This window comes from Schistocerca gregaria, chromosome 2, assembly GCF_023897955.1.
Source record: "Schistocerca gregaria isolate iqSchGreg1 chromosome 2, iqSchGreg1.2, whole genome shotgun sequence".
NCBI lineage: Eukaryota > Metazoa > Arthropoda > Insecta > Orthoptera > Acrididae > Schistocerca > Schistocerca gregaria.
The window spans coordinates 560,431,116-560,575,294 of NC_064921.1; positions in this window are offsets into that span (position 1 = coordinate 560,431,116).

The window sequence follows — 144,179 nt, forward strand, 5'->3', positions numbered from 1 at the left end:
CACCATTCGGAAGGCTACAATTTCCCTTTAAAACTCGCTCAGTTGGCTGTAGGAAGCACATGTGCGTCTCTATGACATATTTGCTGCTTGCCTCTCACGTTTGCACCACACTGAGCTTTCTGGCTGTGAGCACTCCTTGTAATGGACAGACACAGATGGCGCTCTGGTAACTATGCCAGCTACCCCCCGGGTATCATATACCGACATCGAATCAAAATCGACGTAGTCTTTCCAGGTGTACTAATTTTTTTCCGACTGTATATTTACAAAATATCGTTCTTAGGAGTTTAAACATCGATGATTCAATAATATAGATGTTAAAGACAAAATATCGACTTCACATGCTAGCAAAGAACTACCTACTTGTTACCACGGTCAATATATTTTTCGTCATGTAGAAGAGTCTTTTCCGGAAGTTATCCCATAACATCTGTGCAGCTGTTAATGGAGCATTTGGAAGAAAAAGTGGTTCGTCACATGCTCAGTTTAGTTCGAAAGAAACTATTGAAAATACTTATAAAATTCTGGAGTTGATTACTGTCATCAAAAGTCACGTGGTTTATACACAGAAAAATTGCGATTGATGCGTCAAGAAAAGAATCAGACCTCAAGCTATGTCAAGAAGTATCTACTAGCTGGACTTCAACGTTCTATATGACTGAAGGATTTTCGTAGTTGCGTCCAGTGAGTGCTTACATCACTGATTGCAACGCTAACGCGCCACCCGTGCTAACATCCGCAGATATTTACAGGTCTGCAGATGGTTGTCATTTTCTGTGGACAATAGAAGTGACTACTCACGAACTTTATTATTGGAAAATTACGTTGCAAGTAGTAGAATAATCCCAGTAACAAGGCTGTCGAACATCGAAATATTTGGTATGCGGTCAATAAGGACTACTAGACATAATCTGAAGAGCGACATTGCGAATTTGCTACGAACTGAATTTGTTAGCACACTTATATCAACATTCAAGAACACACGCTTTCAAGATGTTTGAAGATATTCGAAGGTTATCAGGACCATCTAAGATTCGCTTGCAGCTCTTGTGTAAGGTGGAAACTTGAACGAATATCAATTTCGTACCTACATGAGATTTTATACGTCGTAACAAGTAGATGAATATGTCACCTGACATTCTTCAGCGATAACGAGCAGATTTGCCTATCAAAAGGTACAGCATGTAACGCAAAGGAATGACGCTCAGTTCGACGGTATTAACACGCTGAACCCAAATCCTGTATCTCAATGAACAAAAGGCGAAAAAAGCTACTTGAACAAACGTTTTTGTTTGGGGGCAGACGCGAGTTGCACCATCACGGCCCGAGTACAATGGAACGCTTCTGAAAGGGGTTGGTGATCCGCAGCGAGAGGGACAATGCGCCGGGCGATACATCGAGGAGAGCAGCTTGCAACGGGGAAATTCTTTAGAAAAACTGCGTTGGGGAATTTCCAGAAGAATACAAACGGACCAGCGACACAGTTGATCTCATGAGATGCCTGTAGTGATGAACGCGTGCAACTTTTAGGCGTCAGGAGCGGGCACAAAATGTCCGATTGGCTGAAATAAATTCGGAATAGTAGAAACGGGCGATTTTTCGACGCAGTTTAAAGGTAGGCCTTTTGCGATTGCCAGAAGTAGTTTCCACAAGATGAAAGGAAGGTTCCCATTGGTCTGAAAAAGCCGTGACATGAAGTGCGAAAGACAACAGGTGGAGAATATTTTGCTACGAAAGAGACAAGACTGAAAGCTTTGTGGACTGTACTCTCATCCACCGTCAAGTGTACAACAGAGTGTGAACACTGCGTTAACTTTGGCTGACATTCAGCTAGAAATTATTTGATGAGTCGTTGAGCTCCGATAGTGGAGAAACGAAACAGCCACGTAGTTGATTGTTCTTGCGAGAACTGAGAGGGCATTGAAGTATACACGGTGCACCATCTATGCACTTGTATATCCCCATATTTTCCAGACTAAGGATCAGCGCATGTTTTCTCACCTAACGAGAAACATAGGACAGTTGCAGCAGATAAAATCAGTAAAGACTTTGATTAGCTTTTTATCGGATTTTCAGAAGTCGAGAGCAGCCGTGCAGCCGACAGCACATCGCAGCTAAAAGGTAAATGCCGCTGGCAGAGGTGTAAGCTTGTTGGTTCACCAGCTTGCGTCCACTGTGAACTCGAGTATCCCTGAGTAATCTTTTGCTCATCTTGTCACAAAAAACTAACCATCCTCCGTAGACTCGATTGTCATCCTAAATATTACCGAACTTAGAACCGGAATCGGATGATTTGCCGTAATATTTGCCAACTTCAAAGTGTACATGTAGGAAAAATCTTGTAGAGAACCTTCTGCTTAAATTTAATATTGTTGTGTTCAGTGTTATTTCTACTAAAAAAGATGTAATGTGTTACCTTGACAACTGTCCTGACATTCTCACGTCACAATCTATGTAAATCCGTGTACTTATTTGACAATAATTCTGAAATTAAACAAATTGTGTACCGCCAAACACCGATGTGCTGTGTCATACATTACTGGCCATTAAAATTGCTACATCACAGAGATGACGTGCTACAGACACAAAGTTTAACCGACAGGAAGAAGATGCTTTTCAGAGCATTCACACAACGTTGGCGCTGGTGGCGACACCTACAACGTGCTGACATGAGGAAAGTTTCCAAGCGATTTCTCATACACAAACAGCAGTTGTCCGGCGTTGTCTGGTGAAGCGTTGTTGTGATGCCTCGTATAAGGAGAAGAAATGCGTACCATCACGTTTCCGACTTTGATAAAGGTCGGATTGTAGCCTATCGCGATTGCACTTTATCGTATCGCGACTTTGCTGCTCGCGTTGGTCGAGATTGTGAGCAGAATATGAAATCGGTGGGTTCAGGAGGGTAATACGGAACGCCGTGCTGGATCCCAACGGCCTCATATCACTAGCAGTCGAGATGACAGGCATCTTATCCGCATGGCTGTAACGGATCGTGCAGCCACGTCTCGACCCCTGAATCAAGAGATGGGGATGTTTGCAAGACAACAACCATCTCCACGAACAGTTCGACGACGTTTGGAGCAGCATGGACTATCAGCTCGGAGACCATGTCTGCGGTTACCCTTGACGCTGCATCACAGACAGGAAGGTCTGCGATGGTGTACTCAGTGACGAACCTGGGTGGACGAATGGCAAACGTCATTTTTTCAGATGAATCTAGATTCTGTTTACAGCATCATAATAGTCGCATCCGTGTTTGGCGACATCGCAGTGAACGCACATTGGAAGCGTGTACTCGCCATCGCCATACTGGCGTATCACCCGGCGTGATGGTATTGGGTGCCACTGGTTATACGTTCTGGTCACCTCTTGTTCGCATTGACGCCACTTTGAACAGTGGACGTTACATTTCAGATGTGTTACGACCCGTGGCTCTACCCTTCATTCGATCCCTGCGCCGGCCGCGGTGGTCTCGCGGTTCTAAGCGCGCAGTCCGGAACCGTGCGACTGCTACGGTCGCAGGTTCGAATCCTGCCTCGGGCATGGATGTGTGTGATGTCCTTAGATTAGTTAGGTTTAAGTAGTTCTAAGTTCTAGGGGACTAATGACCACAGCAGTTGAGTCCCATAGTGCTCAGAGCAATTTGAACCATTTTTTCGATACCTGCGAAACCCTACATTTCAGCAGGATAATACACAACAGCATGTTGCAGGTCCTGTGCGGTCCGTTCTGGATACAGAAAATGTTCGAATACGTGGAAAACACTGATAAGAAGGAACGGAATGATAAATCTTTTAAGACATTCGGGAATAAACCTCGCCTGGCTGCTAAAGCAATCGTCTGCATTGCCGCCTGTGGTGTCTACACTACGTACCAGTCTGGGTGTTTCAGCGTGCGTCGATACCAAGTACCTCAGAACCTCTTGGGCTCTGAGAAGAAACCGAGGGTAACAGAAGAAATACTTCAGTTGATCTATGAAAGAAGAAACCACAGAACTGTTCAGGGAAATTCACTAATACAGAATGCAGAAGTCTGTGAATGTAATTATTTCATGTACTCCATATGCACTATTGCAATAATTAATCTTGAGTAACTGAGAAACCCCTAAAAGCATGTACTATTTTGTTTCCGGAGCTGTATTTACACAGACGAACCCGTTTCGATGTGGCTGTTCGTTTCCACAAAGCCGATCAAATAAAACATAACAGTAAGGCAAGGAAAGACTTTTGTCGAGAAATGTTGAAAATGTCGAAGTCTTGGGTCAGACAGGGGCGTAAGGTACCTGTCGGCCTCCTTTAGTCTCGCTGCAACACGGCCGCGGCAGCTACGAACAACCGTGGCGACACACAATGGTGCGCCGTGTCTCCAAGCGGGCAGCCGGCGCGACTGGCAGCAGAATGTCCGGATGGCCGTGTTCCCGGCCATTCCTCGAATTCCGTCTGCCTTTCGAGGGGCGCTACTTCTGCCGAGACACGTATCGGAAACGCTGTCCACATACACCGTACCACCAGACCGGCTGACGTGTCTGCAATTGTTCGCGCCGATTACTGCATTACTCGCCAAAGCAGTAGTGGGAACTAACTTGGTCACCGCCGTCATTTCTTACAGCCACGTTCCTGTTCAGAGTAGTGCGCGATGTTTCTGTGGTTGGGCGATGTGTATAAAGATACCACCATCTACGTCCAAACGTACATAGCTGATTATAATCGACTCCAAAATGTCGACATTTTTAACATCGATTTTAAATGGTGAATTTATAGAACAGCGGAAAAATCAACATTCACATACACATAATACTATAGTTGTTAATAGACACAGCTATAATTAACACATTTATTAATAAATGAATACAACAGTAATTAAGGTTACGTGTCACGCTGCATCTTGTCTATGGACTGTCAAAACAACATTTTTGTGAGACATTTCTGTTATTTTTGTTTTCGTTGTAGAGCTCAAACAAATGTTCAAATGCGTGTGAAAGTGTGAAATCTTATGGGACGTAACTGCTAAGCTCATCAGTCCCTAGGCTTACACACTACTTAACCTACATTATCCTAAGGACAAACACACACAACCATGCCCGAGGGACGACTCGAACCTCCGCCGGGACCAGCCGCACAGTCCATGACTGTAGCGCCCTAGATCGATGTAGAGCATATCCTGCTTTTACAACCGTCTTTGAGTGGATACACATCTCGAATATTTACGTGCAGTGTTTTTTAGCTTTGAACAGGTAGTACTGATGATATGATTCCATACTTTAACAGATATTATTTAAGATATAGAAGGCGCTTCGTCAGATAACAGCTGAACTTTGATGGTAGGCCTGCTCCTTTTTCCACTTAGAAAATTATTTTTTCCTTGTGCTATTTGATAATTTTCACCCCATAAATCAAATCTGGTTTCTCTGTTTCCCTGTAATGTGCCAACGAGTTGCCTTTCCGCACTGGCAGTCGTTTCAACTCTGACAATCCACTCCTTTTCACGTTTGTCAGACATCAGCAAAAACACCCAGCGAGTGCGTTAGCGTCACTATAATAAATGACTGGAGTTACAAGTAGACCCTTATTCTACACTACTGGCCATTAGAATTGCTACATCAAGAAGAAATGCAGATGATAAACGGGTATTCATTGGTCAAATATATTATACTAGAACTGACATGTGATTACATTTTCACGCAGTTTGGGTGCATAGATCCTGAGAAATCGGTACCCAGAACACCCACGTCTTCATACGCCTGGGCATTGAGTCACACAGAGCGTGGATAGCGTGTACAGGTGCAGCTGCCCATGCATCTTCAGCACGATAACACAGTTGCTCGGCCACCATTGAACAGACGTTTTCAATCGGCGAGACATCTGTAGAACGTGCGTTCGCGCGGTTCCAGACTGTAGTGCCTAGATCCGCACGGCCGCTCCGGCCGGCTCTTGATCCGAAATGTCCTTTTTGTCAGTGCTAGTATATTTTTGATGTTCTCCTTGCTCTGTCGGTCATTTGATATTTTGATGTCCACCTAGTTGAATTCCCTAACTTCATCTACCTCATGTTCTCATTTCTGCTAGTTCTCTTTAATTTCTTCTTTCTTCGATTTATTCTCAATCAATATTCTGTACTCATTAGACTGTTTATTATATTCAGCAGATCATGTAGTTCTTTTTCACTCACACTGAGGATAGCAATGTCATCGGCGAATCGTGTCATTGATATCTGATCGGCTTGAATCTTGAATTTTAATTCCACTCCTGAAACTTTCTTTTATTTCCGTCATTGCTTCTTCGATGTATAGATTGAACAGTAGAGGCGAAAGACTCCGTCCCAGCCTTATAGCCTTTTTAATCTGAGCACTTGGTTCTTCGTCTTCCACTCTTATTATCCCCTTTCTCGTACAAGTTATATATCACCTGTCTGTCTCCCTATATGTTACACCTATTTTCCTCAGAATTTCGAATATCTTGCAGCAGTTTACACCGTCAAACACGTTTTTATAGATAGACAAATTCTTGATTTTTCTTTAGTCTTGCTTCCATTATAAACCGCAACGTCAGAATTGCCTCCCTCGTGACTTTACGTTTCGTAAAGCCAAACTGATCGTCACCTAACGCATCCTCATTTCTTTACCACCCTTCTGTATATTTTTCTTGTCGGAAAATTGGATTCAAGAGCTGTTATGCTGATTGTGGGATAATTCTCGCATTTGTCAGCACTGGCAGTCTTCCGAATTGAGTAGACGATATTTTTCCGAAAGTCAAATGGTATATCGCAACACTCATACATTCTATACACCCAAGTGAGTAATCGTTTTGTTGCCAATTCTACCAATTATTTTAGAAATTGTGATTGAATGTTATTTATCCCTTCTGCCTTATTTGATCTTAAGTCTTCCGAAGCTCTATTAAATTCTGATCCTAACGCTTCCCTGTCGACTGCTGTTTCTTCTTCTGTCTCAGCAGACAGATCTCCCCCCTCATACAAGCCTTCAGTGTACTCTTTCCCTCTATACGGTCTCTCTTCTGCATTTAACAGTGGAATTCACGTTGCACTCTTAAAGTTACCACTCTTGTTTTTAATTTCACCAAAGGTTGTTTTGTCTTTCCTATATGCTGAGTCAGTCCTTCCGACAATCATTTCTTTTTCGATTTCTTCACATTTTTCAAGCAGCCATTTCGTCTTAGCTTCCCTACACTTGTATGTACTTCATTTTTCAGTGATTTGGAATTCTACATTAGTGAATTTCCCTGAACATTTTTGTACTTCCTTCTTTAATCGATCAACTGAAGTATTTCTTGTTACCCACGGTTTCTTCATAGTTACCCTTTCATACCTATGTTTTTCTTACAGGTTCTGTAATTGCCCTTTTTAGATATGTCCATGTCTCTTCAACTGCGCCGCCCACTGACCTATTTCTTATTGCAATATCTGTAGCATTAGAGAATTCCAAGCGTATCTCTTTATCCTTAGTACTTCAGTATCCCACTTCTTTGCGTAGTGATTCCGTCTGGGTAATCTCTTAAACTTTAGCTTACTATTTATCGCTACTACAGTGTGATCTGAGTCTATATATGGTCCTGAGTACGCCTTACAATCCAGTATCTGATTTTGGAATCTCTGTCTGACCATGATGTAATCTAAATGAAACCTCCAGAATGAGATTTTCACTCTGCAGCGGAGTGTGCGCTGATATGAAACTTCCTGGCAGATTAAAACTGTGTGCCCGACCGAGACTCGAAATCGGAACCTTTGCCTTTCGCGGGCAAGTGCTCTACCATCTGAGCTACCGAAGCACGACTCACGCCCGGTACTCACAGCTTTACTTCTGCCAGTATCCGCCTCCTACCTTCCAAACTTTACAGAAGCTCTCCTGCGAACCTTGCAGAAATAGCACTCCTGAAAGAAAGGATATTGCGGAGACTTGGCTTAGCCACAGCCTGGGGGATGTTTCCAGAATGAGATTTTCACTCTGCAGCGGAGTGTGCGCTGATATGAAACTTCCTGGCAGATTAAAACTGTATGCCCGACCGAGACTCGAACTCGGGACCTTTGCCTTTCGCGGGCAAGTGCTCTACCATCTGAGCTACCGAAGCACGACTCACGCCCGGTACTCACAGCTTTACTTCTGCCAGTATCCGCCTCCTACCTTCCAAACTTTACAGAAGCTCTCCTGCAATATCCTTTCTTTCAGGAGTGCTAGTTCTGCAAGGTTCGCAGGAGAGCTTATGTAAAGTTTGGAAGGTAGGAGGCGAATACTGGCAAAAGTAAAGCTGTGAGTACCGGGCGTGAGTCGTGCTTCGGTAGCTCAGATGGTAGAGCACTTGCCCGCGAAAGGCAAAGGTCCCGAGTTCGAGTAAATGAAACCTTCCCGTATGTCCCGGCGTTTTCTAAGTATTCCTCCTCCTCTTGTGATTCTTGAACAGAATATTCGCTATTACTAGCCGAAATTTTGCTACAGATCTCAGTTAGTCATTCTCCTCTCTCATCTCTAGTACAAAGCCCATATTCTCCCTTAACTCTTTTTTCTACCCCTCCCCCTACAACCGCATTCCAGTTCCCCGTGGCTATTAAATTTTTATCTTCCCTTACGTACAATATCCTTACATACTTTATCTATCTCTTCATCTTCAGCTTGCAATGTCGGTATGTGTACCTGACTTATCGGTGTCGGTTTTAGTTTGCTGTCGATTTTGATGAGAATAACCCTATTACTGAACTGTTCACAGTAACACACTCTCTGCCCTACCGTCAAATTCATAACGAATCCGACTCCCATTATACAATTTTCTGCTGCTGTTGATACTACCCTATACTCATCTGACCATAAATCCTTGTCTTCTTTCCATTTCACTTTACTGACACCACTACATCTAGATTGTGCCTTTGCTTTTCGCTTTTCAGATTTTCTAACTTCCCTACCACGTTCAAGCTTCTGACATTCCACGCCCCGATTCGTAGAACGTTATCCTCCCGTTGGTTATGCAGTCTTCTTCTCTTTTGCCAATGGAGATATCATTATGATATTTTTTCAGTTACGGGCCGCATGTCTTGTGGACGCACATTATGTGTTTTAATGCAGTGATCTCCATGGCCTTCTGCGTCCTCCATTGATCATTGCTGATTCTTCAGCCTTTAGCGGCAGTTTCCCATCGCAAGGGCAAGAGGATGCACTGAAACTCTGTCTGCCACTCCGCCTTCTTCGACAAAGTTGTTGGCACAATGAGGCTGAATTCTTATACCGGAAGGTATTGGCCGCCGGTTCTGATTATTATTCGAAGTTTAAAAGGTGGCGGAGTTCTAACTCGATACTGAGGACGTTCTTATTACTAATCAAAGACGCTACCCCTATTGCAGACAAGACCGGGTGTCGTGCTGGTCAGTGAAGTTACCGCAGGACTTGCAGAGCATTTTGAGTTCCATGGGCAGTGTGTGGGTGAGCATTATCCTGTTGGAACAATACACCACCTTCCTGTTGCAAAAACGGCAAAAGAACAGGTCTAACAACTTTATGATGGTTAGCGTCCCCTTCATAAACACCAAAGGTGTACGAGAGTTGTAGCGTATCGCACCCCGGACCAGGGGCCTGGGGTGGGTTCAGAGGTGTGCATGAACGTAATCCTACAGCTAATAACCGGTCCGCATCACTTCGTGTTGACACATCTGGGCTCACAAGCCCTCTTATTTGTAACGTGGTAGCTGTACGATCTGACACTGTCGTCCTTACAGTACAACGATCCTGGCAGGCGTCTGTGCTGCGTGGACGTTCAGAACCTGTTGAAGATGTGAGAATGTCCGCGTGACCACTCATACCAGCAACATCGCACGACTGACGCAACACATTGTACTTGTGTGGCAATTCTCCAAAATGGTCATTCCACCATTCGGAAGGCCACAGACTCGCTCAGCTGGCTGTAGGAAGCACGAGTACCTCTCCTTAGAATGGGTGGTTGCTTGCTCCACACGTTTTCACCACACTGAGCCATCAGGCTGTGTGTTCCCTATTAAAATGCAGGCACAAATGGCGCTCGGGTAGGTACGCTGCTACGCTATCTACTAGCGGAAATCCGTCTCAGTACATCTCCTATCCCCCAGGTGGAATATGCCACCGTTGGATCAAAACTGACGTCGTCTTTCCAGGATACTAAGGTTTTTATTTTTTTATTTTTTTTTTTTTTTTCCTGGCAGTGTACATTTCCAGGTCTGACTGAATTTCCATTGAGTAAATCCCATAATATTTCATTGAAGCAACTGTTAGACACCTGCAAATGATTACGAGTGTTACTGGAGCAAGACTTGACTGGTGACATTTGGGGCCACTAGGGGAATTCACGCATGCGCGTAAAGTAGTTCGTACCGTTAGTCAGATTTCACGTATTACCTCTTTTTACACAGGTCCCTCTCGAAGGTTCTTTGGCACTAATTGGTAATATGTTCCAGGTGGACGTCCTTTATTTCGGCACGCAGGTTACTCAACCTTTTTTATTATCATCCATGAATATTTTGAATAGACTGATGACGTCGCCATGTATAGTTCCCGTCCCCCACGCTGGTCAGTCCACCTATGGTGAGCGCTTGAATCAGTAGTCGTTAAATCAGCTGTGCTTTGGAGGCATGGATACGATACTGTCATTGTTTTTTATTTATTTATTTAATTTAAATGTCAAGTTCCGTAGGACCAAATTGAGGAGCAAATCTCCAAGGTCATGAAACGTGTCAGTACATGAACTTACAATATAAAAAGTAATAACTGATAAAAATAAATGTTCATGAACCTGAAAGAAAATCAGTCCATAAGTTTAAGCAAACGCTATCAGCAATACAATGAAAATCAGCTTAATTTTTCAAGGAATTCCTCGACAGAATAGAAGGAGTGACCCATGAGGAAACTCTTCAATTTTTATTTGAAAGTGCGTGGATTACTGCTAAGATTTTTGAATTCGAGTGGCAGCGTATTGAAAATGGATGCAGCAGTATACTGCCCACCTTCTTTCACAAGAGTTAAGGAAGTCCGATCCAAATGGAGGTTTGATTTCTGCCGAGTACTAACCGAGTGAAAGCTGCTTATTGTTGGAAATAAAGTAGTATTGGTAACAAGAAACGACAATAAGGAATATACATACTGCGAGGCCAACGTCAAAATACCCAGACTCGTGAAAAGAGGTTCGTGAACTCACACCACTTACTGCCCGAACCACCCGTTTCTGAGCCAAAAATATCCTTCTAGAATGGGAAGAGTTACCCCAAAACATAACACCATACGACATAAGTGAATGAAATAAGCCAAAGTAGACTAATTTACGTGTCGAAATATTACTCACTTTCGATACCGTTCGAATAGTGAAAATGGCAGTATTAAGTCTTTGAACAAGATCCTGAACATGGGCTTTCCACGACAGCTTACTATCTATCTGAACACCTAGGAATTTGAACTGTTCAATTTCACTAATCATATGCCCGTTCTGTGAGATTAAAACGTCAGGTTTTGTTGAATTGTGTGTTAGGAACTGTAAAAACTGAGTCTTACTGTGACTTAATGTTAGTTTATGTTCTACAAGCCATGAACTGAGGTCATGTACTGCTCTACTTGAAACCGAGTCTATGTTGCACACAACATCCTTTACTACCAAGCTAGTGTCATCAGCAAACAGAAATATTGTAGAGTTACCCATAATATTAGAGGGCATATTATTTATATAAATAAGGAACAGGAGCGGCCCCAACACTGATCCCTGGGGCACCCCCGCTTGACAGTACCCCACTCAGACCCCACATCACAGCCGTTATCAACATTGTGAATAATGACCTTTTGCTGCCTGTTGCTAAAGTAAGAAGTGAACAAATTGTGAGCTACTCCCCTTATTCCGTAATGGCCCAACTTCTGGAGCAATATTGTGTGATCAACACAGTCAAATGCCTTTATTAAATCAAATAATACTTCAAGCGTTCGAAACTTTTTGTTTATCCCATCCAGTACCTCACAGAGAAAAGAGAATATAGCGTTTTCAGTTGTCAAACGACTTCTAAAGCAGAACTGTACATTTGATACCAAATCGTGTGATATAAAATGATCAGTTAACCTTACATTCACAGCCTTTTCGATAACTTTTGCAAACACAGATGGCATAGAAATAGGTCTAAAATTATCTACATTATCCCTTTCTCCCTTTTTATAAAGCGGCTTTATTACTGAGTACTTTAATCGCTCAGGAAACTGACCATTCCTAAAGGAAAAATGACAAATAAGGCTACATACCGAGCTAACATGTGCAGCACAGTACCTTAATATTCTACTAGACACTCCATCATAACCATGAGAGTCCTTAGTTTTTAGTGATTTGATTGTCTCAATCTCCCTCTTGTCTGTATCACAGAGGAGTATTTTAGACGTCAATCTCAGAAAGGCATTTGCTTAGAAATTTATATGATTTCCTGTAGATACTAAATTTTTGTTTAATTCACCAGCAATGCTCAGAAACTGGTTGTTAAATACTGTACATATATCTGATTTATCAGTAACAGAAATATTATTACTGCAAACTGACTTTATACTGTCAACCTTGTGCTGCTGACCAGACACTTCCTTCACAACTGACCATATGGCTTTAATTTTATCCTGTGAATTAGCTATTCTATTTGCATACCACATTTCCTAATAACATATTTAAGCACCTTACAATACTGTCTGTAATGGGCTACTGTAGCTTGATTGTGACTACTTTTAACATTTTGATATAATTCCCTCTTTGTTCTACATGCTATCCTTATCCCACTAGTCAGCCAACTGGGCTGTCCATTACTGCTAGTACCCCGTTTAGAATGTTCTAATGGAAAGCAACTCTCAAAGAGCATGAGAAATGTGTTATGGAAAGCATTGTATTTATCATCTATATTATCGGCACTATAAACATCTTGCCACTCTTGTTCCTCGACAAGTTTTGAAAAACTCTCTATTGCTGTTGGATTAACTTTCCTACGTAGTTTGTAATTAAATACGACATTGTTGAGAGTACAAAAACTTTTTAGTGTTAGTTAGTGTTAGTTGTGTGGCCTCATTTAGAAGATAAAGTGATGGAGTTTAAATGTCGCCTCAGCACCGTTCACAGGAACATCCAGTTCGCTACTGAATTAGAGAAAGATGGTTGTCTGCCTTTCCTGAACGTTTTTGTAAGACATAAGAATAATGACTCCTTGGAGCACTCGCCGTAAGTCCACAAATGCCGACCTGCATTTATAATCATCGAGTTGTCTTCATCTGTAACAAACTATGAGTGTACTTAAAACACTGTCTCAGATGCAAATAGTTTCTCTTAACAGCTCGCCCATCTAAAGACAGTGCCACAGTCAGTGAAAATCAAGAACAAGGAAGTGGGTAAATAGGAGAGGACACCGGCAAAATCTTCATTTTGTTTGCAATATTTCGTGTAAAATAGCAAGAATTCTCCCCAGTTTTCAGTTAAAATTGGTTTTCCGACCACCACCTAAGCCTACCGACCTGCTGAGATCAGTGAAGGGCAATTTTTTACTTGGCAAGGCTAGAGTTTACAAAATACCTTGTCAGTACGGTATGGCTATATAGGCCAGACCACGAACGCTGTGGAAAAACATTGCACAGCGAATCAACGTTGCTTTCGTCTTTTGCATCCAAGATAGTCTGCTATTGCCGAACATTCATCTCTACCGAACTTCTAATAAAATATATTAAAACAATAACTTTGGCCACAGCAACATTTTCTTGCGACGGCATTATTAGGAATCCGTGGAAGTAAACGTGACGGAAAATCTGATGAACCGTGACGTGAGTGGAAATCTGTATATCCACATTTTTCCCAAATCCAAGACGGGAGAGTGAGCCGACGGCAGCGTTCCGCTAGAGAGGGCGTTCCAGGCTAGTAGTCTGTCAAGATGACTTTGACGTACACCTGAAATACTCACAGCGCCCTTTATATTTCTCGTCTAAGAAGAGACGCCGCTTTCGTCAGTCATCGATGATTCGCGTGAGGATGACTGGCAGGTACCCAGTTGAAACATCGCGAAGTATATATAGTTGATGACGACCTGCTGCAAAGTCGAAATTTCTTCGAAAGCTCTTTCAGTTGCACAGAAGTAGTGTTTACAATACTCACTGCCGGGAGCTGCAGAGAGGCTTTCCTCGCGTGTGCCATGGACAGTGTCTATGCTGCTAGCAGCTGCTCTGCTAATGGAATTAAATGTCTACAAAGCGCTGCGTCGAGTGTGCAATTAAAGTTTTCTTGTTGCTCTTGTTTCAATTTAATGGCAGCAATCTCTGAATTCAAGGCTCTTCTTAGTTGAAATCCTGCATCCATGTTGATGAAATTGTCTGCCGTACGAGTATATATGACTTCCTTAATAATACATACCAAAATCAAAGTTACTGAGGCTAAAACATCTTATAAAGCATGCCCTACGTTTACACTACTGCTTATTTTATGGTTAGCCCAGGTCGTTGGTCGATTATAATTAACACAGCGTTTTATGACAGCTTTGCACTTCTGTCCAAAATGAGACTTCCCACACCGACATGGAATCTCATGTAATCAGCATTTTTACAGGCAAGGTCGTCTTTGAGCGAAAATAAAAGTCCCTTAGTTTTGCTGATGTATCTGTTGAGGAGCTTTTCGATTTATAAAGATATGCCGCCAAAATACGACGAAGAGGCAAGTAGGTGCCTATGCATCTTGATTTATATCCTTGGACTGAACTCCCTTTATTGCTGTGCATTACGTATCTGTTCGAACAGCTGCTTCGATTGAAGGTTTTGAGACTTACACGACAAACTCGAGAAGTGTTTCTGCAACAGATCCACCCGGAAAGCCTGAAAAGTCACGTTTGCGTCCCTCATGTTTGTGTGATCTGCAGAAGGAAAATAAATGTAGAGTGGAACAGATGATTAATCGTTCTTCTTCATAGATATGCGGCGTTTGAGCGAAGCTGATCAGCATAATTACAAGATGTGTACTTTCTTCCGACTTGTAATGACGGTCTTTTCGTTGCGATTGCCTTGCCTACATTCGAGGACATGCAGAAAAAATAATGTCTCCGAATGTGTTACGTGAAAGCTCTTTAAGCTGTTTAAATGTAACACACGTTGTTAAGATTATACATCTTTATTCTGCATCTCTAAATATTTGTTTGTCAAAACAGTCAAGCTGGTGACGAATACTGGCTGTAGTTTCAAGACTTAACTGAGAACTAGAAATTTATTGGACATTTAAGTATAGCGGACTAAAATCCTTCAGAATGTAAATCTTCAGCAGCGCTGCCAGCGTCTCTTCACACTGTTCGTAGCCTTTCTGGAACGCCTCGGGCGTCATGATGTCAAGGGCTCTCTTCGAAGCCTGCTGGATTACGTCGGTGGAGTCGCATCGCTTCCCCTTTTAGGCCTGTCTTGATTCGGGGGAAGAGGAAACAGTCACTTGGAGACAAGTAGGGGCTGTAGGGTGGCTGTGGCAGTGTTGTCACGTTGAACTTGACCGAAACGTCGGCGGCGGCGTTCGACGTGTGAGCGGGCGCGTTTTCGTGATGGAGAATCCAATCGCCCTTGATCGCCGGGCGGACGCGGCAGACTCGATCCCTCAAGCGGCAGAGCACTCACACTAAGATGACAGGCACTGTTTAAAAGTTCCCGCACTCTCTCCACATTTTGATCCATTCAGCTTGATGATGGCCTGCCAGAGCTGTCGTCGTCTTCAACATTCCCGCGGCCATCTTTGAAACGTTTGTGCTACATGAAAACCATTGCATGTGACATGGCTTCTTCCTTAAAGGCCTCTTGCACCATACCGAGAATCTCCGTGGCGGTTTTGTTCAGTCGCACGCAAAACTTAATCGCATAACGCCGCTCAATGTGCTGTTCCATTTCCGCATTTCCGCCGCTCACATTTTTCGACCGAGGTCAATGACACGCACTCACGCTGCAAGTAACGCGCGCTCTCCACGGTTCCGGAGGCAACTGCCGCGGCGTTAGTTCAGTTCGTTCCCTGAGACGCCCCACTACTTTCCCTACCCTGCGGAACCGATGCGAGAGCGCTCCCCTACCCAGAAATGAATCAGTCTTGGAACTTCTGAATCACACCTTGTACATTTCTCCCAAAGAAAGATCAGTTTGTTGATACCGTCATTGTGGAATGTTGACGTTGTTGACGGAGCCTAACTTCCACTTCCACCGCTTCCTCACTATCAAAGTGAAGTCCTCGATGGTGTTGTTTAACTTCCGGAAACAGATGGAAATCAGATGGGCCATGTCGGGACTGAATGGAAGGTATTCGATGGCAGTGAACCCAAGGCGAAGGATTCTTGCAGATGTTGCGGCGCTCGTGTGTGGTCTGGCATTCTCATGCCGAAGGAGGGGGGTGCTCCATGTGTGAACGACGAGCTCTTCGAACACGAAACTTGATTACAGCACACCGTTTGTCAAGCACCACCATGTTACACGATGCAATTTGCAGACCTCTAGCAGCAGAGGGCGCGCTCTCCAGGGTACCGGAGGCAACTGCCGCGGCGTTAGTTCAGTTCGTTCCCTGAGACGCCCCACTACTTCCCCTACCCGGCGGAACCGATGCGAGAGCGCTCCCCTACCCAGAAATGAATCAGTCTTGGAACTTCTGAATCACACCTTGTACATTTCTCCCAAAGAAAGATCAGTTTGTTGATACCGTCATTGTGGAATGTTGACGTTGTTGACGGAGCTTAACTTCCACTTCCACCGCTTCCTCACTATGAAAGTGAAGTCCTCGATGGTGTTGTTTAACTTCCGGAAACAGATGGAAATCAGATGGGCCATGTCGGGACTGAATGGAAGGTATTCGATGGCAGTGAACCCAAGGCGAAGGATTCTTGCAGATGTTGCGGCGCTCGTGTGTGGTCTGGCATTCTCTGCCGAAGGAGGGGGGTGCTCCATGTGTGAACGACGAGCTCTTCGAACACGAAACTTGATTACAGCACACCGTTTGTCAAGCACCACCATGTTACACGATGCAATTTGCAGACCTCTAGCAGCAGAGGGCGCGCTCTCCAGGGTTCCGGAGGCAACTGCCGCGGCGTTAGTTCAGTTCGTTCCCTGAGACGCCCCACTACTTCCCCTACCCGACGGAACCGATGCGAGAGCGCTCCCCTACCCAGAAATGAATCAGTCTTGGAACTTCTGAATCACACCTTGTACATTTCTCCCAAAGAAAGATCAGTTTGTTGATACCGTCATTGTGGAATGTTGACGTTGTTGACGGAGCCTAACTTCCACTTCCACCGCTTCCTAACTATTAAAGTGAAGTCCTCGATGGTGTTGTTTAACTTCTGGAAACAGATGAAAATCAGATGGGCCACGTCGGGACTGAATGGAAGGTATTCGATGGCAGTGAACCCAAGGCGAAGGATTCTTGCAGATGTTGCGGCGCTCGTGTGTGGTCTGGCATTCTCATGCCGAAGGAGGGGGGTGCTCCATGTGTGAACGACGAGCTCTTCGAACACGAAACTTGATTACAGCACACCGTTTGTCAAGCACCACCATGTTACACGATGCAATTTGCAGACCTCTAGCAGCAGAGGGCGCGCTCTCCAGGGTTCCGGAGGCAACTGCCGCGGCGTTAGTTCAGTTCGTTCCCTGAGACGCCCCACTACTTCCCCTACCCGGCGGAACCGATGCGAGAGCGCTCCCCTACCCAGAAATGAATCAGTCTTGGAACTTCTGAATCACACCTTGTACATTTCTCCCAAAGAAAGATCAGTTTGTTGATACCGTCATTGTGGAATGTTGACGTTGTTGACGGAGCCTAACTTCCACTTCCACCGCTTCCTCACTATGAAAGTGAAGTCCTCGATGGTGTTGTTTAACTTCCGGAAACAGATGGAAATCAGATGGGCCATGTCGGGACTGAATGGAAGGTATTCGATGGCAGTGAACCCAAGGCGAAGGATTCTTGCAGATGTTGCGGCGCTCGTGTGTGGTCTGGCATTCTCATGCCGAAGGAGGGGGGTGCTCCATGTGTGAACGACGAGCTCTTCGAACACGAAACTTGATTACAGCACACCGTTTGTCAAGCACCACCATGTTACACGATGCAATTTGCAGACCTCTAGCAGCAGAGGGCGCGCTCTCCAGGGTTCCGGAGGCAACTGCCGCGGCGTTAGTTCAGTTCGTTCCCTGAGACGCCCCACTACTTCCCCTACCCGGCGGAACCGATGCGAGAGCGCTCCCCTACCCAGAAATGAATCAGTCTTGGAACTTCTGAATCACACCTTGTACATTTCTCCCAAAGAAAGATCAGTTTGTTGATACCGTCATTGCGGAATGTTGACGTTGTTGACGGAGCCTAACTTCCACTTCCACCGCTTCCTCACTATGAAAGTGAAGTACTCGATGGTGTTGTTTAACTTCTGGAAACAGATGAAAATCAGATGGGCCACGTCGGGACTGAATGGAAGGTATTCGATGGCAGTGAACCCAAGGCGAAGGATTCTTGCAGATGTTGCGGCGCTCGTGTGTGGTCTGGCATTCTCATGCCGAAGGAGGGGGGTGCTCCATGTGTGAACGACGAGCTCTTCGAACACGAAACTTGATTACAGCACACCGTTTGTCAAGCACCACCATGTTACACGATGCAATTTGCAGACCTCTAGCAGCAGAGGGCGCGCTCTCCAGGGTTCCGGAGGCAACTGCCGCGGCGTTAGTTCAGTTCGTTCCCTGAGACGCCCCACTACTTCCCCTACCCGGCGGAACCGATGCGAGAGCGCTCCCCTACCCAGAAATGAATCAGTCTTGGAACTTCTGAATCACACCTTGTACATTTCTCCCAAAGAAAGATCAGTTTGTTGATACCGTCATTGTGGAATGTTGACGTTGTTGACAGAGCCTAACTTCCACTTCCACCGCTTCCTCACTATGAAAGTGAAGTCCTCGATGGTGTTGTTTAACTTCCGGAAACAGATGGAAATCAGATGGGCCACGTCGGGACTGAATGGAAGGTATTCGATGGCAGTGAACCCAAGGCGAAGGATTCTTGCAGATGTTGCGGCGCTCGTGTGTGGTCTGGCATTCTCATGCCGAAGGAGGGGGGTGCTCCATGTGTGAACGACGAGCTCTTCGAACACGAAACTTGCTTACAGCACACCGTTTGTCAAGCACCACCATGTTACACGATGCAATTTGCAGACCTCTAGCAGCAGAGGGCGCGCTCTCCAGGGTTCCGGAGGCAACTGCTGCGGCGTTAGTTCAGTTCGTTCCCTGAGACGCCCCACTACTTTCCCTACCCGGCGGAACCGATGCGAGAGCGCTCCCCTACCCAGAAATGAATCAGTCTTGGAACTTCTGAATCACACCTTGTACATTTCTCCCAAAGAAAGATCAGTTTGTTGATACCGTCATTGTGGAATGTTGACGTTGTTGACAGAGCCTAACTTCCACTTCCACCGCTTCCTCACTATGAAAGTGAAGTCCTCGATGGTGTTTTTTAACTTCCGGAAACAGATGGAAATCAGATGGGCCACGTCGGGACTGAATGGAAGGTATTCGATGGCAGTGAACCCAAGGCGAAGGATTCTTGCAGATGTTGCGGCGCTCGTGTGTGGTCTGGCATTCTCATGCCGAAGGAGGGGGGTGCTCCATGTGTGAACGACGAGCTCTTCGAACACGAAACTTGATTACAGCACACCGTTTGTCAAGCACCACCATGTTACACGATGCAATTTGCAGACCTCTAGCAGCAGAGGGCGCGCTCTCCAGGGTTCCGGAGGCAACTGCCGCGGCGTTAGTTCAGTTCGTTCCCTGAGACGCCCCACTACTTCCCCTACCCGGCGGAACCGATGCGAGAGCGCTCCCCTACCCAGAAATGAATCAGTCTTGGAACTTCTGAATCACACCTTGTACATTTCTCCCAAAGAAAGATCAGTTTGTTGATACCGTCATTGTGGAATTTTGACGTTGTTGACGGAGCCTAACTTCCACTTCCACCGCTTCCTCACTATCAAAGTGAAGTCCTCGATGGTGTTGTTTAACTTCTGGAAACAGATGAAAATCAGATGGGCCACGTCGGGACTGAATGGAAGGTATTCGATGGCAGTGAACCCAAGGCGAAGGATTCTTGCAGATGTTGCGGCGCTCGTGTGTGGTCTGGCATTCTCATGCCGAAGGAGGGGGGTGCTCCATGTGTGAACGACGAGCTCTTCGAACACGAAACTTGCTTACAGCACACCGTTTGTCAAGCACCACCATGTTACACGATGCAATTTGCAGACCTCTAGCAGCAGAGGGCGCGCTCTCCAGGGTTCCGGAGGCAACTGCCGCGGCGTTAGTTCAGTTCGTTCCCTGAGACGCCCCACTACTTCCCCTACCCGGCGGAACCGATGCGAGAGCGCTCCCCTACCCAGAAATGAATCAGTCTTGGAACTTCTGAATCACACCTTGTACATTTCTCCCAAAGAAAGATCAGTTTGTTGATAACGTCATTGCGGAATGTTGACGTTGTTGACGGAGCCTAACTTCCACTTCCACCGCTTCCTCACTATGAAAGTGAAGTCCTCGATGGTGTTGTTTAACTTCTGGAAACAGATGAAAATCAGATGGGCCACGTCGGGACTGAATGGAAGGTATTCGATGGCAGTGAACCCAAGGCGAAGGATTCTTGCAGATGTTGCGGCGCTCGTGTGTGGTCTGGCATTCTCATGCCGAAGGAGGGGGGTGCTCCATGTGTGAACGACGAGCTCCTCGAACACGAAACTTGATTACAGCACACCGTTTGTCAAGCACCACCATGTTACACGATGCAATTTGCAGACCTCTAGCAGCAGAGGGCGCGCTCTCCAGGGTTCCGTAGGCAACTGCCGCGGCGTTAGTTCAGTTAGTTCCCTGAGACGCCCCACTACTTCCCCTACCCGGCGGAACCGATGCGAGAGCGCTCCCCTACCCAGAAATGAATCAGTCTTGGAACTTCTGAATCACACCTTGTACATTTCTCCCAAAGAAAGATCAGTTTGTTGATACCATCATTGCGGAATGTTGACGTTGTTGACGGAGCCTAACTTCCACTTCCACCGCTTCCTCACTATGAAAGTGAAGACCTCGATGGTGTTGTTTAACTTCTGGAAACAGATGAAAATCAGATGGGCCACGTCGGGACTGAATGGAAGGTATTCGATGGCAGTGAACCCAAGGCGAAGGATTCTTGCAGATGTTGCGGCGCTCGTGTGTGGTCTGGCATTCTCATGCCGAAGGAGGGGGGTGCTCCATGTGTGAACGACGAGCTCTTCGAACACGAAACTTGATTACAGCACACCGTTTGTCAAGCACCACCATGTTACACGATGCAATTTGCAGACCTCTAGCAGCAGAGGGCGCGCTCTCCAGGGTTCCGGAGGCAACTGCCGCGGCGTTAGTTCAGTTCGTTCCCTGAGACGCCCCACTACTTCCCCTACCCGGCGGAACCGATGCGAGAGCGCTCCCCTACCCAGAAATGAATCAGTCTTGGAACTTCTGAATCACACCTTGTACATTTCTCCCAAAGAAAGATCAGTTTGTTGATACCGTCATTGTGCAATGTTGACGTTGTTGACGGAGCCTAACTTCCACTTCCACCGCTTCCTCACTATGAAAGTGAAGTTCTCGATAGTGTTGTTTAACTTCTGGAAACAGATGAAAATCAGATGGGCCACGTCGGGACTGAATGGAAGGTATTCGATGGCAGTGAACCCAAGGCGAAGGATTCTTGCAGATGTTGCGGCGCTCGTGTGTGGTCTGGCATTCTCATGCCGAAGGAGGGGGGTGCTCCATGTGTGAACGACGAGCTCTTCGAACACGAAACTTGATTACAGCACACCGTTTGTCAAGCACCACCATGTTACACGATGCAATTTGCAGACCTCTAGCAGCAGAGGGCGCGCTCTCCAGGGTTCCGGAGGCAACTGCCGCGGCGTTAGTTCAGTTCGTTCCCTGAGACGCCCCACTACTTCCCCTACCCGGCGGAACCGATGCGAGAGCGCTCCCCTACCCAGAAATGAATCAGTCTTGGAACTTCTGAATCACACTTGTACATTTCTCCCAAAGAAAGATCAGTTTGTTGATACCGTCATTGTGGAATGTTGACGTTGTTGATGGAGCCTAACTTCCACTTCCACCGCTTCCTCACTATGAAAGTGAAGTCCTCGATGGTGTTGTTTAACTTCTGGAAACAGATGAAAATCAGATGGGCCACGTCGGGACTGAATGGAAGGTATTCGATGGCAGTGAACCCAAGGCGAAGGATTCTTGCAGATGTTGCGGCGCTCGTGTCTGGTCTGGCATTCTCATGCCGAAGGAGCGGGGTGCTCCATGTGTGAACGACGAGCTCTTCGAACACGAAACTTGATTACAGCACACCGTTTGTCAAGCACCACCATGTTACACGATGCAGTTTGCAGACCTCTAGCAGCAGAGGGCGCGCTCTCCAGGGTTCCGGAGGCAACTGCCGCGGCGTTAGTTCAGTTCGTTCCCTGAGACGCCCCACTACTTCCCCTACCCGGCGGAACCGATGCGAGAGCGCTCCCCTACCCAGAAATGAATCAGTCTTGGAACTTCTGAATCACACCTTGTACATTTCTCCCAAAGAAAGATCAGTTTGTTGATACCGTCATTGTGGAATGTTGACGTTGTTGACGGAGCCTAACTTCCACTTCCACCGCTTCCTCACTATCAAAGTGAAGTCCTCGATGGTGTTGTTTAACTTCTGGAAACAGATGAAAATCAGATGGGCCACGTCGGGACTGAATGGAAGGTATTCGATGGCAGTGAACCCAAGGCGAAGGATTCTTGCAGATGTTGCGGCGCTCGTGTGTGGTCTGGCATTCTCACGCCGAAGGAGGGGGGTGCTCCATGTGTGAACGACGAGCTCTTCGAACACGAAACTTGCTTACAGCACACCGTTTGTCAAGCACCACCATGTTACACGATGCAATTTGCAGACCTCTAGCAGCAGAGGGCGCGCTCTCCAGGGTTCCGGAGGCAACTGCCGCGGCGTTAGTTCAGTTCGTTCCCTGAGACGCCCCACTACTTCCCCTACCCGGCGGAACCGATGCGAGAGCGCTCCCCTACCCAGAAATGAATCAGTCTTGGAACTTCTAAATCACACCTTGTACATTTCTCCCAAAGTAAGATCAGTTTGTTGATACCGTCATTGTGGAATGTTGACGTTGTTGACGGAGCCTAACTTCCACTTCCACCGCTTCCTCACTATCAAAGTGAAGTCCTCGATGGTGTTGTTTAACTTCTGGAAACAGATGAAAATCAGATGGGCCACGTCGGGACTGAATGGAAGGTATTCGATGGCAGTGAACCCAAGGCGAAGGATTCTTGCAGATGTTGCGGCGCTCGTGTGTGGTCTGGCATTCTCATGCCGAAGGAGGGGGGTGCTCCATGTGTGAACGACGAGCTCTTCGAACACGAAACTTGATTACAGCACACCGTTTGTCAAGCACCACCATGTTACACGATGCAATTTGCAGACCTCTAGCAGCAGAGGGCGCGCTCTCCAGGGTTCCGGAGGCAACTGCCGCGGCGTTAGTTCAGTTCGTTCCCTGAGACGCCCCACTACTTCCCCTACCCGGCGGAACCGATGCGAGAGCGCTCCCCTACCCAGAAATGAATCAGTCTTGGAACTTCTGAATCACACCTTGTACATTTCTCCCAAAGAAAGATCAGTTTGTTGATACCGTCATTGTGGAATGTTGACGTTGTTGATGGAGCCTAACTTCCACTTCCACCGCTTCCTCACTATGAAAGTGAAGTCCTCGATGGTGTTGTTTAACTTCTGGAAACAGATGAAAATCAGATGGGCCACGTCGGGACTGAATGGAAGGTATTCGATGGCAGTGAACCCAAGGCGAAGGATTCTTGCAGATGTTGCGGCGCTCGTGTCTGGTCTGGCATTCTCATGCCGAAGGAGCGGGGTGCTCCATGTGTGAACGACGAGCTCTTCGAACACGAAACTTGATTACAGCACACCGTTTGTCAAGCACCACCATGTTACACGATGCAGTTTGCAGACCTCTAGCAGCAGAGGGCGCGCTCTCCAGGGTTCCGGAGGCAACTGCCGCGGCGTTAGTTCAGTTCGTTCCCTGAGACGCCCCACTACTTCCCCTACCCGGCGGAACCGATGCGAGAGCGCTCCCCTACCCAGAAATGAATCAGTCTTGGAACTTCTGAATCACACCTTGTACATTTCTCCCAAAGAAAGATCAGTTTGTTGATACCGTCATTGTGGAATGTTGACGTTGTTGACGGAGCCTAACTTCCACTTCCACCGCTTCCTCACTATCAAAGTGAAGTCCTCGATGGTGTTGTTTAACTTCTGGAAACAGATGAAAATCAGATGGGCCACGTCGGGACTGAATGGAAGGTATTCGATGGCAGTGAACCCAAGGCGAAGGATTCTTGCAGATGTTGCGGCGCTCGTGTGTGGTCTGGCATTCTCATGCCGAAGGAGGGGGGTGCTCCATGTGTGAACGACGAGCTCTTCGAACACGAAACTTGCTTACAGCACACCGTTTGTCAAGCACCACCATGTTACACGATGCAATTTGCAGACCTCTAGCAGCAGAGGGCGCGCTCTCCAGGGTTCCGGAGGCAACTGCCGCGGCGTTAGTTCAGTTCGTTCCCTGAGACGCCCCACTACTTCCCCTACCCGGCGGAACCGATGCGAGAGCGCTCCCCTACCCAGAAATGAATCAGTCTTGGAACTTCTAAATCACACCTTGTACATTTCTCCCAAAGTAAGATCAGTTTGTTGATACCGTCATTGTGGAATGTTGACGTTGTTGACGGAGCCTAACTTCCACTTCCACCGCTTCCTCACTATCAAAGTGAAGTCCTCGATGGTGTTGTTTAACTTCTGGAAACAGATGAAAATCAGATGGGCCACGTCGGGACTGAATGGAAGGTATTCGATGGCAGTGAACCCAAGGCGAAGGATTCTTGCAGATGTTGCGGCGCTCGTGTGTGGTCTGGCATTCTCATGCCGAAGGAGGGGGGTGCTCCATGTGTGAACGACGAGCTCTTCGAACACGAAACTTGATTACAGCACACCGTTTGTCAAGCACCACCATGTTACACGATGCAATTTGCAGACCTCTAGCAGCAGAGGGCGCGCTCTCCAGGGTTCCGGAGGCAACTGCCGCGGCGTTAGTTCAGTTCGTTCCCTGAGACGCCCCACTACTTCCCCTACCCGGCGGAACCGATGCGAGAGCGCTCCCCTACCCAGAAATGAATCAGTCTTGGAACTTCTGAATCACACCTTGTACATTTCTCCCAAAGAAAGATCAGTTTGTTGATACCGTCATTGTGGAATGTTGACGTTGTTGACGGAGCCTAACTTCCACTTCCACCGCTTCCTCACTATGAAAGTGAAGTCCTCGATGGTGTTGTTTAACTTCTGGAAACAGATGAAAATCAGATGGGCCACGTCGGGACTGAATGGAAGGTATTCGATGGCAGTGAACCCAAGGCGAAGGATTCTTGCAGATGTTGCGGCGCTCGTGTGTGGTCTGGCATTCTCATGCCGAAGGAGGGGGGTGCTCCATGTGTGAACGACGAGCTCTTCGAACACGAAACTTGATTACAGCACACCGTTTGTCAAGCACCACCATGTTACACGATGCAATTTGCAGACCTCTAGCAGCAGAGGGCGCGCTCTCCAGGGTTCCGGAGGCAACTGCCGCGGCGTTAGTTCAGTTCGTTCCCTGAGACGCCCCACTACTTCCCCTACCCGGCGGAACCGATGCGAGAGCGCTCCCCTACCCAGAAATGAATCAGTCTTGGAACTTCTGAATCACACCTTGTACATTTCTCCCAAAGAAAGATCAGTTTGTTGATACCGTCATTGTGGAATGTTGACGTTGTTGACGGAGCCTAACTTCCACTTCCACCGCTTCCTCACTATGAAAGTGAAGTCCTCGATGGTGTTGTTTAACTTCTGGAAACAGATGAAAATCAGATGGGCCACGTCGGGACTGAATGGAAGGTATTCGATGGCAGTGAACCCAAGGCGAAGGATTCTTGCAGATGTTGCGGCGCTCGTGTGTGGTCTGGCATTCTCATGCCGAAGGAGGGGGGTGCTCCATGTGTGAACGACGAGCTCTTCGAACACGAAACTTGATTACAGCACACCGTTTGTCAAGCACCACCATGTTACACGATGCAATTTGCAGACCTCTAGCAGCAGAGGGCGCGCTCTCCAGGGTTCCGGAGGCAACTGCCGCGGCGTTAGTTCAGTTCGTTCCCTGAGACGCCCCACTACTTCCCCTACCCGGCGGAACCGATGCGAGAGCGCTCCCCTACCCAGAAATGAATCAGTCTTGGAACTTCTGAATCACACCTTGTACATTTCTCCCAAAGAAAGATCAGTTTGTTGATACCGTCATTGTGGAATGTTGACGTTGTTGATGGAGCCTAACTTCCACTTCCACCGCTTCCTCACTATGAAAGTGAAGTCCTCGATGGTGTTGTTTAACTTCTGGAAACAGATGAAAATCAGATGGGCCACGTCGGGACTGAATGGAAGGTATTCGATGGCAGTGAACCCAAGGCGAAGGATTCTTGCAGATGTTGCGGCGCTCGTGTGTGGTCTGGCATTCTCATGCCGAAGGAGGGGGGTGCTCCATGTGTGAACGACGAGCTCTTCGAACACGAAACTTGATTACAGCACACCGTTTGTCAAGCACCACCATGTTACACGATGCAGTTTGCAGACCTCTAGCAGCAGAGGGCGCGCTCTCCAGGGTTCTGGAGGCAACTGCCGCGGCGTTAGTTCAGTTCGTTCCCTGAGACGCCCCACTACTTCCCCTACCCGGCGGAACCGATGCGAGAGCGCTCCCCTACCCAGAAATGAATCAGTCTTGGAACTTCTGAATCACACCTTGTACATTTCTCCCAAAGAAAGATCAGTTTGTTGATACCGTCATTGTGGAATGTTGACGTTGTTGATGGAGCCTAACTTCCACTTCCACCGCTTCCTCACTATGAAAGTGAAGTCCTCGATGGTGTTGTTTAACTTCTGGAAACAGATGAAAATCAGATGGGCCACGTCGGGACTGAATGGAAGGTATTCGATGGCAGTGAACCCAAGGCGAAGGATTCTTGCAGATGTTGCGGCGCTCGTGTGTGGTCTGGCATTCTCATGCCGAAGGAGGGGGGTGCTCCATGTGTGAACGACGAGCTCTTCGAACACGAAACTTGCTTACAGCACACCGTTTGTCAAGCACCACCATGTTACACGATGCAATTTGCAGACCTCTAGCAGCAGAGGGCGCGCTCTCCAGGGTTCCGGAGGCAACTGCCGCGGCGTTAGTTCAGTTCGTTCCCTGAGACGCCCCACTACTTCCCCTACCCGGCGGAACCGATGCGAGAGCGCTCCCCTACCCAGAAATGAATCAGTCTTGGAACTTCTAAATCACACCTTGTACATTTCTCCCAAAGAAAGATCAGTTTGTTGATACCGTCATTGTGGAATGTTGACGTTGTTGACGGAGCCTAACTTCCACTTCCACCGCTTCCTCACTATGAAAGTGAAGTCCTCGATGGTGTTGTTTAACTTCTGGAAACAGATGAAAATCAGATGGGCCACGTCGGGACTGAATGGAAGGTATTCGATGGCAGTGAACCCAAGGCGAAGGATTCTTGCAGATGTTGCGGCGCTCGTGTGTGGTCTGGCATTCTCATGCCGAAGGAGGGGGGTGCTCCATGTGTGAACGACGAGCTCTTCGAACACGAAACTTGCTTACAGCACACCGTTTGTCAAGCACCACCATGTTACACGATGCAGTTTGCAGACCTCTAGCAGCAGAGGGCGCGCTCTCCAGGGTTCCGGAGGCAACTGCCGCGGCGTTAGTTCAGTTCGTTCCCTGAGACGCCCCACTACTTCCCCTACCCGGCGGAACCGATGCGAGAGCGCTCCCCTACCCAGAAATGAATCAGTCTTGGAACTTCTGAATCACACCTTGTACATTTCTCCCAAAGAAAGATCAGTTTGTTGATACCGTCATTGTGGAATGTTGACGTTGTTGATGGAGCCTAACTTCCACTTCCACCGCTTCCTCACTATGAAAGTGAAGTCCTCGATGGTGTTGTTTAACTTCTGGAAACAGATGAAAATCAGATGGGCCACGTCGGGACTGAATGGAAGGTATTCGATGGCAGTGAACCCAAGGCGAAGGATTCTTGCAGATGTTGCGGCGCTCGTGTGTGGTCTGGCATTCTCATGCCGAAGGAGGGGGGTGCTCCATGTGTGAACGACGAGCTCTTCGAACACGAAACTTGATTACAGCACACCGTTTGTCAAGCACCACCATGTTACACGATGCAATTTGCAGACCTCTAGCAGCAGAGGGCGCGCTCTCCAGGGTTCCGGAGGCAACTGCCGCGGCGTTAGTTCAGTTCGTTCCCTGAGACGCCCCACTACTTCCCCTACCCGGCGGAACCGATGCGAGAGCGCTCCCCTACCCAGAAATGAATCAGTCTTGGAACTTCTGAATCACACCTTGTACATTTCTCCCAAAGAAAGATCAGTTTGTTGATACCGTCATTGTGGAATGTTGACGTTGTTGATGGAGCCTAACTTCCACTTCCACCGCTTCCTCACTATGAAAGTGAAGTCCTCGATGGTGTTGTTTAACTTCTGGAAACAGATGAAAATCAGATGGGCCACGTCGGGACTGAATGGAAGGTATTCGATGGCAGTGAACCCAAGGCGAAGGATTCTTGCAGATGTTGCGGCGCTCGTGTGTGGTCTGGCATTCTCATGCCGAAGGAGGGGGGTGCTCCATGTGTGAACGACGAGCTCTTCGAACACGAAACTTGATTACAGCACACCGTTTGTCAAGCACCACCATGTTACACGATGCAGTTTGCAGACCTCTAGCAGCAGAGGGCGCGCTCTCCAGGGTTCCGGAGGCAACTGCCGCGGCGTTAGTTCAGTTCGTTCCCTGAGACGCCCCACTACTTCCCCTACCCGGCGGAACCGATGCGAGAGCGCTCCCCTACCCAGAAATGAATCAGTCTTGGAACTTCTGAATCACACCTTGTACATTTCTCCCAAAGAAAGATCAGTTTGTTGATACCGTCATTGTGGAATGTTGACGTTGTTGACGGAGCCTAACTTCCACTTCCACCGCTTCCTCACTATCAAAGTGAAGTCCTCGATGGTGTTGTTTAACTTCTGGAAACAGATGAAAATCAGATGGGCCACGTCGGGACTGAATGGAAGGTATTCGATGGCAGTGAACCCAAGGCGAAGGATTCTTGCAGATGTTGCGGCGCTCGTGTGTGGTCTGGCATTCTCATGCCGAAGGAGGGGGGTGCTCCATGTGTGAACGACGAGCTCTTCGAACACGAAACTTGATTACAGCACACCGTTTGTCAAGCACCACCATGTTACACGATGCAATTTGCAGACCTCTAGCAGCAGAGGGCGCGCTCTCCAGGGTTCCGGAGGCAACTGCCGCGGCGTTAGTTCAGTTCGTTCCCTGAGACGCCCCACTACTTCCCCTACCCGGCGGAACCGATGCGAGAGCGCTCCCCTACCCAGAAATGAATCAGTCTTGGAACTTCTGAATCACACCTTGTACATTTCTCCCAAAGAAAGATCAGTTTGTTGATACCGTCATTGTGGAATGTTGACGTTGTTGATGGAGCCTAACTTCCACTTCCACCGCTTCCTCACTATGAAAGTGAAGTCCTCGATGGTGTTGTTTAACTTCTGGAAACAGATGAAAATCAGATGGGCCACGTCGGGACTGAATGGAAGGTATTCGATGGCAGTGAACCCAAGGCGAAGGATTCTTGCAGATGTTGCGGCGCTCGTGTGTGGTCTGGCATTCTCATGCCGAAGGAGGGGGGTGCTCCATGTGTGAACGACGAGCTCTTCGAACACGAAACTTGATTACAGCACACCGTTTGTCAAGCACCACCATGTTACACAATGCAGTTTGCAGACCTCTAGCAGCAGAGGGCGCGCTCTCCAGGGTTCCGGAGGCAACTGCCGCGGCGTTAGTTCAGTTCGTTCCCTGAGACGCCCCACTACTTCCCCTACCCGGCGGAACCGATGCGAGAGCGCTCCCCTACCCAGAAATGAATCAGTCTTGGAACTTCTGAATCACACCTTGTACATTTCTCCCAAAGAAAGATCAGTTTGTTGATACCGTCATTGTGGAATGTTGACGTTGTTGATGGAGCCTAACTTCCACTTCCACCGCTTCCTCACTATGAAAGTGAAGTCCTCGATGGTGTTGTTTAACTTCTGGAAACAGATGAAAATCAGATGGGCCACGTCGGGACTGAATGGAAGGTATTCGATGGCAGTGAACCCAAGGCGAAGGATTCTTGCAGATGTTGCGGCGCTCGTGTGTGGTCTGGCATTCTCATGCCGAAGGAGGGGGGTGCTCCATGTGTGAACGACGAGCTCTTCGAACACGAAACTTGCTTACAGCACACCGTTTGTCAAGCACCACCATGTTACACGATGCAATTTGCAGACCTCTAGCAGCAGAGGGCGCGCTCTCCAGGGTTCCGGAGGCAACTGCCGCGGCGTTAGTTCAGTTCGTTCCCTGAGACGCCCCACTACTTCCCCTACCCGGCGGAACCGATGCGAGAGCGCTCCCCTACCCAGAAATGAATCAGTCTTGGAACTTCTAAATCACACCTTGTACATTTCTCCCAAAGAAAGATCAGTTTGTTGATACCGTCATTGTGGAATGTTGACGTTGTTGACGGAGCCTAACTTCCACTTCCACCGCTTCCTCACTATGAAAGTGAAGTCCTCGATGGTGTTGTTTAACTTCTGGAAACAGATGAAAATCAGATGGGCCACGTCGGGACTGAATGGAAGGTATTCGATGGCAGTGAACCCAAGGCGAAGGATTCTTGCAGATGTTGCGGCGCTCGTGTGTGGTCTGGCATTCTCATGCCGAAGGAGGGGGGTGCTCCATGTGTGAACGACGAGCTCTTCGAACACGAAACTTGCTTACAGCACACCGTTTGTCAAGCACCACCATGTTACACGATGCAGTTTGCAGACCTCTAGCAGCAGAGGGCGCGCTCTCCAGGGTTCCGGAGGCAACTGCCGCGGCGTTAGTTCAGTTCGTTCCCTGAGACGCCCCACTACTTCCCCTACCCGGCGGAACCGATGCGAGAGCGCTCCCCTACCCAGAAATGAATCAGTCTTGGAACTTCTGAATCACACCTTGTACATTTCTCCCAAAGAAAGATCAGTTTGTTGATACCGTCATTGTGGAATGTTGACGTTGTTGATGGAGCCTAACTTCCACTTCCACCGCTTCCTCACTATGAAAGTGAAGTCCTCGATGGTGTTGTTTAACTTCTGGAAACAGATGAAAATCAGATGGGCCACGTCGGGACTGAATGGAAGGTATTCGATGGCAGTGAACCCAAGGCGAAGGATTCTTGCAGATGTTGCGGCGCTCGTGTGTGGTCTGGCATTCTCATGCCGAAGGAGGGGGGTGCTCCATGTGTGAACGACGAGCTCTTCGAACACGAAACTTGATTACAGCACACCGTTTGTCAAGCACCACCATGTTACACGATGCAATTTGCAGACCTCTAGCAGCAGAGGGCGCGCTCTCCAGGGTTCCGGAGGCAACTGCCGCGGCGTTAGTTCAGTTCGTTCCCTGAGACGCCCCACTACTTCCCCTACCCGGCGGAACCGATGCGAGAGCGCTCCCCTACCCAGAAATGAATCAGTCTTGGAACTTCTGAATCACACCTTGTACATTTCTCCCAAAGAAAGATCAGTTTGTTGATACCGTCATTGTGGAATGTTGACGTTGTTGACGGAGCCTAACTTCCACTTCCACCGCTTCCTCACTATGAAAGTGAAGTCCTCGATGGTGTTGTTTAACTTCTGGAAACAGATGAAAATCAGATGGGCCACGTCGGGACTGAATGGAAGGTATTCGATGGCAGTGAACCCAAGGCGAAGGATTCTTGCAGATGTTGCGGCGCTCGTGTGTGGTCTGGCATTCTCATGCCGAAGGAGGGGGGTGCTCCATGTGTGAACGACGAGCTCTTCGAACACGAAACTTGATTACAGCACACCGTTTGTCAAGCACCACCATGTTACACGATGCAGTTTGCAGACCTCTAGCAGCAGAGGACGCGCTCTCCAGGGTTCCGGAGGCAACTGCCGCGGCGTTAGTTCAGTTCGTTCCCTGAGACGCCCCACTACTTCCCCTACCCGGCGGAACCGATGCGAGAGCGCTCCCCTACCCAGAAATGAATCAGTCTTGGAACTTCTGAATCACACCTTGTACATTTCTCCCAAAGAAAGATCAGTTTGTTGATACCGTCATTGTGGAATGTTGACGTTGTTGACGGAGCCTAACTTCCACTTCCACCGCTTCCTCACTATCAAAGTGAAGTCCTCGATGGTGTTGTTTAACTTCTGGAAACAGATGAAAATCAGATGGGCCACGTCGGGACTGAATGGAAGGTATTCGATGGCAGTGAACCCAAGGCGAAGGATTCTTGCAGATGTTGCGGCGCTCGTGTGTGGTCTGGCATTCTCATGCCGAAGGAGGGGGGTGCTCCATGTGTGAACGACGAGCTCTTCGAACACGAAACTTGATTACAGCACACCGTTTGTCAAGCACCACCATGTTACACGATGCAATTTGCAGACCTCTAGCAGCAGAGGGCGCGCTCTCCAGGGTTCCGGAGGCAACTGCCGCGGCGTTAGTTCAGTTCGTTCCCTGAGACGCCCCACTACTTCCCCTACCCGGCGGAACCGATGCGAGAGCGCTCCCCTACCCAGAAATGAATCAGTCTTGGAACTTCTGAATCACACCTTGTACATTTCTCCCAAAGAAAGATCAGTTTGTTGATACCGTCATTGTGGAATGTTGACGTTGTTGATGGAGCCTAACTTCCACTTCCATCGCTTCCTCACTATCAAAGTGAAGTCCTCGATGGTGTTGTTTAACTTCTGGAAACAGATGAAAATCAGATGGGCCACGTCGGGACTGAATGGAAGGTATTCGATGGCAGTGAACCCAAGGCGAAGGATTCTTGCAGATGTTGCGGCGCTCGTGTGTGGTCTGGCATTCTCATGCCGACGGAGGGGGGTGCTCCATGTGTGAACGACGAGCTCTTCGAACACGAAACTTGCTTACAGCACACCGTTTGTCAAGCACCACCATGTTACACGATGCAATTTGCAGACCTCTAGCAGCAGAGGGCGCGCTCTCCAGGGTTCCGGAGGCAACTGCCGCGGCGTTAGTTCAGTTCGTTCCCTGAGACGCCCCACTACTTCCCCTACCCGGCGGAACCGATGCGAGAGCGCTCCCCTACCCAGAAATGAATCAGTCTTGGAACTTCTAAATCACACCTTGTACATTTCTCCCAAAGAAAGATCAGTTTGTTGATACCGTCATTGTGGAATGTTGACGTTGTTGACGGAGCCTAACTTCCACTTCCACCGCTTCCTCACTATCAAAGTGAAGTCCTCGATGGTGTTGTTTAACTTCCGGAAACAGATGGAAAACAGATGGGCCACGTCGGGACTGAATGGAAGGTATTCGATGGCAGTGAACCCAAGGCGAAGGATTCTTGCAGATGTTGCGGCGCTCGTGTGTGGTCTGGCATTCTCATGCCGAAGGAGGGGGGTGCTCCATGTGTGAACGACGAGCTCTTCGAACACGAAACTTGCTTACAGCACACCGTTTGTCAAGCACCACCATGTTACACGATGCAATTTGCAGACCTCTAGCAGCAGAGGGCGCGCTCTCCAGGGTTCCGGAGGCAACTGCCGCGGCGTTAGTTCAGTTCGTTCCCTGAGACGCCCCACTACTTCCCCTACCCGGCGGAACCGATGCGAGAGCGCTCCCCTACCCAGAAATGAATCAGTCTTGGAACTTCTGAATCACACCTTGTACATTTCTCCCAAAGAAACATTAGTTTGTTGATACCGTCATTGTGGAATGTTGACGTTGTTGATGGAGCCTAACTTCCACTTCCACCGCTTCCTCACTATGAAAGTGAAGTCCTCGTTGGTGTTGTTTAACTTCTGGAAACAGATGAAAATCAGATGGGCCACGTCGGGACTGAATGGAAGGTATTCGATGGCAGTGAACCCAAGGCGAAGGATTCTTGCAGATGTTGCGGCGCTCGTGTGTGGTCTGGCATTCTCATGCCGAAGGAGGGGGGTGCTCCATGTGTGAACGACGAGCTCTTCGAACACGAAACTTGATTACAGCACACAGTTTGTCAAGCACCACCATGTTACACGATGCAGTTTGCAGACCTCTAGCAGCAGAGGGCGCGCTCTCCAGTGTTCCGGAGGCAACTGCCGCGGCGTTAGTTCAGTTCGTTCCCTGAGACGCCCCACTACTTCCCCTACCCGGCGGAACCGATGCGAGAGCGCTCCCCTACCCAGAAATGAATCAGTCTTGGAACTTCTGAATCACACCTTGTACATTTCTCCCAAAGGAAGATCAGTTTGTTGATACCGTCATTGTGGAATGTTGACGTTGTTGACGGAGCCTAACTTCCACTTCCACCGCTTCCTCACTATGAAAGTGAAGTCCTCGATGGTGTTGTTTAACTTCTGGAAACAGATGAAAATCAGATGGGCCACGTCGGGACTGAATGGAAGGTATTCGATGGCAGTGAACCCAAGGCGAAGGATTCTTGCAGACGTTGCGGCGCTCGTGTGTGGTCTGGCATTCTCATGCCGAAGGAGGGGGGTGCTCCATGTGTGAACGACGAGCTCTTCGAACACGAAACTTGATTACAGCACACCGTTTGTCAAGCACCACCATGTTACACGATGCAATTTGCAGACCTCTAGCAGCAGAGGGCGCGCTCTCCAGGGTTCCGGAGGCAACTGCCGCGGCGTTAGTTCAGTTCGTTCCCTGAGACGCCCCACTACTTCCCCTACCCGGCGGAACCGATGCGAGAGCGCTCCCCTACCCAGAAATGAATCAGTCTTGGAACTTCTGAATCACACCTTGTACATTTCTCCCAAAGAAAGATCAGTTTGTTGATACCGTCATTGTGGAATGTTGACGTTGTTGACGGAGCCTAACTTCCACTTCCACCGCTTCCTCACTATCAAAGTGAAGTCCTCGATGGTGTTGTTTAACTTCTGGAAACAGATGAAAATCAGATGGGCCACGTCGGGACTGAATGGAAGGTATTCGATGGCAGTGAACCCAAGGCGAAGGATTCTTGCAGATGTTGCGGCGCTCGTGTGTGGTCTGGCATTCTCATGCCGAAGGAGGGGGGTGCTCCATGTGTGAACGACGAGCTCTTCGAACACGAAACTTGATTACAGCACACCGTTTGTCAAGCACCACCATGTTACACGATGCAATTTGCAGACCTCTAGCAGCAGAGGGCGCGCTCTCCAGGGTTCCGGAGGCAACTGCCGCGGCGTTAGTTCAGTTCGTTCCCTGAGACGCCCCACTACTTCCCCTACCCGGCGGAACCGATGCGAGAGCGCTCCCCTACCCAGAAATGAATCAGTCTTGGAACTTCTGAATCACACCTTGTACATTTCTTCCAAAGAAAGATCAGTTTGTTGATACCGTCATTGTGGAATGTTGACGTTGTTGACGGAGCCTAACTTCCACTTCCACCGCTTCCTCACTATGAAAGTGAAGTCCTCGATGGTGTTGTTTAACTTCTGGAAACAGATGAAAATCAGATAGGCCACGTCGGGACTGAATGGAAGGTATTCGATGGCAGTGAACCCAAGGCGAAGGATTCTTGCAGATGTTGCGGCGCTCGTGTGTGGTCTGGCATTTTCATGCCGAAGGAGGGGGGTGCTCCATGTGTGAACGACGAGCTCTTCGAACACGAAACTTGATTACAGCACACCGTTTGTCAAGCACCACCATGTTACACGATGCAATTTGCAGACCTCTAGCAGCAGAGGGCGCGCTCTCCAGGGTTCCGGAGGCAACTGCCGCGGAGTTAGTTCAGTTCGTTCCCTGAGACGCCCCACTACTTCCCCTACCCAGCGGAACCGATGCGAGAGCGCTCCCCTACCCAGAAATGAATCAGTCTTGGAACTTCTGAATCACACCTTGTACATTTCTCCCAAAGAAAGATCAGTTTGTTGATACCGTCATTGTGGAATGTTGACGTTGTTGACGGAGCCTAACTTCCACTTCCACCGCTTCCTCACTATCAAAGTGAAGTCCTCGATGGTGTTGTTTAACTTCCGGAAACAGATGGAAATCAGATGGGCCACGTCGGGACTGAACGGAAGGTATTCGATGGCAGTGAACCCAAGGCGAAGGATTCTTGCAGATGTTGCGGCGCTCGTGTGTGGTCTGGCATTCTCATGCCGAAGGAGGGGGGTGCTCCATGTGTGAACGACGAGCTCTTCGAACACGAAACTTGATTACAGCACACCGTTTGTCAAGCACCACCATGTTACACGATGCAATTTGCAGACCTCTAGCAGCAGAGGGCGCGCTCTCCAGGGTTCCGGAGCAACTGCCGCGGCGTTAGTTCAGTTCGTTCCCTGAGACGCCCCACTACTTCCCCTACCCGGCGGAACCGATGCGAGAGCGCTCCCCTACCCAGAAATGAATCAGTCTTGGAACTTCTGAATCACACCTTGTACATTTCTCCCAAAGAAAGATCAGTTTGTTGATACCGTCATTGTGGAATGTTGACGTTCTTGACGGAGCCTAACTTCCACTTCCACCGCTTCCTCACTATGAAAGTGAAGTCCTCGATGGTGTTGTTTAACTTCCGGAAACAGATGGAAATCAGATGGGCCATGTCGGGACTGAATGGAAGGTATTCGATGGCAGTGAACCCAAGGCGAAGGATTCTTGCCGATGTTGCGGCGCTCGTGTGTGGTCTGGCATTCTCATGCCGAAGGAGGGGGGTGCTCCATGTGTGAACGACGAGCTCTTCGAACACGAAACTTGATTACAGCACACCGTTTGTCAAGCACCACCATGTTACACGATGCAATTTGCAGACCTCTAGCAGCAGAGGGCGCGCTCTCCAGGGTTCCGGAGGCAACTGCCGCGGCGTTAGTTCAGTTCGTTCCCTGAGACGCCCCACTACTTCCCCTACCCGGCGGAACCGATGCGAGAGCGCTCCCCTACCCAGAAATGAATCAGTCTTGGAACTTCTGAATCACACCTTGTACATTTCTCCCAAAGAAAGATCAGTTTGTTGATACCGTCATTGTGGAATGTTGACGTTGTTGACGGAGCCTAACTTCCACTTCCACCGCTTCCTCACTATGAAAGTGAAGTCCTCGATGGTGTTGTTTAACTTCCGGAAACAGATGGAAATCAGATGGGCCACGTCGGGACTGAACGGAAGGTATTCGATGGCAGTGAACCCAAGGCGAAGGATTCTTGCAGATGTTGCGGCGCTCGTGTGTGGTCTGGCATTCTCATGCCGAAGGAGGGGGGTGCTCCATGTGTGAACGACGAGCTCTTCGAACACGAAACTTGATTACAGCACACCGTTTGTCAAGCACCACCATGTTACACGATGCAATTTGCAGACCTCTAGCAGCAGAGGGCGCGCTCTCCAGGGTTCCGGAGGCAACTGCCGCGGCGTTAGTTCAGTTCGTTCCCTGAGACGCCCCACTACTTCCCCTACCCGGCGGAACCGATGCGAGAGCGCTCCCCTACCCAGAAATGAATCAGTCTTGGAACTTCTGAATCACACCTTGTACATTTCTCCCAAAGAAAGATCAGTTTGTTGATACCGTCATTGTGGAATGTTGACGTTGTTGACGGAGCCTAACTTCCACTTCCACCGCTTCCTCACTATCAAAGTGAAGTCCTCGATGGTGTTGTTTAACTTCTGGAAACAGATGGAAATCAGATGGGCCACGTCGGGACTGAATGGAAGGTATTCGATGGCAGTGAACCCAAGGCGAAGGATTCTTGCCGATGTTGCGGCGCTCGTGTGTGGTCTGGCATTCTCATGCCGAAGGAGGGGGGTGCTCCATGTGTGAACGACGAGCTCTTCGAACACGAAACTTGATTACAGCACACCGTTTGTCAAGCACCACCATGTTACACGATGCAATTTGCAGACCTCTAGCAGCAGAGGGCGCGCTCTCCAGGGTTCCGGAGGCAACTGCCGCGGCGTTAGTTCAGTTCGTTCCCTGAGACGCCCCACTACTTCCCCTACCCGGCGGAACCGATGCGAGAGCGCTCCCCTACCCAGAAATGAATCAGTCTTGGAACTTCTGAATCACACCTTGTACATTTCTCCCAAAGGAAGATCAGTTTGTTGATACCGTCATTGTGGAATGTTGACGTTGTTGACGGAGCCTAACTTCCACTTCCACCGCTTCCTCACTATGAAAGTGAAGTCCTCGATGGTGTTGTTTAACTTCTGGAAACAGATGAAAATCAGATGGGCCACGTCGGGACTGAATGGAAGGTATTCGATGGCAGTGAACCCAAGGCGAAGGATTCTTGCCGATGTTGCGGCGCTCGTGTGTGGTCTGGCATTCTCATGCCGAAGGAGGGGGGTGCTCCATGTGTGAACGACGAGCTCTTCGAACACGAAACTTGCTTACAGCACACCGTTTGTCAAGCACCACCATGTTACACGATGCAATTTGCAGACCTCTAGCAGCAGAGGGCGCGCTCTCCAGGGTTCCGGAGGCAACTGCCGCGGCGTTAGTTCAGTTCGTTCCCTGAGACGCCCCACAACTTCCCCTACCCGGCGGAACCGATGCGAGAGCGCTCCCCTACCCAGAAATGAATCAGTCTTGGAACTTCTGAATCACACCTTGTACATTTCTCCCAAAGAAAGATCAGTTTGTTGATACCGTCATTGTGGAATGTTGACGTTGTTGACGGAGCCTAACTTCCACTTCCACCGCTTCCTCACTATGAAAGTGAAGTCCTCGATGGTGTTGTTTAACTTCTGGAAACAGATGGAAAACAGATGGGTCACGTCGGGACTGAATGGAAGGTATTCGATGGCAGTGAACCCAAGGCGAAGGATTCTTGCAGATGTTGCGGCGCTCGTGTGTGGTCTGGCATTCTCATGCCGAAGGAGGGGGGTGCTCCATGTGTGAACGACGAGCTCTTCGAACACGAAACTTGATTACAGCACACCGTTTGTCAAGCACCACCATGTTACACGACGCAATTTGCAGACCTCTAGCAGCAGAGGGCGCGCTCTCCAGGGTTCCGGAGGCAACTGCCGCGGCGTTAGTTCAGTTCGTTCCCTGAGACGCCCCACTACTTCCCCTACCCGGCGGAACCGATGCGAGAGCGCTCCCCTACCCAGAAATGAATCAGTCTTGGAACTTCTGAATCACACCTTGTACATTTCTTCCAAAGAAAGATCAGTTTGTTGATACCGTCATTGCGGAATGTTGACGTTGTTGACGGAGCCTAACTTCCACTTCCACCGCTTCCTCACTATGAAAGTGAAGTCCTCGATGGTGTTGTTTAACTTCTGGAAACAGATGAAAATCAGATAGGCCACGTCGGGACTGAATGGAAGGTATTCGATGGCAGTGAACCCAAGGCGAAGGATTCTTGCAGATGTTGCGGCGCTCGTGTGTGGTCTGGCATTCTCATGCCGAAGGAGGGGGGTGCTCCATGTGTGAACGACGAGCTCTTCGAACACGAAACTTGATTACAGCACACCGTTTGTCAAGCACCACCATGTTACACGATGCAATTTGCAGACCTCTAGCAGCAGAGGGCGCGCTCTCCAGGGTTCCGGAGGCAACTGCCGCGGCGTTAGTTCAGTTCGTTCCCTGAGACGCCCCACTACTTCCCCTACCCGGCGGAACCGATGCGAGAGCGCTCCCCTACCCAGAAATGAATCAGTCTTGGAACTTCTGAATCACACCTTGTACATTTCTCCCAAAGAAAGATCAGTTTGTTGATACCGTCATTGTGGAATGTTGACGTTGTTGACGGAGCCTAACTTCCACTTCCACCGCTTCCTCACTATCAAAGTGAAGTCCTCGATGGTGTTGTTTAACTTCTGGAAACAGATGGAAATCAGATGGGCCACGTCGGGACTGAATGGAAGGTATTCGATGGCAGTGAACCCAAGGCGAAGGATTCTTGCCGATGTTGCGGCGCTCGTGTGTGGTCTGGCATTCTCATGCCGAAGGAGGGGGGTGCTCCATGTGTGAACGACGAGCTCTTCGAACACGAAACTTGATTACAGCACACCGTTTGTCAAGCACCACCATGTTACACGATGCAATTTGCAGACCTCTAGCAGCAGAGGGCGGCAAATATGTATAGACGAAGAATAATGATACAGGATGTTAATAATGTATCTTTATTTAAAACGTTTTAAGGACCTTCACACGAAAACCTCGGAGGCATTACTTTCCAGCACGACCTCCTAGTTAATTTATTAGTTTATTTACATGTTCATTAGACCTTTTTAAGGGAAGAAACATGTTATATGAATACCAAATGGGCCTTTGTTGGAATTGATACGGCTGATCCCGGCGGAGGTTCGAGTCCTCCCTCAGGCATGGGTGTGTGTGATGGTCCTTAGGATAATTTAGGCTAAGTAGTGTGTAAGCTTAGGGACTGATGACCTTAGCAGTAATGTCCCATAAGATTTCACACATATTTCAACATTTGGAATTCATTCTAATAAAGACGGAGTTGTCAAAGACCAACTGCCTCAAAGTTTATTTTCAGCTGCATGTCATAAACGGTGCCTCGTAGCCTTATAATCCAAAATTACGATAAATAAACTCTGTTAAGGTTTTTTATTTATATCTCAAAAAAGGAATATCTGCGGTGCTCGTCCCGTGAGCCGTCTCCTGGCATGACAGCAGGTAGAGTGGAACCTTTGCTTCGCTGCAGCACGAAGAGGGTGAAGGTAGCGAGCCCATCGACCCAGCTGCCTTATATCTCCGGAAAGAATCGAGGACTCAGCTGGATGATTGGATCTGAGGCAGCGCTGGAGAGACTACAACGACTCTGTTCAGGATTAAACCCGGATCTACAGGGTCAGGGTGCACCGCTGTATCCGCTAGACCACCAAGGCCACACCTTATACTGATATGTTTGAAAATGTGGTTATCATTCATAAATTAGAATCAGTATTGTAGAAACTGGGCCACTCTCGTCAGAAGGATTGCATGTAAGCGTTGTGCTGCACTCTTATAATTCTGCTAACTGCTGGAAAATGATTACTGGCAGTAGGGAACTCGCAAGGCTCCACAGCGTCAGATGATGCGTCAGGGAAAATAAGCCAACTAGACAACCAGCAGAGAGCGCTGTATACGATAACGTACATAAAGGACTGAGGTGACAGAAGTCGACGTGGCAAGGACTCAACAAGCCGTCCGAAGTCCCCTGCAAAGATTTTGAGCCATCTATAGGCGTCCATAACTGCCAAAGTGTTGCCAGTACAGGATTTTGTTCTCGAAACGACCTCTCGATTATGTCCCATAAATGTTCGATGGGTAGCCAAATCATTCGCTCGAATTGTCCAGAATGTTCTTCACACCAGTCTCGAACAATTGTGAACCGTGACAAGGTGAAATATCATAAATTAAAAATTCCCTCGTTATTTGAGCATATGAAGTCCACGAATGGCTGCAAACAAACTCCAAGTAGCCGCAAAGAACTACTTCCAGTCGATTATCGTTTCAGTTGGAACAGACGACCCAGTCCACTCCATATAAACACAACCCACACCATTATGTAGCCACTACGAACTTGCACAGTGCCTTTTTGACAACCTGGGTCCATGGTTTCGTGGGTCTGCGCCTTACAAGAACCTACCATCCGCTGTTCCCAGCTATAGTGTGGACTCATCTCACCAGGCCATGTTTTCCATTGGTCTAGTGTCCAATCGAATGGTCTCTAGCCCAATAGAGGCACTAAAGGCGATGTCGTGCTGTTAGCGAAGGCGCTCGCATCAGTCGTTTGCTGCCATAGCCCATTGAGCCAAATTTGGCCGCACTCTCCTAACGGAAACGTTCGCCATATGACCGACATTGTTCTGCGGATATTTCACGCAGTGTTGCTGGTCTGTTACCACTGACAACTCTACACAAACGCCGCTGCTCTCGGTCGTTAAGTGAAGGAGTTCGTCCACTACGTTGTCCATGGTGAGAGGTAACGTCAGAAATTTGGTATTCTCAACACACTCTTGACACTATGGTTCTCGGAATATTGAATTCCCTAATTATTTACGAAAATTAATGTCCCATTCTTCTATCTGCAATTACCAGTCCGCGTTCAGAGTCTGTTAAATCCCATCGTGCGGCCATTATCACTTCGGAATCCTTTTCACATGAATCATCTGAGTAAAAATAACAACTCCGCCAATGCATTGTGCTTTTATACCTTGTGTACGAGAGGCTACCGCCATTTGTATATATGCATAACACTATAATGTGACCTCTGTCACCTCATTGTATTTACTCATTCAACTAAAGGTCAAAAACAAATATGTTGCATTTAATGTTTTAACTTATCTCTCAGAATATATTTAACGAAGTAGAACATCAAAATGATGTCTCTTTCTCTATCACAGCACATGCACAAAAGGGGTGATTGAGCTACATCTGATTAATTCTTGTAGAGTAGCCCTGCACTTGGAGCTCATCACAGATAATATCTTCCTCCTGTACCATTTTTGTCATTGCCTATGTTAGGGTGTGTATTACAGATATCCCTTACGAAAGGTAATGATTTCAAATTTCATCACGCTTACCGTTGACAGCTTGTGCGAAAGGTAATCAGTTTGGTGCAAGAACTGCATGCAAATTGGGCTTTACCATTTCGAGCGAAAAAAAGACAGTCTCTTGCGCAGTCCATGAATTATATGATGCATTAGCATACAACAACTCAGTGACAAATATCAGTGGATTAATGTTTCCACAGCTTTAAGTCTGTCTCCAGCAACATCAGGGCAAATTACAACAGAAAATTAAGAAAAGGGCTGTTTACTTGCAAAAATCTTTTAATCGACATTTCAAAATTCAAAAAATGAAAGATGGGAGAGAACAGAACTAATAGTGTGACTCAGCCTCCAGATAATAAATTTTCAACCGTGTAAAGCATTTTTCAGAAAACTGTCAGACAGTATAATTTCCGAAAGCTGTTCATTTCAGGTTTACCAGTGGAACAGTATTATTAAAGTGTCACTTCTGTACTGTAGTTTGCATCACCACACTTTAAGAGTTTGATCAAGTATGCCTGGCACACACCACAATATGCACAACAACGACCACAACCATTTATTTCTCCATTCCAGAGCTGTGTAAATAAATTAGTAATTACTTTGAAGTGATTGAATGAATTAATTTTAATTTTATCAGGTGTACCTGGTGCAAGAGAATGTTTGTTTTCGTCATCGAATAGACATTTCGCACCTTTGTGATAACTGTAGGGAATAAACAAGGAACGTTTTCATTTGTGGTAAAACATACATTATTTAAATATTATTACAAGAAGCGCGCTACAGGAATCGTTTTAAAATATTAGTTGTCTACAAATTAGAGTCCTGATTGATAAGTTCGTCTATAATGTAACTTCCTAAACTGCCTTGATTTTCCTTCCTCTTGTAGTCACTTGTGTTACAATTACGTCTACAACAGTTTAACTTTCGGCGTGAAGTGCATATTATTCAAAAAATTAATGATTTGAGACATATTTGGTATGGATTAAGAGCTAGAAAGTCACGTTTGTGCTCATTGGACTTCGCCCTACATGGGGATGCCACTACGTTCTCTCGTCACAGCTGTGTCTCTTGTCCGCTGAGTCGCACGCTAGGCGGGAATAGTTGTAACAGCCACAGTTGTAAACAGTTCTTCGTATTTCAGTGTCAGTTTTCAGTAGATGTGATGAGTAAATCTTTGGAAAATTAGATATGGCATAAATGTGTAAGATGTCACGAGGGCTGCTGCCTCAAAAATATATGCATGACACAGAAGCTGTGTCTTCAGTTTTTATACTTTTCTATTCATCGTAACTACTGGCTTTTCTGTTCATATGAGGTGCCATTTGACACATGTTCCTGTGCATACATGTTTGTTTGTGCCGTTGTAACTTGGCACCGTTCTCGCATAACAGTGATCTGTGTAATTAATTCTCTTTTCTGCACTGCTTTGACTTTTGCTGTCACAAGATTCGAGGCGAAGAATGTGGCAGGATGATAAAGTGCCTTGCTGGAGCAGGTGACACCGCAAAGGTCGAAGCAATTGTATCTACCGTTCGAAAAAGAAAGCAGTCGGGCGCTGGAAGAGTGGCTTAAAGCCAAAGAGTGTCGCTCGCATATGTAATACACTTATCTTAAACACATTCTCGCAACCAACTTCAGACAGGAAGTGTACTCGTACGTTGATGATAAGTGTCTGACTGGTGCCTTGTTGTAGAGAGAACGTCGCTGTCACTTTAGTGTTTGCGTGTTTGCTGTAGTTTTGCGTTCTATGTACTTGCCATTCGATAAATGTTGAGTTTGAGTGACGAAAGTTCACAGTTCCGTAAGGTAAACGATTTTTTCTCGTTTGACCACAGGCTAATCATGTTTCGTAGGTAGTGGTTCTTTTCTATGGGTCACCATGTTAGGCTACTGCGTATTTGTTTGTGGAAAACAGCCATTCCTATTGTCATCACCCGCGGAAAAATGCCGCTTTCGGAGAACAAAAAGCGCGAATACGTTCCTCTTCAAAAGTCTGGCAGGAAACTGGTGAACCAGATGCCTCAGTCCTCGCTCTGCTCTGCCTTCCTTCCCTAAAGTTCGCACTCGCACAGAATATTCTAAATACTTTTACATAATCTCTCTCTGTACTTAAGTTTTTACACTCAGCATCCGTGATCTAGGGACACCGGCACGATAGCTCAGTGTATTCGGTCACAGGGCAGTCCTCTGTAATTAAAAAAAAAAACTGAGTGAATGGATCAACGATGAATTTGGACAAGTGTCACGAGAAGTCCGCCAAATAAAATACAACGACCCATAAAGAACAATAATAGATCAACAAAAAAAAAAGGATAGCATCTTCGATTAAAAATCAAAACGTCCTAGGTCCCAGATCAAAACGCGCAGTGCTTAAATTTTGATTAATAATCAGCATAGGAGGCCGAAGATTTCCGACACAAGGAGTCATCCTCATTCTGCCAACGGACTTGTGAAGGAGGGCGGAGGAGCGGACAGAGGCTCAGGGCACTCTTTTGTCCTTTGAATGGGAAAGCGCCCCTAAAGGCGGAAGAATCAGCAATGATCAATGGCATGAGGACGCAGTAGACAACGGGAACCACAGTATTAATGAAGCATAACGTATACACACAGGACATGCAGCCTATAATTGAAAAAGTGTCATGATGATCTCCCCGTTGCCAGAGGATTCCGGAATATCCCCCATTCGGATCCCCGGGAAGGGACTGCCAAGGGGAAGATGACCATGAGAAAAAAATTCAATAACCAACGAAAGGATAATGTTCCACTTCAGGGAGTGAAATGACAGAAGCTTGAACGTGCTAGGGAACCTAGAATATCTGAAAAAGGTACTGCAAAGGCTAAATGTAGATGTAGTAGGGTCAGTGAAGCGAAATCTGAAGAGGGAAACGATTTCTGATCAGATGAGTATAAGGTAATGTCAACAGAAGCAGAAAATGGTATGACGGGAGTAAAATCCGTTCTGAATAAGAATGGCTGAGACTGTGTTACTGTGATCAGTTCAGTGATAGGTTGTTCTTATCAGAATCGACAGCAAACCAGCACCGACGACGATAGACCAGATATACATGTCGTCGTCGGAAGCCGGAGATGAAGAGATAGAGAAAATATAGGAGCATATTGAAAGGATGGTACAGTACGTAAAGGGAAATGAAAATTTAGTAGAAGAAACGATTACAGGAGAATTGGACTTGGGACAACTGCATTACAGTTCAGCTAGTAATAGCGAATACTCTGTGCAAGAATCACAAATGCAGGACGTATACTTGGAACAGACCGGATGGTACGGGAATATTTCAGTTAGTTTACATCATGGTCAGGCAGAGATTCCAGAGTCAGATACTGCATTGTAATGCGTTCTCAGGAGCAGATATACATTCAGATCACACTGTAGTAGCGATGAAGGGTAGACTGAAGTTTAATACTTTATTCAAGAAGAATTAATACGCAAAGAAGTAGACTAAGGAAGTACTAAGGAGTGACGAGATACGCTTGAAGTTCTCTAAGGCTATAGATACAGCAGTACAGAATAGCTCACTACGGAGGACGTTTGAAAAGACATGGACATATCTAAAAATGGCAATCATAGAAGTTGGAAAGAAAAACATAGGTAGAAAGAAATTAACTGCGAAGAAATAATGGGTAACAGAAGAAATACTTCAGTTGATCGATGACAGGAAGAAGTACAAATATGTTCAAGGAAATTCAGGAATACAAAAATACAAGTCGCTGAGGAATGAAATAAACAGGAAGTGCAGGGAAACTAAATCGAAATGACATAATGAAAAATGAAGGTGGTAATTGAAGAGATAGTCTGAAAATGAGTCCTTGATCATATTTTTGGCATTTTATTTTATAGGTCCGTCTTGATAATATAAATTTTTACATTTCAATATGACTGGTTTCGGATATTGCCATCTTCAAATCATAAAACATTCTGATGTAGTATGAACGTCAAACTAAACATGTACGTACATAGTAAGTGCCTACATGTTTAGTTTGACGTTAATACTACATCAGAATAGTATATGATCTGAAGATGGCAGTAGCCGCAACCGGTCATAGTGAAATGTAAAAATTTATGTGATCAAGACGGACCTGTAAAATAAAGTGCCAAAGGTGGTAACACTAAGAGTGCAACGGAAATTCCACTGTTAAATGCGGAAGAGAGTGCATATAGGTGGAAAGAGGACGTTATAACAGGGCGAGAATTGGATGATGTGATAGAAGAAAAAGCAGGGGTCGATTTAGAAGAGATAGGGGACCCAGTATTAGAATCAGTATTTAAGAGAGCTTTGGAGGAGTAAAGAGCAAATAAAACATACCATCAAAATTTCTATAATCATTGGGGGAAGTGGCAACAAAAAGGCTATTCACGTTGGAATGTAGAAAGGGCGACATACCATATGACTTTCGAAAAAAATATCGTCTACACAGTTCCCAAAAGTGCAAGGGCTGGCAAGTGCGAAAATTATTGCTCAATCAGATTAACAGCTCATGTATCCAGTGCAGATTAGCACTGGAAAAAGCTTATTCCTTGCCACCAAGAGAAGTCTACTAGCATCAACCATAGGTGTTAATGCAAAGAATAAAATTCTGAGAATGTACGTTTGGAGCACAGCATAGTATGGTAGTGGAACATAGACTGTGGGGAATCCGGAATGGAAGATAATCGAAACATTTGGTAGTGGTGCTACAGACGAATGTTGAAAATTAGATGGACTGACAAAGTAAGGAATGAAGAGGTTCTGCACGGAATCGGAGAGGAAGTATATGGAAAACACTGCCAAGGAGAAGGGACAGGATGATAGGACGTCTGTTAAGACATCAGGGAATAACTTCCACAGTACTTAAGGAAACTTCAGAGGGCAAAAACGTAGAGGAATACAGAGATTGCAATACATCCAACAAATAATTGAGGATGTAGGTTACAAGTGCTACTCTGAGATGAACAGGTTGGAACAGGAGAGTAATTCGTGGCGGACTTCATCAAACTAGTCGGAAAACTAATGACTCAAAAAACACTCAGCGTCTCCCTATCACTGTCACTACCTATATGTGTCTCCCTCCCACTGACTTACAGTGTATTCGACTACCCACTGTATCCTCTCTAACTTACACTCTTTTGCTCTTATTCCACACTGCCACTGTCTCCACCACACCTCAGCAGCTCAAAAATTCTAGGGTCCAACTTATTTTTCCCCTATATGCACATGTTTAACGCTGCAGTCCAAAATGTGCCCTCACCTATACGTTAATTTTAAAATTAGCTGGTCTGGGAAGGTCCAGACAACGCCGAGCTTGCGTATGGTCTCCACACATTCGTATTTTCATTTCCGCTATCTCCCATCTCTTTATTTCCCATTGCTTCTATCTATAAACATCTCTGTCTGTCTATGTTACTGCCATTATCTCCCACTAACCATCAGTAGCTCCTCTGTCTCTGGCTCCCACTGTTTTTGTCTTCATCCGCTCTCTTTCTCTTTCACTGCCACTTCTCTCCCACCGTCTCCTCTCTCTTCCTCTCCCATTGTCACTGTCCTCCCTCTCTTCCACCGTCACTGTTATTTTGTGTTATTGTGTTTTACATAGGAACGTGTTCGCCTTTTTGTGCTCTGCCAGAAGCATATATATATACACTCCTGGAAATTGAAATAAGAACACCGTGAATTCATTGTCCCGGGAAGGGGAAACTTTATTGACACATTCCTGGGGTCAGATACATCACATGATCACACTGACAGAACCACAGGCACATAGACGCAGGCAACAGAGCATGCACAATGTCGGCACTAGTACAGTGTATATACACCTTTCGCAGCAATGCAGGCTGCTATTCTCCCATGGAGACGATCGTAGAGATGCTGGATGTAGTCCTGTGGAACGGCTTGCCATGCCATTTCCACCTGGCACCTCAGTTGGACCAGCGTTCGTGCTGAACGTGCAGACCGCGTGAGACGACGCTTCATCCAGTCCCAAACATGCTCAATGGGGGACAGATCCGGAGATCTTGCTGGCCAGTGTAGTTGACTTACACTTTCTAGAGCACGTTAGGTGGCACGGGATACGTGCATTGTCCTGTTGGAACAGCAAGTTCCCTTGCCGGTCTAGGAATGGTAGAACGATGGGTTCGATGACGGTTTGGATGTACCGTGCACTATTCACTGTCCCCTCGACGATCACCACAGGTGTACGGCCAGTGTAGGAGATCGCTCCCCACACCATGATGCCGGGTGTTGGCCCTGTGTGCCTCGGTCGTATGCAGTCCTGATTGTGGCGCTCACCTGCACGGCGCCAAACACGCATACGACCATCATTGGCACCAAGGCAGAAGCGACTCTCATCGCTGAAGACGACAAGTCTCCATTCGTCCCTCCATTCACGCCTGTCGTGACATCACTGGAGGGGGGCTGCACGATGTTGGGGCGTGAGCGGAAGACGGCCTAACGGTGTGCGGGACCGTAGCCCAGCTTCATGGAGACGGTTGCGAATGGTCCTCGCCGATACCCCAGGAGCAACAGTGTCCCTAATTTGCTGGGAAGTGGCGGTGCGGTCCCCTACGGCACTGCGTAGGATCGTACGGTCTTGGCATGCATCCGTGCGTCGCTGCGGTCCGGTCCCAGATCGACGGGCACGTGCACCTTCCTCCGACCACTGGCGACAACATCGATGTACTGTGGAGACCTCACGCCCCACGTGTTGAGCAATTCGGCGGTACGTCCACCCGGCCTCCCGCATGCCCACTTTACGCCCTCGCTCAAAGTCCGTCAACTGCACATACGGTTCACGTCCACGCTGTCGCGGCATGCTACCAGTGTTAAAGACTGCGATGGAGCTCCGTATGCCACGGCAAACTGGCTGACACTGACGGCGGCGGTGCACAAATGCTGCGCAGCTAGCGCCATTCGACGGCCAACACCGCGGTTCCTGGTGTGTCCGCTGTGCCGTGCGTGTGATCATTTCTTGTACAGCCCTCTCGCAGTGTCCGGAGCAAGTATGGAGGGTCTGACACACCGGTGTCAATGTGTTCTTTTTTCCATTTCCAGGAGTATATATATATATATATATATATATATATATATATATATATATATATATATATATATATATATATATATATTGCAGCCCTTTTATTTTAACATACTTTTTGGCAGCCATTTTAAGTTATTTTCTGGCGTCTTAAGACCCTTTTTAACCCAGTCTTTGTCACTATACTACCACTTTATCCATATTTGTGTAGGCGTGAAGTGCTCCTCAGTACCCTTTCCGTATGTTCACTACATCAATTAGAAACTACACTCCTCAGGCCGGATATTATGTGCGTATTTTACGTGCATAAGTGCAGTAACTTTGAACCTCTGGACTTCAGTAATGATACCGAAAAAACTTTCTAAGTAGTTTGAGAATATCATATTAAGAACATATGGTGAAAATTTCGACGATTCGCCATGAACAGAAATTACACAAGTGGCCACCCTCATAATTGGTACGGGTTTTCCCATGAACAAATAGTGTTTTTATAACCGCCTATGGACCATCCTACATCACACGCAATGCAAAAGAACGAACTGTATTTCTCAGTTAGCCTGGTCTGAAGAAAGTGTGTAATGTTTAAATTTTGATCCTGTACGGTGGGATAGTTACTGTATGCCCGTCATTCTGGTACGCATACAAATGGTCACTAGGCCAAGGGCTATCCAAAACAAATCTTTGGGATCAATAGAACCCGAGATACAAAGCCCCGCCCCGGAAAATTACCTTCTCGCTCGCGACTTTTTGGAACATCTTGGTACCATGCACTATCGTGCACTAACCGATGTATAGTGTGTCGCCATCAGACTACATCTAATAAAAGACATAAGTATAGCAGGTAATCCCCGCTTCAGTTCTGGACAAAACACGAAATGAGCATACATTTCGCCCAAAGAAAACTATTCAGAGCACGAAGAAAAGCTTCAGGAACTTCCTAATATATGGACATTAGCAGTCGGACAACACCACTGCCATTGGTCACTTAAAGTTCGAAAAAAAGGAGGCCTGTACTGAAAACAGCCTCTTTTTGATACGGTCTATAACTGCTGTGAATCCAGGGTGATAAAAACTGTATTTTCATCATTTCGTCTCAATTTCATCAAGGAGATAATAATAATAATAATAATAATAATAACTGATCATGTGTTGTAAAAAGCTGCAGTTCTGTCACTCTGGCCGGCCGATGTGTCCAAGCGGTTCTAGGTGCTTCAGTCTGGAACCGTGCGACCGCTACGGTCGCAGTTTCGAATCCTGCCTCGGGCATAGATGTGTGCGATGTTCTTAGGTTAGTTAGGTTTAAGTAGTTCTAAGGTCTAGGGAACTGATGACCTCAGATGTTAAGTCCCATAGTGCTCAGAGCCATTTGAACCTCTGTCACTCTAGTTTAACACTGAGTGCCAATCACGTGAACTGCCAGGAAACGAAAATTTCATACTCCTTCATTTGAAGGAGCACGATTTCTCTCCCTTTTAAATACGTATATTGAAGGCTCGATCGGTCCTCGTTGTTTGTTCGTTTTCTTAATAAAAGAATGCTTTTCTTTCTCAGTAACTATAAAAATTCCCGGCATTCTAAGAAGTAGCATGGTTTTAGTGGAGGTGATAATTTACAACATTACAATTTTTCTTCAAAATACTCCTCACACATCAGTTACAAATTTTATGTCAACTACAATAATTAATTCAGTGCAGCTTGTAGAAGTTTCTTATGGAACAGATTCAGTACCAAAACACATTACTGTTGTCAGAACTTTACAGTGAAATAAAAATAATAATTTATGTCCAGAAAACCATTTTAAATATGTTACACGAGCTTGTCTTTAATCGTTAAGCTCTGAATTTTCTAATCAAAATAGCACTTTTTCTCAAACGTTTTCGTTATGGCACTAATATTCCAAAAGTTGAAAACATAGCTCAGAAGTTGACCTGTAATTATGTATTTCACCTTCAGTTCACACAAACCTTATTAGTTTCGGTTTCGATCTGTTTCCAAGCCATCATCAGATGACATAATTCTGTAACTCATCATGCTGAATAGGTTATAGTCAGTATCTAATTGACGAGTTACTATGTAATGTATTGAAATCTCTTCATGATGACTTTAGAATAAGTCGAAAATGGCAATGATACTAATGGTCAACTAGATTGACATTAAATAATAATTGCATAGTACGAGTGACTAAGAGAGAATGAAGAGGAAAATAGACATTCCAACCCAAGGGGGCCACAAAAATGTTAGCTATAATAATAAAAAATAATAATAATAACACGGTTTGATTATCCAACAATGAGATTGTGTCTAATGTTTAAATTCAGTTGTGTCATCTCGGGTCTGGTAGCTGACACTTGTATTAATTAAAGACAATGGCCTCTGGTTATCACAAATGTCTAAGGCTCATCTTTACAGTGTCTACAGTACATAGTACGAGGTGCATTCAAGTTCTAAAGCCTCCCATTTTTTTTTTCTCCGGACTGGAAAGAGATATAAACATGCGCATTGTTTTAAAATGAGGCCGCGTTCATTGTCAATATGTCCCAGAGATGGCAGAACCGTACGGTAGATGGAATTTTACCGCCAGCGGCGAGAATGAGAACTGTTTTAAATACTTAAAATGGCGACGTTTCCCTTACTTGAACAGCGTGCACTCATTCGTTTTCTGAATTTGCGTGGTGTGAAACCAATTGAAATTCATTGACAGTTGAAGGAGACATGTGGTGATGGAGTTATGGATGTGTCGAAAGTGCGTTCGTGGGTGCGACAGTTTAATGAAGGCAGAACATCGTGTGACAACAAACCGAAACAACCTCAGGCTCGCACAAGTCGGTCTGACGACATGATCGAGAAAGTGGAGAGAATTGTTTTGTGGGATCGCCGAATGACTGTAGAACAGATCGCCTCCAGAGTTGGCATTTCTGTGGGTTCTGTGCACACAATCCTGCATGACGACCTGAAAATGCGAAAAGCGTCATCCAGGTGGGTGCCACGATTGCTGACGGGCGACCACATGGCTGCCTTTGTGGCATGTTGCCAAGCAATGTTGACGCGCAACGACAGCATGAATGGGACTTTCTTTTCGTCGGTTGTGACAATGGATGAGACGTGGATGCCATTTTTCAATCCAGAAACAAAGCGCCAGTCAGCTCAATGGAAGCACACATTCACAGCCACCAAAAAAATTTCGGGTAACCGCCAGTGCTGAAAAATGATGGTGTCATGTTCTGGGACAGCGAGGACTTAATCCTTACCCATTGCGTTTCAAAGGGCACTACGGTAACAGGTGCATCCTACGAAAATGTTTTGAAGGACAAATTCCTTCCTGCACTGCAACAAAAATGTCCGGGAAGGGCTGCGCGTGTGCTGTTTCACCAAGACAACGCACCCGCACATCGAGCTAACGTTGCGCAACAGTTTCTTCGTGATAACAACTTTGAAGTAATTCCTCACGCTCCGTACTCACCTGACCTGGTTCCTAGTGACTTTTGGCTTTTTTCAACAATGGGCCAGTGGTATGTGTTTCCGCAGCTGGCATCCAATGGTGTTCCAGATACGTCCCATCGGGCTAAGATAAGGCGAATTCGGCGGCCAAGACATCAGAGTTTACTATCATGTTCCTCAGACGATTGTAGTACGATACTGGCCTTGTGACATGAACTGCCATTCTGTTCAAATATGCCACCGCCGTTGGGGAAGTTTCAGGTAGCTGGTAGCCAGGATGATAGCATATGCAGACAGAATCATCAACATGATGTAACAAGAAACATAATTCGTTCGACCAAACGACACGTTTTCATTATTATCATGTGCTCACTGCAATCGTAACGGAGAGAATCTTCGGGTTAGTATGGGAACGCACGGTAGTAAAGGTGCCTAGCCAGTCTGATGATTGGGCATAATTAATTGATTATTGAGAAATTAAAACTTACTTTCATGCAGGTAGCTGCGACCAAGCTATATGTGTAGGTTCGCAGCGTGAGTTCTTGCAGGGCCTGTGCCCCAAGACAGCCTGTCCTTTAAGGCAGAAGCAGTTCATTCCAGTAAAAGCTGCTGACAGGGTACGCGCTTTCAGCCCTCTGATGAATACACTTATGTACCCACGCAACCAAGTAGCCAACAGAGAGGCGTGAGAACGGGGTAACTTGGCTGCTGCTGGTTTGTCTTGGTTTCCAGCTTCGAGACAGCTCTTGCTGTCCACCCGCGACCCTGCCACCTGCCATGCGAACATGGCCCGCCACCTCTCCCGTTTTATATTCCGCTCATTTCTTCGCCCAAACCCGTACACCTGCAGCCGACCTCTACCCCCGCGCCTAGAACGAACCCATCTTCGTATTCCGTCATTGAGATTGTAACCTAAATGCTCTTTAATTAACCCTCTTACTTTATTGCCTCTCTTCCGGCTTTCGCTCTCCACCGTCCCCACACCAGTTTCGGTTTGCACACAGGGGCCGTCAGCTGTGAAGCTCCGTATCCAGCAACATGCGCTGGACGGGAAACTCCAAAACATTTATGACTTGAACTGTATTTTTGCTGATAACTGCCACAGAGGTCACCTATGCTGCTTTACAGAGTGTGCGGGTGACCACGTTCTGCAATGCGTCTTGGACGTCCAACTCCTTGTCACCTGCCCTTCGTTTCACCGCTCTTCAGCCAGGTTAAACAGATGCTCACACGAACGGCCAAAGAGCTTCGCAATTTCCGAGACGTTCGTTCCAGACCATCTGCCCGATTTGCGGCCTACTACGTCGCCAAAGCGATTTCCCAGTAGTCTCTGCTCCATCACGTGCCTGGTACGCTACCAGGCTGTTCACCCTGGTTACAACGTTTTCGCTTGTCAGTGCGGTATACCTCCAGATTTCAACCTGGAAAAAGCGTTCGACAGTTTAAAATGGCGCGAGATCTTCGAAATTCTGAGGAAAAAAGGCCAAGCTATAGAAAAAGATGGGTAATATATAATACGTACAAGAACAAAGAGTAACACTGAGAGTGCGAGGCCAAGAACGAAGTGTTCAGATTAAAAATTACGTAAGACACGTACATCGAAGAAGCAATACCGGAAATAAAAGAAAGGTTCAAGAGTGGAATTAAAATTCAAGTTGAAAGCATATCACTTTTAAGATTCGCTAATGACATTGCTCTCCTCAGTGAAAGTGAAGAAGACTTACAGTACGTGTCGAATGGAATAAACAATCTAACAAGTAAATAGAGCAGAATTATTTACAGAGTAAATAGGAGAAAGGCTAAAGTGTGAAAACTAGAAGAAATGAGAACAGCGAGAAAATTACATCAGAATTGCGGATAATGAAGTGTATGATGTTAAGTAATTCTGCTAGAGGCGGCAAAATAATTTATGACGAACGCAGCTAGGAGGACATGAAAACCAGATTACCACTGGCAAAAAGGTTTTTACTGGTAGAAAGAAGTCCACTAGTGTCAAACATAGGCCTTAATTTGAGGAATAGATTTTTAAGAATGTACATTTCGAGCAAAGCTTTGTATGGTAGTGAAACATGGACTGCTTAGGAAAGCCGGAACGGAAGAGCATCGAAGCATTTAAGATGTGGTGCAGGAGACGAATGTTGAAAATTAGGTGAACCTATAATGTAAGGAATGAGGAAGATCTGCGCAGAAGGAAAGCGTAGGTAGGTTGTATTTAGTTTGCACACTGATGAAAGGGCGTAAAATACTTTCTTGAGAGCCTTCGTCTAACTCTTACGTTATATACAAGTTTGCCTTCATGGATATACTAACCACTCTGTAGTAGCACGTCGGCGAAGTCTACCACTTCATTGTATTCTCTGCCTTAACGCGCGTGTACGGGGGTGGTGAGGGATGTGTTGCTACTATGTTAAGTATTGATGGTCACGGTATGTTTCCTACGCAAAAGATTTATGATATGGCGCAAAACGGTTCTTGTTACGTTCAGTTTCGACAGATGTTATGAAATGAAAATGGTTTTCTTTACGCGAGGATACTATTGACACTCAAAGATATCGTGGCTGCGAGTGGCAGCAGCGATGCTAAAAGAGACTGTTATACATTATGTCTCTGGTTCTTGTTACTCGACTTGGATGTAAGTTTTTTGTCTTCCTAGCGGACGGAAAGAGAGTTTATACGGTGGTATGAAAGGGATAGAACTGTGACCTTAATGCTTGGTGCCTATATAGAAAAGGTGGAATAAACAGCGAATATAATCGTCGTCAAAGACAAAAAAACAAGGAAAGGTAATTCATACTTTTAGAAGCCCGACACTTCGTATATGTTAAAGTTTTACCAGGAAGATTTACACCCTGTGGCGAAAATAAACTCCTGGAAATGGAAAAAAGAACACATTGACACCGGTGTGTCAGACCCACCATACTTGCTCCGGACACTGCGAGAGGGCTGTACAAGCAATGATCACACGCACGGCACAGCGGACACACCAGGAACAGCGGTGTTGGCCGTCGAATGGCGCTAGCTGCGCAGCATTTGTGCACGCCGCCGTCAGTGTCAGCCAGTTTGCCGTGGCATACGGAGCTCCATCGCAGTCTTTAACACTGGTAGCATGCCGCTACAGCGTGGACGTGAACCGTATGTGCAGTTGATGGACTTTGAGCGAGGGCGTATAGTGGGCATGCGGGAGGCCAGGTGGACGTACCGCCGAATTGCCCAACACGTGGGGCGTGAGGTCTCCACAGTACATCGATGTTGTCGCCAGTGGTCGGCGGAAGGTGCACGTGCCCGTCGACCTGGGACCGGACAGCAGCGACGCACGGATGCACGCCAAGACCGTAGGATCCTACTCAGTGCCGTAGGGGACCGCACCGCCACTTCCCAGCAAATTAGGGACACTGTTGCTCCTGGGGTATCGGCGAGGACCATTCGCAACAGTCTCCATGAAGCTGGGCTACGGTCCCGCACACCGTTAGGCCGTCTTCCGCTCACGCCCCAACATCGTGCAGCCCGCCTCCAGTGGTGTCGCGACAGGCGTGAATGGAGGGACGAATGGAGACGTGTCGTCTTCAGCGATGAGAGTCGCTTCTGCCTTGGTGCCAATGATGGTCGTATGCGTGTTTGGCGCCGTGCAGGTGAGCGCCACAATCAGGACTGCATACGACCGAGGCACACAGGTCCAACACCCAGCATCATGGTGTGGGGAGCGATCTCCTACACTGGCCGTACACCTCTGGTGATCGTCGAGGGACACTGAATAGTGCACGGTACATCCAAACCGTCATCGAACCCATCGTTCTACCATTCCTAGACCGGCAAGGGAACTTGCTGTTCCAACAGGACAATGCACGTCCGCATGTATCCCGTGCCACCCAACGTGCTCTAGAAGGTGTAAATCAACTACCCTGGCCAGCAAGATCTCCGGATCTGTGCCCCATTGAGCATGTTTGGGACTGGATGAAGCGTCGTCTCATGCGGTCTGCACGTCCAGCACGAACGCTGGTCCAACTGAGGCGCCAGGTGGAAATGGCATGGCAAGCCGTTCCACAGGACTACATCCAGCATCTCTACGATCGTCTCCATGGGAGAATAGCAGCCTGCATTGCTGCGAAAGGTGGATATACACTGTACTAGTGCCGACATTGTGCATGCTCTGTTGCCTGTGTCTATGTGCCTGTGGTTCTGTCAGTGTGATCATGTGATGTATCTGACCCCAGGAATGTGTCAATAAAGTTTCCCTTTCCTGGGACAATGAATTCACGGTGTTCTTATTTCAATTTCCAGGAGTGTAATTTCAAGATCCTGTATCGAATTTATTGTAAAACGGATCAAAAACAGCGACAAGCGACATTGCCGTCTTTTCTCAAAAGTAACATTCAATAGCCCGGACGTGGATTTGTTATCGCTACAATAATTAAGGATCTGCTGCCATTTTCTTTCTCCTCCCGTTTCTCTTTCAGATTGTGCAGAACCATCAATACTAAATCGTCGATCGCCACAGCTTTGGAGTCCCGGAATCAACATCGCCGAGATTCAGAAGAAGAATTCTTCCTCCAGCGAATCTCTATTGATGGAGAAACAATAATAATAATTATTATTATTATTTTAGAGAATCTTCAAGGTTTTTGATAGGAAACCACACAAACATTCATAATATTCTTGTTCTTTTCTTTATCTGCACCGTCGCTCAGTACAGTACACATTCAATCAAGAGAGAATTATTAATTTATTGCAATTAATTTCGAAACCGTCTTCAGAACAAAGAAAAAGCGAGAATTTGAACTCTGAAGGAGAAACATATATGTTAAGCAATTTCTTTTAAATTGATGGGCAAGTCACATGATCTGAGGGCATCTCTTGCATTCAAATCAGTGTCTGTAAATAAGCTGTTATGTACATGTGTTTTACAAACATTTCAGACACATGAAATAATGTTACAGAATGCAGCCTTTCACACAATTTGCTTACATGTCAGAAAAAACATAATCATTGTACAACCAACAACAACAACAAGCTACAATTCAAGATGACCGTTTTTGTACATTATGGCAAGTCCCATTTTACCAGTACAATAGTACATCTTACTGGCATTTATGAAACAAATCATGGGAGCCTGTCTTGTAATAGAGCCCCCTTACAGGATTTTATCGCATTTCTCTCTCTGATACTTCGAAACCAAATACTGTCTGCACCGAAACCAAATACTGTCTGCACCTCTACATTTGATATTTCTACTCCATACTCTACCGACCTGTCTGTAAGGTTTCTATCATACAGCGGACAATCATTCACAATAGCAACAGATTCTTGCAGTCCTATTTTGTAAACAATTTGATCATCACAACCTGATTCATGCAATCTACTCACATGTCGAGAAAAATACCATCATTTCGGGGTTCCACAATGAGCTATAATACAAGTGGTACCTACTTTATTATTAGAGGTTATGAAGAATGAAATAACATCGGACTTGTGGTAACACCCATTTTTATATGCACAATTGGACAATAATAATAAAAATATTAATGATTCCATGAGAATACACAGCCAATTTCTACAGTTCTACGAGCAAAATCGATTTAGTTTTGAGAGAACTATGTGCATCTAAACTTTAACCAGTTATATCACTCCATGTACTGACTTCTACGCTCTCATTTGCCGAGACGATGGTTAGAATAGCCTTCAGCTACGTTATTTGCTACGACCTAGCAAGGCGCCAGTATCCGTACTATTGATTTTGTGAATCATGTACCATAAAGAGCGACGTTCTCCATAAACGGATTAAAGTTAAGTATTCCACCAGCTACGTCCGTTTTTCTCAATTCTAATTCCCTTGTCATGTTCCAGACCTCACGCCAGCCTGCGTGAGCTAAAACGCGCGCATTTCGGCCTCCTTTAGGTATACGGGTTGGCTCTCCTGCCAACCACATCAATGGCGACGAGGCAAAGCCGCGTTCGTATCGATATTGCCCTGATTTACTTGTGTAATGGCTTCGCCACAATCTCCAGATGTACTGTCCGAATTTTATAGCTTACAGAATCAGCAGACGCAAGCCTTACTGGATGCCCTTGGACAGCTCGTCCAGGGTCAACGTGCGATGCAAAACGATGCGGCAGCCAGAACACGCTGTTGCAACCACTTTTCGACCTTTTGATGCGGCACTGGAAAGCTGGACGGAGTGGTCACGCCAATTTGGATTCCATCTCGCCGCCTACAGAATTCAAGGTAACGAGCGGCAGCCTTATTTATTGGCTTCTGTCGGCTTGACCACGTACCGTGTGATAGTCAAATTATTTAACCGACGCGACGTAGCATCTCTGTCCTACGAAGAAATTTTGTCTGCAAAAAGAATCAGTCAATGTAGTTGCCAAACGGTATACCTTCCTTCGTACAAAACGTACGGCAGGACAGACTAATCGGAAGTGGGTTGCAACCTTGCAAGGCCTTACTAGGGATTGTGCTTTTGAGTGTCAATGTGGACTCCCTTACTCAGATACTATGGTACGTGATGCAGTTGCACAGAACGTTTCTGATGTTCGTATAAGGGAACAGATTTTGAAACTAGCAAATCCCTCCCTTCAACAAGTGATGGACATATTGGATCGGCAGGACACACTTGACTTTGCTCAGGAATCATTTGAAACTTCGCCAGCAGTGTGTCAGGTTAACCGGCCCGCCGGGCGAGCTGCACGTAGCAGTGAAAAGCCCTCGCGCCCGGCCGCGCCGCTGAAGCCAGGCTCTCAGCCACGTCTGCCGCGCAGGCACGCAAATGCAGTGATCAAATCATGCCCGCGGTGAGCTACTAAACATTCGCGTGAGAATTGCCCGTCACGCCAAGCTATTTGCTTTTATTGCAATAAAAAAGGACATGTTCAGAGTGTTTGCCTGAAAAAGCTCAGATCGGAAGCTCAAAACCGTTCCATGCCCTTTGCTTTGTGCCGGAATTGGAAACGAACCAAGGATATTCAGGCTCGATAAACTTCGCCCATGGAAATTCATGTAGTTCATTCCACTCCGCGCAGTGCCACTCTATCTAACAGTGACTGTGTTCGTCCCAAAAATTGTGTGCTTCGACATCGCCGGAACTCCCGTCAAGTCGCAAGTGATTAAGTACCAGTGTCAGTTCACGTTGCACGAGACAGTCGCTCTTGTCGTCAGCAGGACAATAAATTTTTTGTAGACTTGGACATTAACGGCAAAGTGATACCATTCCAGCTCGATACTGGAGCTGCAATTTCACTGATAAATCAAGACACTTACAAACTGCTGGGAACACCTCCGTTGCGTGCCGCAAATGTTCAATTAACAAGCTATTCAGGGCAACGTATCCCTGTGTTAGGACAGTGGAGCCTTCTTGCAACATACAAAGGACAAACAAAACTTGTGTCATTTTACGTCCTCCGTTCTTCTTCTGCAGTGAACTTGTTTGGTTTCGATTTTTTTCAGTTGTTTAACTCGTCTATAGTAAATCAGGTCTTATCAGTGAACCTGACTTTGCCTTCAGACAGTGTTTCTCGTCTATGTGAAGAATTTGCAGACATTTTTGCACCGGGCCTCGGTTGCGCTAAAAACTATAAAGCACATTTGGAACTAAAAGAAAACGCGCAACCGAAATTTTACAGAGCGCGCAATGTTCCCCACGCATTGCGTGATTAGTTCGCAAAAATATTACACGATTTGCAATCTCAAGGTGTAATTGAACGTGTGCAAGCTTCTCTATGGGCGTCACCCTTAGTAATTTTGCCAAAACCGTCCGGCAAATTGAGACTTTGTGTGGACTTCAACGCAACAGTGAATCCACAACTAGTGATTGCAACTTTTCCTTTACCCCGCCCGGAAGAACTTTTTGACAAACTGCTCCCAGGTAAATATTTTTCGAAGTTGGATCTAGCAGATGCGTACTTGCAAATAACGGTGGACTAAGAATCCCAGCGCGTTTTCGTCGTAAACACGCATCTTGGTTTGTATCGTTTCAAACGACTGCCATTCGGGTGTGCATCCGCCCCTGCATTCTTTCAGCAATATCTACAAACTGTTTGTGCGTCGGTCCCTACTGCAGAAAATTATCTGGACCATATCGCGATCCCCGAATGACGGAAGAAGAACATTTGGCCAATCTCCGAACATTATTTCAGGTCTTGCGACAAAATGGTCTTCGCATGCGGAAGGAAAAATGTGTGTTTTTTGCTGGGGACTTGCCATACCTGGGACATGTACTCAATGCCCAAGGCATACATCCCAGTCCCACGCACCTTCGTGCCATACAAGACTTGCCGTCGCCGCAGAATTTGAAGCAGCTACAGAGTGTGCTGGGAAAGATCAACTATTATCATAAATATATTGAGCATGCCTCTTCTATTTCAACTCCGCTTCATCGCTTGCGCCGTAAAGGTGTTCCGTTCGTCTGGACAACGGAATGCGAACGCACCTTTCGCCAGTTGAAATCGGTGTTGCATTCCAATACTTGCCTTACGCCTTTCGATCCCCAGAAGCCCCTCTTGTTGATGGTGGATGCATCGGATTTCGGGATCGGTACTGTGCTTGCGCACAAAGATGAATCGCACGATCGCCCTATTGCCTTTGCGTCCAAATTGCTCTCGTCTGCTCAAAGAAATTATTTACAGATCGAGAAAGAAGCATTGGCTCTCGTATTTGGTGTTGCAAAGTTTCATGATTTCTTGTATGGTCGTCACTTTACCATAATCACAGACCACAAACCTTTGACATCGCTTTTTCATCCGACCAAGCCTGTACCTCCACGTACAGCGCAGAAATTCATTCGCTGGTCTATTTTCCTCTCGCAGTACCGCTCCGATATCTTGTATCGGTCCACTGCTAAGCACGGAAACGCCGATGCGTTGTCCCGCTTGCCTGTTGCTGAGGATAGGGCATTCGATTCCTCCGAACTTGCTTGCATGTTCATTGATGCGGAAACCGATGACGTGGTCGAATCGTTCCCGGTTGATTTTCGTCGTGTAGCTACAGCCACAGCTGCCGACCCTGTCCTTGCTCCCGTTCTGCGTTTTGCTGCTACGCAATGGCCCTTGTCAAAGTCACTGATCGGAGACCCGTTGGTTCGCCGATTTTTTGCTCACAAGGAGGGACTTTTTGTACGACTAAGTGTTTTGCTGTTGCGTTCTGATAATGATCAGTCCAGGGTCGTGGTACCACGTTCGTTACAGTCCTCTGTCTTACAGCTTCTCCACCAAGGACATTGGGGTATAGTGAGAATGAAACAACTTGCTCGTCAGCACTGTACTTGGTTCGGAATCGATGCCGCGATTACAAATATGTGCTCTTCTTGCATGGTGTGTGCCGAACAACAATCAGCACCACCGCGGAAATTCTTTGCATGGCCAAAAGCCACTTCCCCCTGGCAACGCTTACACATCGATTTTGTTGGTCCATTCTGGGATGCTCGATGGTTGGTTGTGGTAGATTCATTCAGTAATTTTCCTTTTGTTGTCCGGATGTCTTCCACGACATCGTCTGCCACCATCCAAGCGTTGTCTGCCACCATCCAAGCGTTGTCTGCCACCATCCAAGCGTTGTCTGCAATCTTTTGCATTGAAGGTCTTCCACAGACTATTGTTTCCGACAATGGACCACAATTCATGTCCGCAGAATTTCAGTCATTCTGCAAGGCCACAGTCAAACGGTGCCGCTGAACGATTGGTCAGGACTTTCAAGTCACAGATGTTAAAGTTGAAACAGTCGCATCCTCGGGAGGACTCGTTATTGGTCTTTTTGTCCTCGTATCGCTCTCAGCCCCGAGATGGTCGCTCGCCGGCTGAGTTGCTCCACGGTCGCCCTCATCGAACCTTGATGTCTTTGCTGCATCCGCCGCATCAGGTTCCTGTGCAGCGGCAGACACCTGCTTTTGTTCCAGGCGACGTTGTCTACTATCGCCACTACCGAGGTTCACGGCGTTGACTCGAAGGGCGCATTCTTCACTGCCTCGGACGCGCTATGTATCTGGTTTTGGGGGCCTCTGGTGAGGTGCGTCGGCATCTCAATCAGCTGCGCCTCTGCCGTCGCACGGGATCTGCCTCTCGCCGTCTGCTTTCAGCGACGGTGCCGTCCGGTCAGCGCCCAGGGGACCCATCTACTGGCTCGCCTCAGCCCCAGGTGTTACCGATGCTGCCTTCCATTTTGCCCCATGGATACGCGCCGCCGCCGCCGCCTGTTCTCCCGCCGGCCTCGCCCGCAGTGGACGCGTCGCTGCAACCACCGGGCGCCTCCCTGGGTTACGCGCCGCAGATTGCTTCCCGTGACCAGTTGTCCTCCGACATGGAACTCTTGCCCGCTCCGGACCATATGTCGTCTTCGTCAGTCGGGTGCACCGGCCCGATGGAGGTCGACCCTTCGGCCCCTCCTGTCTCTCTACGGGCGCAGACACCGCATGTTGGCGTGCACCGTGGAGCAGGTTTTCAGGCGTTTCCTAGCTCCCCACGGTCCGAATGGCAGGGTGGGGGTGGCACAGCCTCGCCTGTTGTTAGGCTCCCCACCTCGTCGCATACGTCAACATGCGGTCCTCCCCAAAGCGGGCGGAAGCCTTATGCCACAACCGTACGCCGATTTGCGGGGGAGGAATGTGGTGTCACTGCCAGACACCACATTTGCTAGGCGGTAGACTTTAAATCGGCCGCGGTCCATTAGTATACTTCGGACCCGCGTGTCGCCACTATCTGTGATGGCAGACCTAGCGCCGCCACACGGCAGGTCTAGAAAGACTTCCTAGCACTCGCTCTAGATGTACAGCCGACTTTGCTAGCGATGGTTAACTGACTTCTACGCTCTCATATGCCGAGACGATAGTTAGCATAGAATTCAGCTAAGTTATTTGCTACGACCTAGCAAGGCGCCAGTATCCGTACTATTGATATTGTGAATCATGTACCACAAAGAGCGACGTTCTCCATTAATAGATTAAAGTTAAGTATTTCACCAGCTACGTCCGTTTTTCTCAATTCTAATTCCCTTGTCATGTTCCAGACCTCACGCCAGCCTGCGTGAGCTAAAACGTGTGCATTTCGGCCTCCTTTAGGTATACGGGTTGGCTCTCCTGCCAACCAGATTAGATTAGATTAGATTAGATTAATACTTGTTCCATAGATCATGAATACGACACTTCGTAATGATGTGGAACGTGTCAGGTTAATAAAAGATGTCTGTACAAGAAATTACATTACCCAAAATATTGCATGACACTAATGATTAAGTTGTTTTTTTTTTTTTTTTTTTTTTTTTTTACTTACTTTATATCTAAAAATTCAGCCAATGAGTAGAAGGAGTTGTCATCTAGAAATTCTTTTAATTTATTTTTAAATGTTAGTTGGCTATCTGTCAGGCTTTTGATGCTGTTTGGTAGGTGCCCAAAGACTTTTGTGGCAGCATAATTTACCCCTTTCTGTGCCAAAGTCAGATTTAACCCTGCATAGTGAAGATCATCCTTTCTCCTGGTGTTATAGGTATGCACACTGCTATTACTTTTGAATTGGGTTGGATTATTATCAACAAATTTCATAAGGGAATATATATACTGTGAGGTTACTGTGAGGATCCCTAGATCCTTAAATAGATGTCTGCAGGATGACCGTGGGTGGGCTCCAGCAATTATTCTGATTACACGTTTTTGTGCAATGAATACTTTTCTACTCAACGATGAATTACCCCAGAATATGATGCCATACGAAAGCAGTGAATGAAAGTAGGCATAGTAAGCTAATTTACTGAGATTCTTATCACCAAAATTTGCAATAACCCTAATAGCATACGTAGCTGAACTCAGACGTTTCAGCAGACCATCAATGTGTTGCTTCCAGTTTAACCTCTCATCAATGGACACACCTAAAAATTTTGAAAATTCTACCTTAGCTACAGACTTCTGTTCAAATTCTATATTTATTACTGGAGTTTTGCCATTTACTGTACGGAACTGTATATACTGTGTTTTATCAAAATTTAAAGAGAGTCCGTTTGCTGAGAACCACTTAATAATTTTGTGAAAAACATCATTTACAATTACATCACTTAGTTCTTGGTTTTTGGATGTTATTACTATACTTGTATCATCAGCAAAAAGAACTAACTTTGCATCTTCATCAATGTGGAATGGTAAGTCATTAATGTATATCAAGAACAGTAAAGGACCTAAGACCGAACCCTGTGGGACCCCGTGCTTGATAGCACCCCAGTTTGAGGAATCAGCTGTTTTAACATTACACGAACCACTTATTTCAACTTTCTGCATTCTTCCAGTTAAGTATGAATTAAACCATTTGTGCACTGCCCCACTCAAACCATAATGATTTAGCTTATCTAAAAGAATTCCATGATTTACACAATCAAAGGCCTTTGAGAGATCACAAAAAATACCAATGGGTGATGTCCGGTTATTCAGAGCATTTAATATTTGATCAGTGAAAGCATATATAGCATTTTCTGTTGAAAAGCCTTTCTGAAAACCAAACTGACATTTTGTTAGTACTTTATTTTTACAAATATGGGAGGCTACTCTTGAATACATTACTTTCTCAAAAATTTTTGATAGAGCTGTCAGAAGAGAGATTGGGCGGTAGTTGTTGACATCCGACATATCCCACAACAGTTACAATCCAAAATTAATAGATGAACTAAACTCTAAGATAAATCTCCACATAAACAAATACTATAACAAACTACACTAAAGAATACCACAACACAGCCAAAAGAAAAATATGTAAGCTTACCACTTGTAGGTAAGCTGTCATATAAAATAGCAAACCTGTTCCGAGGTTAGATATCAAAATCAGCTACTATACAAATAACAAAATAAAGGACGAAGCTATCCATAACATTAAAAATAATACCAAACCGTACAATCAATCAGGAATATACAAACTTAACTGCAACTTATGTCCAAAAACATACATAGGCCAAACAGGGAGAAACTTCAGCGTACAGTTTCGATAACACATGGATGGTCTTCGTTTAAAAAACTTAAATAAATCCACATTCGCCCAACATGTAGCAGAAGAAGAACATCAAGTAACAGACATATCCCATAACCTACAAGTTCTCCACTTAGCCAACAAACGAAAAAGAATGAACCTCCTAGAAGAAATCGAAATTTATTCAGATAAACATGTATTCCCTTCTGAGATACTTAACGACCAAACAGAGCTGCCAAACCGAATACTTCTGAAAAACTTCCACACTCTACTTATCAAACCTCTTACTAAGCACAATCAAGACATAATATAATCTATTATAAACCCAACAAATGCATGTAATAATATAAAACATAAAAATCTTAATTCTAAAATCTTAATTCTATCTTTGTTTTATTGTAAATGTATGAATTACTGCTTTGTATAAATATGTTATATTAGTTTATTATCCTCAATACCACCAAAAAAATTGTATACATCGTACTTAGAATACTTCTATTAGCCAAGTCAAAATTTAGAAAACAGTAGCTTATCTTAGAACCTAAAACTTTCGTAAAATATAACTCTGTCCATAGATAAGCCATTTGTATGTGAACAAAAACTGTCAGTCGACAACATGGCGGATAACGCAGTGCGCCTGTGTAAAATACGAGATAATAAGTGTTTGTGTTGTAGCAAAAAAAGAAGAAAAGCCAAAAAAAGACAAGGAGAGGAGAATGTAAGTAAAATGAACAACTGATAGTGCGTAACTTTAAACTCGGTTGAAGTGAATGATTGGAATCGTTGCTTTTGCACAGGCCTGCTGCAGCATCGAAACTGATGTCGAGATTGTGCTTCTGTAGTAACTGATGATCCATATAATTTGCCAGCTGAAGATGGGTGCAAACCCGAAATGAATAATGGCGTAAATAAAACGCATTAAAAAGTGGCTGGATGCCGCATTTTTACAGTGAAATACCCCTGTAAGATACTTTCTGTGTGTTGAAATTGAGCATATTGCATATACATGTGTTGCTAAATTGGAGCTGGTGGCCAATCGTGCTAAATTGGAACTGGTGGCCAATCGTCGAAACTGCTTGCACAGATCTGCATAACGTTTTGTTTGACTGTACTGGAGGAAGACCATATCTAACAGACTATCAATCACCAGAGAGGGTTCCTGTGTTGTCCTTTCAAAAGCAGTTTAGTACATTGTTTTTTCAGCTGTAACACACGCAAACATTGGATGACTACAGTTTTGTGCACCGCCACACACTTTGTTTTTTTACTGTGACTTTGAGGTTTATGTCAGTTGCTAAACCGACATTAGCACATTTCGATCCATTGCCTCTCATAGAAATCTGAACATCGCATGGTGCAAACTATGCAGCTCCCACAACACACAGGTTGGTAGAAATAAAACACAAAGGCAATGTTTCTCATTGACAAAAATGTGGAAGACATCACAACATATAGCAACTGGAAGAGTTTGTGGCGTTGTAGATCATTTCCAACAGCTATCTGAAGGAGATGATGACTTATACAGTCACAGGGTAGCGGATGTTTCGGTGTTCCATTTCAGAGATCATTGTTTCCTCATTTTGCAGTAATGTTCATGACTACTGTTCTGGTGTTGGCCATCGCCAGAAGGTGCTATTCGCAACACTCAAGAGGTACTAGAAATAGAAACAAGGTACTATTATCTCATTCGTGAAAAAAAAGATGTGGAGGGCATTCAACGGCAGTGAATGACAAAGCTGATAAGAAATTGGAACAGTGAAGCATTTTCCATCAGTTATGATAGTGTGTATTGACTTGAATTACCTGGTTTGCTGGGGGCTTGTCTGGAAGGTGTCTGTAGTGAACTTTGACGTGAAGCAGAGATAGATACAGTCCTCATCTGTACGCTTACAGGTAATACATACATTAAACTCCTCACTTCCAACACCAGCATCTCGTTAGTTGAACATAATTCCCATAAAAAAGACATTACCTTAGACTCCAGCTTTTTTTCCCGCCAGGTTTTAGGTGAATGTAGAGTTTGAGTATTTCTGCTACTAGTTTCAAGTGGTATTGTGAAATTTTTTCCCAGCAGGATAAAATCAGTTGTAGGGCATCGACAGTTTTTGAGCTGTACTGTAATTTTAGGCTCTCCTTGTGTAGCACTATGCATATAGTTGTGTAATTAGGACCTCTACTTATAATTAATTACATAATTAGGACCAGCCTTTACTTCAGTTTCCCGTCCAGAATAAATAAAGTACACTAACCTAACCTTCCTCTTCTGCGTCTGGGCAGTTTCCATGTGATGGGAGTTTACACTTGAGCTCGTTCTCCAGAAGGACAAGGGTCTTGGTCCCAGAGTGGGCACTGCCATTTTGTGTTTCGCTGCAATTTCCGGCAGGGAGATGGGGTGGGACGTCAGCACAGCCTTACAGCAAATAAATTACCACCAAAATTCATATTCCCACCAAAATTCCAAATTCCAACCAATGGGATAGTTTGGGGAACGGGAGGGAGGAGGGGGCGGGACCCACGAGCCGGCTAAGGAAAACATATGACATCATCTGGAGTATGGAGTGAGGGTGAGTGTGGGTGGGGAGGTGGGGATAATTAATCGAGCAATTTAATTAATTTGATATCAAAATTGCACCAGCATCCCACCTCCCTACTACCACAGACATATTTCATACGCCGCTTTCCAGTGGTGGCAGTGGTCCAAATTACATCCACGGGAATGCCATCAAACCACTGGTTCGGCGGAACAAAATGGCGAAGTAGAGCACTGAATTTGCGACTAATGATACTACGCTCATTCTTGAAGCAACGAAATGTTTGCACTGCATTACAGAAGTCCAAATGGCATTCAGGTAAATTCAAATAGTCTGTATGTTGTACAGACTACTGTTTTTCTTCATAGAACGTCAAAACCATTAAGACACTGCGTTGCGATTTTGAGTTGTGCTATGGAAGATTTCAAAAATTTACGACGGTTACTACATTTAAGCATCTCGTTGTAACAACAGTTACAACAAATTTCATTATGTAGAATTGTTCAAGTGGAAAATTATTTAATAATTATATCTAAAATCAATAACATTATAACCCTTTGCGAAATTTTATTTCTTGTCGCAAACATACGTTAAAAGCCATTCAAAAGCCAAGAAATATCTCTTCATTTAAGACAACCGGTTTCAACAGTCTTTACTGTTATATTCAGGTCTTAAACATCTTTTTTCTGTAAAACATCTTCGTTTTACGCTGAATCCCACGCAACAAAAAGATGTTGAAGACTTGAAGATGACAGCGAAGACTGTTGAAACTGGATGTCTTAAATAAACGAATACTTTAAGTGATCTTGGCTTTTGAATGGCTTTTAAGAATTACAACAGATCGCCCTTGAATACTCTCAAATGAGAAAATTCAATAAACATTTGTATTTTGTTTTTGTTCTTAGTTTTGTTTATGTCTGTCGAGCAAAATTCCAGCATTCAAAAACATTCAACAGTCGAACACATAGTTTACGTTTCTTGTTTAAATTTTCATTTTCTTCAAACTGTTTTTTCTTTTATTCAGAAACTGAAAATCTGTGTTGCATAAACAAAGAAATTCCCATTACTTATTTGCTATTTCCCGTGTTATTAAGTTCCATACTTACGCTGCGACTTCAAAAAGTAAGTTACACATATTGTCCCAAACGGAGATCATTGCGCAGCGAGAATTGCGCGTTATGAGAGAGTCTATTTTCCAGACTTCCTGCTGACACAGTTCTGTTGCAGTAAGGAGAAGGTGCATCACAGGGTGGAAATGAAATTATGTAACAACTGGAAACGCTCTCCAAAGTTGAAGCACGTACTACGAACGAACGATTCTTGTGAGCAAACCATCTGTATTGTACACAGATTTTCCGTTGAATTTTGGCTGTATGTGGACCACCCTCAGTGTCACGTCCATCAGCAGTGAAATAGTACCAACAATTTCACCGCGGGCAGAGACATGGGTAGTACTGATATGGAAGTCCAGGTCCGTGCGATTTACATCTTGGCGGAAAACTGAAAGAACGTCTGGGTGAATGAGATATTACATTGATGAGGATATTCACACAACGGTTCGCGAATGGCTGTCGCAGCGGAATTGAACGACTGATACACATTCCGTCCGTTATTTACAGAGCCATTCTGGCTATGTTGAAAATTTATACCTTATATGAAATACCCTGGTAAAAATAGTGCATAAATTCTGTCATGTACTTTAAAAGCTATTATTTCACAATGTAACAGCGCATAACAAAGCCAGACTTCCTAAAAGGTAAACGTCTGCAAGTATCGAGCCCTTCTCTAATCCTTCGTTTCACATTCCTCAGTAATTTCTAGCTCAGACAGTAACATTTCAAGGTGGCCTACCAACTCACAGATGTGCTCATGACAAAGGGCTTTACAATGTGCTAAAACTTTCATGGTGGTGGATACAAGTTGCATTGGCCGCAGCCGACGAATTTGCATGGACTTAGTGTGTTCGCGGGCACGTGGTAAATCTCAAGGTTCCACTTTATTATGTAGGCTTTTCTACGGGTGTTCCCGTTCAGCTACCCATCAATTCAAAGAATTACTTTAGGTGCACTTTCCTACTGGACAGTAACTGAAAACATGATATTCTTCAGAAGCGTTCTCATCCTAAGCTGGTTGTTGTGTGTTGGATGCACGCAATTCTATACTCTTAGGAGATCTGCATGTTGCAATTACGACGCGGTATGAAGCAAGAGGTTATTACCGGACAAGCAGCGGACATAGCGACACTTCCCAGCAGACAGCGCCGTGGGTGGCAAAGAAACACTATCTTTTCAAGAAGGCAGCTGCCTTCTGACCTTCGACCTAAGAATCTTACTTTTATGGCCAGACGTAAGGCATTAATTTCCTTCATAGACATGCAAGGTATTAAGTTCCTAGGTTGGCGGAACAGATTGGTATGATGTCGAACAGTTTACGAGTTAAGTAATGGTAAAAATCAGTGCTACTAAATCGTTGCAGAATTAGTATTTGTTATCTTAATGGAGTAAATATTTCTGTTATAATTGTCATACACGGGGACTGAAGATGACATAACTGGAAGCTTTATGGCTTGGTTGTAGAAAAGAAACTTTCCCGCCTGGAAAGTCTAGTGTTTCTAAACGCGTCTCATATATACACATATCAAAAAAAAGTTTTGCATCATCCCGGTTCCCAGAACTCGGAAAGGAAGACGTTGACTGCGGACATTGTATCACAGACACAATCCCTTTGACTGTTCAGAGATGCCACTAAACCCACCGAAAGATGTAAACTACCACGCATGAGCAGCAACCTATTAGGCAGAGAGGGTCCTACCGCCGTTCAGGTCCAATCATACCACCAGGAGGAAGGCACACGGCTCGTGTTGTCTGTAGTTCACCCATGCCTAGAAGGTCAATACTGCGGTTCGACCGCGTCCGCATTGTTACTTTGTGCTAGGGAGGGATCTCAACAAGGGTCCAGGCGTCTCAGAGTGAACCAAAGCGATGATGTTCGGACATGGAGGAGATGCAGAGAGACGGGAACTGTAGACGACACGCCTCGCTCACGCCACTCAAGGGCTGCTGCTGCAGTGGATGACCGCTACCTACGGATTGTGGCTCCGAGGAACACTGACAGCAACGCCACTATGTTGAATAATGCCTTTCGTGCAGCCACACGACGTCGTGTTACGACTCAAACTGTGCACAATACGCTGGATGATGCGCATTTTCACACCATAGTGCACATAGCCATTTGAACCATTTTTTGGGGTGTGAAACTGCTCATCATATAGCGTATTGTGCACAGTTTGAGTCGTAACACGACGTCCTGTGGCTGCACGAAAAGCATTATTCCACATAGTGGCGTTGCTGTCAGTGCTGGGGTCATCAGTCCCCTAGAACTTAGAACTACTTAAACCTAACTAACCTAAGGACATCACACACATTCATGCCCGAGGCAGGATTCGAACCTGCGGCCATAGCGGTTGCGCGGTTCCAGACTGAAGCGCCTAGAACCGCTCGGCCACTGCGGCAGGCTTTCACATCCCATCTTCTGCAACCACGACACCATGCAGCGGGGTACAGATGGGCCCAACAACATGCCAAACGGACCTCTCAGGATTGGCATCGCGTTCGCTTCACCTGAACGCCTTAGGCACACTGTGTAGCGAGTGCAGCAACGTGGCGGTTCCCTGCTATTTTGGGGTGGCTTTATGTGGGGCCGACGTACGCTGGTGGTGATCATCGAAGACGTCGTAATGGCTATGCCATCCTCCAACCAATAGTGAAACCCATATCGGCAGCATATTGGCTAGGCATTCGTCATCATCGAAGACAGTTCGCGTGCCCATCATTGACATCTTATGAATGACTTTCTGTAGGATAATGGCATCGCTCGACTAGAGTGGCCAGCATGCTCTTCAGACATGAACCGTATCGAACATGCCTGTGATAGACTGAAAAGGGCTGTTTATGGACGACGTGACCCACCTACCACTCTGAGGAATTACCGTTGAGGAGTGAGACAATCTGGACCAACAGTGCCTTGATGAACTTGTGGATAGTATGCTACGACGAATACAGGCATGCATCAATGCAAGAGGACGTGCTACTGGGTATTAGAGGTATCGGTGTGTACAGCAATCTGGACCACCACCTCCGAAGGTCTCGCTGTGTGGTAGTACAACATGCGATGTGTGGTTTCCATGAGCAATTAAAAGGGCAGAAATCATGTTTATGTTGATCTCTATTATAGTTTTCTGTACAGGTCCCCTGAACTCACGGAACCGAGCTGATGCAAAACTTTTTTTGATGTGTGTAATTTTCTGGCGAAACGACTTAATTGGAAAATTTCGGCAACGCCGGATGTTACCAGGGTAGTGACTTGCCATGCAAGAAGACTCCATTATCTCATTGAAGTAACACATTTCTTCCAAAAAAAAATGTTCAAATGTGTGTGAAATCTTATGGGACTTAACTGCTAAGGTCAACAGTCCCTAAGCTTACACACTACTTCACCTAAATTATTCTAAGGACAAACACACATACCCATGCCTGAGGGAGGACTCGAACCTCCGCCGGGGCCAGTCTATGACTGCAGCGCCCTAGACCGCTCGGTTAATCCCGCGCGGCACATTTCTTCCAATGAAAACATGGCGATCATTACCATCTTCATGAGTTTGGCCAGCCAGCCTGTTCCAGTTCAAATTCGCAGCCTTATCTGATATGTTATACACAGTATCTTCCTGAGATGCCTAACGAAGAGCTGATTCTTGTATGTCGTTTTCATTCATTCTCGTAACATATCTGAACGATTTCTTTCGACATTCATTAATTTTGCCTCTTACGAAATAAATGTTCTTTTCCAGCATTCTCACGAGGTCTCTCCAGGAGCAGCCATCTACTGCACGTGGGAATTTCATCAATACTGCTTGATTGTTAGATTATTTCTGTGTTTTAGAACTCCACTGTCGCTCCTATGCAACAGTTGTGGTGGAATAATTTACGTAAAATTTTATTTAGGCTTCTTTTATGCCATTATTATCAGGTTTCTGCTTATAGTGCCACATATTTTAGAGAAAGCTGAAACATTGTTTTCGATTCCTCGGTCATATTTGAACAAAAGTGGGCTTGTAGTTTACGATACAAACTTACAGTTAAGTTCACACTTCGTAAATCACTGTAAAATGCATGGAAGAGGGTGCTTTTAATGTATTCTATATTCGGTTGTTTCCTCGTTTCATTCACAAATGGAGTGTGAAAAATATTACTACTTAAATTCCCACATACATTATGCCATTAGTATCATTTTATTTTATGCAGTGTCTACTTGTTCGATACAAACACGGTCCAGTCACATTGTGATAGCCACCTGTGACCGACATCAACATGCAGTAACCACTCACAGACAGTACGTGGAAGCATTAACATTGGAGGGTATATAAAGTGACGTGATGACTGGATATTGTGTGGTGTCCTTACGTTAGTTAGGTGTAAGTAGTTCTAAGTTCTAGAGGACTAATGATCATAGATGTTAAGTCCCATAGTGCTCAGAGCCATTTGAACCATTTTTTTTTATATATAAAGTGAGTCGGAAGAACGTGGAAACAGTGCGGTCGTTGTCGTAACGCGTAAATGGAGCGGTTTATCTGACATCCAAAAGGGCATGGTCATTGGCTTTCGGGCCAAGGGTGGAAGCAACTTCGAAACGACCGAGTCTGCAAATCCTTCACGTCACGTCTTCTTAAAGTACAGGGTGTCCCAAAAAGAGTGACCCGATTTTAACTTGTAATAATATTGAGACAAATGTCACTAGGAAACTGAAACAGCACTAGACGTAATCGGCATGGACTAGAGTTTCAGAAAAAATCTGCTAGATGTCGCTACGAGCGCTGGCCTGGAACGTGCAGCCAGTCTCGCGCAATATGGCGTCTGCGCAACAGAAGGCGTATTGTGTTACTGAATTTAGTCGTACTCAGTCAGTGATCGCAGTTCAGCGGACGTTTCATATTCGATTTCGTGTTAAACCACCATCACGAAAGAACATTTGACAGTGGTATAAACAGCTTGAAGAAACAGGATGCCTGTGTAAAAGCAAAAGTCGTGGCCGGCCACACGTTCCTGAACAAACAGTGGAACAAATCGGACGAGCATTTGAACGGAGCCCCCGCAAGTCTATGCGTGGTGCTAGCCGAGAACTTGCGTTACCGTGCACAACAGTGTGGCGTGTGTTACGACGTCGTTTAGCCCTCAAACCATACCCATTACAACTGGTTCAAAAATGGTTCAAATGGATCTGAGCACTATGGGGCTTAACAGCTACGGTCATCAGTCCCCTAGAACTACTTAAACCTAACTAACCTAAGGACATCACACAACACCCAGTCATCACGAGGCAGAGAAAATCCCTGACCCTGCCGGGAACCGAACCCAGGAACCCAGGCAAGGGAAGCGAGAACGGTACCGCACGACCACGAGCTGCGGACTATTACAACTGGTACAAGCTCTTCCAGATACTGACAAAGTGAATCAAGTGCTATCCTAGAGGACATGGAAGATGACACTTTTATGTCACGGTTGATCTTCAGCGATGAGGCAACTTTCCATATTAGAGGTAAGGTTCAACATCATAATGTGTAGATATGGAGGCTCGAAAATCCTCATGAAACAATTGAAGACGAACGTGATTCACCAAAAGTGAATTTTTTGTGCTGTTTCGCAAAGCAATGTTTATGGACCCTACTTTTTTGAGGAAGAAACCGTAACAGGACAATCATATCTTGCAGTGCTATGGAACTGGCTATTCTCACAACTTGACTCTGACAATTTCCTCTTTCAGAAAGATGGAGCACCACCACACTGGCACAACAATGTGCGCACTTTCCTCAATGCCAACGTGCCTCAATGTTGGGTAGGGCGTACAGGACCATAAGATGGGGCTTTTCACTCTTGGCCTCCTAGGTTCCATGACTTAATGCCGGCCGCAGCGGTCTCGCGGTTCTAGGTGCGCAGTCCAGAACCGTGCGACTGCTATGGCCGCAGGTTCGAATCCTGCCTCGGGCATGGATGTGTGTGATGTCCTTAGGTTAGTTAGGTTTAAGTAGTTCTAAGTTCTAGGGGACTGATGACTACAGCAGTTGACTCCCATAGTGCTCAGAGCCATTTGAACCATTTGAACCCTGACTTAATACCATGTGATTTCTTCCTGTGGGCATATGTTAAACAATGTATTTACATTCCTCTCTTACCTCGTGACAATGATGAACTAAAAACCGGAATATCAGCTGCTGTAGCTTCAGTGACAGAAGATACCTTATGCTCAGTTTCGGATGAATTCGACTGTCGGCTAAATGTCGTCTGTGCAACCAATGGAGGACATATTGAACGTTTATAAACTTCTGTCTTTTCTGGGTTACTTAGTATGCAATTTGTTGGTGTTAAGCCTTTCTTTGAAATAAATAATTCTATTTAAAACCAAACAGACAGTTGCAGCATCCAAGAAGAAATCTTGGGAAGACTTTGGAAACAGGTTGGAGACTATGGGTCAAGCTGCTGGAAAACCATTCTGGAGTGTAATTAGCAGTCTTCGAAAGGGAGGTAAGAAGGAAATGACAAGTATTTTGGACAGGTCAGGAAAACTGATGGAGAATCATGTGAATGACTTGGGTAGATGGAGGGAATATTTTGAAGAGTTGCTCAATGTAGGTGAAAATACGATCAGTAACGTTACAGATTTCGATGTAGAATGGGATAGGAATGATGATGGAAATAGGATCACATTTTAGGAAGTGGAGAATATGGTCAATAGATTGCAGTGCAATAAAGCAGTTGAGGTGGATGAAATTAAGTCGGAACTCATCGAATACAGTGGAATGTCAGGTCTTAAATGGCTACACAGGATAATTGAAATGGCCTGGGAGTCGGTACTGGTTCCATCAGACTGGATGAAAGCAGTAATCACACCAATCTTTAAACATGGAAACAGAAAAGATTGTAACAACGACAGAGGTATCTCTTTAATCAGCGTTGTGGGTAAAATCTTCTCAGGTATTGTTGAAAGAAAACTGCGAGTATTAGTTGAGGACCAATTGGATGAAAATCGGTGTGGGTTTAGGCCTCTTAGAGGTTGTCAGTACCATATCTCTAGCTTACGGCAAATAATGGAGAAGTGTTATGAGTAGAATAGGGAATTGTATCTATGCATTATAGATCTAGAAAAGGCATATGACCGGGTTCCTAGGTGGAAGTTATTGTCTGTTCTACGAGATTATGGAATAGGAGGGAAACTTTTGCAAGCAATTAAAGGTCTTTACATGGATAATCAGGCAGCAGTTAGAGTTGACAGTAAATTGAGTTAATGGTTCAGAGTAGTTTCAGGGGTAAGACAAGGCTGCAACCGGTCTCCACTGTTGTTCATATTATTTATGCATCATATGTTGCAAACAATAGACTGGCTGGGTGAGATTAAGATATGTGAACTCAAAATAAGCAGTGTTGCATATGTGGATGACTTAGTTGTGATGGCAGATTCGATTGAAAGTTTGCAAAGTAATATTTCAGAGCTAGATCAAAAATGTAAGGACTATGGTATGAAGATTAGCATCTCCAAAACGAAAGTAATGTCAGTGGGAAAGAAATAGAAGCGGATTGAGTGGCAAATAGGAGTAACAAAGTTAGAACAGGTTTCAAGTACTTAGGATGCATACTCTCACAGGATGGCAACATAGTGAAAGAACTGGAAGCGAGGTGTAGCAAAGCTAATGCAGTGAGCGCTCAGCTACAATCTACTCTTTTCTGCAAGAAAGAAGTCAGTACCAGGACTAAGTTATCTGTGCACCGTTCAATCTTTCGACCAGCTTTGTAGTATGGGAGCGAAAGCTGGGTGGATTCAGGTTACCTTATCAACAAAGTTGAGGTTACAGATATGAAAGTAGCTAGGATGATGGCAGGTACTAGTAGATGGGAACAATGGCAGGAGGGTGTCCACAACGAGGAAATCAAAGGAAAACTAGGAATGAACTCTATAGATGTAGCAGTCAGGGCGAACAGGCTTAGATAGTGGGGTCATGTTACACGCATGGGAGAAGCAAGGTTACCCAAGAGACTCATGGGTTCAGCAGTAGGGGGTAGAAGGATTCGGGGCACACCAAGGAGAAGGTACCTGGATTCGGTTAAGAATGATTTTGAAGTAATAGGTTTAACATCAGAAGAGGCAGCAATGTTAGCACTGAATACGGGATCATGGAGGAATTTTATAAGGGGGGCTATGCTCCAGACTGAACGCTGAAAGGCATAGTCTTAAATGATGATGATGATGATGATTTAAAATTGGGTCATTCTTTTAGGGATACCCTGTATATCGTGCATGGCAAAATAGCGTTTCCCAAAACCAGTACCACGGTAACTGTGGTGCACTACATGTCAGAGATGACAGGGGTGAAAGACGCCTAAGTGCACGAGTGATCACACAGTAAAGCGTGGATTTCCGCAGCAGTTATCACAAACAATAAAACTCTTCTCGGTATGTGATCGCACTGTCAGTACGTAAAATTATCCAGCGCTTCTCTTGCAAATGGCCCTCCTCAGAATGTTTTGCTACACTTCGAAGAAAATCGTTTGCAACTGTGACCGAAACGTAGGAAATTTCTTACACATTGACAATGCACTCACATACCGAGAAGAATTTTATAGATTTGTAACTGATGAGCAAGTGACCACCCAGATTAACCAAGGGGCTACCAACAATGTCTTCTCAACGACCGTACAATAGCCGCTCCTGCCTATGGGCCTCTGCAGCTGGCGCCTGGTTCGTGCACCCATGCTGACCGATGTTCAGCGGCGAAGGAGGCAGGAATTTTCATGCTAATACCTCAGCCGGACGTCCACAGAGTGGCAGCAGGTGGCCTTTTGAGAAGAATCACGTTTTATACTCCACCGGACACCTGTGTGAAACGTCCGAGAGCAAATACGTTCCAACAGTCGTCTGGAGGGTCCAGGCCGGAGGAGGAAGCGTTGTGGCCTAGGTAATGATTTCGTGGCATTCCCTGGGTGGTCTCATTATTCTAAAAGGCAAAATAAATCAACACAGGTACGCATCAATCCTCGGGAACCACGACTAGTTTGTAAAAATTCTGCGTTTTTCTTCTTACCCTTCATTTCAAAGTTATTTTAACCTCATTCACGAAGTAAGCGTATGGGCCGGCCGGAGTGGCCGAGCGGTTCTGGGCCCTACAGTCTGGAACCGCGCGACCGCTACGGTCGCAGGTTCGAATCCTGCCTCGGGCATAGACGTGTGTGATGTCCTTAGGTTAGTTAGGATTAAGTAGTTCTAAGTTCTAGGGGACTGATGACCTCAGAAGTTAAGTCCCATAGTGCTCAGAGCCATTTTTAAGCGTATGGAGACGCTGTAGTGGACATCAGCAATGCGGGATGTTGGGTGAAGAAGTCTGGTAACGGAGAAACGGATATAGCAGGTCAACGACGCAGCTGCCGGCCGAAAAAGTGGTCTGTCAAAGATACCAATCGAGGTCGTGCCGATGAAGTGATTCGAGGAGAGACGCACGTTAGATTTCGCAATCAATAGCTTTAATATCATTATGAGGAAATAGTTCAAGACGCAAAATCCTTAATTTTTTCCAAACTGCGTTTCATGCCAGGGTTCAACAAATTGCAAATGTGTACAAATCCATGGCGGCTATGTTAAAAGGTAGTGTTGTGTAGAAGACAGTTCAGGCTATGATCTGTACTTATCCCGCTGTTATATGTTCATTATCAACTTTTGATGACTCAGGTGGCTTTATTATTCGATCTACCCTTGGATGTGAAAGTTATTAGAAATTAAAATCTTACACCTATCAACCGGCCATTATTCTACCAAATGTTCTTCGATGTGCTTTTTCCATTGTACATTATGGGTGTGGGACTGCTAACCATCTTCATCTTCCTTATCATCACCCATGCCTCCGCCGCACTCCTATATCCAGGCGAATGCTTTATTTCCACAAATATCCATTCCCATGTCTCGTCCTTTCACTTCCTTGTTTGTTTCTCTGCACTCGCAGAGTTTAAAATATATGATACAATTCCACATTTTTCTCAATCACGTCCAACAATTCTATAGTTGTCCATTCACTTCTGACTCCTCTCTGCCTTTTGCGTCCTGAAGTCTCCTCTGCTGCTTCCTTAATCGACTAATTCAGGAAACATGGGGACTCCAGTCCTCCTCCACTGCATCCAGTCGTAGATCTAATATTTGCTGGTACAAACTTTTCACGTTTTGTTATTTTTGAGCCTTTACACTTGTACTTCCAGCATCCTTCTCCTCCCCCTTCTCTTTTTCAAATGGTTCAAATGACTCTGAGCACTATGGGACTCAACATCTGTGGTCATAAGTCCCCTAGAACTACTTAAACCTAACTAACCTAAGGACATCACACACACCCATGCCCGAGGCAGGATTCGAACCTGCGACCGCAGCAGTCGCGCGGTTCCTGACTGAGCGCCTAGAACCGCTAGACCACCGCGGCCGGCCTTTTCTTTTTACTTGGTCTTAAAAGGACGAACAATTTTTGAAATAACTATAAGATGATGTGAGCCACATTCTGTCCTTCTTTTTATTCATATATCTTGTACCTTAATCACCCGCTGTCTTCGCACTATTATATGGTCTAGAATAGAGTTTAGGGTACTTGACAGATTAGCCCAGGTTTATGTATGAATTTCTTTGGAGAAGAATTGGCTATTCATATCAGTACACTTATGAACCTTACAAGAGTCAATAATCCTCCTGCCATTATTATTCTATATATCCTCTCCACATGCTCCAACAAAGTCGTCATTTTTCGAATTCGTACATTTAAGCCCTCTCTCCGTCGATCCATTTCCTCCTTATCCCTTCTCTTTCCACGTTATCACCTCACACCTTTGGAGGCTCTTGTTGCTTATCCCCACGGTATTTCTTTCCAGTTTGTAACTAATACACCTACGAAATTTGACAGAAATCCTTCCAGGGGTCTAGGATGAGCTTTTTACCTGTAACTATGCCAAAGTACGCACATTTCAGACACATTTCATGTACAGGGTGTTACAAAAAGGAATGGCCAAACTTTCAGGATCATTCCTTACGCACAAAGCAAGAAAATATGTTGTGTGGACATGTGTCCGGAAACGCTTACTTTCCATGTTAGAGCTCATTTTATTACTTCTCTTCAAATCATATTAATCATGGAATGGAAACACACAGCAACAGAACGTACCAGCGTGACTTCAAACACTTTGTTACAGGAAATGTTCAATATGTCCTCCGTTAGCGAAGATACATGCATCCACCCTCCGTCGCATGGAATCCCTGATGCGCTGACGCAACCCTGGAGAATGGCTTATTGTATCACAGCCGTCCACAATACGAGCACGAAGAGTCTCTACATTTGGTACCGGAGTTGCGTAGACAAGAGCTTTCAAATGCCCCCATAAATGAAAGTCAAGAGGATTGAGGACAGGAGAGCGTGGAGGCCATGGAATTCCTCCGCCTCTACCAATCCATCGGTCACCGAATCTTGTTGAGAAGCGTACGAACACTTCGACTGAAATGTGCAGGAGCTCCATCGTGCATGAACCACATGTTATGTCGTACTTGTGAAGGCACATCTTCTAGCAGCACAGGTAGAGTATCCCGTATGAAATCCTGATAACGTGCTCCATTGAGCGTATGTCGAAGAACATGGGGCCCAATCAAGACATCACCAACAATGCCTGCCCAAACGTACACAGAAAATCGGTGTTGATGACGATTGCACAATTGCGTGCGGATTCTCGTCAGCCCACACATGTTGATTGTGAAAATTTACAATTTGATCACGTTGGAATGAAGCCTCATCCGTAAAGAGAACATTTGCACTGAAATGAGGATTGACACATTGTTGGATGCACCATTCGCAGAAGTGTACCCGTGGAGACCAATCAGCTGCTGATAGTGCCTGCACACGCTGTACATGGTACAGAAACAACTGGTTCTCCCGTAGCACTATCCATACAGTGACGTGGTCAACGTTATCTAGTACATAACAGTTATCTTGTATAGCAACAACTTCTCTGACGCTGACATTAGGGTTATCGTCAACTGCACGAAGAATTGCCTCGCCCATTGCAGGTGTCCTCGTCTTTCTAGGTATTCCCCAGTCGCGAGTCGTAAGTTGGAATATTCTGTGCTCCCTAAGACGCCGATCAATTGCTTCGAACGTCGTCCTGTCGGGACGCCTTCGTTCTGGAAATCTGTCTCGATGCAAACGTACAGCGCCACGGCTATTTTCCCGTGCTAATCCATACATCAAATGGGCATCTGCCAACTCCACATTTCTAAACATTGCATTGACTGCGAAACCACGTTCGTGATGGACACTAACTGTTGATGCTACGTACTGATGTGCTTGATGCTAGTACTGTAGAGCAATGAGCCGCATGTCAACACAAGCACCGAAGTCAACATTAGCTTCCTTCAATTGGGCCAACTGGCGGTGAATTGAGGAAGTACAGTACATACTGACGAAACTAAAATGAACTCTAACATGGAAATTAAGCGTTTCCGGACACATGTCCACATTACATCTTTTCTTTATTTGTGTGTGAGGAATGTTTCCTGAAAGTTTGGCCGCACCTTTTTGTAACAAACTGTATATTTAAAGTATTTCACACGTATTTGCACACGTATTTCAACTGTATCTCTGCTGAATTTCGTCCTGCAGTTTCATTTTCATGCTGCTCCATATTTGCGACGCCGTATCTCCTAGACAACGATGTAATTTTGTAGGTACATACAGTGGTATATGTGATTACTGTCTGAGAAATGTGTTGCGCACTGAGTCAGTAGCAAAGAAATTATAAATTTAAACTTCATGCATGTGTGAGTCTTTCATGCATCTCAGTATTTGACGTCACATCTCCTGAAATATGTGTCGCACGGGTGACATAATTTTGTACACTCAATCAGCGGCATATCAGCGAAATCCGTTGTATATAGAGCCAGGAGCAGTGAAATAACAAATTTAAACGTCATCCACGAAGTGATAGTTTTTCATACATATTTTTGTTTATGATGTCATATGTCCTGAGTTATGTGTCGTACAATGATATAATTTTTCATTTACATTCAGTAATAAATGTGGCTACTGCCTGAAAAATGTGTAGCAAATATAGATAGTAGCGAGGAAGTAATAAACGAAAACTTCATGCAACAGAGGTTAGGTTGTTGGGTTGTTTCGAGGAAGAGAACAAACAGCGACGTCATCGGTCTCATCGGATTAGGGAAGGATGGGGAAGGAAGTCGGCCGTGCCCTTTCAATCGAACCATTCCGGCATTTGCCTGGAACGATTTATGGGAATCACAGAAGACCTAAATCAGGATGGCAGGACGCGAGATTGAACCGTCGTCCTCCCGAATGCATGCAACAGAATTACTGCCTGAACAGCGAAATGTAGTATCCGGTGAACTTCCTTCCTCTCATCATTTTGTTATCAGCGAGAAGAAGTTTCTTTAAAGTTTTAAATTGTGGATGAAGTTTTTTGCAACTCACTAAGTGCTCTTATTCTCAAATACTGGATGAGTAAATTGTTGGTATTCGTACGTCTTGGGCTACATTGCTTTTTCAACCTCCACTCCGACCCCTTTGACAGGTAGGCGATTCTTTCCAGACACTGATACGTGTACCTAGTTTGGTTGAAATCGGTTCGGTGGTTTAGGAAGAGATGTGGAACATACATACACACACACATACTTACACCCATTTTTTAATATGAATGGATTTGAATTGAGAATTTACTTCAGAACATATATATAAGATTTTAAAGCGTTATGCGAAATATGAGGCAGCAAGTCTAGGCAAATGACTACCTTGCAGATCCTCTAAGATAGTGAGGACTTTAAAAGTCATCCTCAAAGAGACGTGATGATCTCGAGGATTATCAGTTCATAACAAAAAAGAAGGCAACATATTATTCAATGCTGTTGCTAGAAGGCAGCCTTTTATTGAATGCTGTTGCTGTAAGGAAGTTTGTAGGAGAGGGTGCTGAAAAGTAACGCCTCCGAATTTTTTATGTGAAAGCTACGAAAACTTTGTAAACAAAATGAACATTGTTAAAATTCTACATATTCATTCTTCATGTATATATATTTGCAGCCCACAGCCACTAGAGGGCTCCGAATTGTAGAATGTAAGATGGCGGTCTGTAATGTAACTACGTCGGTGCTTGAGTTCGTCTGCTCATGGAGCACCCTCCCCTTCAGCATGATAATGTCAGCCAGACCACACACTAGCGCAGTGACATCTAGAACAATCGAATGCACTGCATCCACTCTCATCGATCTTCCTCCATCCAGTCCTGACTTGGCCCGAAACGATTTTCGTATGTTTCCAGAACTTGAATAACACCTTCGAGCACTTTCCGTTGATAGCGATGAAGCAATGCAAGCAGAGGTGAGGTTGTGGCTCCGTCAACAAACTCAAACATTCTCAGAGACGGTATCAACAAACTGGTCTCTTGTTGGGAGAAATGGGTTCTTCACCAGATTGTTGACAAATAAGTACGTATACACGAAGAATTAAGATAAAAAATGTTAGTAACGTTTTTTTTATTATTTCAAAAGCTTGAAGAGATTTCACATAAATATTCTTAGGCATTGCTTTTCAGCACACTCTCGTGGATGAAATTATGGAAATATTATAAAATGTGGTACTGATACCCTGAAGTCAGAATGTAGGGTGATACCTACTAGACATCAGAAGTAGGCTTTCACAGCGATTGAAAAAAAGCAAAGTCCTCATTCGGAACATATTTACAAAGAGCGCTCTACGGCATTGGTCCCTTGCGTAGCGTGCATTTATCGTGTATATCTATCCCAGCACAAAGACCCAAGCGACTGCCAAAAAGCGCAGGTGATACAGTATATAAGAAAGGTAAAAGAACGGATCAGCAAAAATACTGAGCAATATCCCTAACTTCTATTTGCTGCAGAATCCTTGAACACATTCTCAGTTCGAATATAATTAACTTTCTTGAGGATGAGAAACTTATGTAAACGAATCAACATGGTTTTAGAAAGCATCGCTCGTGCGGAACTCATTTTGCCCTTTTCTCACACTGAGAACTATGGATGATGGGCAACAGGCAGATTCCATATTTCTAGTTTTCCGGAAACCATTCGAAACGATGCCCCGTTGCAGGCTGTTAACGAAGCAACTAGCAAATGGAATAAGTTCACTACCATGTGAGTGGCTGAAAGGCTTCTGAAATAATAGAAAACAGTATGTCACACCCTCTACGGCGATTGTTCATCAGAGACAAGGGTACCGCCAGGAGTGCCCCAGGGAATTGTGATAGGACCGCTGCTGTTCTCTATGTATATAAATGATTTGGCGAACGGAGTGGGCAGCGGTCTGCGGTTTTTTTGCTGATGACGCCGTGGCGCACGATGAGGTGTCGAAGTTGAGTGACTATATGAAGGTACAAGACGACTTAAACCTATTCTTGAGTACTGATCGAGTATATGGGATCCGTATCAGGTCGGATTGAAGGAAAACATCGAAGCATTTCAGAAGAGGGCTGCTAGATTTGTTACCGGTAGATTCGAACAAAACATAAGTGTTACGGAAATGCTTCGGAAATGCGAATTTGAAACCTCGGAGGGAAGGCGGCGTTCCTCTTGCGAAAAACTACTGAGAAAATTTAGAGAACCGACATTTGAAGCTGAGTGCCTAACTGTTCTACTGCCGCCGACATACAGTGCGCGTAAAGACCACGAAGATAAGATACGAGAAATTATGGCTCACACGTATATGTCTGTACGCCTGTACAGACCGTCGTTTTTTCCCTCGCTCTATTTGCGAGTGGAACAGGAGGGGAAATGACAAGTAGTGGTGGAGGGTATTTTCTTTTTTATTCATTGTTATTTCGATTTCCGATAGATAGGTAAGTTGACTGAATCTGGATCACAGTTCTGCCCTTGCGTTATAAGGATTGCAACGTTTAAAAAATCACATATTTATTAATCAATTACGTGAGAAAAAATAAGTGATGAAGTAAAACCGAATACACACATACATCAAAAAAGTTTTGCATCGTCTAGGTTCCGAGAGTTCGGGAACCTGTACAGAAAATTGGAATAGAGATCAACATAAACATCATTTCCGCCCTTTTTATTACGCATGAACACCAGACATTGCGCGTTGTACCACCATACAGCGAGGCAATCAGAGGTGGTGGTCCAGATTGCTGTACACACCGGTACCTTTAATACCCGGTAGCACGTCCTCTTTCATTGATGCCTGCCTGTATTCGTCGTGGCATACTATCCAAAAGTTCATCAATGTACTGTTGGTCCAGATTGTCTCACTCCTCAACGGCAATTCGGCATAGTTTCCTCACAGTGGTTCAAATGGCTCTGATCACTATGCGACTTAACTTCTGAGGTCATTAGTCGCCTCGAACTTAGAACTACTTAAACCTAACTAACATAAGGACATCACACACATCCATGCCCGAGGCAGGATCCTCACAGTGGTTGGTGGGTCACATCGTCCATAAACAACCCTTCAGTCTGCCCCGGAACGATCGATAGGGTTCATGTTTGGAGAACATGCTGGCCACTGTAGTCAAGCGATGTCGTTATCCTGGAGGAAGTCATTCACAAGATGTGCACGATGGGGGCGCGGATGCCTCGCCAATATGCTGCCGATATGGTTGCACTATCGGTCGGAATATGGCATTCACGTATCGTACAGCCATTACGGTGCCTTCCATGACCACCAGCAGCGTACGTCGGCAGCACATGATGCCACCCCAAAACAGCAGGGAACCTCCACCTTGGTGCACTCGCTGGGCAGTGTGTCTAAGACGTCCAGCCTGACCAGGTTGCCTCCAAACAATTCTCCGACGATTGTCCTTTTAAAGACATATGCTACACATCGGTGAAGAGAACGTGATGCCAATCCTGAGCGGTCCATTCGGCATGTTGCTGGACCCAACTCTACAGCGCTGCATAGTGCCATGGTTGCAAAGATGGACCTTGTCATGGACATTGGGAGCGAAGTTGCGCATCATGCAGCCTGTTGCGCACAGTTGGAGTCGTAACATGACGTCGTGGAGACACGAAAAGCGTTATTCAACATGGTGGCATTACTGTCAGGGTTCCTCCGAGCCATAATTCTTAGGTAGCGGTCATCCACTGCAGTAGTAGCCTTTGGGCGGCCTGAGCGAGCCATGTCACCGACAGTTCTTGTCTCTCTGTATCTGCTCCAGTCCGAACAACATCGCTTTGGTTCACTCCGAGACGCCTGGCCACTTCCGTTGTTATCCCTTCCTGGCACAAAGTAACGTGATCGAACCGCGGTCTTGACCGTCTAGGCATGGATGAACTACAGACAACACGAGCCGTGTACCTCCTTCCTGACGGAATGACTGGAACTGATCGGCTGTCGCACCCCCCTCAGTCTAATACGCGCTGCTCCGCTGCTCATGCATGGTTGTTTACATCCTTGGGCGGGTTTAGTGACATCTCTGAACAGTCAAAGGGACTGTGTCTGAGATACAATATCCACATTCAACGTCTATCTTCAGGAATTCTGGGAACCGGGGTGATGCAAAACTTTGTTTTTGATGTGTGTACAATGTAGACAGCTGACGTTACACACTCCTGGAAATTGAAATAAGAACACCGTGAATTCATTGTCCCAGGAAGGGGAAACTTTATTGACACATTCCTGGGGTCAGATACATCACATGATCACACTGACAGAACCACAGGCACATAGACACAGGCAACAGAGCATGCACAATGTCGGCACTAGTACAGTGTATAACCACCTTTCGCAGCAATGCAGGCTCCTATTCTCCAATGGAGACGATCGTAGAGATGCTGGATGTAGTCCTGTGGAACGGCTTGCCATGCCATTTCCACCTGGCGCCTCAGTTGGACCAGCGTTCGTGCTGGACGTGCAGACCGCGTGAGACGACGCCTCATCCAGTCCCAAACATGCTCAATGGGGGACAGATCCGGAGATCTTGCTGACCAGGGTAGTTGACTTACACCTTCTAGAGCACGTTGGGAGGCACGGGATACATGCGGACGTGCATTGTCCTGTTGGAACAGCAAGTTCCCTTGCCGGTCTAGGAATGGTAGAACGATGAGTTCGATGACTGTTTGGATGTACCGTGCACTATTCACTGTCCCCTCGACGATCACCAGAGGTGTACGGCCAGTGTAGGAGATCGCTCCCCACACCATGATGCCGGGTGTTGGCCCTGTGTGCCTCGGTCGTATACAGTCCTGATTGTGGCCCTCACCTGCACGGCGCCAAACACGCATACGACCATCATTGGCACCAAGGCAGAAGCGACTCTCATCGCTGAAGACGACACGTCTCCATTCGTCCCTCCATTCACGCCTGTCGCGACACCACTGGAGGCGGTTGCACGATGTTATGGCGTGAGCGGAAGACGGCCTAACGGTGTGCGGGACCGTAGCCCAGCTTCATGGAGACGGTTGCGAATGGTCCTCGCCGATACCCCAGGAGCAACAGTGTCCCTAATTTGCTGGGAAGTGGCGGTGCGGTCCCCTACGGCACTGCGTAGGATCCTACGGTCTTGGCGTGCATCCGTGCGTCGCTGTGGTCCGGTCCCAGGTCGACGGGCACGTGCACCTTCCGCCGACCACTGGCGACAACATCGATGTACTGTGGAGACCTCACGCCCCACGTGTTGAACAATTCGGCTGTACGTCCACCCGGCCTCCCGCATGTCCACTATACGCCCTCGCTCAAAGTCCGTCAACTGCACATACGGTTCACGTCCACACTGTCGCGGCATGCTACCAGTGTTAAAGACTGCGATGGAGCTCCGTATGCCACGGCAAACTGGCTGACACTGACGGCGGCGGTGCACAAATGCTGTGCAGCTAGCGCCATTCGACGGCCAACACCGCGGTTCCTGGTGTGTCCGCTGTGCCGTGCGTGTGATCATTGCTTGTACAGCCCTCTCGCAGTGTCCGGAGCAAGTATGGTGGGTCTGACACACCGGTGTCAATGTGTTCTTTTTTCCATTTCCAGGAGTGTAGATGACATTGAGGTAAAATTTCAGAAGATGCATACACGATGAAACGATAAATGTGGCACTGGCGGAATTCAACGTTCGCAGTGTTGCTGAAGATATTTTAATATAATGAAACTCGTAAGTTACCGGATGATCAGGACTGACGATGAAGTACCGTGGGAAGGGATCTGGCGGGGAACAAATTGAAAGAAGTAATCGTAACACCGGCGAGTTGTTGAACCGCAATCGTGCTGTCTTTGAATGGAAAAGTGGGGGCTCAGAGGCGAGGCGGTGATTGTGTAGTTGTCCGAATATGATTTTATCATTTACAGGGGCATGTTTCGTTGTTGGGAAGCATAAGGTGATTTACATTAGACCGCGAAAGATGGACAAAATGGAGGAGCACGGAAAGTGCGATGTGGGTGTAATGGTGCTGCAGGATACCTACACTGGTGATTGCAAAGTAGGACATGGAGTGTTGGCAATAACGGTTTATACTTAATAAATCAGTTACCAAGTTCTGCAAAAATAGTAGCAGAAGTCAGAAATTGACGAGTTGTTACATAGTGCAAACTCAGACAACAATCGTTTCACAGGGTAAAGAGTGTTTTGACCAGACGAAACGACAACTGTCTGGGGGTCCTTTGGTCTACGAGATCGCTACAACATATGAGATATTTATTCACTTTATTACGTGAATGACAAATTGAAAATTTGTGGTAAAGAATATGGAACCTAACTCCTGAGATCATCGGTCCCTAGGCTTACGCTCTACTTACACTAACTTACACTAAGGACAACACACACACACCCATGCCTCAGGGAGGACTCGAACCTCCGACGGGCGGAGCACATGAATGATAAAAAAGTTTACTAAATTTAATATCGTCTTTCGCCATAGGAGTGCTTGATAATGCACAACTGTCATTGACTATTACGGGATCACTTTATGCATTGATTAAAAAGAAGTCCTCTTGAAGCACAATGTTAAACATTTATAAAAGTACATTTCCAACTGAGCCTTGAATAACTCTTTACTCCTACCCGATGCTGTTGACTGTTCAGCTGAGGCCACGAACTGGGCAAAGCACTTCTATCCTTGCTGCATTTTGGGCTCTGTGTGAGGGCGCTGCTGTGCTGAGGGGGGCATGTCTTCTTTAGCCCCTTCCAGTCATCGCTGCGGATTGCAGCGAGACATCGATAGCGTCCGTTGTACATCCTTGCTGCATTTTGGCCTCTGTGTGAGGGCGCTGCTGTGCTGAGGGGGGCATGTCTTCTTTAGCCCCTTCCAGTCATTGTTGCGGATTGCAGCGAGACATCGATAGCGTCCGTTGTACCGATGTAAACTGCCGAATTCGGTGTGATGCCGTGATCTTTGGACAGTACCACAAACAGAATGACTGTTTCTATAAGATTTCAAAGGATGTATGAAATTATGGAGGCGCAGAATTGTGACTAATGGTAGAGAGGACATCAAATGCGGCAGTTAAGTAGTTTTGGTCACATTCATGTGTTTGTTGCATGGCGAAAAGATAGGTTATCAAGGTTAGTCCTGAATACTGTGCTCTGTTAATGACGTGGATGAAGAACTGTAAACCTGTACAACTGCCGATTGACTGGGCCATTCTCAAACTCCGTAGACAAATCCAGCACCATGTTTACACTTATTTAGAAGCGAACCATTTTCAAGTTAATTAAGCTAAACGAAATACCAGTAAACACCACAAACTGTTGCGAGAGCATTACTGATGTGATATTTTACAATGTAGCGAGGGTTTCATGGCAGATTCTAAGATGGTATTTTGTTTGGAGGTCGGTATGTAATGGTACATAAGAGGCTTCGTTGCGTCTTCTTGCGATATGTAGTGTTCCTTGTTAGTGTGTTGGGTCATGGCGTCCATAAGCACTGGTTGTTTGGCACAAGAGGAGGGTTTGTCTGTTCATACTCCCTTTGTTAGAAAAGTTTTGTGCCAGATTTGTTTTTTAAAAAATAGAAATTTGCGCTTACAAAGTAATGATCCCAGCTCTTCTCGAAGTATTCCTCTTGGCTATCTACGTATATACAGTTGCCAACTGGAGGTCTTGGAAGTAAGCAGGGAAATTTTCAACTGCGGTGCTTTGTCACAGCCAGATGATTGTCTGTGATGTCTTAACTGTCGAAAACATTTCAAGACTTTGATGTAAAGGGTTTGGTTCACTGTTTGTTCTGGAGAAACATACTCATGGTGAACTAATCCTTTACTGTCAACGAATGCGATCAACATTGTCTATGATGAAGGGTCTCCAGCCGGGTGGTAGCGTTGATATATCGCGACGTTTCGGGAAGTTTCAGCCTACCCATTTTCTGGCGAAGTCTTCGCCAGAGGATGGATAGTATGACACTTCCCGAAACCTCGCCATGTGTCTACGCTACCACCCGGCTGGATATCCGAGAAATCTTCATCAACAGCTTACGCCAGGAAAGCCTACAGCCAAATAAATATTGTCTATGTTCTATAAGTCAGCTTTTCACTCCCGGAAACAAGAAAAAATCGTACGGCGAGAGGCCGGGCGAATATGGCGGATGTGGGATGGTAACAGCGTATGCCTGGACATATACTTGGTAATAGATAAAGCAGCTTGGGGTCTAGCGTTGTCATGCAGAAGAAACCAATGGCATGGCGGCAACGTCAAATTACTCGTCGCCGTCATACAAGACTTCGATGTAACGAATTTGATTCACTGTTTGAGCTGGAGGCACATACTCATAGTGAACTAATCCTTCACTGTCAATGGAAGCGATCAAAATTGTCTTTGTCCTGTAAGACTGTTGTTCGACGTTTGATCGGCCTGCTACATCTCACGGAACATCACGTGCTCCTCAACGTGATCTGCGACCGCAGCGTTCTCCAGTGGCTGTATCTGATGCGCAAATTACACAGTTTCTTTACGAAAATAGACGCGCATCAAACAGGGGTGTTAACTCTGTCAGCGATTGTAGAAGTAGAGTGGAGAAAATCTCGTAGAAGATTCTCGACTCGTCGATAACCTGAATAGCGAATTGCTAGTAGAGAAACACTACATATGCTGCACAACGATCTGACATAAATACTAGCATACGTTGTCGTTAACTAAATTGAATCATCATGTCATTTCTGGTTTTAAACTGAATATATTTAAAGTATAGTATACAATGTCAGTTTATGCATTCATAATGTCCAAATTCTCGATGTTGTATTGACTACCATCTTTCTGAAGTAGTGTAGGTTTCAAGATCGATATTCGTTTCGTAATTTCCTTCGAATGGAAGAGAAGATGTTTTTCTAAGCTGGTGACCACCATTGAAAAATATATTTACCGGCACGAAACAAACATAATGCACTTCATAAGATATAGGCGTTCATCTTTTCATAACAGCAAAGACTTCTGGTGTTTAATTTCAGAGAACTTTGTGACATAGCTGGCAGTCACAATAAGATTCATGGCTTCTGGGGAACAATTCAAGTAGTTAGCCTGTACAACAAGAATTGTAAAAGAAACATTATCTATAGTTAGTAAAATAGATTACTGCAAATTATATTTCTGTTAAATTAATAATAAAGACCTAGAATATTTTAGAAAACAAAAGGTGAAAAAAAACCAAAAGTCGCTGTAAGGAACCTGCTACCATTCTCATTGTAGCTGACGGCGCTATCAACTACGCCCTGGCTTCGACATGACAACTGAGCCCCATTTATGTGATATGCAATGTGTTACGGTTACATTTACAAAGGTCATTTCTTGATATTTAACTATGACAAATTCTAACCAGAACGAAGCGATTTTGGTAGCTCATCATTGTGTCGTGGCACTGAAACAGTATATACTTCCAACGATTAAATTGTGTGGACCATGCGAATAGAAGACATTAGTGTGAGTGGTTTCAGCGATTTGTTAACCGATGTGGAGTCGGCGTTTTAGATCGCACATTGATTCCCAAAATTCACTAACTTGGTATCAGAAAAGCACCAGAGAAAATCACGCAGAGAAAAGAGGAGTGTGGGTTGACATAACGCGAGAGCGAATTATGGGCTCCATCTCTATACCGTCACTTCTTTTGTCTATTGTTCCTAGATAATTCATGTATTTATTGCCCTGCTGGATAAAAATTAGAGCAATCATTCATTTTTTTCCAACACGACAACGGTACTACTTTTACAACACACTTACAGGTGAACTCTTCGGAGACAGAGTAATTATGAAAGGTCTCTAACCCCAAGCTCATTGGAAGCGATAATTGTAAATATACTGCCAGTTATAGAGCTGTATTTTTAAGTATTGATTTATTATTAGATATTCTGTACACCAATAAGCTAGCAGCCTGCATATTCCCCTTGGAGAAAGAATTGAAAGGAAAACGATGCAAATTCATGCTTGACGACAACCACTTTGCTGACAGTGGTAAGTGCATGTAAATGGCCCAATGAAAGGTGTCCGATGAGATGTCGTTAGGTTTCGTCACATATATGATTTCTCTGGAACACTTCACGTAGACTTCCATATTAACGCAATTGGTTTGCTACTTCTTCACATCGGAAATCTTGTTATTCCATTCACATCCATCCCCCCTCCCCTCCCTCTGCACTAAAATTTGGCTTCCTCTTTGTGCCATCTACACTTGTTTCACACAGCCAAAGAGCAAGAATGAACATGATGAAAGCTAAACAAGTTGTAAGACTCCTTCACTCAGTCAAAATTATGTTTTACTACAATTTCAAAAGAACAGTTTGAAATATTTACCGAAAATTGAGAAAAAAATAATATAAAATGAAAATATCAGCATTCGATATCGCCATTTCTTCATCGATATGTCAGTGAAATCAATACCACTGACACATGTCGATACATTTTGGAAGAAGCTATATCGATGTCCTATCAACAGCTTTAGCTTTAACAGTGACATGAGTGTGCTGCCAAACTTCCGCGCCCCGCAACCAAAGACACGCGGACTCACCACAATGTGTAACACGAAAAGCCTCAAATAGGTAAGCCTTTAACTATCGATATGTGATGTCTTGTCATTTTGTTATAACAGAGGGTATCTAAAACGAAGCGTTTTCGACACATCCTCAATGTGCTGATGCTTTGAAACAATTATACTGTATTCATACCACGCACTCAATAATGAAAAACACACCAAGCGTGTGGTTTAACACCATATAATATGGCGTCTCCTAAATATACTTGTGACATAAAAGTGATGTTGCATCTCATTCGGCACCATGCAAAAAATTTTGCATGCCAGGTTCCTAATTTCAGCCTTCGCAATGTAATGGAATGTGGAATTCCACGCTTTGATATCACCAGCTCCTCTTCCACATATGTTTTCACATTCCGTGAGAGGACAGCGTTAGAGGCACAGGTTCTATGCCGCCGGAAAGGGTCAACAGTGAAAGGCCTCAAGTCGTTGTCGTCACACGTTTTTCAGCGCCCACTGGCTATAAACCCGGAGATCATCTGTCAGTAGCTCTTGCATAATTGTAATATAGTTCCGCTGTCTACATCTAAGGTTTTTGAGAATGTTTTGGTGGGTAACAAGAAATGTCTTGTAGATTTTCATAAAAAGTAGGTGAGTGTGTGGTGGGGAGGGGGGGGGGGGTTGTGAGATATCCCATGAAATTTCACAAATATGAAGTCACCACCATTTTTCAGTCAATGTAAGGACAGACAGATTAATAGGGTCGTATTAACGGGCTTCGTTATCGGCACTTTCTCATCAATATTTCATCTAATTTGTTGGAGGATGTACAATGAAGGAAAAAACTGCAAATAAAGTATATGCGCGACAGCAGCACATTTTCGTATCGATATCATTAAATATGAATGTCCTTTCAGGGCCAGTGGATTGAGCAGGTAGTCCCAAAACATTGGCCTCCTCGATCCCCAGATCTCTATCTCCTAGATTTTTGTCAAGGGAGTAACTGAAGTAATTGCTATCTGCTCCAGCCAATAATGTGCAGATATCATAGAATCGCGTCTTCAACGCAAGCCAAACCGTACAGTAAGAACCATCTTCTCTGAATGATTCCTTCCGCCGAAGGAAGGAAGATGGTCATGCACTGCTATGAAATGACGTCACAGTGAGCGCTTCCTGTGAGCGTGCATCAGAAATGGACGTCACACGAGGCCCCTTCTGTGGACAGGAGAGCAAGCTTTTCTCAGGCCATGTTTATTGAGCTTATACTTACACGAAGGAAAACTCTAACAAGTGTCGACACTACGTCACAAGAATAAACGAAATGCCTAAAATGGTAAAGAATTATCGATCGATAGAGAAAAGATCAGATGTCAGGCCAAGAAAGAGGTTCAAATGCCTCTGAGCACTATGGGACTTCACATCTAAGGTCATCAGTCCCCTAAAACTTAGAACTACTTAAACCTAACTAACCTCAGGACATCACACACACCCATGCCCGAGGCAGGATTCGAACCTGTGACCGCAGCGGTCGCGCGGTTCCAGACTGAAGCGCCTTGAACCTCTCGGCTACAACGGCCGGCCAAGAGAGAGGTGGGAAGATCAAATAACAACTAACAACAAACAACAGAGGCATCTAACAAGATGTCGTAACGATCAAATACCTAATACGTGAAAAAAAAGAAGAAGATAAGTACCACCACCTCTCAAAATATTCAGTGTTCTTTTAACGCCATATATTTTGGCGTTGTCATTGTTCCTAGATTAGATTAGATTTACTTTCATTCCAATTGATCCGTAGTGAGGAGGTCCTCCAGGATGTAGAACATGTCAGAAAAAACTACATGATATATATTTACAACGAAAACAAATAAGCTAATGTACCTTAGAAGGTTCCCAAGTGCAACGATCATCTTTTTTTTTTAATTAGCACTATACGAGAGGATCATTTTACAATACTCATTTACTAGGATCACATTAGTGCACTGAATTAGAATTTTTAAATTCTTTTTATTTATAAGGTAATAAACATATAATTCGTGTATATATAGTTGGGTCTACTGCTTCATCAATGGAGTAGAAGGAGTTGGCCACCGATAACTACTTTAGGCTTCTCTTAAACTGAATCTCATTGGTTGTTAAGCTTTTTATGGCTGCTGGCAAGTTATTAACAATGTGTGTTCCTGAATTATACCACACCTTATTGTACAAGAGTAAGTGAAGATTATAGTTATTTCTAGTATTGATTCCATGAACTGAGCTGTTGGTTTGAAAAAGTGATATAGTTTTAATGACAAATTTCATTAAGGAATAAATATATTGGAAAGCAGTAGTTAGTATCCCTAGTTCACAAACATGTCTCTACAGGACGTTCTTGAGTTCACACCACATGTCACTCATATTGCACTTTTTGGTGCCAGGAAACCTTTTGCTTTACTTGATGAATTACACCAAAAAATTATCCCATATAACATTATGGAGTGAAAGTAAGGATAGCATGGCAGATTTTTCATTTTTATATCCCCTATGTTTGACAGAATTTGCATTGTAAATGGAGATTTGTTTGGACGCTTCAGCAGTTCTGTGGTCTACTCCTCCTAGTTGAATGTATTATCAAGCTGTTATCCCAAGAATTTAACACTGTCTACTTCTTCTATGTGCTTGTCGTCATATACTCGTAGGACCCCTCTTACAAAATGGTTCAAATGGCTCTGAGCACTATGGGACTTGACTTCCGAGGTCATCAGTCGCCTAGGACTACTTAAACCTAACTAACCTGGAGACATCACACACATCCATGCCCGAGGCAGGATTCGAACCTGTGACCGTAGCGGTCGCTTGGTTATGGACTGTAGCGCCTAGAACCGCTAGGCCATTCCGGCCGGCCCCGCTTACAAGTTCTGAACTGTATTTAGTGTGTTTCTTTAAAGTTTAGTGACAAATAATTGGCTAGGAACCAGTGATTAACGTCCACTAATATTTTATTAGTCGATTTTACTAAGACTACACTTGATTATCTATTTATTGCAATGTTTGTATCATTAGTAAACAAAACAAACTTTTCATCTGGTAATGTTACTGATGAAAGGTGATTTATATACGCAAGAAAAAATAAGGGCCCTAAGACGGAACCTTGTGGGACCCCACATGTAATTACGAGGGTTGCTTTTTAAGTAAGGGCCGTTTTTATGTTTTAAAAAAGATACAAATACTTTTGTGAAGAAGACTTTTATTTTCTGATTCTACACACTTTTACCTATTTTTCTAAGTAGTTGCCTTGTTTATTTAAGCACTTGCCACACCGCACAACTAAGTTTTTAATTCCCTCTTCAAAGAATTCGGCCGCCTGCTCCGACAGCCAAGAGATCACGGCCGCTTTCACTTCATCGTCGTCATTGAAGTGCTGCTCGCCAAGATGGTGTTTCAGGTACCGGAAAAGGTGAAAATCGCTAGGAGCAAGGTCGGGGCTGTAAGGTGCATGGTCCAAAACTTCCCAGCCAAAAGAATCAATCAAATCCCGAGTCTTTTGTGAGGTGTGAGGCCTAGCGTTATCGTGCAGGAGCAAAACTCCTTTTGACAGCATGCCGCGCCTTTTGTTTTGAATTGCTCTGCGGAGCTTCTTTAGAGTTGCACAGTAGGCATCTGAGTTGATTGTCGTTCCTTGTGGCATAAAGTCCACTAGCAAAACACCGCGCCGGTCCCAGAACACAGTTGCCATAATCTTGCGCTTTGACAGCATCTGTTTGGCTTTGACCTTGACGGGTGAGGTTGTGTGTCGCCATTCCATTGATTGTCGCTTGCTTTCGGGAGTGATATGGGATACCCATGTTCCATCTCCAGTGACAATTTGACTCAACATGTCATCCCCTTCTTCCTCGTAACGAATAAAAAAGACCAACGAAGTGGCAAATCTCTTCCCTTTGTGGTCCTCTGTGAGGAGTCTGGGTACACACCGAGAACACAGTTTCTTAAAGTTTAGGTTTTCAGACACAATTTTGTACAAAACTGATCTTGAAACTTGTGGAAATTACAAAGAAATAGTGGAAATTGTGAATCTTTGTTTCGACTGCAGCCACCAAATCATCAGTGATCACAGAGGGCCGGCCTGAGCGTTCTTCGTCATGGACGTTTTGACAGCCTTTTTAAACTCTCTAACCCATTGACGCACTTTACCTTCACTCACTGCATTCAAGCCATAAACTTCTGTTAACTGACGATGAATTTCTGCAGCTGATAGGCTTCTCGCGGTCAAAAAACGTATCACTGACCGTACCTCACAAGCGGCGGGCGATTCAATAATCGTAAACATTATAAAGTAGCACAGCGATGCCTACACGTCAGCTAAAGAGCTGCAACTTGCATCAGTGTGAACGGAAACGATGCCAGCAAGTGGCGCGGTGACTTGTTGCGGCGTCCGTGCGAACTACGGGACTACGCGCGAATGGCCCTTACTTAAAAAACAACCCTCATTGTTCCCAGTTGGATGATGGCTGGTAGCATAATACACGTCTCTTTCCTAGTAATACCCTTTGCTTCCTACCAGAGATATAAGATTTGAACCATTTTGCAGCATTTCCTGTTACACCACATTATTGTAATTGCTGTTCAAGGAAAAATTTATGAATGTCTATTTCCTTAAATTTATGACAGTACCTGATGAATGTGGCAACTCTTCCTTTCTCCATTTCTGCTCTACAAAAGTGGGATTCCAACCTAAATGCTGTAACATTTAAAAGTTCTATACCAGTGGTCACATGATGTTCAAAGAGGCAGATCAGCCTGTACTCTTCACAATTCTCGTAATTCCGATGGAAATTTGGTAAATTAGCACTCGAAATGAAACTACGTAACGAACAAACAAGAGTGGAGTATCAGTAACAAGCCAGTGCAAAACTTTCCTCAGCCGTGTTACCGTGTAAATTACGTGTGTTGCAGGATGAATTCTACCCTTTGTAATCCCCGACAGCGTGCGTTTTCAATTATCGAGAGATTGCCACTCGTGGCGGCTGTTGCACGGTGGCTGTGGTAGCGGCTTACAAGGCCCTTGCCGCGTTACACGGCGCCGCCACGCTTCTGAAATTAAGAGTGGCGGTGCGCGGGCGTATCGCATACGAGAACAGGTTCCCCGCTGCCCGAGGAATGCCGCCACATTAGCGCAGCCTCATTACATGCCACACCGGCGCCGAACCACTCGTAATGGCCGTTTTATCACGCACGCACAGCACAAAAGTAGAGTTCATACTGGTCGCTCGGATTTACAGGCAGCTCGATACATTTCATCTTGAACCACCGTGTGCTGCTTATCTTCGAAACTGCGTGACCACCTTCTGTTAAAACAATCAAATTACTTACGTAATACGCTCTATCTGACAGAAAACCATGAAGCACACAAAAGACAAGGTCGGATGTCAGTCCAACTCCCTCTTCACGCACGCACCTTCGGCGGCTATGTAGATGATTACAGTTGCAATGTTCTCGGACAAATAAACGGCCAACAGAGTGCATCAGTGTTGTACGTGTTCATTTTTGTTTCCAGACCTGGTAGGTTAAACAAGAAGCCTGAACAACATCAGATACACTACTGGCCATTAAAATTGCTACACCACGAAGATGACGTGCTACAGACGCGAAATTTAACCGACAGGAAGAAGATGCTGTGATATGCAAATGATTAGCTTCTCAGAGCATTCACACAAGGTTGGCGCCGGTGGTGACACCTACAACATGCTAACATAAGGAAAGTTTCCAACCGATTTCTCATACACAAACAGCAGTTGCCCGGAGTTTTCTGGTGAAACGTTGTTGTGATGCCTCGTGTAACGAGGAGAAAGTTTTGACTTTAATAAAGGTCGGAATGTAGCCTATCGCGATTGTGGTTTATCGTACCGCGACATTGCTGCTCGGGTTGGTCGAGATCCAATGACTGTTAGCTGAATATGGCATCGGTGGGTTCAGGAGGGTAATACGGAACACCGTCCTGGATCCCAAAGCCCTCGTATCACTAGCAGTCGAGATGACAAGCATCTTATCCCCATGGCTGTAACGCATCGTGCAGCCACGTCTCGATCCCTGAGTCAACAGATGGGGACGTTTGCAATACAACAACCATCTGCACGAACAGTTCGACGACGTTTGCAGCAGCATGGACTATCAGCTCGGAGACCATGGCGGCGGCTACTCTAAACGCTGCATCACAGACGGGAACACCTGCTACGGTGTACTCAACGACGAACCTTGGTGCACGAATGGTAAAACGTCATTTTTTCGGATGAATCCAGGTTCTGTTTACAGCATCATGATGGTCGCATCCGTGTGTGGCGTCATCGCTGTGAATGCACATTGGAAGTGTGTATTCGTCATCGGCATACTGGCGTATCACCCGGCATGATGGTATGGGGTGCCATCGGTTGCACGTCTCGGTCACCTCTTGTTCGCATTGACGGCAATTTGAACAGTGGACGTTACAATTCAGATATGTTGCGACCTGTGGTTCTACCCTTAATTCGATCCCTGCGAAACCCTACATTTCAGCAGGATAATCCACGACCGCATGTTGCAGGTCCTGTACGGGCCTTTCTGGATACAGAAAATGTTCGACTGCTGCCCTGGCCAGCACATTCTCCAGACCTCTCGCCAATTGAAAACGTATGGTCAATGGTGGCCGAGCAACTGGCTCGTCGCAATACGCCAGTCACTACTTTATATGAACTGTGGTATCGTGTTGAAGCTGCATGGGCATCTGTACCTGTACACGCCATCCAAGCTTTGTGTGACTCAATGCTTAAGCGTATCAAGGCCGTTATTACGGCCAGAGGTGGTTGTTCTGGGTACTGATTTCTCAGGATCTATATACCCAAATTGCGTGAAAGTGTTATCACATGTCAGTTCTAGTATAATAGATTTGTCCAATGAATACCCGTTTATCATCTGCATTTATGCTTGGTGTAGCAATTTTAATGGTCAGTAGTGTATTAAGGGATCACTGTGAAAGACACAGCAACTGTGCACATCGTGTGAGACAACGTTATCTGTTGGAAACAGATCTCACTGTGGGGCTCAATTTGGTCGGCTAGCAGAATCGAGCAATATCAAGATTTGTGGAGCATTCGAATGTAACAGTAGCCCGATGTCGGACTGTACGGGAAAGTGGGGGCAGACATATTCATATCTTGTCCGAAAATTACTTTGAGCAGGATAGCTAGAGAACCAGTTCGACAGGGTAGCGTCTTAGACCTCATGGCAACAAGCAGACCTGAACTTATCGAATCAGTTAACGTAGAGGAAGGTATCAGTGATCATATGGCTGTGACAGCACCTATGACGACGGGTCCTACACGGAATGTTAAGGAAGATAGGAAGATATATTTGCTCTGCAAGGGTGACAGGATGCAAGTTTCAGAGTACCTCAGCAGTCAGCATCAAATATTCGGTGATGAGGACGAAGATGTGGAAAAAATTCAAAGGCTTCGTTCAGAATGCCCCAGACAAACATGTTCCGAGTAAGATTTCAAGGGGCGGGGAAGATCCACCATGGTTTAATAGCGATGTTAGAAAAATGGTTTAAATGGCTCTGAGCACTATGGGACTTAACATCTATGGTCATCAGTCCCCTAGAACTACTTAAACCTAACTAACCAAAGGATAGCACACAACACCGAGTCATCACGAGGCAGAGAAAATCCCTGACTCCGCCGGGAATCGAACACGGGACCCCGTGCTCGGGATGCGAGAACGCTACCGCGAGACCGCGAGCTGCGGACAGCTATGTTAGAAAAACGCTGCGAAAACAAAGAGCACTTCATCTCAGATTCGGGAAAAGTAAAAACCTAGCTGACAAACAAAAGCTGAACGATGAGAAAATGAGCTTGGGGAGAGCTATGAGAGAAGCGTTCAATGGTTTTGAAAGGAAGACTTTGTCAACCGACCTGAGTAAAACCCTAAAAGATTTTGGTCGTATGTAATATCAAAAAGCAAGTCAAAATCATCTTTTCATTCTCTCACCGACGACACCGGCACCGGCACGGAAGATAACAGAGAGAAGGCCGAAATACTGAATTCGGTCTTCCGAAGTTGTTTCACCGCGGAAGTTCGTAACACTGTCCCTCCTTTCAATCGTCCTGCGAACGTCGAAATGGCGGATATTGAGATAACCGATCGCGGAATTGAAGAGCAGCTACCATCGCTTGGTAGTAGAAAGGCGTGACCAGCAGACATCTATAAGATTCTACAAAGGTTATCCGAAAGATCTTGCTTCGCTTCTAGCAGTAATTTATCTTAGATCGCTTGAGCAACAAAAGGTACCTAACGACTGGAAAAAACGCAGGTCATTCCCGTTTTCAAGAAAGACAGTAAGACAGATCCATATAATTATAGACCTACATCGTTAACGTCAATCTGTTGTAGAATTATGAGATGAATTATGAATTTGCTCAATAATTATGACGTTTTTGTAAAATTATCATCTCCTCTATAAAAATCAACATGGATTTCGCAAACAGAGGTCCTGCGAAACTCAGCTCGCTCTGTTCCTCCATGAGATCCACAGCGCAGTGGACAACGGCTCTCAGGTTGATGCCGTGTTTCTTGATTTCCGTCAGGCATTTGAACCGTCCCGCATTGCCGTTTAATGAAACAGATACGAGCTTACGGTGTATCGGTGCAGTCTTGCGATTGGATCCAAGACTTTTTTTGCAGATATAACTCAACACGTCGCTCTTGACGCAACAAATTCGACAGATCTAAAGCTAATATTCAGAGTACCACAGGGAAGGGTGACAGGACCGTTGCTCTTTATAATATATATAAATGATCTAGTAGAAAGCGTCGGATGCTCTTTACGCCTAATCGTAAATGATGCAGTTGTCTATGCCAAAGTAGCAACGCCCGAAGATAGTAAGCATTTGCTGAACGACCTGCAGAGAATTGATGATTGGTGCTGGCTCTGGCTGTTGACCGTGAACCTAAATAAATATAACATACTGCACAAACACAGGAAAAGAAATCCGCTACTGTACAGCTACACTATTGATGACAAACAGCTGGAGACAGCGTCTGCCGTAAAATATCTAAGGATACCTATCCAGAGCGACCTTAAGTGGAATGATCATATAAAACATATAGTGGGAAAAGCAGACACCAAACTCAGATTCGTCGGAAAATTATTTAAGAAATGTAATTCATCCACGAAAGAAGTGGCTTATAAGGCGCTTGTTCCCCCGATTCTTGAGTATTGTTCATCTGTCTGGTATTCCTTTCAAGTAGGACTGATAGAGGAGATAGAGAAGATCCAACGAAGAGTGGCGCGTTTCGTCACGGGATTGTCATCTGAATGAATGTGTCAACATTTTGGTTGTGAAACACTGTGGTTGCTGTCACAGGCCGTCCAACTCTTGGTTTGAACGCAGGTCAGATGTTCCCGAGTCAACATCTTTAAATTTACTCGCCCAACGTCGCACAGTACCCACATCAACCCATAGACGGCTTTCATTCTCTTGTGAGTCTCATTAGGGGTGACACCTTCTGCTATCAAGAATTCAATGACTGCACGTTGCTTAGATCGCATTGACCGATCGCCTGCGCAGGGTTCCATACTTTACAGTGTAACAACACAACCGTTCAATGCTAAGGCTTCTCACCAACAACTGGAGCTGTAGAGAGGGGGCTACGGAACATAAGACCAAAATCTTTTAGGGTCTTACTCAGGTCGGTTGACAAAGTCTTCCTTTCAAAATCATTGAACGCTTCTCTCATAGCTCTCCCCGAGCTCATTTTCGCATCGTTCAGCTTTTGTTTGTCAGCTAGGTTTTTACTTTTCCTGAATATGATATGAATTGTTCTTTGTTTTCGCAGCGCTTTTCTAACATCTTCCCCTTCCCTTGAAATCTTACTCGGAACATGTTTGTCTGGGGCATTCTGAAGAGTTACGAAGATGGAGGCATTGCTTTTCAGTCAGCCCTCTAAGTACCAAGAAAAAGGATTTTTTTATGCATCTTCCATGTGACTTTGCTTTGACGTGGCATACTTTCGTAACAAGCAAGTTACAATGTGAAAAGTATTTTCTCACAATAAATGGTACCAAGAAACGATGAGTTTTCGAGAGATTAATTTGCTGGTGCTTTGAAACGGCGTATATCCATAGGGCGCAAGTTATAATACAAACTGAAAGCCAATACTGTGTCTCAAGACTCTGAACTGAAAGGAGATGCCGTGCATGTGACGTAGCAGGGTTCTTTTATCCCACTGGTCTAAGTCCAAATACATCTGATATTTAGGTAGCTACATGTTCCATGGTCACTTTGCACGATAGATCGTAATGATGTGGAACGAGTAATTTTACATTCACATCGCAAATTAATTTGTACTTACGTCGCATTCTGAACGTTTGTACGATTTTTCTTTTTACCGCTTTTTTTTCAAAAGAAATAAGGTATAGAGATGTGAATTAGCAAATTCCTACCCTTGTGCTTGATACTGCTCTACAATTCGAAAATACTCCCCAACTTGATACTGCTCTACAGGTTCGAAAAGACTCCCCAACGTGCTTTTTCCACGCTGTGTCGTCAGAAAGTCGACACGCTCAACGTTGATGTTGGAATCCACGATCGACACGCTCAACGTTGATGTCGGAATCCACGGTCCGTGTGACAACGGCTTTGCTCTAAACGTGCACCGCGCCAAGGATGCAGACCGGTTGGTCACTATTATGCTATATGGGACAGTTGCCTTGGCTTCCAAGGGACGCGTGGTAATAATGGAAAGCACAACAACAGCTGCAGACTACTGAAATTTATTGTGAACACCTGCATCCCTTTATGATTGACGGCATCTAATTGCAGGATAACTGTCCGTGTAGCAAGGCCATCATCGTGTTACAATGGCTTCTGGAGCATGATAATGAACTCACATTGATGTCGTGGCCACCAAATTAGCTTGTTCTGAAAAAAAAAAAAAATGGAACACGCCTGGGACGCTGTTGGGAGCAAGCTTCTCGCCCATAATTCTCCGGAATTGCGGGACCTCAGCGTAGACATCTGTCGTCTCACCTCCGGAAAGATACCAAGGACTTCTCGAAGCCTTGCCACGCAGAACTGCTTCTGTATTGCTTTCTAAAGGTAGATCAACACTCTGTTAAGCTCTTGGTCATAATGTTTTGGTTCAAATGGCTCTGAGCACTATGGGACTCAACTTCTGAGGTCATCAGTCCCCTAGAACTTAGAATTACTTAAACCTAACTAACCTAGGGACATCACACACATCCCTGCCCGAGGCAGGATTCGAACCTGCGACCGTAGCGGTCTCGCGACTCCAGACTGTAGCGCCTAGAACCGCACGGCCACTACGCAAAATGTTTTGGCTCATCAGTGTACGTGATCTAGAGACTTCTGCGTGCAGCAGTTCGTGTCATCTCACTATTGCAGGGTCTACCCATAATCTGAAGATCAATGCTGGGTCCAAAAACGAAAATAAACTCGAATGTACTTATTGTGTTTGTTTCCGAAAGTCATTTTATTTCTCCACCGTTTGCGATTAACGCCCTCAAGTACATGAACTCCAAATTTGAGGTTTCGTCCTTTCTTATTGCCTTCTGTAAATGTATCTCAAGATAAATACAAGTAGTTGATGTTCTTCCTAGGATTACTATTTTTTGGGTTTATTCTTGTTCTTTTTCTACTTGCTTCTCTGGTTTAGACTGTTCCAGCTTTCTTACCGTACTCTTGACCTTCACACAGATCTTCGTGCTAGGTGGGATGCTTTCGAATTCTTCTTTCCAGCACTCAAATGACTTTTTCTTTCCATTTACCTTTATTCTGCGTTGTTCTGTTGTTGATAACATGCCTAGTTCTTTTCTTGTGTAGTCATTTCTGTTGTAATTGTGGTGCAACGTTTTATCAGTCTGAGGAATTTATTTTCAAAGTGTGTATTTGCCTAAGGAGACTAGCACACTGGCCCATGGAATAATTGAGGAACTATTACCTGTTTTAACGCTCTCGTTTCCTCGTGTTTGCAGTTTTGCCGAATATCCTCTGGCAGGTGTAATTTTTGTTATAAAAATTTTGTCTTCCTTAAGTTACACCTTACCCAAAATACTGCGAATGTGACATTTAATCCATTGTTATCAATGGCCCCGGCATCTGTGGCCGAGCGGTTCTAGGCGCTTCAATACGGAACCGCGCTGCTGCTACGGTCGCGGGTTCGAATCTTGCCTCGAGCATGGATGTGTGTGATGTCCTTAGGTTAGTTGGGTTTAAATAGTTTTAAGACTAGGGGACTGATGACCTCAGATGTTAAGTCCCATAGTACTTAGAACCACTTGAACCATTTTTTTGTTATCAATGACGACATTTCGTCGAAGTAGATCGTTTCCCAAGAACGCCAGTACTTTAGTAATACTAAGTGTCATTTTAAAATTATAATTCTGACTTACTCGATGTAGTTTGTACAGTTTGATTTGTTGGTTGTCCTTTTTTAATCTGAATTCTTGCTCGATAGTGAGCATAGTTTTCTCAAATGTGTCTGGTTTCATATGTTCATAGCCTTAGGGGCATTTCCTTTCCTCAAGGCTTTCACTAGGTTATCAATATAGATTTCAATATCGCGTTACCTTAAGTAATGTCTTTATCCCAACATCTATACTTATTCTTCTGTTAGCATATGTATTATACTTCGCTTTAATTTTTGTATACCCAATATTTCCTATTACCTCTCACAGCACATTTCTGACTACACATTTCAATGCTTTCGGGAGCTCTTCAGGCCCCATGCTTAATCCCCAGCCTTACTGCATTTCTTGTTTTATGGAGAAAACATTCTCGCTGGAAGATCTCTTCCTCTCAGGAAGCAATTTTTTCGCTCTTCTTTCCAAAAGAGGCAATTGCTATCGCAATGCTCTAGCCTTCCTATAGTTTGTGCATTTCCCAGTAAATGTTACGTAGGCGCAACTTTGAAATAACCCAATATCACGATAACATACGTACCGACCTCGGCTATTCCGAAGTACGTGCGGAATAATATTTTAAACACAACGCACTACTCAGTGCCTTCTAATAGATAGTCCGCGTGAGCGCTGCTATTTTGGAAAGAAAATATCCATGCTTTTACGCAACCTGTAATAATTTGGTTCTCACGGGGCTACTGGTCATTATGTAGCAAACTCCCTAAAGTAACTGAGATACTGTTAAGCTCGTTGAACGGAATATTTTTCATTATTTATTATTCCTTATTTGCTAGGCAAAACAAGAGAATTTCATTTGCCGTTAAGCGGCCAAACTTGAAACATACTGAACTCATTCAGTATTCTAAATATTAATAAGTGGAATCTATTTTTACTCTGTTAACTCTGAGACTATTGGAAGACCAAAATAGAGAAATCTCTCACATATACATTTAATAATATGACATGAATTTCTAATTATAAAATATCGTCAGCGTAATGGCCGACCAAATGCTGCTAGGGAGATGAGCTCCGTGCAACTCGAAGTTCGGAAAATAAATTTGTTAATTATAATTGATGATCACTATCATGAGAGGTGCCCACTAAATCAATAACACACACTTTCTCATAACAATTATAAGTATATTTTGCTAAATTACAGCCGAATTAACATTAATTACCAGGCTGCTATACAATGGCGGCCTTCCGATAGACGAAACAAAATAGGAGAGTTCAATAAAACAATAGTCTCTGATCATGTTCATTTTAATTACACAGAGATTATAGACAAAAAAATGTTCTTTCTTAATCAGATCGCTATTTGTGAGCTTGGGTGGTAATAATTTCACTTTATTATACATCGCACACACGTGCGAAGTCTTGAAATAATTTATAGTTCACACGTCACACAACCAAAACATCTTTTTTTTTTTAGATGTCAATTTATGTGACGTGCCGTCACACGTTACAATAAAATCGTTCGTAGCTTATACCCAGTCCTGGTGAAATACTCTGGAGGAATGAGATAAATTTCGCTGCGCCTCCTCTTAAAACTTGCTATATCATGCCAGCAGGAACTGTGCCCTGTAAGAAGCTCCTTTGGCAGACGTTACAAGCGTGGCGTCTCGCATCAGGGCGTGATTTATTGTTGAAATTCCGAGAGCGAAAATTACTGCAAGAGTCACCCAAAGTACTGCTTCCTCCTACATATAACTCCAAAGATTATCACGGAGATAAAATTCGAAATGTTCGCGCTCGGACAGAGGCTTAGCAACAACCGTTCTTCCTTCACACCAAACGTGACTGCTACATGAGAGGGACAAAGTGACTGTGGTTCACAGAGTATCCTCCCCCACATGCAACAACATCGCTCACATAGTACAGATGCAGACGCAGAAGGCCCTTAAACTAAAATTTTTCGTGTTGAATCTGCGAACCCTGCGGTCCCGAGAGTCGGCAGTCACAGCGGCAGGCACTCTACTGAAGGCAGCCGGCAAGCCAGGCGCTCCTCTGTCGGAGAAGAGACGCCGCTGCCCCCAGCAGCGCCGACAACTGGTTCCCTGGGCCGTTTCTTGCGCCGCTCCTAGCTTCCGTAATTATCTTATTACTCTTCCATTTTATTTTTTCCGCCCACTCTGCTCCTCCAATCTTCTCTTATTTTTCCCTACTCTGCAAGGAATGATTCAGGAGACCACCTGAATTACTACGCAGCCGAGGCACAAATCATAAACCGGCTCCCAGCTGGATGCACGCGCTGTTCCGTGACCTTATCCTAGCCTTGCCCTGCCTTGTCTGTGGCGGTCCGCAGCGCTTTATACAGTCACCACAAATGTCGCATATCATTTTATTCAGACCCACATTCACTTTCTGCGGCGTGAAAGGGAAACTAACAGTAGTAGTACTGTAAATTTCAGATTCTGTCGTTAATGAATGCAACATTATGTAAACATACCCACCACATCGCTATATATATTTAATAGACGAACACAAACGGACCCAAACGAACCTGCTCCTACGCAGCGACATTTATGCTGCCTGTTTGCAAGACGACTGGATAACTCGCCGATGTATCAGCGTTGGTCTGTAAGCTGTCCAACGCTGATATGGGTTTTCGGTGTGGCCGTGCGGTTCTAGGCGCTTCAGTCTGGAACCGCGTGACCGCTACGGTCGCAGGTTCGAATCCTGCCTCGGGCATGGATGTGTGTGATGTCGTTAGGTTAGTTAGGTTTAAGTAGTTCTAGGGGACTGATGACCAAAGATGTTAAGTCCCATAGTGCTCAGAGCCATATGAACCATTTTTTGATATGGGTTTTGACGCCTTCCTTCATTTATTTATGTAAATTCCAGGCTTCTTCTTCATTTACGTCGTGATATCCTACAAACAGACAGTTAAAAAACCAAAACACACACAGAACGGAAATTAACCGCTTCACGGACAGGCAGTGTACTATAGTTTCTCTCCCTTGTTGAAGAATCCACGACCAGTTGATTTTCCTTCTAGTATTGCATCACACTAAATTGGTTTCTGGCGAAATACTGATCTTCATTGTGTTAGAGTCAAAAAATACCTTCATGAACGAGTGCACCTAGCGTGCACTAGTGAAAGAGAGTGACACCGTTAGGATGAAACAGATACGGGTGCCATGATTTTTTCAAATGAAAATATCAAACACTAGTAAACAAAAAAGAACGGGGATGTTTACATATATTGGGAAATTTACACATATTTCTTTATACATCCATAAAAAAACAAAATTAGACTTTACGTACAGTATTTCAGTGCCTGTCTTATTCTGTCAGGAGGATCTTTGCACCGTAATTCGGAGTAACACAGGCACTCCAATATCGTATTTATCCGCTGACATCGGGTAAGCGACTTTCAAGTACAATGTCTCCCCTGTATGGAAATATACATAATAGATGTACGAGAGATTAGAGCCCACACAGAAGCATACCGACAATCCTCCTTTCCACGTACAATAGGAGACTGGAATAGAAGGGAGAACCGATAGAGGTACTCAGGGTACCCTCCGCCACACACCGTCAGGTGGCTTGCGGAGTATGGATGTAGATGTAGATGTAGATGTAGATCACAGACTGTAGACAGGTGGTCGTCGAATGTCCGCCCCGAACGAATTCGAGGAACAATACAGAACAAAATGAGATCACAAAAAAAGGCAAGATGACCGCTTCCGATAAGCGAGAAATCTGGCTTCGAGTAAGAGACTGGCACCAATTTTCACTGTGGTCAATCCGTTGTACAGCTGTTGATTATCCATTTTCGCAACTGCGAATACATTTCTTGTGTTAAAATAAGACTTCGTTTACGAAGTTAGGCCCAATTTCAAACTAACTACGAGTTACAATTATATAACACTTGACCATCTCGTCCATGTGGCAGCTTTAGTTAGCGAGACACGCAAGGGATAGATGGCGAACTGGCAAAACACCTTAGAAACAAAGACGAAACCGTATTAAAAGAGTATCCAATAACGTTAACATATTTTTATTCAACTATTTGTTACAAGTAAATTTTGTAGAAAACTTTATAGGAAATTAATTAAACAAATCGTATCTCATTGGCTAAACCCATACATGAACGTGGACCCATTCCAGTTTTTAAGTCGCAACGGGTTTTTATATTTCGGTCAAGAGTTGTTCTTGGAATATTTAACTCTATAGAAACTTTCCTGACTGAATAACTATCATTTTTTTACTTTATTAATGGGACTTTGAAGTCTTCTTCTCCCCATCTGCCTGTACTAGAATCAAAAATATCAATTCTCTTCAAAACTAAAAAGTAAACAAACTTTTACCGGGTGGCTAACCACCCGAAAGATATGGCCATTTCTCCCAATGGGTACGTAGAGATGGCCATAGTGCGTCATCAGGCATGGTGGACGAGAACGCAAAGACAAACAACATGATGCTATGCAGCTAGAACTGTACACACCTGAAACGTAAGTTTCCGTAACTGATCTCTGTCTAACTTACAGAACAATGGAAAAATATTGACTTTCCATTTAATATGGAGGTGTACTAAACGCTAAAATCATGGCAAATACTTACTTCTTGTTTAAATGAAGAGTAAAGGGAAGTATCAACGTATCAGTGGCGAGAACGGCTTACTATCAACTGACAGGGTAGTTGGAGGAACACAGCCGTCGGCCATCTCCCTCGTATGGCTGTCCATCCCTTACCCTAAGATATACAGCATGTCAGTACGATAATTTGGCCTTCTTTCACCGAGAGGTGGAGCAGGAATTATAGACACTGGACTCGCATTCAGGAGAACGACTATCCAAGCTTCCGCCCAGTCAACAAGATTTTTATTTTCAGTGGTTTCCGTAAATCGCTTAAGGCAAATGTCGCCATGATTTTTATGACAAGGATGGCGCTTATTTTCCCGCTTAGTCATAGCCCATCTCTAATAACCTACATTTGTAACGCACCTATTGTGATATCAATTTACTCTGCAAGCCAAACTCCGCGACCTGGTCGCTTTGAGATGATGTTTAATAGATAGACAGCTGAGAGTGCAGCCATCTTCCATAATGGGGGAGACTCTACTTTTAATCTTTGTGAAAAAAATATGGTACAGAAAGCACTATGTGTATCACTGGGCATTACCATCGGTGGACAAAGCATCCGGTCACCAACAGCGGATGGCGCGAGTGAAAGAACACATAATCGCGACGGCTGAAGACTGAACTTAAATAAAACATTAAAAAATAATAAAAAGTGCTATGTTCGTTTTGGTCATATCTTTATCTATACAGCGCCAAGATGTAATTCTCAATTACTTTTCGGAATACGGCGGGTGTTTTTAGTGGAGCATTGATGTATTCGTTACCAGAAAATACAACGGTGTACATTTTGAATTCTGCTGAAAGTGATTATTAGTTTAGATTTAGATGATTTCTGTGAAACTTCCTGGCAGATTAAAACTGTGTGCCGGACCGAGACTCGAACTCGGGTCCTTAGCCTTTCGCGGGCAAGCTACCCAAGCACGACTCACGCCCCCTCCTCAGAGCTTCACTTCCACCAGTACCTCGTCTCCTACTTTCCAAACTTCGCAGAAGCTCTCCTGCTCCTCTGTTCAATGTTTACGACGTACCTATACGCTGCCGCGATTTTAACTCGACCTTAATTAGAAACGTTGCTGATATAGAACTGAGAGCAGTTTACGATGTCAGTGCGGCTACTCTTTGACTCTGGCGAATTTTTCGCGCACTGTCATAGTACGAATTTTCCCCTCGACTTCTTTTGTTTAGTCAAATATCAGAGAGACAAGTCAGAGTTAATTAGCGATTAGTAAAATCGTACGGCGGGTGTTTTTAGTGGAGCATTGATGTATTCGTTACCAGAAAATACAGCGGTGTACATTTTGAATTCTGCTGAAAGTGATTATTAGTTTAGATTTAGATGATTTCTGTGAAACTTCCTGGCAGATTAAAACTGTGTGCCGGGCCGAGACTCGAACTCGGGTCCTTAGCCTTTCGCGGGCAAGCTACCCAAGCACGACTCACGCCCCCCTCCTCACAGCTTCACTTCCACCAGTACCTCGTCTCCTACTTTCCAAACTTCGCAGAAGCTCTCCTGCTCCTCTGTTCAATGTTTACGACGTACCTATACGCTGCCGCGATTTTAACTCGACCTTAATTAGAAACGTTGCTGATATAGAACTGAGAGCAATTTACGATGTCAGTGCGGTTACTCTTTGACTCTGGCGAATTTTTCGCGCACTGTCATAGTACGAATTTTCCCCTCGACTTCTTTTGATTAGTCAAATATCAGAGAGACAAGTCAGAGTTAATTAGCGATTAGTAAAATCGTAATAGTTCTCTATTAAAGGCTCCTTTTGTGAGGCTTCTCCCAGAATCGGAGACTGCGCCAGCCAGGTTTCCTCAGGCCAGTCGGTTGATCGAGCACTTGCTCCTGAGAAACACAAGAGCCTGTAGAATATGGAAACCTATACATATGCTATAAACAGTTTTCTATTTTGCCTACGAATATTGAGCTAGGCCTAGTTTAATGACCTTCTTTTATACCTTATAATAAAAAAACACGATTTCTTGCGCCGTATCCCTTGTAGTGGCTCTGTACAACTATTAATTCAAGCAAATGTTCACAGAGAACCTTTGAAAACGAGTGTCACACCTGAATCCGACTTGGTGCATTTCAACAAAGAAGAAAGTGGTATGCGACTATTTCTCCGGAAGTTAATCTAATGACTGTAGCCGAATTCTGAAACAGTAACGTAGATAGAGCAACCTCTCATCTTAGATCCGGGTGACGTGCTGACGGGACCTGTGTCCTTCTATAGAAACATTTACCAAATAAATGTCTATCAATGTGCACAGGCAACAAACAGCAGAACAACGCCGAGAAAAAGAGGGCAGTCTCACAATTTAATACAGATAACTCTACGTTTCTCATCTCGGTTTTTCCTACGGATAGCTTTTCGCAATATTCACATCGTTACCACACAGAAAGCTCTATACCAACCAGGTTTCTTTTGCGCCTTCTTTGGAGAAGTAAGAGCTGATTATCTTTATGTCAACTTCCTGTTTCTTAAAGCTCTTTTTTTTCAGCCCATACACTTGTAGACATCAACTGCGTGCGGCTGATACTAGAAGTCAGTGGTGAGATATGTCCTTGCTCCGTGTGAAAGGTGGATAGTAACCAGTATGAAGTTTAACCAGTAGTTCAAAGGTAGTAACCAAGAGAGCTTCATCGCCAAAGATGCATCAACAAAGGGTAATAATTAATCTACACATGGTCTTTCAAGATCAGAATTTTTGTACAAGTATTTTTAATAAACTTCAGTACCTACATTTCTCGAACAGGGTGGAACAATTTATCCCGTTACATCAACGGACACCAAAAGACACATCCTGCATTTCTTCCAGGTTCTAATTTTGATCCGTCGTTGTTAATTAGAAAATGGATCGCCCATTTAAGTTCCAAGGCAACAGAAAATTTAAACGTATGAGACAGCTTTGGTGAAAAAAGTCGAAACTCCAAATGTTTAGGAGGGCTCCGGCTGGTGCCTACATCTGTGAAATGATTTTGCGCCATATTAGTGTAGCATCATTGTGGAGACTGACAGTTAATTCTTCCTTATGATAGCATATTTAAAATGCTAGTTTTCTGAAGGAAGCCTTACGTTGTACAAGCAAGACTCTCAAAACTATATATTAATCAGTTAGTCACTATCTGCTGAAGCTCAACCGTTTCTCTTTTACCATATTAAACAATACATTCGTGGCATCACTCTTCAGTTAGTCAAGACATATTATAAATTCGAACTGAAACACGTGTAAATTTCTTAAGTCGGAGCTAACATACGAGAAAATGGCTGTCTTCATTTGTTGTATATATTTTATGTGTCCTCCCCCCATGAACCATGGACCTTGCCGTTGGTGGGGAGGCTTGCGTGCCTCAGCGATCAGATAGCCGTACCGTAGGTCCAACCACAATGGAGGGGTATCTGTTGAGAGGCCAAACAAACGTGTGGTTCCTGAAGAGGGGCAGCAGCCTTTTCAGTAGTTGCAGGGGCAACAGTCTGGATTATTGACTGATCTGGCCTTGTAACAATAACCAAAACGGCCTTGCTGTGCTGGTATTGCGAACGGCTGAAAACAAGGGGAAACTACGGCCGTAATTTTTCCCGGGGGCATGCAGCTTTACTGTATGATTAAATGATGATGGCGTCCTCTTGGGTAAAATATTCCAGAGGTAAAATAGTCCCCCATTCGGATCTCCGGGCGGGGACTAGCCAAGAGGATGTCTTTATCAGGAAAAAGAAAACTGGCATTCTACGGATTGGAGCGTGAAATGTCAGATGCCTTAATCGGGCAGGTAGATTAGAAAATTTAAAAAGGGAAATGCATAGGTTAAAGTTAGATATAGTGGGAATTACTGAAGTTCGGTAACAGGAGGAACAAGACTTCTGGTCAGGTGACTAGAGGGTTATAAACACAAAATCAAATAGGGGTAATGCAGGAGTAGGTTTAATAATGAATAGGAAAATAGGAATGCGGGTAAACTACTACAAACAGCATAGTGAACGCATTATTGTGGCCAAGATAGACACGAAGCCCACACCTACTACAGTAGTACAAGTTTATATGCCAACTAGCTCTGCAGATGACGAAGAAATTGAAGACATGTATGATCAAATAAAAGAAATTATTCAGATAGTGAAGGGAGATGAAAATTTAATAGTCATGGGTGACTGGAATTCGGTAGTAGGAAAAGGGAGAGAAGGAAACATAGTAGGTGAATATGGACTGGGGCAAAGAAATGAAAGAGGAAGCGGCCTGGTAGAATTTTGCACAGAGCACAACTTAATCATAGATAACACTTGGTTCAAGAATCCTAAAAGAAGGCTGTATACATGGAAGAAGCCTGGAGATACTGACAAGTTTCATATAGATTATATAATGGTAAGAATGAGATTTAGGAACCAGGTTTAAAATTGTAAGACATTTCCAGGGGCAGATGTGGACTCTGACCACAATTTATTGGTTATGACCTATAGATTAAAACTGAAGAAACTGCAAAAAGGTGGGAATTTAAGGTGATCGGACATGGATAAACTGAAAGAACCAGAGGTTGTACAGTGTTTCAGGGAAAGCATAAGGGAACAATTGACAGCAATTGGGGAAAGAAATACAGCAGAAGAAGAATGGGTAGCTTTGAGGGATGAAGTAGTGAAGGCAGCAGAGGATCAAGTAGGTAAAAAGACGAGGGCTAGTAGAAATCCTTGGGTAACAGATGAAATATTAAATTTAATTGACGAAAGGAGAAAGTATAAAAATGCAGTAAATGAAGCAGGCAAAGAGGAATACAGCCCTCTCAAAAATGAGTTCAACAGGAAGTGCAAAATGGCTAAGCAGGGATGGCTAGAGGACAAATGTAAGGATGTAGAGGCTTATCTCACTAGGGGTAAGGTAGATACTGCTTACAGGAAAATTAAAGAGACCTTTGGAGAAAAGAGAACCACTTGTATGAACATCAAGAGCTCAGATGGAAACCCAGTTCTAAGCAAAGAAGGGAAATCAGAAAGGTGGAAGGAGTATATAGAGGGTCTATACAAGGGCGATGTACTTGAGGACAATATTATGGAAATGGAAGAGGATGCAGATGAAAATGAAATGGGAGATACGATATTGCGTGAAGAGTTTGACAGAGCACTGAAAGACCTGAGTCGAAACAAGGCCCCCGGAGTAGACACCATTCCATTGTAACTACTGACGGCCTTTGGAGAGCCAGTCCTGACAAAACTCTACCATCAAGTGAGCAAGATGTATGAGACAGGCGAAATACCCTCAGACTTCAAGAAGAATATAATAATTTCAATCTCAAAGAAAGCAGGTGTTGACAGATGTGAAAATTACCGAACTATTGGTTTAATAAGTCACAGCTGCAAAATACTAACGCCAATTCTTTACAGACGAATGGAAAAAGTAGTAGAATCCGACCTCGGGGAAGATCAGTTTGTATTCCGTAGAAATGTTGGAACACGTGAGGCAATACTGACCCTACGACTTATCTTAGAAGCTAGATTAAGGAAGGGCAAACCTACAATTCTAGCATTTGTAGACTTAGAGAAAGCTTTTGACAATGTTGACTGGAATACTCTCTTTCAAATTCTGAACGTGTCACGGGTAAAATACAGGGAGCGAAAAGCTATTTACAATTTGTACCGAAACCAGATGGCAGTTAAGAGTCGGGGGACATGAAAGGGAGGCAGTGGTTGGAAGGGAGTGAGACAGGGTTGTAGCCTCTCCACGATGTTATTCAATCTGTATATTGAGCAAGCAGAGAAGGAAATAAAAGAAAAGTTCGGAGTAGGTATTAAAATCCATAGCGAAGAAATAAAAACTTTGAGGTTCGCCTATGCCATTGTAATTCTGTCAGAGACAGCAAAAGACTTGGAAGAGCAGTTGAACAGAATGGACGGTGTCTTGAAAGGAGGATATAAGATGAACACCACCAAAAGCAAAACGAAGATAATGGAATGTAGTCGAATTAATTCGGGCGATGCTGAGGGAATTAGATTAGGAAATGAGACACTTAAACTAGTAAAGGAGTTTTGCTATTTGGGGAGCAAAATAACTGATGATGGTCGAAGTAGAGAGGATATAAAATGTAGACTGGCAATGGCAAGGAAAGCGTTTCAGAAGAAGAAAAATTTGTTAACATTGAGTATAGATTAAAATTTCAGGAAGTCATTTCTGAAAGTATTTGTATGGAGTGTAGCCATGTATGGAAGTGAAACACGGACGATAAATAGTTTGGACAAGAAGAGAATAGAAGCTTTCGAAATGTGGTGCTACAGAAGAATGCTGAAGATTAGATGGATAGGTCACATAACTAATGAGAAAGTATTGAATAGGATTGGGGAGAAGAGAAGTTTGTGGCACAACTTGACCAGAAGAAGGGATCGGTTGGTAGGACATGTTCTGAGGCATCAAGGGATCACCAATTTAGTATTTGAGGGCAGCGTGGAGAGTAAAAATCGTAGAGGGAGACCAAGAGATGACTACACTACGCTGATTCAGAAGGATGTAGGTTGCAGTGGGTACTAGGAGATGAAGGGCTTGCACAGGATAGAGTAGCGTGGAGAGCTGCATCAAACGAGTCTCAGGACTGACGACCACAACAACATTTTATGTGTTCGATAAATAACAAGAAAAACATTAAAAACGTCGGGGAACGTCATCCAACACACTCTCAACACGGATAAAACAATATTAAATACGTATTCGCAGTTTGTAATTACGTTATTGAGCTAGATATTCCCATGTATCCGGTTTGCACTTGTAGTTCGAATCATATGGAGTCAAGAACAAAATGATAACGAGCTGTGTTAGTCTCTTTTGTCGAAAGTAAACTCCTGATACTGGTAACTTTCAAGTCAAAAGTAATTTGTTAAGTTTCTTCATTGTTCTGGTTGACATTCACTTCTGCAGACAGTATAAATGAAGATATTATCTGTATAGTGAAGAATACGGTCATACACGTAGAAGTCGTAAATAAATAATGTGCTAATTATTTCTGCCCGTGACCTAGTACTGACTATATCCCACGATCTGTGAAATCATAGTAAACAAATGTACCTAACGGAAGTGCCTCTACCTTGTCTACTCTTAAAAATCACCTTACGTCTGGATTCAGAAAATTTATTTTCAGATTGCAGTGAATTCTACAGCTGTAAATGCTTTGAACAACCTTGTTACCCTTTAGATAACATATTTGGTAAAAATAGCTCTAGAAACATGCACGTCTGCACTTATTACATTTGATACTGCGAAGTTTCACAGTTGAACGGTTCTCTTCCAGTTAGGCCATGAAATGAACAACGTTTTAATTTCGTGCCATCCTTGCATAGTTAGCGGTTCAGATCTTGCATAGATCCTTCGGCGGCAAAGTCACCAAGACAGTAACGAAACCAAGCTGCATTTCGACAAGTAGATACCAGCACAATTAACTCACTGTCCATTCCAAACACATTTTAACGTCTCACACTACCATACGATGCTGGACGCTGAAAAGAAAGTGGAACTATTATTCAAATGAAAAGACAGTAGACATTGACATTACGAGGCAGCAGCATCGTAACTCTTGCCATATTAGCCTGAGCACATAGGCGGCAGTACATTTAAGAGACATGTCATTACAAGCTAGTCATAAATGTAATTGTACATGAATATCTAGCAGGCAGACGCCCAGGAACAAGTCATATATTTACCAACGGCTCAGACAGCAAGCATGAAGAATACGTAGTTACTGCAGTATTGTTCGAACGCCTGTAACGCCTGTGCAAGAGAAATGTCTCGTCCTTGCTGTCATGCCACAGCTGTTACAGCGAAGACAGATACGCTCGGTAAAGACACGAAGTGATGAAGAAACTAGCAGAGAAAGCACATCGCAAATGTGAGGATAGTGACCCTCAACCCAAATACCAACTGTAGGAAAAAGCACATTACACTTTCTTAATGATGGACGTTAGTTTAATCTGCGTAAAAATCAGCTTTATTCATTTGCATGATGCTATGCAGCTAGAACTGTACACACCTGAAACGTAAGTTTCCGTAACTGATCTCTGTCTAACTTACAGAACAATGGAAAAATATTGACTTTCCATTTAATATGGAGGTGTACTAAACGCTAAAATCATGGCAAATACTTACTTCTTGTTTAAATGAAGAGTAAAGGGAAGTATCAACGTATCAGTCGCGAGAACGGCTTACTATCAACTGACAGGGTAGTTGGAGGAACACAGCCGTCGGCCATCTCCCTCGTATGGCTGTCCATCCCTTACCCTAAGATATACAGCATGTCAGTACGATAATTTGGCCTTCTTTCACCGAGAGGTGGAGCAGGAATTACAGACACTGGACTCGCATTCAGGAGAACGACTATCCAAGCTTCCGCCCAGTCAACAAGATTTTTATTTTCAGTGGTTTCCGTAAATCGCTTAAGGCAAATGTCGCCATGATTTTTATGACAAGGATAGCGCTTATTTTCCCGCTTAGTCATAGCCCATCTCTAATAACCTACATTTGTAACGCACCTATTGTGATATCAATTTACTCTGCAAGCCAAACTCCGCGACCTGGTCGCTTTGAGATGATGTTTAATAGATAGACAGCTGAGAGTGCAGCCATCTTCCATAATGGGGGAGACTCTACTTTTAATCTTTGTGAAAAAAATATGGTACAGAAAGCACTATGTGTATCACTGGGCATTACCATCGGTGGACAAAGCATCCGGTCACCAACAGCGGATGGCGCGAGTGAAAGAACACATAATCGCGACGGCTGAAGACTGAACTTAAATAAAACATTAAAAAATAATAAAAAGTGCTATGTTCGTTTTGGTCATATCTTTATCTATACAGCGCCAAGATGTAATTCTCAATTACTTTTCGGAATACGGCGGGTGTTTTTAGTGGAGCATTGATGTATTCGTTACCAGAAAATACAGCGGTGTACATTTTGAATTCTGCTGAAAGTGATTATTAGTTTAGATTTAGATGATTTCTGTGAAACTTCCTGGCAGATTAAAACTGTGTGCCGGACCGAGACTCGAACTCGGGTCCTTAGCCTTTCGCGGGCAAGCTACCCAAGCACGACTCACGCCCCCTCCTCAGAGCTTCACTTCCACCAGTACCTCGTCTCCTACTTTCCAAACTTCGCAGAAGCTCTCCTGCTCCTCTGTTCAATGTTTACGACGTACCTATACGCTGCCGCGATTTTAACTCGACCTTAATTAGAAACGTTGCTGATATAGAACTGAGAGCAATTTACGATGTCAGTGCGGTTACTCTTTGACTCTGGCGAATTTTTCGCGCACTGTCATAGTACGAATTTTCCCCTCGACTTCTTTTGATTAGTCAAATATCAGAGAGACAAGTCAGAGTTAATTAGCGATTAGTAAAATCGTAATCGTTCTCTATTAAAGGCTCCTTTTGTGAGGCTTCTCCCAGAATCGGAGACTACGCCAGCCAGGTTTCCTCAGGCCAGTCGGTTGATCGAGCACTTGCTCCTGAGAAACACAAGAGCCTGTGGAATATGGAAACCTATACATATGCTATAAACAGTTTTCTATTTTGCCTACGAATATTGAGCTAGGCCTAGTTTAATGACCTTCTTTTATACCTTATAATAAAAAAACATTATTTCTTGCGCCGTATCCCTTGTAGTGGCTCTGTACAACTATTAATTCAAGCAAATGTTCACAGAGAACCTTTGAAAACGAGTGTCACACCTGAATCCGACTTGGTGCATTTCAACAAAGAAGAAAGTGGTATGCGACTATTTCTCCGGAAGTTAATCTAATGACTGTAGCCGAATTCTGAAACAGTAACGTAGATAGAGCAACCTCTCATCTTAGATCCGGGTGACGTACTGACAGGACCTGTGTCCTTCTATAGAAACATTTACCAAATAAATGTCTATCAATGTGCACAGGCAACAAACAACAGAACAACGCCGAGAAAAAGAGGGCAGTCTCACAATTTAATACAGATAACTCTACGTTTCTCATCTCGGTTTTTCCTACGGATAGCTTTTCGCAATATTCACATCGTTACCACACAGAAAGCTCTATACCAACCAGGTTTCTTTTGCGCCTTCTTTGGAGAAGTAAGAGCTGATTATCTTTATGTCAACTTCCTGTTTCTTAAAGCTCTTTTTTTTCAGCCCATACACTTGTAGACGTCAACTGCGTGCGGCTGATACTAGAAGTCAGTGGTGAGATATGTCCTTGCTCCGTGTGAAAGGTGGATAGTAACCAGTATGAAGTTTAACCAGTAGTTCAAAGGTAGTAACCAAGAGAGCTTCATCGCCAAAGATGCATCAACAAAGAGTAATAATTAATCTACACATGGTCTTTCAAGATCAGAATTTTTGTACAAGTATTTTTAATAAACTTCAGTACCTACATTTCTCGAACAGGGTGGAACAATTTATCCCGTCACATCAACGGACACCAAAAGACACATCCTGCATTTCTTCCAGGTTCTAATTTTGATCCGTCGTTGTTAATTAGAAAATGGATCGCCCATTTAAGTTCCAACGCAACAGAAAATTTAAACGTATGAGACAGCTTTGGTGAAAAAAGTCGAAACTCCAAATGTTTAGGAGGGCTCCGGCTGGTGCCTACATCTGTGAAATGATTTTGCGCCATATTAGTGTAGCATCATTGTGGAGACTGACAGTTAATTCTTCCTTATGATAGCATATTTAAAATGCTAGTTTTCTGAAGGAAGCCTTACGTTGTACAAGCAAGACTCTCAAAACTATATATTAATCAGTTAGTCACTATCTGCTGAAGCTCAATCGTTTCTCTTTTACCATTATAAACAATACATTCGTGGCATCACTCTTCAGTTAGTCAAGACATATTATAAATTCGAACTGAAACACGTATAAATTTCTTAAGTCGGAGCTATCATACGAGAAAATGGCTGTCTTCATTTGTTGTAGATATTTTATGTGTCCTCCCCCCATGAACCATGGACCTTGCCGTTGGTGGGGAGGCTTGCGTGCCTCGACGATCAGATAGCCGTACCGTAGGTTCAACCACAATGGAGGGGTATCTGTTGAGAGGCCAGACAAACGTGTGGTTCCTGAAGAGGGGCAGCAGCCTTTTCAGTAGTTGCAGGGGCAACAGTCTGGATTATTGACTGATCTGGCCTTGTAACAATAACCAAAACGGCCTTGCTGTGCTGGTATTGCGAACGGCTGAAAGCAAGGGGAAACTACGGCCGTAATTTTTCCCGAGGGCATGCAGCTTTACTGTATGATTAAATGATGATGGCGTCCTCTTGGGTAAAATATTCCGGAGGTAAAATAGTCCCCCATTCGGATCTCCGGGAGGGGACTAGCCAAGAGGATGTCTTTATCAGGAAAAAGAAAACTGGCATTCTACGGATTGGAGCGTGAAATGTCAGATCCCTTAATCGGGCAGGTAGATTAGAAAATTTAAAAAGGGAAATGCATAGGTTAAAGTTAGATATAGTGGGAATTACTGAAGTTCGGTGACAGGAGGAACAAGACTTCTGGTCAGATGACTAGAGGGTTATAAACACAAAATCAAATAGGGGTAATGCAGGAATAGGTTTAATAATGAATAGGAAAATAGGAATGCGGGTAAACTACTACAAACAGCATAGTGAACGCATTATTGTGGCCAAGATAGACACGAAGCCCACACCTACTACAGTAGTACAAGTTTATATGCCAACTAGCTCTGCAGATGACGAAGAAATTGAAGACATGTATGATCAAATAAAAGAAATTATTCAGATAGTGAAGGGAGATGAAAATTTAATAGCCATGGGTGACTGGAATTCGGTAGTAGGAAAAGGGAGAGAAGGAAACATAGTAGGTGAATATGGACTGGGGCAAAGAAATGAAAGAGGAAGCGGCCTTGTAGAATTTTGCACAGAGCACAACTTAATCATAGGTAACACTTGGTTCAAGAATCATAAAAGAAGGCTGTATACATGGAAGAAGCCTGGAGATACTGACAAGTTTCATATAGATTATATAATGGTAAGAATGAGATTTAGGAACCAGGTTTAAAATTGTAAGACATTTCCAGGGGCAGATGTGGACTCTGACCACAATTTATTGGTTATGACCTGTAGATTAAAACTGAAGAAACTGCAAAAAGGTGGGAATTTAAGGTGATGGGACATGGATAAACTAAAAGAACCAGAGATTGTACAGTGTTTCAGGGAAAGCATAAGGGAACAATTGACAGCAATTGGGGAAAGAAATACAGCAGAAGAAGAATGGGTAGCTTTGAGGGAAGGCAGCAGAGGATCAAGTACGTAAAAAGACGAGGGCTAGTAGAAATCCTTGGGTAACAGAAGAAATATTAAATTTAATTGATGAAAGGAGAAAGTATAAAAATGCAGTAAATGAAGCAGGCAAAGAGGAATACAGCCGTCTCAAAAATGAGTTCAACAGGAAGTGCAAAATAGCTAAGCAGGGATGGCTAGAGGACAAATGTAAGGATGTAGAGGCTTATCTCACTAGGGGTAAGGTAGATACTGCTTACAGGAAAATTAAAGAGACCTTTGGAGAAAAGAGAACCACTTGTATGAACATCAAGAGCTCAGATGGAAACCCAGTTCTAAGCAAAGAAGGGAAATCAGAAAGGTGGAAGGAGTATATAGAGGGTCTATACAAGGGCGATGTACTTGAGGACAATATTATGGAAATGGAAGAGGATGCAGATGAAAATGAAATGGGCGATACGATACTGCGTGAAGAGTTTGACAGAGCACTGAAAGACCTGAGTCGAAACAAGGCCCCCGGAGTAGACAACATTCCATTGTAGCTACTGACGGCCTTTGGAGAGCCAGTCCTGACAAAACTCTACCATCAGGTGAGCAAGATGTATGAGACAGGCGAAATACCCTCAGACTTCAAGAAGAATATAATAATTCCAATCTCAAAGAAAGCAGGTGTTGACAGATGTGAAAATTACCGAACTATTGGTTTAATAAGTCACAGCTGCAAAATACTAACGCGAATTCTTTACAGACGAATGGAAAAACTAGTAGAATCCGACCTCGGGGAAGATCAGTTTGGATTCCGTAGAAATGTTGGAACACGTGAGGCAATACTGACCCTACGACTTATCTTAGAAGCTAGATTAAGGAAGGGCAAACCTACAATTCTAGCATTTGTAGACTTAGAGAAAGCTTTTGACAATGTTGACTGGAATACTCTCTTTCAAATTCTGAACGTGGCAGGGGTAAAATACAGGGAGCGAAAGGCTATTTACAATTTGTACCGAAACCAGATGGCAGTTAAGAGTCGGGGGACATGAAAGGGAGGCAGTTGTTGGAAGTGAGTGAGACAGGGTTGTAGCCTCTCCCCGATGTTATTCAATCTGTATATTGAGCAAGCAGAGAAGGAAACAAAAGAAAAGTTCGGAGTAGGTATTAAAATCCATAGCGAAGAAATAAAAACTTTGAGGTTCGCCTATGCCATTGTAATTATGTCAGAGACAGCAAAAGACTTGGAAGAGCAGTTGAACAGAATGGACGGTGTCTTGAAAGGAGGATATAAGACGAACACCACCAAAAGCAAAACGAAGATAATGGAATGTAGTCGAATTAATTCGGGCGATGCTGAGGGAATTAGATTAGGAAATGAGACACTTAAACTAGTAAAGGAGTTTTGCTATTTGGGGAGCAAAATAACTGATGATGGTCGAAGTAGAGAGGATATAAAATGTAGACTGGCAATGGCAAGGAAAGCGTTTCAGAAGAAGAAAAATTTGTTAACATTGAGTATAGATTAAAATTTCAGGAAGTCATTTCTGAAAGTATTTGTATGGAGTGTAGCCATGTATGGAAGTGAAACACGGACGATAAATAGTTTGGACAAGAAGAGAATAGAAGCTTTCGAAATGTGGTGCTACAGAAGAATGCTGAAGATTAGATGGATAGGTCACATAACTAATGAGGAAGTACTGAATAGGATTGGGAAGAAGAGGAAGTTTGTGGCACAACTTGACCAGAAGAAGGGATCGGTTGGTAGGACATATTCTGAGGCATCAAGGGATCACCAATTTAGTATTTGAGGGCAGCGTGGAGAGTAAAAATCGTAGAGGGAGACCAAGAGATGACTACACTAATCAGATTCAGAAGGATGTAGGTTGCAGTGGGTACTAGGAGATGAAGAGGCTTGCACAGGATAGAGTAGCGTGGAGAGCTGCATCAAACCAGTCTCAGGACTGAAGACCACAACAAGATTTTATGTGTTCGATAAATAACAAGAAAAACATTAAAAACGTCGGGGAACGTCATCCACCACACTCTCAACACGGATAAAACAATATTAAATACGTATTCGCAGTTTGTAATTACGTCATTGAGCTAGATATTCCCATGTATCCGGTTTGCACTTATTGTGCTAATTATTTCTGCCCGTGACCTAGTACTGACTATATCCCACGATCTGTGAAATCATAGTAAACAAATGTACCTAACGGAAGTGCCTCTACCTTGTCTACTCTTAAAAATCACCTTACGTCTGGATTCAGAAAATTTAGTTTCAGATTGCAGTGAATTCTACAGCTGTAAATGCTTTGAACAACCTTGTTACCCTTTAGATAACATATTTGGTAAAAATAGCTCTAGAAACATTCACGCCTGCACTTATTACATTTGATACTGCGAAGTTTCACAGTTGAACGGTTCTCTTCCAGTTAGGCCATGAAATGAACAACGTTTTAATTTCGGGCCATCCTTGCATAGTTAGCGGTTCAGATCTTGCATAGATCCTTCGGCGGCAAAGTCACCAAGACAGTAACGAAACCAAGCTGCATTTCGACAAGTAGATACCAGCACAATTAACTCACTGTCCATTCCAAACACATTTTAACGTCTCACACTACCATATGATGCTGGACGCTGAAAAGAAAGTGGAACTATTATTCAAATGAAAAGACAGTAGACATTGACATTACGAGGCAGCAGCATCGTAACTCTTGCCATATTAGCCTGAGCACATAGGCGGCAGTACATTTAAGAGACATGTCATTACAAGCTAGTCATAAATGTAATTGTACATGAATATCTAGCAGGCAGACGCCCAGGAACAAGTCATATATTTACCAACGGCTCAGACAGCAAGCATGAAGAATACGTAGTTACTGCAGTATTGTTCGAACGCCTGTAACGCCTGTGCAAGAGAAATGTCTCGTCCTTGCTGTCATGCCACAGCTGTTACAGCGAAGACAGATACGCTCGGTAAAGACACGAAGTGATGAAGAAACTAGCAGAGAAAACACATCGCAAATGTGAGGATAGTGACCCTCAACCCAAATACCAACTGTAGGAAAAAGCACATTACACTTTCTTTATGATGGACGTTAGTTTAATCTGCGTAAAAATCAGCTTTATTCATTTCCCACTAGACTCTAAAAAGAAACGATCATTGCGAATTTGGTATGCAGATCAGGCAAAAATAGCATAGGTAGCTGGAACAACAGGGGGTCTTGCTCCACGCAGAGAATGCGAGCTTTAGTTTTGTTGTGTGTGATCACTTATATCAGTTCTAGTTTTCTTTTGGTTGCTGGAGTCTGAATGACAGTTTTAGTAGATCAGCTCACTCTCCCTTAAGGCCAAAAACAAAACGTCCACAGAAACTGTGATTGATTGTGTCACAAAATCATCCATTTTAATCTCTACCTACAAAATCAGTGCATTTTTCTCAATAAAATAACTATGTATCTTGGTTTGAGCATGTGTAGAATAGTCGTTAACCTCCTGTAATACAACACAGTATCCAGTAAATTGAGCAACTGCTAAAAGGATGAACCTTCCTCACTATCTAAATCTCAACAACTTCTGCTAATACAACTCAGTGCACAGTAAATTGAGCAGCTACTAAGAGCATGAACCTTCCTCAGTATCTACATCTACATTTGGGTTCCATAAGTCACTGTACAGCGAATTAGAATGTGTACATTTTGTTGTAGTACAACGACCTTCCCGTCCTATTGCCAGTAATTTCTATAATTTAACTGTAGTGGTCCTTCTTAGGTGTGTATGTAGGAGGTTACAGTAAATTCTTTGCAGGTGTCTTACATAAAAAGAGAATTTTGTATGACTTAATCATTTGCATCAATGTCCAACCCTAGTAGCATTGTCTTTATTCTCTCGTAATTTACTCTGAACATCTGGAGAAACATAACTGCTTGCACCGAGTGTTAAGCACAGTACAGTTCTTGAGAATGGATATTTTAGCGCGCACCCTGTCCAAAACAAAGTAAATGAAGAACGCACTGACAAACAGTTCCCCATACAGACACCCATCGTTATATATTCTCAAAAGGCCATGTATTGTAATTATTCGATGCATGTATACTAACAGATCGTTATATATCCTCACACTGTTTCCGATCATTTCCTACTCTGTCTATCTACATCGGGATCCCACTCCAGCTACTGCCGGGTCTGGGTGCTGACGAGTCCTCTCCATTTGGCTCCGTCCTCCCATCCCTTTTGTTCCTCCACTTGCTGTCAGGTCACACCTCTCCTTTCCACAAATATTCTCACTCCCATTTTCCACCGTGTTCCTGGGCGCCCTCTAGGTCTTTTTCCATCCATCTTTAGTTCTTCCACAATTTTGGGGAGTCTCTGCCCACGCTTCCTCTTAAAGTGCCCATACCATCTTAATCTCTTTTTTCAATTTCTTCTCTCATACTTTCTTGTTTAAGGTCCTTTCTAATAACTACTTCCTGACTCTGTCCATTCTTGTTTTTCCCTTAACTGCTCTGAGAAATTTCATTTCCCCTGCTTGCAGATACTCCAGTCCGTTTCAGTCATTGTCCATGTTTCTCTTCCATAGTTGAAAACAGGGAAGTAATAACTCTTATACCTAAGGAGTTTTACTTTTTCTGAAACTTTCTTATTCCAAATCAGGAGTTTAATCGTTTGGTAGAAATTGCCTCCCTTATGTAACATCCTACTAATTTCGTTGGGTATTCTTCCATCACTAGGCATTTCACTCCTTAAATAAGTGAAACTGTCTACCACTTTGAGGTGTTTTCCATTCAAAGTAACATCTCAGTTGATCCCCTTGTCTCTTCAGAATACCACTACTTCACTCTTATCTTCATTTATTTTAATCCATACCTTTTCATTATTTCCTTCAACGCATCAAATTGCAACTGTACATCTACCTCTTTATAGCCCCATTTTACCATATCATCTGCAAAAATTATCTTTCTGTTTTTTTTTCTTTTACTATGTAACTGCCTTATTCATTCCCTCCATGACAACATTAAAGAGTGCAGCAGATAGAATACTTCCTTGTTTAAGTCCTTGCCTTATTTCGAAGTATTCAGAGTTCCCCAATGGTGTTGTAATTCTACAATTGTGTCCTCTGTATATTGTCTTTATTACATTAATGTACCCATCTTCTATATCTCTCTTCTTCATTTCTTCCCATAGTCTTTCCCTGTTAACTGATTCATGTGCCTTTTCTATCTCTATAAAAACCATTATCACCCTTTTGTTATACTCCCAACTTTTTTCCATCAGTTGATGGATAGAAAATATCAGGTCGATAGCTCTTCTTCCTTTCCTAAACGCATGCTGTTCTTCACTCTGCTCCTTCTCTACCTTGTCACTTATTCGATTTAGTGAAATTCTTTCAAAAATGTTGGCTGTATGAGCCATAAGAGTTTTTCCTTTGTAGTTTTTACAAAGTCTTTTACTGCCTTTTTGGAAGATGGGAACAATGTCGCCTCTTCTTCAATCGTCAGGTATTGTACTATTTCTCCATCACACTTGATAGTAATCTATGCAGCTACCGCATTCCCACTGCACCTGCTGCTCTTATCATATCCACTGATACTTCACCAGGCCCTGGGGCTCCCCCCCCCCCCAATTCATCTTCTCCACAGCTATTTCCATTTATTCCTGTATAATTTGTCCTAATTCTGCTTCCCAACTTTTCTCGTGTACATGCTCCTCAGTTTTTACCAGTTTCTTAAAATGTTCTCTTCAGAGATCTTTTACATTCCCTGGATCTTCAATGACAGTACCATCGTTTGTTTCCATCTTCTTTACTGGTACTTCAGAAGCCTTCCTTTTATTTTTCATCATTTTATAGAACGTTTTCTCATTGCTCTTCACATTTTCTTCAAGAGTTTTTTGTAAACTTTTCCCATGCCTTATTCTTTGCTGTTTCCACTATTTCTTTGCACTTCTTCTTTTCCTCTACATATCTTTTATGGTTCTCGTCATTTTTAGTTTTCCACCACTTTCTCCATGCTTCATTTTTTCTTCTAACTGCTTGGATTCTGGTATCATCCTACCATCTTGCCTGTCTTACTTTTTCCTTTCCAGATTATCTACCACATACTTTTTGTGCTGCTTCGACTAAAGTGTCTTTGAATAAACTCCATTCTTTTTCTAGATCGCAGAAAACTTCTTTTGGAAATTTTGTATTCATTCTCCTACAGTTTCCAATGCCGTATCGTCATCACTTTCTTGTGTTTTCTATTTTTCACACACTGATTCATTTTCCATTGTCCCACCAGTAATCTATGGTCTCCATCTGCACTCACACTTCACATTTCCCAATGATCGGTACAAAATTTCCCCTCACAAACTAATATATGTATTAGTCGTTGGAAACACGCATTGTTTATTTTAAAGCGAGGTATGTACTAAGCTTTTCGAGTAAACTGAAACGAAGTTTCGAATGAGTCTGGTACCTATCCCACCAACCAGTAACGCAGTGTTGCAACCAATCGTCTCGCAGGTATCATACACAAAAACGCTGAAGATCCCATCCATCGTAAAACATCTGTTGTCTCTGAATAGTACGCAGTATACCACGTGGTTCGAGAATGATGTGGGGTTTATTTCACTTGCAACGATTGTGAGTAAAATGAAATGTTGTCCGTACACAGGTTGAAGGCTCATATAAGCATTAGGAGACACGCATGTGAAAAGATATTTTGAGTGTAACGTTCTCTCTAACCACATTCCCGTTCAGGAAAAAAAAAAACAGTACTCCTTGAATGGCCAGAGATAGGTAGGACGTTAGGACGTTCATATTCACAGGACATGTACATTAGTACGTTCCGCAGTGATGATTACCATCTGAACCATGTCGGCCCGCGTGTTCAAGATCAACATCGATATCGTGGCACAACACCACCTGCGACATGTGTCTGCGCCTCTCGTTGGCGCTATAAACGGAAGGTATTGGATCAGTTGCCTCGCAGACGTATGCCCGAACCGTACTCTCAGATCAGTGAGTTTGAAAGATGGTACATTATTGGCATGAGAGAATGTGATGCATCGATCTGAGAAATTGCTGCTCGTGTGGGACGAAGTGTTTTGGCAGTGCAACGGGTGTGTGTAGAATGATTCACGGAAGGCCGTAGGACACGACGTGTTGGGTCAGGTCCCAACACCCAGACCACCCCCCCGAGAAGATTCGATTTGCATTGCAGGACAGAGCGCGTCCTCTTGGGAACTGGCGCATCAGTGGAACAACGCAACGCATCGTAGGCTGTCAGGGGAGACAGACCGTCGGCGTTTATTACGACATGGATTACGTGCGCGTCGTCCACTTCTTCGCCTACCTTTCAAATGCGTGCAGAAACAATGCTAGACAACAATGGTGTATGGAACACCTTCACCGCGGACAGAAATGGAAACAGATAGTGTTTTCTAACAATTCCAGGTTAGGGTTGTTTGAGAATGATGGCCGCATTTTTGTTCGCCACAGACAGAGTGAAAGGCATCATATTCACTGCATTCGCACAAGACCTACTGTGCTAACTCAACGCCGTATGGTGTAGGGTGCCATAGGGTACAGACACAAATCACACTTGTCCGTGTCCATGGCACTGTGTTCAGTATGACCTACGTCAACGACATCCTGCGACCCGTAGCCATACCCTTTCTGCGCAACACCCCAGACGCCATTTTTCAGCAAGATAACGCACGACCACATGGTGCTGCATGAACACTTGCCCTCTTGGTGTCACAGGATGTCAGCTTTTTGCCTTGGTCCGCCAGATCGCCCTACTTGTCGCCAACAGAAAATGTGTGGGGTGTGGTGTAATGAAGGGTGCAGCGCTGTCATCCATTGTCAACCACCACTGATGCACTTACACTACAGGCCATTAAAATAGCTACACCAACAAGAAATGCACATTATCAACAGGTATTCATTGGATCAATATATTATACTACAACTCACATGTGATTACATTTTCACGCAGTTTGAGTGAACAGATCCTGAGAAATCAGTACCCAGAAAAACCACCTCTGGCAGTAATAACGGCCTTGATACGCCTGGGCATTGACTCAGAGCTTGGATGGCGTCTACAGGTACAGCTGCCCATGCAGCTTCAACACGATACCACAGTTCATCAAGAGTAGTGACTGGCGTATTGTGACGAGCCAGTTGCTCGGCCACCATTGACCAGACGGTTTCAGTTGGTGAGAGATCTGGAGAATGTGCTGGCCAGGGCAGCAGTCGAACATTTTCTGTATCTAGGAAGGCCCATACAGGACTTGCAACATGCGGTCAGGCATTGTCTTGTTGAAATGTAGGGTTTCACAGGGATCGAATCAAGGGTAGAGCCACGGGTCGTAACACATTTGAAATGTAACGTCCACTGTTCAAAGTGCCGTCAATGCGAACAAGAGGTGACCGAGACGTGTAACCAATGACACCCCATAGCATCACGCCTGGTGATATGTCAGTATGGCGATGACGAATACATGCTTCCAATGTGCGTTCACCGCGATGTCGCCAAACACGGATGCGACCATCATGATGCTGTAAACAGAACCTGGATTCATCCGAAAAAATGTCGTTTTGCCATTCGTGCAGCCAGGTTAATCGTTGAGTACACCATCGCAGGCGCTCCTGTCTGTGATGCAACGTCAAGGGTAACCGCAGCCATGGTCTCCGAGCTGATAGTCCATGCTGCTGCAAACGTCGTCCAACTGTTCGTGCAGATGGTTGTTGTATTGCAAACGTCCCCATCTGTTGACTCAGGGATCGAGACGTGGCTGCACGATCCGTTAGAGCCATGCGGATAAGATGCCTGTCATCTCGACTGCTAGTGATACGAGGTCTTTGGAATCCAGCACGGCGTTCCGTATTACCCTCCTGAACCCAATGGCTCCGTATTCTGCTAACAGTCATTGGATCTCGACCAACGCGACCAGCAATGTCGCGATACGATAAACCGCAATCGCGATAGGCTACAATCCGACCTGTATCAAAGTCCATACACGAGGCATCACAACAACGTTTCACCAGGCAACGCCGGATAACTGCTGTTTGTGTATGACAAATCGGTTGGAAACTTTCCTCATGTCAGCACGTTGTAGGGGTCGCCACCAGCGCCAACCTTGTGTGAATGCTCTGAAAAGCTAATCATTTACATATCACAGCATCTTCTCCCTGTCGGTTAAATTTCGCGTCTGTAGCACGTCATCTTCGTGATGTAGCAATTTTAATGGCCAGTAGTGTAGGAACCACGTGAATGCAGCGTGGATGGCTATACCACAGGAAGCCATTCGCGCCTTATACACGTCAATGCCATCACCCATGGACCGTTACCATATCCCATGGCAGATCCTGTGCCTACTAGCCGACAGGAAGCATGTTCAACCGAAGTGACTGAAATGCTAATCGTTTCTGCAGAGCATATTACGTAAATTTAAAAGTTTGTCTAATGCACTCAACATAAGGCAAAAATTAACGTTGAAATTCTGTCCGTAGGGAATGAATCAAGAATGATTCGACTGAGATGAGAGGAGCATCCAGATTATACTACTGCTACATCGATTTTCTGTAAAATACGTCGTTCAGTTTTTATTAGCTCATGAAGGTGCCTAAATATTTTCGATCATGATGTTATTGATCGTAACGGTTATCTCGTGTCTAGTGGACAGGAGGAATCTGAGATCGCATAATACGCTTCTCCTGTAGATCAGTACCACACCCACTACTGTTCACAGATTTAAAATGCTTTCATAACAAGGCATCTTCGTAACGCCCGGGGTAACAACTTCTTACAATGAAGCATATGCCAGGTCATGTTCATACTATATTTCTACAAGATTTGGGAGCCTGTGTTACAGCTAAAGTTAATCGTCTCTATGCGACACATATGTTGAGAATTCATTTTGCCACACCAGGTGTTAGATGTCTATCCAGTGTTGGATAGGATCGTGTGTGTCTTAAGGCTGCTGATTTGATGTTACGGGATTTGACTTGACCTCACGCGTCGAAGTCAGTAAACTTTGGGCAAAGGATATTACCGTAAAGATTTTGCCACCAAAGTATATATTTTCCAGAGATACAAACTATACTATCAAAAGTATCCAGACAACTATTCGCAGACATTAAAAGTGAGCGCATCCACCCCTCACCTTCATGATAGTTTGAACACTGCAGGGGACACATTCAGTGAGATCTCTGAATGTCTAGAGGAATTGCAGCCAGTTCTTCCTCAAGAGACGAAACCAGAGAAGGTAGCGATGCTGGACTCTGGGGCCTGGACCGAAGTCGACGTTCTAACTCATCCCAAAGGTGTTTCATTGAGTTCCGGTCAGGACTGGTATCCTACACAAACCATCGCTGCCTGCTGCTTTGTCAGTCTGATACAGTCACCTTCTTAGTGCTGTTCCTGAACTGTATATAGTATACAATGCTGTAGAATTTGTTCGTGTGGCTCCGAAAGTAACATTTTCTTAATCCTGACGAGGGGAGCTCACTCTAACCACAGAAAATACCCGCATACCTAACACCTCCTCCTCTCTACTACGCTGTTGGCACTACACGTAATGGCATTCTCCAGACTTTCGCCAAGCCCAGATCCTTCCAGTGGACAGCAATAGAGTACAGCGTGATTCATCACTCGTTTACATTCGCTCTTTACACCAACTCCAGCGTTCCTTAACGTTGACTGCACAGCCGTATAGGTTATGAGACTCTGCTCGTTTTATTCCATTCTTTTTAACTACCTACTCATTCTGCTAATTAGACTGCTGAAAGCACTTTCGAACTGACGAATGATTCCTTCCGCAGATTTTTTACAGCCAGCCTTCACAACGCTCGATCGTCTCTCTCCGTCTACACGTAAGGTCTGTTTAACCTTGGTTAAGCTGCGGTTGTTTCTTCGCGTTTACACTTCATAAGCACACCACCAACTGTCAACTACGGCACCTTTAGAAGGTAGAAACATTTGCACTACCTATGTCTAATATTATTTTAAAACTTTGGCTCAAAATGATTCTGAGCACTATGCGACTTAACTTCTGACGTCATCAGTAGCCTAGAACTTAGAACTAATTAAACCTAACTAACCTAAGGACATGACACACATCCATGCCAGAGGCAGGATTTGAACCTGCCACAGTATCGGTCGCACGGTTCCAGACTGTAGCGCCTAGAACCGCTCGGCCACTCCAGCCGGCCTTTATAACTTTGGAACAGGTGCTTGTCTCCAAAAGACAAGTCATCAGTCCCCTATAACTTAGAACTACTTAAACCTAACCAACCTAAGGACATCACACATATCCATGCCCGAGGCAGGATTCGAACCTGCGACCGTAGCAGTCGCGCGGTTCCAGACTGTAGCACCTAGAACCGCTCGGTCACTCCGGCCGGCACTTGTCTCCATTTAATATGTTCCCCTAATGAGCTTTGTTGCAACTGTAACCATTTTTATAGGGCGCTCTGTAATCTTTATATTGGTAAAGTTTTATCACAGGAAATATTTGTATGGTACTTTTAATTCTGTCTTATAGGCGCGTACCCTGCTCCCTGCAGTGCCTTGTACGTATTTGTTATATTATTGTCGGTTTCCTCCATAATTTATTTTGCGACCGTTCCTCATCTTTGCTCCCTCTAGCGGCATATTTCCATATTTCTTGTTGGCCGTTTCTCTCGGACACTCAACGAGCCGGCACTTTCAGTAACATTAGGTCGACTGTTCTGTTTGGTGGCTACATCAAGTATAGTGACGTCACCGTCATGTGGATTTGGGGGGAATCTGTTGATGTTTCATCACCGTTCCATACCCGCGGCACCCAGAGCTCACGTATAATGCCCGCGGCTGCTATCCATGGGCATTTTCGATGTTCCATCTTGTAACCATCCAATTTAGGTGGTTCTGTCAATTCGAACACCATCAGAACGTTGGGAGACCGTTTACTTTTAAGGAACTGAAGTTAAATTAGTTATGTGCATATTTGTTCTCGTGATCTTCTGGTTAATTGCCTTATCCTTACCATTATTATAGTTTCTAATCAATGTCTTTTTCATGTACCTATACGCCTTAGGCAACGGCTTTGCCGCAGTGGTTACACCGGTTCCCGTGAGATCACCGAAGTTAAGCGCTGTCGGGCGTGGTCGGCGCTTGGATGGGTGACGCTCCAGGCCGCCATACGCTGTTGCCAGTTTTCGGGGTGCACTCAGCCTCGTGATGCCAACTGAGGAGCTACTCGACCGAATAGTAGCGGCTTCGGTCAAGAATACCATCATAACGACGGGGAGTGTGGTGTGCTGACACCATGCCCCTCATACCCGCATCCTCCACTGAGGATGACCCGGCGGTCGGATGGTCCCGAAAGACCACTTGTCGCCTGTAGACGGCGTGGTGGTTATACGCCTGAGGATACTATGAAAACATAGTGGAACTGGTTGTGTATGGTCTTGTAGTAAAGGGACTACTAACACCTAAAGTGGCTACCATTAACTTTTTAGACGATTGTAATAGTTATTTTTAAATATTAATATTTTTATCGTGTGTCTAAGCTGTGGATGCCCAAACCGAAAAGTCATAAGTTTTGGAAGAACTGAAATGTCCCTGATGGATTTGGACGACATCCAATGACAAATCCACGTTCGAATTCATTAAGCTCTCCAGTCCGACTCATTCTGCTTTTCTAACGACATAATACTGCTCGTCCGTCTCCATTTATAGTGACCAGTCCGCCTGTTGTAGCAAAATGGTTCAAATGGCTCTAAGCACTATGTTACTTAACATCTGACCGAGCGAGGTGGCGCAGTGGTTAGCACACTGGACTCGCATTCGGGAGGACGACGGTTCAATCGCGTCTCCAGCCATCCTGATTTAGGTTTTCCGTGATTTCCCTAAATCGTTTCAGGTAAATGTCGGGATGGTTCCTTTGAAAGGGCACGGCCGATTTCCTTCCCAATCCTTCCCTAACCCGAGCTTGCGCTCCGTCTCTAATGACCTCGTTGTCGACGGGACGTTAAACCCTAACCACCACCAACACTTAACATCTGAGGTCATCAGTCCCTTAGACTTAGAACTACTTAAACCTAACTAACCTAAGGACATCAGACACATCCATGACCGAGGCAGGATTAGAACCTGCGACCGTAGAAGCCGCGTGGTTCCGGACTGAAGCGCCTAGAACCGCTCGTCCACCTGTTGTAATATCTAGTGGTCAATTCCACACTACATAGGCAAGTCCAGATACAGTTTTAATGAGTTTAATTAATTGGGGTACTTCTTGCTCTGTTTTACAGTTGCCACAAATGTTAGTTCACGAAACAAATAGGTGCGGCGGTGTGGAGAATTTGGCGACCTACGAGCGCGGCCTTGGCCGTCGCTAGGAGACGGCGACCCGCCGCGGCAGTTCCTTGAGCGGCACGTCTGGTGCGCGGCCGGCAGCTGCGGGATTTCTAGGAGACAGGTGCGACCGGAGGCGGCCGTAAAGTGGGCACGTGATGACCGCCGCGGCCGCCGGACAGCGCAGCGCGGCGCAGGACAGGGAATTACGCGCTCGTTACGGCGGCGACACGCGCGGACCCGCCCAGGTCAGCGCTGGCGCGGTAGCGGACACGTCACGCGCGTAAATAACCGCCACGCGGAAACAAAACGGCTTCCCCCGGCTTTTCCGTAGGCGAGGAATTCCGTGCAGCTGCCACGGCTGTAACAGGCGGACTGACCGTCGCCTTTGCGCACATCCGTGTCTGCGCCAGGGCAGTCCTTGTTCCAATCGTGTCCCTGCAGCGCCACAGAGACACGGGTCTACTTGCCAGCCCAGTCGAAATCGTTTACTCAGCAGCGTTCCATTAGAGTGGCTGGTAACGGTCTGTGCAGTCTTTCCTAACCAGCAAGACTGCTACGGAGTCCGCTGCCTTGGCTGAGTGGTAGCCGGCACGGTAGCTAAGCGTGTTCGGTCGGAGGGCTGCGTGCTCTCTGTAATAAAAAAAATGAGTCAAAGAATCAACGATCGACGTGAATGGATACCTTGTGACGTCCGCCCAGACCAAACGCAACGAACAATATCGAAAAAAAGGAAAAAAAAGTGGGTAGCGTTCAAGCCCCTTAATCGCTGGGTCGAGTCCCGTTCGTCAGATTTTAAAATGACAACAACAACAAAAAAAGGTGGTCAGCGCGTCTGACTGCCATGCAGCAGGCCGGGTTCGATTCCCGGCCGGGTCGGAGATTTTTTCCTCTCGCGGACTAGGTGTTGCCAGCAGGTAGAAAACCGCACAGAAAGAGAAGTGCAAAATGAAAACACCGTCACACACTCAGTCACACAAATAAGAAGCACACCACCCACAACTCCAGCAGAACAAACCACTCCTACCGGAATTAAAAACATCGTTGCCTGGTGAAACATTGTTGTGATGCCTCTTGTAAGGAGGAGAAATGCGTACCACCACGTTTCCGACTATGATAAAGGTCGGGTTGTAGCGATGGCGGTTTATCGTATCGCGACATTGCTACTCGCGCTGGTCGAGATCCAATGACTGTCAGCAGAATATGGAATCGGTGGGTTCAGGAGGGTAATACGGAACGCCGTGCTGGATCCCAATGGCCTCGTATCACTAGCAGTCGAGATGACAGGCGTCTTATCCCTGAGTCGATGGGGGGTGGGGGATGTTTACAAGAGATCAACCATCTGCACGAACAGTTCGACGACGTTTGCAGCAGCATGGACTATCAGCTCGGAGACCATGGCTGCGGTTACCCTTGACGCGGTGAACGCACATTGGAAGCGTGTATTCGTCATAGCCTTACTGGCGTATCACCCGGCGTGATGGAATGGGGTGCCACTGGTTACACCTCTCGGACCCATCCCGTTCGCAATGGCGGTACTTTGAACAGTGGACGTTACATTTCAAATGTGTTACGAGCTGTGGCTCTACCCTTCATTCGATCCCTGTGAAACCCTACATTTCAGCAGGATAATGCACGACTGCATGTTGCAGGTCCTGTAGGGCCTTTCTGGATACAGAAAAAGTTCGACTGCTGCCCTGGCGAGCACACTCTCCAGATCTCTCACCAATTGAAAACGTCTGGTCAATGATGGCCGAGCAACTGGCTCGTCACAATACGCCAGTTACTACTCTTGATGAGCTGTGGTATCGTGTTGAAGCTGCGTGGGTAGCTGTACCTGTACACGCCATCCAAGCTCAATGACAAGGCGTATGAAGGCCTTACTACGGCGAGAGGTGGTTGTTCTGGGTACTGATTTCTCGGGATCTATGCACCCAAATTGCGTGAAAATGTAATCACATGTCAGTTCTAGTATAATATATTAGTTCAATGAATACCCGTTTATCATCTGCATTTCTTATTGGTGTAGTAATTTTAATGGCCAGTAGTGTACAAAGAATTGAATGATCGCTCCAGGAAGACCGAGCCATTAGAGCAGAGCGATTCGGTTTCCAAAAAATGGCGTCAGCGGAGCTACAAGTACTGCGACTTACAGAGCACATTGCAAAAATCATGAACAACGGTGTTCCTCGATTGGGAGAAGGCCTACGACAAGGTGTGGAACGGGAAACTGGTCCACAAATTAAAAGAGAAAACCACAGTACCAGACAGGTACGTCAAGATAGTTAACAATGTCTTGACAAGGCGTACTTTCGTAGAAGTCGTGGACGGAAAAAAGTCATCCAAGAGGGTAATGAAAGCTGACATACACCAGGGGTCTGCCACCTATTTAAACCGACAAACTCTGGGAGGTTATAGGGGACATCAAAACAAATATTTTTCCCTAATGTCATTTTTTCCTATGAGGATTATTTAAACCGGTGGAGGCCGTACTACGCTCTTCAGTTATTAGAGGCCGTATTACGATCTTCAGTTGTTAGAGGGCATATTACGCTCTTCAGTTGTAGGCAACTGCTGTCCACCAGTGTACTAGTGCATTGTCTCTGTTTACTAATGGAGCGATACACATGGGGTAAGTACACTGACATGGTTGGTGCATACTACGTAGCGCACCATAACGGACGAGCTGCACAGCGGGTTTATCAACAACAATATCCTAATCGCCGTATCCCGCACCATACGACCTTTGCTGCTGTGTACCAACGTCTGCGCGAGACCGGGTCATTTAGCAGATTACCTTGACAGAGACGCCGTCACATGTTAAGAACGCTGCAATTTGAGGAAGATGTGGAGCGGGATCCTACAATCAGGATTTGTGCAATTGCACGTAACATGGGGACGAATCAGACGAATGTAAGAACAGTCGTTGGAGAGCAATTGTTACGTCCATTTCACTTACAGCGTGTCCACAACCTGGAACCAGTTGATTATCCACCCAGAGCACAGTTTCCGCAGTGGTACCTGGAACAGTGTGAAATGCATCCTACATTTTCATCCTGTGTGATGTTTACCGATAAAGCAACGTTCGGGCGTGATGGAGTCTTCAACATGCACAATTCGAATGTTTGGAGTGAGGATAACGCACATGCCACAGTTATTAGCGCTCATCAAGTGCGGTTCTTTGTTAATGCGTGGGTCGATGTTGTTGGTGCCTGTGTAATTGGGCCGTATCTGCTATCTAGGCCATTAAATGGCAGGCACTATTACAATTTTCTCGCCAGAGCATTGCCAGAATTGCTGGAAGACGTCCCGCTCCCTACAACACAACGCATCTTGTTCCAGCGTGACGGGGCGCCGGCACAATTCAGTCGTCGTGTGCGTCGATTCCTGGACCGACGTTTCCCAGAAACGTGGATTGGCAGAGGTGGTCCTGTACCATGGCCTGTTCGATCCACAGGTATGTCCCCTCTGGACTTTTTTGTGTGGGGAGAGATGCGCAACATTGTTTACGTAACTCCTGTTGCATCAGAAGAGGATCTGGTTGCCCGGATAGTAGCAGCAGCAGGAACAATTCAGGATACTCCTGGGTTTTTTGCCCGTGTCAGACAGAACATGATCCGACGGTGTAACCTTCGTTTACGTGTCAGTGGAGGCATTTTTGAAAATCTACTGTAACTGAAATTGGGTTGTGCTAATGTGTTGTCTCTTGGCCATAAAAAAAATGGAAAAGTGTTTGTTGGTTTAATTAATTTGCCACCAGGGAAATCTTCCTCTACCGGTTTAAATACTCCTCATAGGAGAAAATGACATTAGGGAAAAATATTTGTTTTGATGTCCCAGAGTTTGTCGGTTTAAATAGTTTTCATCCTGTATATGCGAATGACGTACCACAGCACCACACGTAGACATCGCCCAGTTCGCAGTTCGCCTTCTTCAGCAGCGGAAGGCGGCACGAAACAAACATTCGGCGTGTTGAGAGGCAACTGGAGTTAGTTGAAACTTGGTGAAAAGGTAACAAAATGACACTGAACGTCACAAAAACCTCACTACTATACTTTACAAGAAAACTAGCCATCCTAGAAGAACGACTAACGCTAAATGTACAAGAGTTGCCATGAAGACAGGAACACAAATATTTAGGAGTGCACCTAGGCACCAAATTACTTTTCGGCCTTCACATCAACGATAAGAGAAACAAAGGACTCTCAATAGCTAAAGCCTTAATTCCCTTTTTCATTAGCAAAGACCTGGCCAATGTAACAAAAAGAACGCTATATACAACCACGGTTTTAACAGTGATAACCTACGGCTGCACATCGTGGGGAACCTCAAGTATGAGCCACATAAAGAAACTACAAGTAATACAAAACAAAGTCCTGAGATGGATGTTAGATGCACCGCCATGGACACCTATAGCAGAACTACATGAGGGCCTACAGATGGACACCATCCACGAAACGATCAAGAAATTCCCCACCGCCACGTACAGAAATCTCGATCTCTTTAGAGAAAATAAAGACACCTGGCAAACATAGGAACGACACACCCACAAACTCAGCACAAACAGAAGGTGCCAAGACGACTGATAGAAGACCGACAGTAGGCAAAATAACAACGACCGAGGTGACGAGAAACCAACTAGCAAATAACAGACAACAAATCAGCTTAGAAGAGTAAAAGATCTAGGGAAAATAAGGTGATGACGACACCAGAGGAGGAGGATTGGGAACCACAGGGTTCAAGTAAAATCAGATCCCTCCCTTCAAAGTGGATAAAGAGAGCCGAAAAATCAAAACCATACACACACAAGATAATAATACACGTCAAACTGGCAAATAAATAAGCTAGTGGCACTGTCAACAACAATGAGACACAAAAAAAGGTATTGCCTACATCACCTTTTCAATGTCAGCGCCACGCAAGTCGCCCAGTCTGGCGTCAACTGGAAAGACTTGCAACTCCGCTACCAAACTCCTCCAAATGGGGACTCGCGGTCGTCAGTACCAGACCATCATTTCATTTCAGTGCTACAAAACTGCAGTAAATAGAAACAAACGTAAATTGTTGAGCATAACAAGGCGGAAATCACCATACTGTATGATTACACGATTTCACAAAACAAGTCGCAAGAAAGGCAGATGCTAGAATGAGATTCGTTGAAAAACGCAAAGTATAGTTCTGGGTGGAGATTTTAATTTGCCGGATATAGACTGGGAGACTCAAACGTTCATAACGGGTGGCAGGGACAAAGAATCCAGTAATTTTTTTTAAGTGCTTTATCTGAAAACTACCTTGAGCAGTTAAACCGAGAACCGACTCGTGGCTATAACATATTAGACCTTCTGGTGACAAACAGACCCATACTATTTGAAACAGTTAATGCAGAACAGGGAATCAGCGATCATAAAGGGGTTACTGCATCGATGATTTCAGCCGTAAATAAAAATATTTAAAAAGGTAGGAAGGTTTTTCTGTTTAGCAAAAGTGACAAAAAGCAGATTACAGAGTACCTGAAGGCTCAACACAAAAGTTTTGTCTCAAGTACAGATAGTGTTGAGGATCAGTGGACAAAGTTCAAAACCATCGTACAATATGCGTTAGATGAGTATGTGCCAAGCAAGATCGTAAGAGATGGAAAAGAGCCACAGTGGTACAACAACCGAGTTAGAAAACTGTTGCGGAAGCAAAGGGAACTTCATAACAAACAAAAACATAGCCAAAGCCTTGCAGACAAACTAAAATTACGCGAAGCGAAATGTAGTGTGAGGAGGGCTATGAGAGATGCGTTCAATGAATTCGAAAGTAAAGTTCTATGTACTGACTTGGCAGAAAATCCTAAGAAATTTTGGTCCTATGTCAAAGCGGTAGGTGGATCAAAACAAAATGTCCAGACACTCTGTGACCAAAATGGTACTGAAACAGAGGATGACAGACTAAAGGCCGAAATACAAAATGTCTTTTTCCAAAGCTGTTTCACAGAGGAAGACAGCACTGTAGTTCCTTCTGTTGATTGTCGTACAGATGACAAAATGGTAGATATCGAAATAGACGACAGAGGGCTAGAGGAACAATAAAAATAGCTCAAAAGAGGAAAGGCCGTTGGACCTGATGGGATACCAGTTCGATTTTACACAGAGTACTTGCCCCCCTTCTTGCAGCGGTGTACCGTATGTCTCTAGAAGAGCGTTGCGTTCCAGAGGATTGGAAAAGAGCACAGATCATCCCCGTTTTCAAGAAGGGACGTCGAACAGATGTGCACAACTATAGACCTATATCTCTAACGTCGATCAGTTGTAGAATTTTGGAACACGTATTATGTTCGAGTATAATGACTTTTCTGGAGACTATAAATTTACCCTGTAGGAATTAGCATGGGTTTCGAAAAAGACGGTCGTGTGAAACCCAGCTTGCGCTATTCCTCCACGAAACTCAGTGGGCCATAGACACGGGTTCCCAGGTAGATGTCGTGTTTCTTGACTTCCGCAAGGCGTTCGATACAGTTCCCCACAGTCGTTTAATGAAAAAAGTAAGAGCATATGGACTATCAGACCAATTGTGTGATTGGATTGAAGAGTTCCTAGATAACAGAACGCAGCATGTCATCCTCAATGGAGAGAAGTCCTCCGAAGTAAGAGTGATTTCAGGTGTGCCTCAGGGGAGTGTCATAGGACCGTTGCTATTCACAATATACATAAATGACCTTGTGGATGACATCGGAAGTTCACTGAGGTTTTTTGCAGATGACGCTGTGGTGTATTGAGAGGTTGTAACAATGGAAAATTGTACTGAAATGCAGGAGGATCTGCAGCGAATTGACGCATGGTGCAGGGAATCGCAATTGAATCTCAATGTAGACAAGTGTAATGTGCTTCGAATAGATAGAAAGATAGATCCCTTATCATTTAGCTACAAAATAGCAGGTCAGCAACTGGAAGCAGTTAATTCCATACATTATCTGGGAGTACGCATTAGGGGTGATTTAAAATGGAATGATCATATAAAGTTGATCGTCGGTAAAGCAGATGCCAGAATGAGATTCATTGGAAGAATCCTAACGAAATGTAATCCGAAAACAAAAGAAGTAGGTTACAGTACGCTTGTTCGCCCACTGCTTGAATACTGCTCAGCAGTGTGGGATCCGTACCAGATAGGGTTGATAGAAGAGATAGAGAAGATCCAACGGAGAGCAGCGCGGTTCGTTACGGGATCATTTAGTAATCGCGAAAGCGTTACGGAGGTGATAGATAAACTCTAGTGGAAGACTCTGCAGGACAGACGCTCAGTAGCTCGGTACGGGCTTGTTGAAGTTTCGAGAACATACCTTCACCGAAGAGTCAAACAGTATATTGCTCCCTCCTACGTATATCTCACGAAGAGACCATGAGGATAAAATCAGAGAGATTAGAGCCCACGCATAAGCATACCGACAATCCTTCTTTCCACGAACAATACGAAACTGGAATAGAAGGGAGAACCGATAGAGGTACTCAGGGTACCCTCCGCCACACATCGTCAGGTGGCTTGCGGAGTATGGATGTAGATGTAGATGTAGATGTATTACCTACTCGTGAAGGAGATAGCTTACAAAACTGCTGTTCGGGCGTTCCTTGAGTGACACTCGTCAGTCTGCGTCCCATAACGGACAGAATTTACAGAGGAAAGAGGAAAGATCGAAAGAAAAACAGCACTCCACCTCGTAAGTTCGTTTAGTAAACGCAAGAACATTACGAAGACGCTTATCCAGGTCCAGCTGCAGTTCCGCACATGTCGCGAGGGTCCAACGCATGTTGAGACGCTTACGTACATACTTTCCACGCGCCGGTTAGCGACACTCTGCGCTGACAGAAACGAATCGCGTGCACACTGTAACCTTTCTCAAACGATTTTGCAGAAACTGTCGAGTAAAAGTATTTCACTTTTAGCTTGCTTGAAGCGTTAAATGTAAGCTTCGTCGCGAAGTGCCCATCATCTCACTAATGGTCATACGTATTGTGGTAAACACATTTTAGTAAGACGCTACGCAAAATTCAAGAAGTTTGCA